General features: G+C 36.6%; 4 protein-coding genes across 13 annotated transcripts; 2 read left to right on the forward strand and 2 right to left on the reverse strand.

Moving 5' to 3' along the window:
- Positions 1-6,099: 6,099 nt before the first annotated feature.
- LOC120306709 lies at positions 6,100-49,063 on the reverse strand. Of its 3 annotated transcripts, none has more exons than XM_039340398.1 (12): positions 48,762-49,063; positions 43,505-43,642; positions 41,852-41,901; positions 40,773-40,872; positions 38,758-38,846; positions 38,112-38,226; positions 34,048-34,167; positions 27,508-27,738; positions 13,401-13,559; positions 9,102-9,249; positions 8,779-8,922; positions 6,100-7,101 (listed from the first exon to the last, which is right to left on the reverse strand). In XM_039340398.1, exons 1-12 carry the CDS (start codon positions 48,810-48,812, stop codon positions 6,647-6,649), a joined length of 1,800 nt encoding a protein of 599 aa, XP_039196332.1. In that variant the 5' UTR covers positions 48,813-49,063; the 3' UTR covers positions 6,100-6,646. The 3 variants fall into 3 exon arrangements, with proteins under 3 accessions (XP_039196332.1, XP_039196331.1, XP_039196333.1); XM_039340397.1 differs by having other exon boundaries at positions 38,758-38,849; XM_039340399.1 differs by lacking the exon at positions 38,758-38,846 and having other exon boundaries at positions 40,777-40,872.
- A 92-nt stretch (positions 49,064-49,155) lies between these two features.
- Positions 49,156-62,793, forward strand: RIOK2 (RIO kinase 2). Of its 2 annotated transcripts, none has more exons than XM_039340401.1 (10): positions 49,156-49,331; positions 50,329-50,467; positions 51,300-51,416; positions 51,573-51,748; positions 53,373-53,461; positions 55,815-56,006; positions 56,492-56,584; positions 57,582-58,073; positions 59,248-59,344; positions 61,517-62,793. In XM_039340401.1, exons 1-10 carry the CDS (start codon positions 49,170-49,172, stop codon positions 61,676-61,678), a joined length of 1,719 nt encoding a protein of 572 aa, XP_039196335.1. In that variant the 5' UTR covers positions 49,156-49,169; the 3' UTR covers positions 61,679-62,793. The 2 variants fall into 2 exon arrangements, with proteins under 2 accessions (XP_039196335.1, XP_039196336.1); XM_039340402.1 differs by having other exon boundaries at positions 49,192-49,331; positions 50,333-50,467.
- Positions 62,794-64,605: 1,812 nt separating this feature from the next.
- On the forward strand, positions 64,606-106,178 carry LIX1 (limb and CNS expressed 1). The gene is made up of 6 exons (XM_039340410.1): positions 64,606-65,813; positions 75,812-75,975; positions 91,650-91,790; positions 99,857-99,952; positions 103,753-103,830; positions 105,596-106,178. The coding sequence occupies exons 1-6, from the start codon at positions 65,732-65,734 to the stop codon at positions 105,878-105,880; spliced, it is 846 nt and encodes a 281-aa protein (XP_039196344.1). The 5' UTR covers positions 64,606-65,731; the 3' UTR covers positions 105,881-106,178.
- Positions 106,179-106,229: 51 nt separating this feature from the next.
- On the reverse strand, positions 106,230-119,752 carry LOC120306711 (2'-5'-oligoadenylate synthase 1A-like). 7 transcript variants are annotated; one of them, XM_039340406.1, is made up of 9 exons: positions 119,636-119,752; positions 117,827-117,992; positions 114,122-114,308; positions 112,430-112,620; positions 109,855-110,015; positions 109,604-109,728; positions 109,207-109,396; positions 108,617-108,826; positions 106,235-108,178 (listed from the first exon to the last, which is right to left on the reverse strand). In XM_039340406.1, the coding sequence occupies exons 2-9, from the start codon at positions 117,989-117,991 to the stop codon at positions 108,022-108,024; spliced, it is 1,386 nt and encodes a 461-aa protein (XP_039196340.1). In that variant the 5' UTR covers position 117,992; positions 119,636-119,752; the 3' UTR covers positions 106,235-108,021. The 7 variants fall into 7 exon arrangements, with proteins under 7 accessions (XP_039196337.1, XP_039196338.1, XP_039196339.1 ...); XM_039340403.1 differs by having other exon boundaries at positions 106,230-108,178; positions 109,207-109,728; XM_039340404.1 differs by lacking the exon at positions 119,636-119,752 and adding an exon at positions 119,596-119,629 and having other exon boundaries at positions 106,230-108,178; positions 109,207-109,728.
- Positions 119,753-121,896: the final 2,144 nt, after the last annotated feature.

Below are 121,896 nucleotides of genomic sequence, written 5' to 3' on the forward strand. Positions count from 1 at the left end.
AACTTTGAACTGTCCACTAAAAAATCTATTGTAAATCTTTGTTTCCCACTCACACTCTTAAGGTTCTCTGTACCAGGTCACACACCTGAAAAAAATAGCAAATCACAGTCAGGTCCTGGAAAAAAATAACCAGTTTAATGTGGCCCCAAAGTCATCAAAATCTGAGCTCTGCTCAGAGAGGACTTTAAATGAGGTCACAAATACTCAAGAACAAGATAATATGATCCATTATTATAAGTTCTATGCATGGAGTTGACTTCCCTTGAAAGCAACAACAACAAAAAAGACATGAGACACAGAATTGGAGGGGGAGAGATACTGCTTAATATTCAGAATCTTCTTTCCCAAAATAACATTCTTTAAATTCAGTTCCTACCTTCCCAACTACCACAGTCAAAAGTCACTGTGCCTGGGAATAATAGACACTGTAAATGTTGAAAATGTTTGGAAAGTATCATATATCGAAGGTTGCAATATCAAATGATCCTCAATACTCATTTTCTTATCTTTCAAGTTTTAACAAAATTGTACTTTCTAAAAGTTTCTAAAATCAAGAATTAAGGCTAGGGTCGACAGGCTGAATGTTGGTAAATCAATGCTATTTAACTGTTTGTGTCATCCTCTCTCATATCTATTTTATAAATGAGCAAATAACTCATTGCTAGCCATTTTACAGGAATTAGAATGCACTCCCCAAATTCTAAATGTGTCCCCCAAGATAAAGAAAGTCTCACGAGAGGTGAAAGAATCCAGGCCCTCTCGGCTCACTCTGCCTTCTGACTGATTAATTAATATTTTACTGTTTCAATCAAGCTGAAGCACCACACAGTTTTTATTATTTCCCAAAGAGAGGAGAAAGTTGTAATATATAAGGCAACATCATTTCATGTTTTTACTGCTGGAAGGCACCAGCGTCAGACAGTGGCTTTATGTTCAAGGGTCTGCTGGATGTCAGAGAAATAGACCCAGCAGTACTTCAACAGATAGACAGAGGTCTCACTGCTGGACAGGAAATACAGTTCTTCACAGATAATTGGTATTGCCAGCTATAGCAGCTGCAGGTTCAGGTACCAGAGGGAGAATGGACAAGAGACACCAGAATAAAAGCAGCCAACAAAGCTTTATTAAATGATTCTGGGTGCTTCAATAAGAGAATCCCCTTCAATCCCCTCTGCAGTGGATGTGGAGAGCAGCCGGAAAGGCTCACTATGGCCACCCATCCACAAGGGACTGCTTTAGTTGGTCACTTTTTAAAACCCACCAACTTTTCTCTCTCTCCCTCACCCACTTTCAGGGGTTGCTTAAATGCCTTCGGGGAAAATGCCTTTGGGGAGATTGGACAACCATTTGTCTAAAATGGTATACGGTTTCCTGCCTGAGCAGAGGCAGACCTCCAAGGTCCCTTCCAACTCTATTAGCAGACCTCCAAGGTCCCTTCCAACTCTATTATTATTATTGTTGTTGTTGTTGTTGTTGTTGTTGTTGTTGTTGTTGTTGTTGTTGTTTTGTTGTTGTTATTGTTATCGTTATTATGCATATTTTAGAATAAAATAGTAAGTCTAAGCATCAGCAAAGGAAGGTTGCTTAAGTGGTTAAGGAATCAGACTAGAGACTGGGAGATCATGAGTTCTAATCCTGCCTTAGGCCAGGTCAATCAGCCGCTCTCAGCTTGAGGAAGGAGGCAATGGCAAACCCCTTCAGAAAAATCTTGCCAAGAAAACTTCAGGGACTTTGTCCAGGCAGTTGCCAGGAGTCAAAGTCTGACTCAATGGCATGCACACAGACACACTGACCCACAAATACAGAAAAGGTGATTACTGAGAATCAATTATATTCTTAAGTGTCCAGTAGGTATTTAACTTAAAGCAAAAAATGGAAAATAGTTAGCTAATTGACATAAGCAAATTGGAAGAGACTAGCTTATCCAGGTAAGTCTTTGGGTGCTAATTAAAAATACAGAGCCCATACAACTGCTAACAGATAAGCATAATAAAGTACATTGAAACTATAGATATATTATGTTTTGCAAAAATGGAAATACACACACACACACACACATACACATAGAGGTCTGCTACACAGGCCTATAAATACATTTAGAAGAATCTGAAAAAAAGCAAACAGCTTATAAAAGCTGCATTACAACTACCTGATTTGTAAAATTATGTCTGTCCATGCAAAATGCAGTCTGTGTAACAAATACAGTGTTCCTTCACAAAACAGATTTTTGCTATTATCACAATATGGCATTAACATGTAATTAATTGTACTAAATTTCCATAAACCTGTATCATACAATTAGAATTGGGGACTGAATATCATTTTTCTGGAGTAAGTTCAAAGGAAACAAATTCCAAAGCAAAGCAATTTTTATTATTAAAAATGAATGCTGTGGATGATTTTCAAAGAAAACAGTTTGAATCCTTTGAAAATTAATTATGTTAACATTGCTATAAATTATGTGTTGGTATCCAGACACATGTTTCCAATATACAAATTAATTAAATCCTAATGATTTGTAATTTTTTATTGAAATGACTGTGATGACAGAGGAAATAGCATCAACCCTTTTCTTTTTTTTAAAGAGAGTTTCCTGATTAAAATATCTAATAAAATTATAGAAGCTGTGGTTTTAATTTGTACTAGTTAAAATCAATAATTTGCAAATAAATATCTATCATATGATAATCTAAAGACCGTGGTGCAGGTGGGGGGTCACAAGCACAATCCAATTAAAATGCAGAGCAGAGGAAATGGTAGGTGGCTGAGGTCCTCAAAACTCAAGAAGAGAGGAGGCTTATTTATTATTCACAGAAAGCCAGTAGGATTATAAAGACTTTTAAAGCATGAAGTAAGGACTGCTGGCAGTGGGTCTCAATTCTCCTCTTAGTAAGCCAAGAAGAAAAAAACAATATTTGTAATAGTAATATAAAAACCAAATTAATTCCAGTTGTAGCTCTGTGTAGTAAGAAATGGGAAATAGAACATTTTGTATTTGCATTTTTAGCTAAAGAGTCCGGATTATCTATACTAGCCACATTCTGATAGGAATTTCATTTATAATATTGCTATCTTGAGAAACCAAATTACTGGTTTTCTATCCATGGGTAGCTAGGGATTTCATCTAAGTTTATCCCTAAAAAGAATTATTCTCCTCTCAGCTTTGCATTAACTCTTGTCAGCTCCAAATAGTCTTGTAGAACAACTGATTATTTACATTTGTGCAAAGAATGAAATCTACACAGATTGACAGTACAATTGACAGAGATTATTCGATGGTTTTGATAGTATTGAACATGAGAGCCGTGACTAAATTGGTCTGTTTTCTCCCTCCCTCTTGTCATATTATTTCTCTCATGAAGGATTTTCTCAAATATACAAACTATTAGAAACATATTCCAGCTTTGCCTCAGCTTTGAAAAGTCAGTACTGTACTGAACAAATCCAGAAAATGGATCCTTCAAGTTACTGATTATTCAGTTCATGTTCTTTCTGGAATCTGTCCACTTTCCTAGAAGTCTACCAGTTAATGAAATGTACTTTTGCCTTCAAGCATCAGGTCAAAAATGAAAACCTGATCATGCTAGGATATCCTGAGATGGTGAAGTGTCCTCAGACATACTTAGCAATTACTTTCTGTTAGATTTTATTCTCTTGATTCCTTAATAAATATATCTAGCTGGAGGCCAGATTTAGCCTTGTACATAGCCTGGAGAGTGGTCTTAGCCACATGCTAGACAGCTGGATGTATGTTTTTACCTGAAAATTAGATGAAAGCTCTAAAAAGAGGTCCTTCTATAAGTGGAACCTGGATTCTTGAATATCCAGGCCATAGTTTACAAATTAAAATGCAACCGGTTTTTCAGCAATTCATCAAAAGGTTCAAAACCAATAAATCAATTTACACTTTCTACTTTACTTCCGTTATACTTATAGTATCCTCAATGTGATTGGTTGTCAAAATTATTATTCAAAGGTCATAGAAACTAAACCATATGAGGAATAGTAAAAAATCTGGCTATGTTTAGAGTGAAAAAGAGACAGTTGAAGGGAGTAATAATAATAACAACAATAACAACAACAATGTTGGAAGGGACCTTGGAGGTCATCTAGTCTAATCCCTTGCTCAGGCAGGAAACCCTATACCATTTCAGACAAATGGCTGTCCAGTCTCTTCTTAAAAACTTCCAGTGTTAGAGCATTTACAGCTTCTGGAGGCAGGTTGTTCCACTGATTAATTGTTCTGTCAGAAAATTTCTCCTTAGTTCTAGGTTGCTTCTCTCCTTGATTAGTTTCTATCCGTTGCTTCTTGCCTTCACATGCTTTGGAGAATAGCTTGATTTCCTCTTCTTTGTGGCAGCCCCTGAGATATTGGAACACTGCTATCATGTCACCCCTTCATTAGACTAGACTAGACCCAATTCCAGCAATCGTTCCTTATATGTTTTAGCCTTCAGTCTCATCTCTGTTGCTCTTCTGTGTACTCTTTCTAAGTCGCAACATCTTGCGACTTTTACATCGTGGTGACCAAAACTGGGTGCAGTATTCCAACTGTGGCCTTACCAAGGCATTGTAAAGTGGTATTAACACTTCACGTGATCTTGATTCTATCCCTCTGTTAATGCAGCCTAGCACTGTGTTGGCTTTTTTGGCAGCTACAGCATACTGCTGGCTCATATTTAAGTGATTGTCCACTAGGACTCCAAGATCTCTCTCACAGTTGCTACTATTGAGCAAGGTACCACCTATACCATACCTGTGCATTTGGTTTTTCTTGCCTAAATGTAGAACCTTACTTTTTTCACCATTGAATTTCATTTTGTTAGATAGCACCCAATGTTCAAGTCTGTCAAGATCCTTCTGTATTTTAAGCCTATCTTCTGGAGTGTTGGCTATTCCTGCCAGCTTGGTATTGTCTGAAAATTTGATGGGTTCCCCATCTATCCCCTTGTCCAGATCGTTGATGAAGATGTTGAAGAGCACTGGGCCCAGAACAAAGCCCTTGGGCACCCCACTACACACTTTCCTCCATATAGATGCAGTTCCATTGAGGACCACATGCTGAGTATAGCCGTCAACCAGCTATGAATCTATCTGGTGGTGATGCTGTTTAACCCACATTTTTCTATCTTATCAAGTAGTAGATTGTGGTCTACTTTATCAAATGCCTTAAAGTCCAAGTAAATTATATCCACAGCATTCCTCTGGTCCACTAATTTTGTCACCTGGCTTTCAAATTCAAATGCATGATTCAACAATCTGAAGGACTGTCATAGAAGAGACTGTAAACTTTTGTTTCTTGTATGTCTCACGGCAGGAGCAGAAACACTGGACTAAAACTACAAGGAGATCCAGGCTAGACATCAGGTGGAACTTCTTATGAACTGATATTTAATAGAACAGGCTATCTCAGTGTTAATATTCCATATGTTGCAGGAATATCAGAAAAGCTCAGGAGGATCTTCAGCCAACACAACATATGTGCATACTTCAAACCCAAGAATACACTAAGGCAGAAGCAACAAACCCATCAGGACAAGATTCAGCAATCCATCTGCATTTAAAAGACAAAGGCCACTCTTTTAAAGTCAGCAAAGTCTATATTCTGGAAAGAGAGGTTTGAAAGAGGTTTGAAAGAGGGGTCAAAGAAGCCATCTATGTCAAAACTGAATAGCCCTCTTTCAACAGAGGGGAAGAGATATGACATCATCTATCTCCAGTCTACAACACAGTCCTTTCAACGGTTCTAAGAAGGCTCCACACTCATTTACACTACTCAGATGATCCTGATGACACAGATAAGCCTGCAGTGGTTTTAACTGGTTAAAAGAATGCAAATGACCAGCTGTCTGCAAGGAATATAAATCCTGCCATTCCCCATCATCCAGTCTGAGCTGAAGAAACTTCTTGGATGAGAAGCAAAATGTCTTCAAGAAAAACAAGAAAGTCCAGTTGCCTCATGAAAAAAGCACCTTTGGGACAGTCTTTCTACTGACACCAAAAAACAAAATGGCAGACTACGCAGCTTCTGAATGTCACTTAACATCTACTGCATTTAATAAGAGTGTGAGTAAAAGAATGAAATGTGGCACAGGACTCTTAGATTACACAGCAAAAAAACCTTTATTGTGGGTATTCATTTCCCTTCCAAGTGATTACATGGTTTGTATCTTCTTACATATATACATTATATCTAACAAAGTTTAATACTAATAATCCAGTAGCTGTTTCTTTGTTACTTAAAATACACTTCTGAAAGTTCTTGAAAAATTGTGAGATGAAATTATATATAAAAAGTATGTATGTGTGTGTGTATACACATTTATCCTTATACACACACACATTATATATTATAATATTCCATAAATATATATGGAAAGTAAAACTTGGCTCTGGCAAGTTTTAAGGAAGCTGTCTGAATCAATCACATTTCAGAGCTTTTACATATCTTCAGAGATATATGATGTTTGAGCACACTGCTATGTCTTTTGCCGTTAATGTGAGAATTGCTTTAACATAACAAACCGTTTTACATAATCATTAAAGTGACACCGAGAAGATGCTGGAAAGGCAACAACTGACTCCCACTCATTCATTTTTGTACCACAGAGCTTCCCTATACAAACCATAACAAATACGAAAGGATCTAATCTTGCCATGCTGCCCTTTCAGTGGCCTTCATACTCTTGCTCCTATGAAGGGCTTTTCCCTTTTGCTGAATAACTGTATCATCAGAACTTCCCAGTCTCTGCTTGGGGAGCAAATTGGTAGGTTCTTTCTCTGCCACAGAAGCTTGTTTTAGCAAAGGGTCAAGTCTGGTTGGAGGAAAATTACATGGGGAATTAGGTTCAGACTTTTGGGAAACTACATTCAAGCAACTTGTTGTTGAAATTTCTTCATGATTAAGAAAATGTTGAATGGTCCCTGTTTTTTTCATCTTTTGTTCCCTTAAATTCCGAAGTTTTTCTAAAGCCTGATCCAGTTCCATCTGTAAGATTCCCATTTCGTTGGCTGCTTTATCCCGTTGTTCTCCACAGGCTTTGAGTGACTGCTCTAAAGATAGAAAGAACTCTTTTCCAAATCTTGACAGGGCTTCATCACCTTTAAAAAGGCAGAGTTTTACATTGTAAAATCAGCAGTTGCTCTCAGTCTGTTTGAATACCTACATAGTTTTAAATAGCTTTAGTAATAACTAGTTTTTTTCCAGTTTATTGGTTTACACTCAATGTAGAAAAACCAGATATTACAATGCCACATAATTCCTTTATATTGTTATAGCAAATAAATGTACATACTTATCCTTCATTATCAAATAAAGCCAGAAACATATTCTGCAATTGCTTAGAGATTTATTAGAGTCATCAATGGGTTAATATGCTGAATATCCCTTATGCAGATAGTCCTTCACCTATGATCACAATTGAGCCCAAAATTTCTGTTGCTAAGCAAGACAGTTGTTAAGTGAGTTTTGCCCCATTTTATGGCTTTTCTTGCCGCACTTGTTTAAGTGAAACACTGCAGTTGTTAAATTAGTAACACGATTGGTTGTCAGATGGCCACAAAAGGTAATTACATGAACTCAGGACACTGCAACTGTCAGAAATACATGAGTTGTCATGAATTTTGATCACATGCTCATGGGAATGCACCAATGGTTGTATGTATGAAAAACGGTCACTTTTTTCAATACCATTGTAATTTCAAATGGTCTCTAAGTGAATGGTTACAAGTTGAGAACTATTTGTAACAGATTTTACATACAATCTTTTGGACTTTGCATAGGCCCAATTTCTTGGCTTAATTCCTGCATGGTTACTAGGTTTATGTCTTTAAAAAAATCTTTTACCTGGAAGAAGTTAAAAGTCCTAAACTTAAAGGACTTTTAAATGACAGAGTTAACTATGCTAGTTTTTGGTTTCAACTTCTCTGCTGCATTATCTTGACTGTATCACCTCATGTCAGAAGGATACTTAGGCAAAACAGTACCATCCAGATTCATCCAAATATGGTTTAGACAATGCTTAGTGTTACACATGTCTATTTCTCAGACTGAACTACTCTTTCACTTGGGTAGTTGTGACTAATTCCTTTTCTAAACAAGAGGATATGGTCAAATGTTATTTGTCCAGAGGCAACTATCTTACTGATATAAATATTATAAACTTCATCTTTAATCATAGACATGCTTTCTACTTCCATTATACTATTTACATGGGGAAATAAATTCCACTTAACACATGCATATGATTCGTTCTCCAAAATGAAAGCAAGCTTATGAACCACATATTAGAAGATGTTGGCCATGTTTCCATCTATAAATTTGGGGTCAAATTTACATTAAGGCACATAGTCAGCCTTACTAAAGACATACTAATGTTAAATATTATATTGCATCTCTTGACTACCCTCGCAATTAATTATGACATTACATCTGATGCAAGGATCTTGGATGAGTTTTGTTTCCATCAGGCTTTTTTTCCCCATTAATAAAGTACTGAATACTTGAGAAAAATGGATATTTTCTAGTCCATTGTGGAGAAACGGCCTTTTCCCTTTACTCCCTTATGAAGGGATGAAGTTTTCTCTCCCTCTTGGTTCTGTGAAATCCATTCAAGTCAACCTCAGGTGGAAAACCTTGCCGTGAACATAAGTGTAAGTCAGTGTAACAATTTGATATTTGGTCAAGAACACTAATAAAGGATGTTTGTAGATTGCTTTCTTACTAACCATTTTTCAGTAGAAGAACCCAAGACAAAGTGCTATCATACAAATTCTCACCTTCTCGCTGCTGACTTGCTGATGGAACCAAAGTTTCAATAGCATATTGGATTTGTTCAGCATTGTTTTTAAAAGCAATGAGAAAGTCTCTCAAAGCATCTTCTGATGCTCCAGTTTTAAGTTTTGTGTAAGAAGAAAAAACATCTGCATAAAGAGATTGAAAGTGAAAATTTCCTAGAGATTTTTCTCAAAAATATCATATAGAATAGACATATACGTTACTAAATTTGAATTTTCAGGTGATTAATGTTTAAATGCATCCCTAGTAGACATTAGTACTTAAAACCTGCATGTGATTAATACCCAGGCCTATATTCATTTACCTTGCAGCGGGGAACAAAGAACCAAAGCAACATTATCTTGAAATGTGTGGTATGCTTGTTTTATCCCATCAAATACAGCTTCAATATATTTGACCTGAAGAGTATATAATTTTCTGTGGAAATTTAGTTCAGCTTGCAAAGCAAGTATCTAAAAGAGAAAAAAAGAGTAACAAATTTGATTAGAATTAGAAATCACTCCGAAAAAGGGCAAAAAGAATATATATAATTGCATAAACTAATAGCTATATGTAACAATCATTAATTGTCATGCAGTACATGAATGATAGGTTAACCTGCTATTTTTTTCCCTTGTAGATCATAATTTTGTAATTAAGTGTTATGACATTGTGGAACACTTTTACAATTGTAACCAAAGTTATATTTAGCATCCTAAATATAACTAAAACACCATTTTAAATGTCAACAATATCAACTTTCCAATATCCAGATTTGAGATATCTCAAAATAAGATGACCTTAAAAGCATACACACACACACACACACACACACATCAAAAAACCCCTTTCTAACTCAGTTATTTATTGTTACACTACAGACCCAAATCCTTAACTTAACTGATTAAAATGTTGCTGTAATTGCTCTTTTTTTAAAAAAAATTATATCTACATATGAAGAAAACTATATTGTATATTAAGCAATGGACAATTGTTTGTGCTCTTTCTGTCAATTGAAGAAATAAATCCTGAAATATACCATTCTTGAGAAAGTGAAGATATAATCACCATGTCATTTTAAATTTGTTTCTAAAAATCAGGAAGATCAAATCAGGAAATTAGACAGCCTAGTCCAGTGGTGGCGAACCTATGGCATGGGTGCCAGAGGCGGCACTCAGAGCCCTCTCTGTGGGCACGCACACCGTCGGCCCAGTCCTAGGCCTTCAACTGGGTTTTATAAAACCTTTTCGCTTTAGGCCTCCGCCGCCGTGTGCAAAAAAACCCCAAGGTTCAATCAGTAAATTTCAACTTCTCACGGAAAAAAAAAGATCTTGCAAAGTTGGAATTGATTGATTGAACTTTTTAGTCCCACTCTGTCTGCCGTTACCACCACAGCCACGCCCACCCAATTAGCCACGACCACCCAATGGGTCACACCCACCTGGTACTCGACAATGCATAAATGGGTTTTGGGTTGCAGTTTGGGCACTCAGTCTCTAAAAGGTTCGCCATCACTGGCCTAGTCCTATTAATGTTGTTGAAGTAGTGGTATACAGTAGGTGTAGTGTATAGTTACTAACCAAACTTCCAAAGTGCTAGCTGGTAGGATTTGCTTTTACCCAACACCTCTAATCCATAAACATGATGCTTTAATATTGCCCAAACAATATACAAAAAATAATCTAGAAGGTATTTTGAATATTTGTCAAGCTGCTTTAAAAAGCATTAAAAGCAATGTTTCCCTAAAACATTTTAAATTACATTTTTAATAGATTGCTTTAGTTTACAAGGTCATAAGAAAAGACTTATATGGCAAGATTCATTTGTATTCTAAGGAGCAATCTTTTCCTTTTTTGCTTCAGTTTGTATAGCTAGAGAGAGAGTTGAGTGTTACAACAAAATAAATTATACTTTCTAAAGTACAATTTATTGGGTGATAATTTTTTTGGGTACACTGATCTTTATTCCATTTGTGTTGAAAATATTTTTCACTACACAAGATTCATGAAATCCTTGAGACAGAATTAAGTGTAGGCAGCGGAATAATATAAACAGACTGGGAATTTAGGTTTAAATTTGAATACAACTTGCTACTAATACATTATGCTATAACATCCAAGGTATCACAGAAGAGAAAAATGAAGACGTTCTTTGCAGAAAGTCATTAAACATTCTTTTCCTTGCCTGCAGGGAGAATCCAATAGTCTATGGAAAAAATAAATATTATGAAATGGATCTGAGACAATTTTGACTTCAGGGATATTGGCCATCTTACTGAGCTAGCAATCAGATTATTTTAGTGATCTAATGTACTTTCCCAGACAAAAGATAAAATGGTTCCAAGACAAAACAATTGAAAATGAAGAGCAGATTGTTTTTTCTATTAGAAAACTCTGGTAAACTAGATCCCAAAGATACCATCCTGATGATGTATTTCTTGCCAGAGTTAGTCTGTACCTTGCATGCTAAAGTTTCATATCAAAAATAAACAAACAAATCAAAGTATGATGAGAATACTGCAGTATTTTAATTTTTTAAATTGGTTCTAACCTAACAGAATGTTAGGGAGAAAGTATGTAAATTTGTCCTCCAAATTATATATGCAGAAACATACATACACACATAAGATACAGGTAGTCCTCGACTTATGACCACAATTGAGCCCAGAATTTATGTTACTGAGAAATTTGTTAAGTGAGTTTTGCCCTGTTTTATGACTTTTATTAAATGAATCACTGCAGTTGTTAAATTTAGTAACACAGTTGTTAAGTGAATCTGGCTTCCCCATTGACTTTGCTTGCCAAAAGGTCACAAAATATTATCACGTGACCCCCGGAACACTGCAACCATCTTAAATATGAACCATTTGTCAAGAATCCAAATGTAAATCATGTGACCCTGGGGATGCTGCAACAGTTAAAAGTGTGAAAAATGGTCATAAGTTACTTTTTTCAGTACCATTGTTAACTTTGAACCGTCATTAAATGAACTGTTGTAAATTGAAGACTACCTGTACTCAATTACACAGAAGAAAATGACACCTCTAATAACTGAAAGTAAAGTCAATGGGAAAAAAACTGAAAAAGTCCTGCTCTGCAATGCTTTCCCTAACTTATTAGTACTTTCTAACTTCTCACATAAATATATTTAGAACAGTGCTAAACAGCTATCAACTTTTGTCCATATATATTTTTAATCCAGTTAGCTATCAATTAAACAGATTAAGTCTCAATTTTTATCAGTTAATGGGTAATTAAAGACCTTGTTATTATTTTAATTCTAAAGTACTTCAGGGGCTACGTAATACGTAAGTCCAAATTTAATTTTTGTGTCTCAGCTTCAAATAAACAATTTAATATTAAAAGTTATTTAAAGCTGTTACAGCAATAGGTAATAATGAACTAGAAGCGCCTAGATAGCTAAAATTGTGTAGCTAAAATTATAGCATGATTTCATGTAAACATATCCAACTGTGTATATTTAAAGCAGCAGCATCGCATTTCTGTTATTCCAAGTTACCTTTTAAGGATACAAAAGAGCTGCTGAATCACGAGACTGAACCTTCTACTTTATTTTATCTATGTTATTACAAAACAGGCAATGGTTTTTCTAACATTACTGGCACATTTGAGGCTTTTTCCAATCTTTCTTCTCAGTCCTTCCCAAGATTCTTTCCATTAAGGATATCAGAACTGACTTTGGGACTTCATGTTGTTCATAGCATGTGCTGCAGCAATGGATTATGGTTCTCTTCTAAAAGAAAAAAGGGAACTAAAACCATATCTGAATTGAAAGTCCTTGACCTAACTGTTGTTGCCGAAGTTGAAGATTTAATTGACTGAGCATTGTTACATGTTACTGTCTTTCACACACAATATCCAGACTCCACTTAAATTGTTTCTTGATTACTGAAAAAGCATCTCTCCCAATACGCATTTGCTGATACATGAAATTCTGTGGGGGAAGGGCTCTCCGCAGCACCTCTATAATTGAGAAAGGTGCGTTATGGGAGACCACAATGCACAGTACCATTTGAATACTACTGGCTTTTTGGTACTGGGGAAGACCTAACTTACTAATGCATTTAGATATTAACAATCAGAGCCTCATCATAACATTTGGTTATTGTCCATCCTTGTGTTATGATCACTGTTGTTTTATTGTATGAATTATTATATATTTTATTGCATGTTGTTTTATCTTACATACATTATGGTTTGCAGCCCACCAGGCAGTCCTTAGAATAGTGAGGAAGCCATAAATATTTCATTAAAGAAATGGAATATCTTCATGCATTAGCTTACAGGTAGTCCTCGACTTATAACCGTTTTTGGTCAGGCCAGTTGTTAAGTAGATTGCCATTTTTGCACCCAATTTTACAACTTTTGCAGCAACCTTTAAATGAATCAATTGTCTACAGTGGCCATTTTTTGCTGAAAATCAAAAATAAATGCCAGTTTCTGGCAAACAAATGTAGTTTGCAAGTCATGTGGCTACAGGATTGCTATATGACTGGTCTTAAGTTGAGGGCTAACTGTTGTAAGAAAAATATGCCCAATGATTGCAAAGTACAACAAAATTTGAGTATAAAAAGCTAAGTTGCATTAAATTCACATCCACTCACCTGCTGCATGGACATTTGCCTGGAATAATTCTGAGCCTTTACTAAGGCATCTACTGCTCTTTTAGCCCGTTGCTGAGGGGTACCCTTGGGAAATGCTGGAAGTATTGAAAGCACATTCTCCAAAGTGAACTCCTGGCTCAAAGAATTTTCTAAAACATCCTGAAAAACATTTGGAAAATTACAAAGGAGAAATAACATTTCACTGCCCTTATTGCCACAATATAATCTTGAACAGAAGTTCCTGGTTCAATTATTGTAGATTTGCTTTTCAACTTCCTCCAAGAGCACTCCAGGCATTTCTTCAATTGCTTCATCACCTGGAACTCCTTGGAAAACCAGGGTGTTGCCCTAGATCACAATGAGCACACAGGGAAAGGTCCAATAGTAACCATGCAGTCTGAGGCTTTTACCATCTGCCCATTCCAGACTGTGATGAAGTTTCTCAAGGATAATCTTAAGATCCTTCTGGAACCCAGCAGGGTCCATAAGTTGCATGGGATGATCAATCGAATAGGCCCTATCTCCCTGCATAACAGAAGCCAAAAGACAATCAGACCATGGCAACCTACAGATGATAAAATCCTCGGCTACCAGATCACACTGCAACTATTCTGAGACAAAAACAACAGGCCTAAAGCCCTCCCACTAGTACAATCAGTCTTTTAGCTCCATGGTGGTTGTGAAGTCCTGACTTTCCCAGACTCTGTCTGGCAGCAAGTTGAAATTCCTGAAGACTAACAACTTTGGGGTCATCAGAGCCAGGCAGGCAATGGAATCTAGGAGGAAGGGCAGAGATAATACTGGGCAGCAGGTCAGGTAGTACAACAGGACCAATCCCAACTGTTTCTTAGATCCCAACTTCAACCAAAATGTCTTACATTCAGTTATCTAGCACAAAATTTTAAAAATTCTTAAAGCCTCATAAGTGACAATAGCCACCTAACTCCCTCAGCTCTGGGCTTAGGATAACGCCAACCATGAAATCTGGCAGGCACATTTGTGAGAGGGGAACTCCCCAATTTGGGCCTATCTAGGTTTTAGTTTTAATGCAAGGACAGACACTGAGGATCTGGTAACCTAGTAAAAAGGGTGAATACTGAGGGCTGGATGTCATGAGCATTCTCAAAAAGTGAGAACCCAAGTGCAGCCCACCATCAGATCCCTATGATATTTACCTTACCTGACTCTATCTCAGTGTTTATGCTTTTTCTTTCTCCTCCTTTACTTCCCTCATGCTCCTTGCTTCCCTCCAGGTTGACACACTCTACCTCTCACTACTTACCTCCCTCACACCGCACCACACATTCATGCAATATAGTTAGCCTAGCTTCTCACAGCAACACCAAGTCCTTTACCAGGCCATTTCTGGGATGCTGCTAACTCAAGAAATGGATTCTGTAATAAGAAGCAGGTTTCCAGGTGCCCAGATTCTGATCATGGGAGTGCAGGAATGCTAGTAACCTCAAGAAATTCCATATATACTCATGGGCAAGTCAAGAATTAAATTCAGTTTATGCACAAGTTATATGATAATATTGTACTATATAAGGAGTGGTATTTTTCATGGTATTTTGTTTAAAAACCCGAGAGTCAGCTTATCTGTAGTAGGGTTTATTAGCGAGTATATATGGCACAAATAACTACAGTTTGGTAATATAATTTAAAATAAAAATAAAGTAGCTTCTATAATATATATAAATATTATATAATTTTATAAATCAATATAAATATAAATGTTTCTCTTCAACACAATAAATAAAACATGAAAAAAGATTTCTGTGAATCAACACTAAGAATTCACCATACTACAACAGTGTTAAAGGAGTTAGGAGACTCAGTTCTCTACCTTCTCCCATAAACCAAGCTTTAACATTCAGAGCTCTTTGTAATATTTTACAAAGTAATATTTTAAAAAGTCAGTATTAGCATTATTTTTAAAAGATAAAGCTTGGGGACTTGATAAATAACAGCCTGCTACTTGCTGCCAAAAATACAATATATGAACAAAAACCTAGGCTTCCTGTATTCAAGTCAATCTACTGAATTATATTGGGCTCTAATTACAGTGGTTCCTATGAACACATTTTAATGTATATGTTTTATCAAGGCATTAAAATCACTCGTTAAATCTGAAAGCCTTAATGTATCATTATTGTAGCAAATTACTGCCATCTACAGACTAAAGAAAACAGCATTCACATTATAAAAAAGCCATGTAATATCCTGTATTCAGTAGATTCATCAACTTTCTTTTATTTCCATATTTTAAGCCTTAGGTATCTGCTTCTTCTAACAACTCTGGATTTTATATTCATAGTTATTCGAATTTGATGATTTATCTTTATTTCCAATTCTCTATCGTTACACAATCTAATCGTGTGCATCTTTCTAATGAGGACTCTAGTTTAATTTAATAAAGCAGAAACCATAGAATTTTTTTTTTACTCAAAATGGTCTTCCATATAATTTTCTTTGGCATTTTTAACTGGATAGGACAACCTTATGCCATAAAGAATACAACAGGGAATCAACTGAATGGTTCCTAACAAGTTGGAAAAGTGATCATGTAATGATTGATTACAAAAAAATTAAAGACAAGTATAAAATACATACTGATTTAATTACAGCAGTTATATGCAGGTCCAACTGAAACCAATTTTAACTGGCTTACATACCCAATTTATATAAATTAGATTAAAAAGGACAAAGATTTAAAAAAATTCAAGAAAACAAATTTTAATACACTTAGTGATGGCAAGTTCTACTTTATGGTATAAGAATCTGAGAAAGGAAAAGCTCAAAAGGGTGGAATTTCCTAATAAAGGGGGAATTAAAAGTACAGTATAAAATAATTCCTGAGATGAAAGAAATGCAAAAGCCAATAAATCTGCACAAGGACCTTTGTAAGGATCTGTAAATCAATATGGATATATATGCAACAAGAAAGAGTAGAGATTAACAAGATATCATACACGCAGATAACACATAATTGTAGAGACATTCAAAACAAGCTAAAGTTAATGACAGATGACAAAAAAATCTCTTACTTCTACATTCAAAATAAGGAGAAAAAAGGAACCGTATATAGCTACTGAATAAAAATAACAGAAAATTACCCAAAGGCAAAGAAAAGGCAAAGCCATTCAACTCTTAGCAAGCGTGAATGCATTGACCTGGGCAATTATGAAAAGTAAATTGCACACAGCCGTATATGGGTAAGTTGGGAGGAGGGAATCAGGATGATAGCACAGCATCACCATGCAGGTCCCACTCCTTCTCTGTACTGTATGTGTTGTGACCTTGCACGTTCACCCAAGCTGACCTTGCAGTGTGACTTTGCTTTCATCATTCTGATGAAACTGGCAAGTTCCTGCAGATGCTACTGGCTGAAAAAGGATGACAGCTTGAACTTGAAAGAGACACAGTTAGAAAACACCTACTGACTTTCAGTAATTACAAATTTCAGAACCAAATGAATTACAACCTAGAGTACTGAAGAAACTTCTTTGTAAGCATGGCTGAACCTCTCTTCATTATTTCTGAATACTCTTGGGAAATGGTTTACTACCAGATGTCTAGAGGAGGGCAAATATCCCTGTTTATGAAAAAAAAAAAGGGGGGGGGGGAGAGAAGAATTCAGAAACAACAAAGAACTAATCTTCAAACATCTTGAAAAAATGCAATGTTTGCTAAAAATCTAAAAGGATTTGTGTAATTTTACACTAATCTAATTTCAGTTTTGTTAGGATAGGTTCCTCAGTAGATCATAGGAATGCTGTGCATATAATATATTTTGTTTTGGCAAAGCCCTTTATTATTCTAAGTAGTAGATCAATTATGAACTGGGTAACACATGTTATTAGGTGGGTCCATAGTAGTTTAGAAAGTATTTAAAGAATGCTGATTAATAGTGGAGTGGGTTACTGAAAAGGAATGTCACAGGTTTTGGTCCTGGTAATTTTCTATATTTTTATCAATGACTTAGATACTTATCAAATTAGAGATGATATAAAAGCCAGTGAGATGGTTAAGTATCTACAAGAGAAAAACAAAAATCAAGATAATGTATACATAAGAGTAGTGGCCTGAAAATAACAATTTGGAATTTGAGAGACAAACTACTTCTTTTTGTAAAAAGAAAAGGATGGAAGATGTGGAAATGATCTTTGAATTGTAGTTGATCCCAGCTCCATATGAGTCACCAGGGGGAGGGAACTTCAATTAAATCCAACCTAAAAGAGCACTGAACAGAGGACTTCATTCAATAGCCTAATTATCCTTCCCAACTATAACTCAATATTGTTGTTTTCTATAATGTTTTATTGTTTACTTTATTTTCGTTTCTCTTAAATTTAACATTTGCAGCAAGAGTTGTTTCTCAGGGTTAAGATTTTGTTATTATCTCTTATCTTTTAACAGCTTTTGCATATTTTTGCTATCTCTACATCTTTTACAATACAACTAAAAATAAGAAGTAAATAAATAAATTAAAACAAAAAATTAACAAGAGTCAATTTGGTCTAGACCAGGGGTGTCAAACTGCCAGCCCACGAGCCAGATGCGTCATACTGAAACTGTGCCCAAGCCATTGCCAGCAATAGAAAAAAAGTTGCAATACGTCGCAACATGCCACGTGACGTATTGAGAGTTTGACACCCCTGGTCTAGAGGTTAAGGTACAGGTAGGAGACCTGAGTTCAAGTCCCAACTTAGCCATGAAAGCCAGCTGGGTGATTTTGGGTGAGGCAATCTCTTGCCCAACCCACCTCACAGGGCTGTTGTCGAACAACAACCAAGAAAATTGGAGAAGGAATATGTGTTGGATATGTTTGCTGCCTTGTGTTATCTGTAAAAATAATGAAGGCAGGATACAAACAGACAAATAAATGTTCTTAAAACATCAGGGAGGTATTCAGAAATTCTCTTCCTTAAAAGTAGCTCATGTTGAACCATACAACACAGTCAAACATTAGGAGTTGACCATTGGAAATATTTTATTTTTTTTAAGTTTTATGATGTTAGATGTTTTATGTTGTATTATGTCATAAAATTCTTTATGACAATTTTTATATCATAAAATGTTCCATGCAATTAGTCAAATTTCAATTTTAACAGTATCATGAATCCTGGTTTTGGTGAACATGCCTAATTATTAAATAAATGCACAATCTTCAATTAGACTTATGCAAACTTAAGTGTCAATCAATGAATTTAAGATTCATCCATTTTTTTTAAACATTCAGGAATTGGCCAGATTCATATTCATGTATTAAGGAAAACCTTAATTTCAATCTTGTTTATGATGGATTCCTTTTGATGTTGGTGCTTATTGCCTGTAATAGTTGATTACCTACTTTATCTAACCTGTTTAAAAGTTTCAACATGACCTTAGATAATTGGCCTATAATTTAGTATATTTGGATAAAATAGGCATTTTCTGGAGACCAAAATAAAATTGTTAATAACAAAAGAAAATTATTATAGTCATTATTATTATTTGTAAAATTTATTATTACACAATAACTCTGGGCTGCTTACAACACATTCACATCATAACCAATAACTTTAAAGTGTAGGGTTATTAATAAAAATATTTTATGCAACATTTATACAATACTCTTGAAACTGAAATACTGTTTTAAAGATTGCATATAAAATATTACTTTCTGGCTCTCAGAAAACAATTCTCTCTATTATAGGAAGCAAAATTGCAGCTGAAGGGCTCTATTGATATTTAATGCCACACTCAATTTCCATTCACTGTACTGAGATTGCAGTTCCTAAGAGCATTCACTGACAATATGTTAGAAATCTATGTCTTAGTAGCAAGTGTAGCTTTGCCTTGGTTGAAAGTACTGGTGTACAATTATTCTTTCATCTACAGTAGTTCTCTACACAATGTCTTGCTTAGTTCCACGAAGTCACCATCCTTTTTGGTGGGCAAGGGAAAATAATGAAATAAGAGACATGTGTGAATACAGATGACTGCAAAACCCAATGAATAAAAATATTTTCTACTAATGCAAAATGCCCACTGAATACAGCTGTTTTCTTTCTACAATGATGTTTATATTACATATAGTCTTTCCTGAACTGAATCCCAAAATAACTTACTCTTTTAAGTTTGAAATATCCTTGAAAACCCTATTGCAATTATTTTCAGAATCCTTTTAGAAACAAAAATGAATTAAATTAAAATCTAGAATAGTCAAGAGTTTCTGAACCTTAAGCTAAGTCTTCATAACTATTATTATGTTTCAGAGATATATAAAGAGAATAGTGACATTTATACACACTTTCTAAATATTTATGAAATTCTATCACTTCTAAATGGCAGGTCTAGTGGCTCTGCTGAGACTGTACTACAAATACTCCTGTGGTTTTGGCTAGACACTATATTCCTATCACAAAATACATGATCTAATTCCCAGCCACAGAAGAATTTCCAACCAATCTTATAATTAACCCTAGTAGTAATGAAAAAAAGATTAAAGCACCCAAAGCATACCGGAAAGAACACTAAAGAGAAATGGCTCGGTCTGTACAACACAACAAGATGAAAGAATTTGGGGTCCTATTTTCCTGTTCCAAAAGAATTGACAGTATTGCAAACTGTTCCTTACATGCAGATTATATTTCTGATTGTTCTTTGATTTGCATGTAAGAAATGTGTACATAAGAAACAAAATTTAACATCTGATCCATATAATACCCCAGCAATGTAACTGTTTTATAAATACAAGCTTGATTGTGTATCTGAGTAGATGCAAATCAAGTCATTTTATGATATAATTTAGCTAAAATGGTACATTTAATGGAGAATCCAATGAATCTTGTTATATTACTACATCAACTCAGGACCAGAAAGCATCAAATGTCAATTCCTGATCCTTTTGCCTTTGATTCTGATACTCTAGAGAATGTAGGTTTATTCATGAGACTTCATCAAGGCTTTTTTCTTCCCATATCCACGGGAAGGAAACATAAAAAGACTCTTAAATAATTCATCACAGTTACCCACTTACCAATCTCTCACTAACCTAAGGCACTAAATGTCCTTGCTTACTAACACAATAAATAACTGTCCACAACCCTCTAGAGAATTTAGGTGCTTATGTGCTCATATAGGATTGTTGTTACATTCAAAAGTCAAATTAGAGATAATTAGGTCTACACCTATTTTAATCATTATTTAATACATTTTTGCCAAATCAGCTAACTCAAGCAAAACTGGTTTCAAAATCCTGGCTCAACAAGGATTTTGTAAAATAAATTAGTATATTTAGTATTGATAAAAATAATACTAAAAATAAAAGTTTATAATATATTGCAGCACGACAAAATTTCTCTATGTCTATACAAATTCTACTACCACAAATGTTTATTCCTGAAAAACTAATGACAAAGTTGTGTCATTTTCCTTTTATTTGTATCATTCTATATACAAATATACATTCTATATACATTCTAATGTATAGATGTGTGTGCATGTGTGTGTGTACGTATATGTTAAAAAGTTTATTACTGCAAAATCATTACAGGTATACAAAAAGCAGTTTTACAAATAACTATATACATATACATGTCTCTTTAACTCATAACTCATATTTATAGAGAAATTTTGTGTAGGCAGGTGCTTTGCAGGTGGTTTATATTTATTATAGCAATCTAGAAACCTTCAGAAATTTTGTATCTGAAGTAAAAATTATATTTATTATAATTATTTACTAAATTTATTGGTCGCCCATCTTACCAGAAGGTAATTCTGGATGACTTACAATGTTAAAAGGTAAAACTATACAAAACCCATACACAATAGAAATAAATTATAAAAATACAAATACAAAATAATAATAATAATAATAATAATAATAATAATAATAATAATAATAATAAAAAAAAAATAGGAGAAATGTGTGAATCCAGATGACTGCAAAAGAAAGACCAAATGCACAAGAAATACCAAATGAAGAACAGAATAGAGGCATGGGAAGACAAAGAATTACATGGCCAGTACATTAAAAAAATAAGCTGGGAAAGCAGATAATAACAAGACCTGTCAATGGCTAAGAGCAGGAAAATTGAAGAAAGAGACCAAGGGACTAATTCTGGCTGCACAAGACCAAGCCTTAAGGACAAATGCATATAAAGTCAAAATTGAGAAGACAGCAACAGGCAGTAAGTGCCACTTATGCAAAGAAGCTGAAGAAACAGTGGACCACCTGGTAAGCTGCTGCAAGAAGATCTCACAGACTGACTACAAGCAGCGGCATGACAAAGTAGCAACAATGGTGCATTGGAAGATCTGCAAAAAATATCATTTGCCTGTAAGAAAAAACTGGTGGGATCATAAAATAGAGAAAGTCATAGAAAATGATAAAATTAAACTGCGCTGGGACTTCAGAATTCAAACAGACAAGCACCTGCAACATAACACCCCAGACTTAACAATTGTCGATAAGAAAGACAAAAAAGTCTGGATAGTGGACGTGGCAGTGCCTGGAAACAGCAGAATAGACAAGAAAGAACTTTAGAAGATAACAAAATACAAAGACCTACAAATAGAAATAAAAAGACTGTGACAAAAGCAAGCAAGGGTAGTACCAATAGTAATAGGCACCTTGGGTGCAATCTCAAAACAACTGGAGCACCACTTGAACACCATTGGCATTGATAAATTTGCTATTAGTCAATTGCAAAAGGCGGCCTTACTAGGAACTGCTTCCATCCTGCGACGATATCTGTAATACCATCAAACATCCACATCTGCCTATCCCAGGTCCTGGGTAAGGACTCGATAGGTAGACAAAATGCCAAATCCAGTCTGAATATCTGGCTGACTATGCGATGATCCATAATAATAATAATAATAATAATAATAATAATAACAACAACAACAACAACAACAACCCTCAGTGAGGCACTACCTTGACGTGGTTGTGGGGCTTGTGTACTCTGAGGAAGATGAGAGCTATGCCAGAGGTTCAACCATACTGGAGAGGTCTCATCAGAGGAGTCAGACAAAGAGTGTCTCTCCCATATTATTATTATTATTATATTATATTATTAACAAGACCTGGCAATGGCTAAGAGCAGGAAAATTGAAGAAAGAGACCAAGGGACTAATTCTGGCTGCACAAAACCAAGCCTTAAGGACAAATGCATATAAAGTCAAAATTGAGAAGACAGCAACAGGCAGTAAGTGCCACTTATGCAAAGAAGCTGAAGAAACAGTGGACCACATGGTAAGCTGTTGCAAGAAGATTGTACAGACTGACTACAAGCAGCGGCATGACAAAGTAGCAACAATGGTGCATTGGAAATCTGCAAAAAATATCATTTGCCTGTAAGAAAAAACTGGTGGGATCATAAAATAGAGAAAGTCATAGAAAATGATAAAATTAAACTGCTCTGGGACTTCAGAATTCAAACAGACAAGCACCTGCAACACAACACCCCAGACTTAACAATTGTCGATAAGAAAGACAAAAAAGTCTGGATAGTGGACGTGGCAGTGCCTGGAGACAGCAAAATAGACAAGAAAGAACTGGAGAAGATAACAAAATGCCAAATTCAGTCTGAACATCTGGCTGACTGTGCGATTTTTATTTATTTATTTATTTATGAGACTTATATACCGTTTTAAGTGCAAGCACTCTCTAAGCGGTGTACACCAGTAAGCAATGTATATATGTATGTATGTATGTATGTATGTATGTATGTATATATATATATATATATATATATGTATATAGGTCTTTGGTTGTTCGGGTTTTCTCCCGCGTAAAATTGGAAGTGTCTTGGCAACGTTTCGACGAAGTCTCATTCGTCATCTTCAGGCTGGTGTTTTTAGCTTCTTGCTTTGAGCAGCAATTGCTGCTCAAAGCAAGAAGCTAAAAACACCAGCCTGAAGATGACGAATGAGACTTCGTCGAAACGTTGCCAAGACACTTCCAATTTTACGCGGGAGAAAACCCGAACAACCAAAGACCTATATACAAATACCCGTGAAAACCTCAGAAAACAAATATATATATATATATTTACATTGCCCCCAACAATCTGGGTCCTCATTTTACCTACCCCGGAATGATGGAAGGCTGAATCAACCTTGAGCCGGTGAGATTTGAACCGCTGACCTGCTGAACACAGTCAGCTAAAGTGGCCTGCAATACTGCACTCTAACTGCTGCGCCCCCTTGGCTCAATAATGATTAATAATAATAATGATGATGATGATAATAATGATAATAATAATAATAGAGTTGGAAGGGACCTTGGCGGTCTTCTAGTCCAACCCCCTGCTCAGGCAGGAAACCCTATACCATTTCAGACAAATGGCTGTTCAGTCTCTTCTTTAAAACTTCCAGTATTGGAGCCTTTACAGCTTCTGGAGGCAACTTGTTCCACTGATTAATTGTTCTAACTGTTAGGAAATTTTTCCTTAGTTCCAGGTTGCTTCTCTTTTTGATTAGTTTCCATCCGTTGCTTCTTGTCCTCCTTCAGGTGCTTTGGAGAATAGCTTGACTCCCTCTTCTTTGTGGCAGCCCTTGAGATATCGGAACACTGCTATCATGTCCCCCCTCATCCTTCTCTTCATTAAACTAGACATACCCAATTCCAGCAACCGTTCCTTATATGTTTTAGCTTCCAGTCCCCTAATCATCTTTGTTGCTCTTCTCTGTACTCTTTCTAGAGTCTCAACATCTTTTTTACATCGTGGTGAACAAAACTGGATGCAGTATTCCAAGTGTGGCCTTACCAAGGCATTGTAAAGTGGTATTAACACTTCACAAGATCTTGATTCTACCCCTTTGTTAATGCAGCTTAGCACTGTGTTGACTTTTTTGGCAGCTGCAGCATACTGTTGGCTCATATTTAAGTGATTGTCCACTAGGACTCCGAGATCCCTCTCACAGTTACTACTATTGAGCAAGGTACCACCTATACTATACCATACCTGTGCATTCACCATATCACCCCAGAACTGATACTTCTATTGATTTTTTTTCTGAACATTGAGATGGTGTTTTCAGATCTACTAGCCTGAACCTCAGGATAAACAAGTTCTTACACATTCATATCTAAAGGGCATTTTTGTCTGAAGGCATTTGGATCTTCTCCAAGTAGCTATGACATATTTCAAATACTTCCTTCCCTCCTCACAGCTATTTTTCTAAAGTATTCTAAATGCATGTTATTCTCTGTTTGGTATTCAGCTTGGGGAAAATACATAACATGTATTGTGATTTAAAACAGAAGAGATTCTATATTTCTCCCAGGAAAATAGCATTTTAGAATCCAAATAAAGCTATGGTACCGAAAACTGGTCTCATTATGGAGATGGAGACAAATAGGGATAATAATCTACCTTGTAGCTTTTATTACAAAGAGGTATGGAATACATTTATTTGTACTTCTTTTCAAAATCATTTAATTATAAGTATTTGTGTTCAATTCTTGTGTAAGAAAAAGAGCCAAGATCACTTTCAAGTCTGGTATTAGAAATTCACCCTAAATTTGGTGCAATTTAAGTCTTTCCTTTACAGAAATAGACCAAAAATAAGATATTCAATGAAATAAATTGAGAATATATGGAAACTGTTTCAGACTAGAACAAGAAACATATTCACTTTATTTTTCCCAAAACTGAGGGAAATTGATTTTTAATATATGTTTCTGAAAATCTTGGAATTTTATTTTGTTATATTTAACTATACAGTACATATTGGTGGTCACTCTTGAACTTGTGAAAGAACCAATAACATAACGGAGTCAGTAATAAATGAAAGAAATATACAGAGTTAGTCTTACAAAAGTCAATTTACTATTACTTCTGGAATATAGTAAGCTTTTCAATATTACAATTCTTGTAACTGTTTATACCTGTAATTATTTTTATAACAAAACGTTATTTTATTTTTCTTAAAGAAAATAGTGCAATACAATCTTAACTAATATTATTTGAGAATTAAACCTCTTTATATTCAATAGAGCTGAACCCCCAAATTAACAACAGTTGGCTTGGATTCCTAATTATCTAATAAAAATGATGAAATAAGAAAGAGTGCCATTTTAATTCTACTTTAGAAGCATTTTTCAATTAAAGTTTAACTATAAAATTTTCATTGAACCTACTAAAAACTCAAAGGATAAATAAAAATAATTAGGAATATTTCAAAGTAAGTTACCATAATTTTCCTGAATGCTATTCATTTGAGATACATCTAAGTTTCCTATGGCTAATTGAAGATTTTAATCCGCATATAAATTCTACTGTCTTGAAAAAAAAACTTATTTCATGACACACTAATTCAGTGATGGCGAACCTTTAGAGATCGAGTGCCCAAAAACTGGCCCCACCCCCAGTCCACCCCCTGCCGTGCCCCCACTCCACCCCCATCCCCCACCCCACCTGCCCACAGGGCCACTCACTGCCTCCAGGGCCTGCCGCAGATCACCCAGGCAGCCCAGCAGCGCTATGGCGGTCACGTCCTCTGCTCACACCCTGCAGCATCAATTGTGCATGATGGGGTGTGAGGGCAGAGTCTTGTCTACGCTGCATGGCTGCCATGTCCTTGGCTGCACTGCTCCGGGTGGGCCACGCTCAGGAGCGACTCTCCTTCAGGTGGGCTGCTGGAGAGGAGAAGGTCATGGGGGAGGCGAGGCTGGGGCAACAACACATGTGCCATAGGTTCGCCACCACTGCACTAATTTATCTCAATGCCATAAGAATCTAAAGGAACCTTGCCACAACATTTTGAAAGTTTCCTAATCTTTTTTTGGAAGACTCTACTTCCTACACTGAGATATTTATTTATATTGTTTGTACATTAAGATAAAACACTAAAATTGCATCTTGCAGAAAGACTCAATTTACTCCTTTACTAGTAGTCCATTTTTTTTCTAGAGGAGCAGATGTCGAACATCTGCTTTAACAGTTTCAAAGTGAACTGGTATCTAAAAATGTCAACGCCATTGGAAAGCTTGCACTATGTTAGAGAATCTGTTTCTAAAAATGGGGTTTTATTAATTCAAATTAATTCATTTTCTTTAAAATGCTGTTTAATAACATTAGAAAAGATCATGTCTTATACCATGCCACTGCTCAGAAAATAATGCTTGTTTCTATTCCATCAAGCTTCCAATGAACTAAAAGATACTGAAGATACTGAAACATGTTCAGTTAAAAAGTATTTATTGAGGACATAAAACCTGTGTCCTCGGAATTCAAAACAAAGACCACAGAACAAGATTTAGACAAATTACTGAGGCACGTTGTTCTCAAATGAAAAAAGAAAAGAAATCATTTTCAAAGGGCCTTTTCAGTGTATTACTTATGTAGTTGTCCAAAGTATTTCAGGTGTAATGGTTTTTTCAAAGTATTATCTAATTATCTTTCCACTTTCAAAGTCCTTAAAAAGGACTACATCTCTAAAGGTGAGCCCATTTTTAAAGTTCTTTTAAAGAACACTTTTGTCCTTGATATCAAATCCTCCATTTCATGGAGTCAGAATCTAACACCGTTCCTCCCTGCAAGAATGGAATAACTGCAGAAGTTACAACAGAGGTTCTGCATGCTCCAGTGCTGCCCAGTGTTTCAGAGCAGCTCTAATATGGAAAGAAACTATTGTGCCATTACTTCTAGATTGCTCATATAACATAAGAGAGGAGCCTGAGTAGCAAACTCTGAAATTCTAGTTCATGCTTAAAAAGAAATTTGGTATGGAATGCTACATTTGAGAAAAGGAAAAGAAGACAAAAAAGACTATGAAGGGGTTCAAGGGGGCCCAAGGGGGGCAAATGACATTGCATGCATCATAATTTGCAATGATGTCATGTTACACAAACATTACCAAACCATGATTACTAAATCATACTAAGTACCTATGACAAATAGCATTTTAGCTAATGATAATACAAATAAGTAATTTATGTTACATTTTCTCTCTGTCTCTGAGAAAATGACACCTTTTGTCTCAGGTCAAATAACATTGGAGAATATAATAAGACTAAAACCTGATTCCAAAAGACTTTTGATTATTCCAGCAGTATTTGGAGTAGTACTTAAAAAGTGCCACTTTTCAATATATCATATCTTACACTCACCCAAGGAGCTGAAGGTATTAGAAGTGTCAAAGTGAGCAAATCATTGCAACATTCCTCCACAGACTGATGACACTGAACTACTTGATTTATCAGGTGAGCATAAACAACAGTTGGTAGAATCTGAAGAGCTACTTCAGTGGACGCTTGTCCTGGGGCAAGCAAAAAACTCAAATTTTGCCTCATGGCAAGCAGGTGTCTCCACAACTTGCTCAGTTTTCCTTCAAGAGCACTCTATGAAAGCAAAACAAAACCAAACAAAGAAGTTAAGACAAATATGATAAACATCTGAGGAAATAAAAACAAACTAATTATGCTGAGTGAAAGGCCACTTGCCTCACTGAGCACCTGCAAGCACAACAGCAAGCACACTGACATTTATATATAAAAAAATGTATCTTGGGAACTTGGTGAAACGTGAAACTTCAGGCATTTTGCTGTGTCTTTTTTTCCCCTTTCCAAGCCATCTGCGGAGAATATGTGTTGAGGGGGCATGATCTGGCAAAGTCAAAAACACAACAAATTGCCAGACTTCTAGCTTCTTAAAATAAATAAGAAAACAGAGATCAAAGCCACCCTCCAAACAGGACTGATTGTTTTTCCAAAAGAACAGCTTAGAGCAAGGGTAGTAAAAGGGAGGGAGAGATTAAAAATTGCAAACTTCTAAACAGAGTATTAGAAAAGTATAAACATGAGAATGTTTATCTTTTACCTACCACAGAATCTTATGTTCTTTTTCTGTTTAAACTTTTAGCCAGTTGTTACTTGCAAGTACTACACAGCATGTTTTCATCAAGTGAAAATGAAAAAGACATTGTAAGAGCTCATTTGAAGTAATCAGCATAAAGAGATTAGAATTTTATCCAAGTTAGAGACAAAGGCACAGAAAGTAAGGAAAGTGCTGCTAAAACAAAAACACAAATGGACTAGCATCCCTTCTGAAGATATATCAGACAACAAATATCTATTTAAAATAATAACCCAAGGAGAAAAAAGTGCTGCCCATGGATATTTTTCTTGCTTGAACACCATAATGTGAATGAGCTTTTTTTAATGAACCGTATTGAAAATTTCATTTTAATCACTGATGTTCCCCACTATTAGTTGTAATTATGCTACTTACAATTGATATCGCTTATTGCGTATAGAAAACTACCAATGGAAACAGGTGTATTTCAAAGTAGAGAAAACTACATCATCAATACACATATGCTATACAGACATATATAGAAAGGACAATAGAAAATACATGCTAATTACACACATACATACACACATAAACACATATTCCATTCATGCATATTTAAAAATGAGGCATTGATCGAGTCTAATATTCAAAAAAGAAAACAGACTATATAATAAGGAAGGCAAACTGAATCAGATCCAGTCCAAACAATGTTATTCTGGAGCTTTAGTTAAAGATAACTAAGTATTTATTTCTTTGTGCAGAAAACAAGAAATAGCAATAAAGACTATGTCTGGAGAAAGACTATTCCCACTGGCATAAATGGAGAGAAAGCTATTTTTGTCTATTTCTTCTTCTGTCCTCTAATCCGAAAGCTATTTTCATTTAGTTCTAAACGGCTCTGCAGCCTGTCATGAAAATAGTAAAGTACAATGAACTGCAAGGCAAGTATGAAATAAGCAAATGTAACTTCCTCTTCTAATGGAAAGTCTTTATCAGGTTTAAAATATTGGTATTTTGCAGATATTGGATAGATAGTATATAAATATTGGATAAATATTAAAATGCCCTCTGAAATGTATTTTTTTAATGACAGAAACATTCCTTTTTTGGCAACTCTCAAGCTTTTTTCCTTCCATTATATATTCAAGATGGACAGTATTTAATATTTATTTGCTACGTATATGTATGGGTGTGGGTCTATACATATGTTGTTCATAGTATGTTTAGGTCTGTGTCATGTATGTGTTTCACTTTGAGAGCAGGCAACTAAATTTCATTTTTGATATGTGCCATTGTGCCCACAGTAAAAAATGATGATAAAGGTTATCTTATTCTATTTTAATTATTCCCTTGGCCTGATGCTTAAGAGAATCTTTCCAAATAATTTCAAAATATTTCATTTTATTATTGGAGTTTCTGGTCTGAGCAAACAAACGATGCAAAACAATGGACAACAAACAAACATCTTATAGCACAGAGGTCCCCAACCTTTTGGGACCAGGGATCGGTTACCTGGAAAGGGTTTTTTCCACAGACTGGGGGGTCCGTGGTTTTGTGTGCTGCCTGCATCCCGCAGATGGGGCTTTGCTTGTTTATGCGGACTGGTTGCTGGCATGCCGCGGCCCGGTACTGGTCCATGGACCGGGGGTTGGGGACCCCTGTTATAGTAGAAGATTGCCCAATCAAGAGCGTCTTCTATTTGCCCAATACCTTGTTGCTGAAAGATTCTCACTACTTCATTTCAAACAAAGATATTTCACATTAACCAATAAATTTTCTCTATGGCCTTCATTATAGAAGTTAAACAAGTTTTTATACTCAAACAGGTTCCAGCATATATATTTGCTAATATGTCATGTCAAGCACAGGGAACTGGATGCTAACACAAAATAAATTTGCCTTAAAATATATATTTAATAAATAAATAAAAATAAGCCTGAAAAAGAGCCAGATTATGTTTAATAAATTCAACAAAGAAAAGAAAAATATATATCTGGAGAAGAGCTAGGTGCAGTAGACAATTACATATACCTTGGCCAACAGATCTCAGTGGAAGTTGATACAATAAAGGAAATTAAACGGCGTATTAAATGTGGTTGGCAGGCATTCAGCAAGCTAAGCATAATTTTCAAGAACAACCTTCCCCTATGCCAGAAATGTTTTTGATCAATGTGTGCTACCTACTCTAACATATGTCGGTGAAACATGGACACTAACCTCACAATTGATACAAATGCTACGAGAGGCGCAAAAAGCCATGGAAAGATACGTCTCAGCATTACAAGACAAGATAGAAAGACCTAACAAAACTACACAATATCATCAAGAGAGTAAAAGAATTGAAATGGAAATGGGATGGTCACATAGGAAGAAAATCTGATGGCAGGTGGACCAAAACAATCATAGAATGGGTCCCACTTGATAAAAAGCATCCGCAAAAGAGACCTAAAACAACATGGATCGGCGACATCAGCAAGTATTGCAGGCCCAATTGGCAAAAGAAAGCTTAGAACAGGGGTCCTCAACCTTGGCAACTTTAAGACTTGTGGACTTCAACTCCCAGAATTCCTCAGCCAGCTTAAAGTTGCCAAGATTGAGGACCCCTGGCTTAGAACCATATTGGTTGGAAACATGAGGAAGAGGCCTTCATCCTGCAATGGATAGACAATGGCTAAAGTGATGATACATTTGATAATTAGGCAGTGCAATAGCTGAGCTTGAAAAACAAGTTATCTTTCCTAAAACACATGTATTGTGCTTTATAAACATGTATAAAAATTATATATAGATATTTTAAAAAAAGAAAATTCACTCTTTTCCCTAGTGATCAATGCAAGCACTTTTATTAGTAATCAGCAAAACAGGAACTCAGCCAAAATAACTGTCGACATGCTTTCAAAAACACCACATCAAAACATGCAGGAGTACATATACAAAACACCTCTTTCCAAATTATTAAAGCAGTCACATTTTTGCAAGCCTCAAACAACTGCTTAGATATTACCATGGACTGTCTTTGCATGCATGTGCTCATTTAGTTATTTCAGTTCACTTTTTTCTAATAGCCCGTAGTTTTAACAAGGAATGTCATACTTAATGTAAAAGACCAGACTTACAGAATATGTATTTGAGAAAGTAGAAATATTACTAATTCTGTGCAATTCAGTTGAATCAGGATCATTTTGTGTGATTAGAGACAGTCCTTTGCTGATCAGTGATTTCATTTGAAAGAAGATAGGGGATTAAATATACCGTATTTACCATATACCATATAGTATATTTAATTCTATGGTGTGATATATTTATATACCATACATAAATATGGTATATTTAATTCTACTTTTCAAACAGTGAATGATTTTGCTTTGTAAAGAAAAAGAACAATAGACTTCAGATACACAGCCCACACTACTTAATTACACAGAATATTTAAAAACACATGATTCCCCATATATTGGAAGGCACACTGAATTACTTATTAGTAACAAAAACAACTATAAATTATACCTATATATCCTAATAATAAAATTAAAAACTGGGAGATAAAGTAATATACAGTAGTTTTTAGATACAATGTTTTAATAGAAAATCTCACTTAAATTGATTGTAATGCTAAATAAATGCATTATTACTTAGATTACTTTATTTAGTATGAAAGCTCCATAAATTTTAAGAGTAGACTCCGAGATGAAAAAACAAATGTTAGAATTACAAAGGTGTACTAAAAGAATGAATGTCACCCTTTTCCTATTTCTACAAGGTGACCTTTTCCCAAAGCTAATTAAAAATGTGAAATGTTCGCCAATATAAGCCTTCTATTTGTCATTGTCCCTAACATGGATATTATGACTGTCATAGCAAATGGCACTGTGGAAGTAGGGTTTAACAAGAAAGCTTGATGCACATATGTTAATATGCAATGCAAGCTCTTCTCAGCAGGTGCTCCATATGATGAAGTTAGTTTCATGAATAATTCAGCAAGGAAGCTTCTTTGCAGAGACACCTTTCTCAATGTTTTTCAAGCGAGATCAGTAGAAATCAGGAGCTGTCATTGCCAATTTGCTTCAGTCCAGGTTCTTAAAGTGACACTTTCAATACATTACTGAGATTGAAATGCACTTTTCTTCTTTTACATGTCAGCTATCAAAGACTGCTTTTGTTTTCCATACTTACCACTCCAAAATCAAGAACTGACATTTTGTGGATAATTAACAAAAACTGAGAGTTTGGAAAGCAATGCATCATTGCTTGTCTTAGTCACAAATGACTATCCCTGGCACGGGGGCTCATGGTACATTCAAATTTGATCCCTGAACTACTGCTACAGAGTTGTGATTCAGATCAAACTCCAGCTGCATAAGCATTTTTCTACTCTAAGCCAGAGCACAAATTAATTCTTCTTGATACTTATGGACTCAGAGCTAGGTGAAAGAAACAGCTATGAACAAAATACCCACCCTACAATGCATATGCTAGAATAGGGGTCCCCAATCCCCAGTACCGGTCCACGGCATGCCAGCAACTGGGCCACACAAACAAACAAAGCCCCATCTGTGGGATGCAGGCAGCACACAAAACCACGCACTCTCCAGTCCGTGGAAAAACCTTTCTCCATGGAACCGGTCCCTGGTGTCCCAAAGGTTGGGGACCTCTATGCTAGAGTATTCAGAACCACATGCAGAACAAATGTGTTGGCATCAGTGCATAATCCAGACTCTTTTAAAGAAAGTGCTTTTTCATTTTGTTTTAATTACATACGGTTTATATCACTGCTTATGAAAAAAATGCTTGCATAAGCAATTTCTTAGGAGATCTAATCCAAGTAATTATATCAGGTACATAATTTTGCCATTATATTAGAATGCTTTGATGTTAAAAAATGTTGATTCAATTTTAATGATTTTTTTTACAAAACCCAAATCATCAAGGATTTGGCATTACAACACAAAAGTAAAAAGAAAAAAATGTTTATTATTAATACTAATTGGCATACATATTTGAATATACAATAAATAATAAATGGGTAAGGAAATCATGCAAGCATGGCTTCTGGACTTTTTTCTAGGCTCTTTACCATTGGTGGCCATTTGTATGCATGCATTGTATTTCTTTAAAATGTAACAAAAAATGTCTGCTGTATTCACTCTCCTTAGGGTATATGTATATGTTGTTGTCTCTGTATGACCGTAGGTTCTAATAAGGCCAGGCGTGCGTGCATATCTATGTGCGCATGTGTGCGTTTGTGCATACACACACAAAGTTCTCATGTGGAAAGATACAAACAGGTTCCCTCTGTTTATATGTAAGTAAATATAATCAGTTTGCTGCATAAACATTGTATCTATGTGTTTGTGGGTGCTTCTCTACCCTCGTGTTGCATATCTGTGTGTGTTGGAGCAGTGAACACATATGTTCCACTCTAGGTCAAGTGACCAGAAGGAAGGGTGAATGGAGTAGTTAGCAGCATTCCATTGATATTGCTTAGATTTGTTTTATGCTGCTGAGAACGGCAACTATATACATTAGATAGATGATAGACAGAAACTCACTCACTCACTTAACTTTTTCTTTGATATGTGGCACTGGTAAAATTCTAAAATGTTTTTTTTTTACAGCTTCCTGACAAATCCAGCTTATTTCCACCCTGGTCTTTCTTTTGTCAACTAATGCTCGGCCAAATCTGTGTTATTTCCAGAGTTATTCTGTTGATAGACAGACAAATGGATAGTGTTGAGCCTTTTCACATTATTTCTTTCCAACATTTCATTGGGTTGAAAAGAATAAAATGACATTTACACAATGCAAAAACTAGCAAGCAACTAAAAATAATGACTTTCACGTTATTAAAGCCTTACCACGTATCTAAGATTTAAATTCTCTATTTTGCCATAACAAACATCCAAAAGGGTTATCGGCTGGACAGTAAGATTCCCTCCAAGTGTCCAAGGCAATGCAAGTTTTGACAGATCAGAAACCTGAAACACACAATACGATATATTAAAACAAGTATGTGTGCTTAATTAAATAAATAAACTATGATGGTTTAAACTGGCTGAATTAAATTATATTTAATTTAAAACTTAAATTTTAAGTTTATAAATATGTATAGCCTCTAAGAAAGTTTCCTTCTTTTAATTATCAAACTGCTTTACTTCATTAATGTAAAAAAATTGAAAGTTAAATTTGTATCTAGCTTCTTTAATCAAAATACCAAAACCAATTATTCTAACAGAAGTTTACCAATTAACCACTTCTACTTATCTAATTTCTTATTAACATCTAATTACCCTCACTTCAAAGTAATCAATCTGAAGCAGACCCAAATTGTTCTCTAGAATTTTTGGCTTCATTATTAGCTTTTTAATAAAGATAACAATAGCATTCATTCAGGAAATCATGTTTTTATTTTACCCCAAACTGTTTTTTTCTTTTATGTGCAAGAACTAGCTTTCTCAGAAACTAAATAATAGGGGAGCATATTCTGGAAGACCTTGGATACACTTATAAATATTAAGAAAGATGCAAACTCAACTGGAAAAGATTATATAACCCATACATTTGCCCTTTATGGGATGTTATCTAGGATCACTGTTTTCTATTGTTTACTTTTTGTGTCTAATTAATAAGTTTTATTGTTTGGTTGACTGCTTTCTGATGCATCACATATACTGATTTTAGTATCATTTGTTCTTTTTATATTTTATAAAGACTTGACACAAACACACAAACATATACACTTAATAAATGCTTTTCATTTTGCCTGAGGTATTCATGGTTTGTGCTGTTAGGAAGGGCAAAAAGTCACTTTATTTATTATTATTTGTTCATTTGTTTCCAGCTTTTACAATTATTTTTACAATTATTTTATTTTATACTTTGCAAAATTAAGTCTCCCACCCAAATTCAGGAATCAAGTTTTTTTTTATCAGTTCCATGCCAACTTCAAGTGCTTGACTTTTAACATGAAAATTTTGAAAGTCATCGTTATTTTTTTCTCTTTTAACAATACATATGTTTTATCTACAGCTTTATTCTTTAGGTGTTCAAAATATTAAATGAACATAAAAGGTAAAGAGACTCTTGGTCATGTTCAATTCTAAATGAATGATGGATGAATGAATGAATGAATGAACGAACGAACAAACCAACAAACAAACAAACAAACAAACATTCTTGTTCAGTATTTAGACAGAACCAAAGGGAGAAAAAAGGCAAGAACATATATTCAGATTATTCCTGTACATCAGAGCATGGTTCCACATTATATGCCATTGCCTGCTGGTTCATTTTGTATTGCAGTTGATCACTGATTTCCCATTCTTATACTAGTGCAATTGTTTAGAATTTTAAAATGCAGCAATAATACTGCAATTTATTTTAAGAACAAATAGTACAATAATGCAAAACTGCAAGTATTTGAATACATGGGGAGACAGAGACAGTTACAAAATATGGAAATGTTGAATGCCAATGGCTGCCAATGCCTAAAGACTTACTAATGAGGGTGGCACCAAGGCAATCGGAACATCTAATTCTTACACCTGAACCCCTTCTTTAATCTGCCATTTACACTTGAGTAAGGAACACTATATATAACTATGTATTTCTCAACAAGCAGCAAATTAGTTTTGAGTGAATAGTTTTAGTCTAGGAATCAGCACCATTATAGCACTGATGAGAAGTCATATTAATTAGTTATTCATATTCTCCATTATAACAATATAAATAGAGTGTCAACGCTGTTCATATAGGATATTATTGCTTTGACAAAATATACAGAACTGTCTGGTATTTTTAGAGTTAATTCAGATGACAGAGAACGGGAGGAGACATAAGGAAAGCCCAGGAAAAGGAACGGAAGTGAATCTTTGCCCTCCGGGCTAATTGGAAGATGTGACTTATGACTACAAAATAAGGGAGGGGTTTAGCAAGAAAAGTTAGATGCAAGCAAGGGGAATTCAGATTCTGGCATAAACCATACATGAAGTGCCGTCGATCTGTTACACTGATAATAAAGGCTTTTAGGGTAAATCTTGCCTGGAAGTTCTTTGAAGTGCTTCATTAGTCGGAACAATGACATAGAGTTGAAAATGAAGTCTACTAATATATTAGTTGGTGATGTTAACATGGGAACCAGATTCTACAACAATCCCAGTGGTCCACTTTGCCTAGGCTTTTCAACCAGTGGTACGGGTACCACCTGTGGTACATTGGCACCTGGCAGGAGGTACGCGACCATCCTAGAAAAGTGGTAGCAAGGGAGGGGAATGAGCTGAACCAGTGGCACAACCGAACAAGCCTGAGCGAGAGATGGCTGGAGCTGTAGGGCTGTCAGGGCTCAGTGGAAGCACCAGGATCAACGCCAGGCTCCAGCTGGAGCTCGGTGCTGATCCTGGTGCTTCTGCTGAGCCCAGAAAAAGCGCCAATCAGCTGGAATGTTGCAGCATCTCCAGAGTCTTGTGATTTACATTTAGATGCTTGACAATGATTCATATTTATGACGGTCACAGTGTCCCAGGGTCATGTGAAGTGACCAAAACCTGCTGCAACCACCCAGCAGATGGGGGAATAAAAACCAAACACCTTCCCACCCCACCCCCACTGCCAATCCTCAACAGAAATGCTCACAACAATGAAAACCTCGGACAGGGGGAAGAGTGCCACTGGGTGGGCAGGCAGGTGTCTTGCTCAGCTGTGGCTTGGGGGCACTTTTTTCAGGGCCATTGTAACTTCGAACAGTCACTAAGAGAACTGTTGTAAGTCGAGAACTACCTGTACTTTATCACTTTTTTCCGTTTTTTTTTTTGGGTCATCAAGTTTTTGACACCTTGCTAAGCAACTGGTGGTACTCGGATATTGACATATCCTAAAAGTGGTACAATGGGTGAAAAGGTTGAAAAGCTCTGCACTTTGCTATACATTTTCACCACCAATAAGTACACATGATTGCAGCATGAGAGCATTGTAAGGCTATAATGGAACATAAACAGTTCTTTATATATGGTACTATATGTGAGAGACTATTTAGATTATAAAATGCCCTAATATGGCAAGCTAGGTACACGCAAGTCTAGTTTATAATGTTGATTTTCAAGCACAAGCCCAACGTCATCATCTGATGGATTTTGAGCACTGCTGCACATAACCTGACAATCTTGTATGTTGTGGCAAGATTAATATCCAATATTGATTCCTTGGATTTGTTGCTTGTTGCTTGGAATCCTGGCCTCAGTCTATATTAAACCTATGATTATGTTTACTGGTGCCATCTTAACATATTGATAAAAATGACTCTTCTAATAATTCTTCCTGAGTCCACATATCACTGAACTATGGGAGGCATCCATCTTTCTATCTTGCTCGCTTGATCTTTTACACTAGTATCTACATTGGCATTTATATCTTGGCTAGGGCTTTTGCTTTAAGCAAAATGAAAATGTGTTTTTCAAATCCCTGAAGAGATATGATGAAGAACCATAGACAAACCATTGCTATGGCAGCTTGATACCACAGCTTTGATAAAAATTTATGAACTCATCAAGTTATATAATACAGTAACAGGAAATTTCTCCCAGCATAAATAAAATTTGCATTCTTACACGATATGAAAATTTTTAAACTTTTGAAAAAGCAACATAATTATTCGCAGTTAAAATATATAACTTTTCAGTGTATTCTTCTCGTCCTATTTGTAACCTTTTAATCAGCTAACTAAAGTCAAATGGCAGCCTTGACTGCATGGGTGAAAAACCTGCCTTCTTTTTACATCAATACAATGTGTTGCACTTGTATAAGAAAATTTGATCACACAAATTCAACCACCATCTTGACGTTTTTAACCAATCTAGTGGATGCCGCTGGTCCATTAGTTGAAAAGAATTCTTCATATAAATAGATTCCTCATACATTCAAAACTCACCTGCTGATGTCTCTGCAGTTTGTACCTCATTTTCTGGCACATCTCAATTATTTGAAGAAGTTCTGGATGTGGAATGATTGCTTTTGATGCAGTTCCTTCAGTGCTAAGGAAAGAGCTATACAATAATCATTGTATTGCATTAGAACTCTTAATACTTTTCATATAATATTTTTCATAGCTAGATAGCATAAATCTGTACTTTTAAAATTTGAGAGATAAAATACAATAATGTTTTTCTTATAAAATTGATTCTGAAATAATGAAGATGTTCACTAAAAACAGTGAAAGTTCCACTTATATGTTGCCAAAGAAAAACCAACATAAATATTACAGATTATGAAAACATATTTGAAAACACATAATTTAAATTCTATTTGATTCACTGTAATAATTAGGAATCATACTAAACAAATGATGAATGGATTCCATTAGTCCTTTCTGTTTTAGGACACAACTTAAAATGTATGAACCTCTATAATAACATGTTACCTACTGTGTTTGTTTTCTAAGACAAACATGCATGTCTATTTTTTTAAAAGAAGCCTGTCCCCTTCTTTTAATATTCAATACACATAAGCCTGTAACAAGCACTTTCATATCTATTTCATTTCAAATAGTGGTGATATACTGTCTTTCCACTGCTTACCTAACTTTGTCAATAACAGCTTCTAAAGATGTGTTTAACTCCAACATAAAAACAGCTTGGGAATTTAATCCTTCTGTAAGCAGCACCACCTGCTTACAGGGGAAAAAACATACAGAGAATCACTTCTAAAAGCATTTCTGCTCTTTTGTCTCTGAGCAAACTTTTTTTTTGTAAGAAACTGAAAAGAACATTCTCTCATGACATCTGTGAATAGAAGAAAAACATGAGGTTTAAATGGGCACAGTGCTGCATCAGTCATACAATCTCAAGAATAAAAACTATCTGTGGTGGCGCAGTGGTTAGAATGCAGTACTGCAGGCTAACTCACTGCTCACTCCAGGAGTTTGATTCTGACCAGCTGAAGATTGACTCAGACTTCCCTCCTTCCAAGGTCGGTAACATGAGGATCCAGATTGTCGGGGGCAATATGCTGACTCTGTAAACCATTTACAGAGTAAACCATTTATAGAGTGCTGTAAAGCACTATGCAGTGGTATATAAGTCTACGTGTTATTGTTATTGCTATCTTCAGCTCTAGATCCTTCCACATATCCAGACTTTACTTCCCCAATTCCCCAAATAGGGTGGCTATTGCTGGCACTGTGGGCATTTTTAAATACATGCTGATACAGGGCATTGGTGCACACATAGTGTGCATACACTAACAATCAACACTGAGCTACTGTAATAGTTTTTGCTTTTATACAATCTCAATAGTTTTAACAATGCATTTGTATGTTTAATATATTACAGATACTCCTTGACTTATGATCATAATTGAGCTGGGAATTTTGGTTGTAAGTCATTGAAATCAGTAAGCAAGGTTTCCACATGATTGCTTTGCTCAATTCTACCTTAGGGGTAGGGGAGGGTCTGGGAGCCCCAGTATCACTGGCATGCAGAAACCTGTGGGCCAGGAGGTGTCAACCAGCTAGACCACCCAGCATGTGGACCCTTTCCCTGCACCACCACATTGGATCCGCTTATATTTCCATCTCCTTGCTCCATTCTGATGTAGGCCCCATTCTCGCAATGGTTTGGAAGGCTCCTTCTCCAAATTACACAATTTGGCGTTTATAAAAAGTTAGCAAAGCCGGCATTCTGAAACGCTGTGGTTCAGAGCCTGTAGTGTTTTTTCCTCTGGAATCCACCTCTTTCACTAGTGTCCTTCTTTTCTCCGGAGGAGAAAATGCTACTGAAGGTGGCATTCTGAAAGGCTCTACTCAGAGCCTTTCACAATGCCAGCTTCACTCCACCAGACCTGAGGACCTGCATTGTGCAGGAGTTTTTCCCCTTCCTGCACGGAGAGAAGGAGAAATCCCTTTGCAGATTGGGAAATGGACTTCAAATCCTCCAGAAGCTTCCCCAGAAGCCAGCAGAGAAGATTACAAATTGTGATCACATGATTGCAGAGCACTTGGCAACCAGTCATAAATGAAAACAGGTTGCCAGGTGCCCAAAATGGAGTCATGTGACCAAGGGGAGGGCAACATGTTTTGTGATGACCAGAAATGCTTTACGGGTCATAAAACATCCATTCCATGATTGCAAACGGTCATTAAATTACTAGTTGTAAGTTGAGGAGTACCTATAGTACATACACACACCTCTGCATAAAGCCCAGCTTAACACATTTATTTACTTATTTATATTTCCTATTTCTCAACTATCATACTATCCATTCATAGATCCATATGAATGCTAATTTCCCCATAGGAGCTGTTTTTTTTAAAAAAAAAAATAGCCGTTTGTTTACAGATTCCCATATAGTTGAAAGCAGTCTTCTGTTTTATCATGTGTTTAATTGCTTTGCTCCGCTCAACACCTACCACCTCACTCCATCCAGTGTAAACTTACAGCAGCAATGACCCAACACAGCCCTGCTGTTTTACTGGTTAGGTGGAAGAAATGCTGATGAGGAGGTATTAAAAAGCTCAGCAGCAGCACTTAAAGCAGCTTTCAAATCTTTTATATAAAATTAACTGCAGGTGTTTCACAAAGATATATAGTATTACCTGCCTTTCCAGCTGTAGTGCTTGAGCCTTTAAAAAACTGGTCCGTCTTTCATCAAAACATTTGTTCTTTCCTTCTTCTATAAGCTGTTCATATTGGTTTCTAAAATATAAAATATATTTCTTAAAATAATTTGAAAGCTCACATAAGGCTTTACTGACCTTTAGTATTATAATTACAATTTTTGGATCAATTTTAATGGATGTGTTAAAAGTGATGTAAAAAGCATCACTTTTAACTTTTAACACATCCATTAAAATTGATCCAAAAATTGTGGTTATATTACATGTTTATTATTGGGTTTTCTTTGAGTTGATCATTCAAAAACCGTACTACTTTTTTTTTTAAAGTTGTCTACATTTTCTTGTACTAAAAATAAGTAATTGTCTTGTGCAACCTAGACTTTCTTTAAAAACCTGCTAGTATCATTTCCTAGTGGGAGTAAACTTCCCTCATGTCTGGGGAAGACATGAGCTATTATATGGAAGATACGGAAGGTTCAAGGTGATTTTATCAGCTTTGTCCTAGAATGGAGAACAGAAGTTCTTTAGGATATACACTGGTCTCCAAGCAGAAATGCCAATTACATCAATAATCAATTGCTATTTAATTATCAGTTTTAAGAATTGCTAGACATTTGTTTAGCTAGGGGAAAGATAGGAAAAAATTACACCAGTCGCAATGGTTGTTAAGAATGAACTGCATCCCCATGTTGATAGAGAACATCCCCATATTCTTTAAACAGCTTCATTCTAATGCAGGCATGTCAAACTTGCGACATCATGTGATGTTGTGTGATGTATCAGGACTTTTTCCCCATTGCCGGTAATGGGGTGAGCGCAGTTTCGGTGTGACACATCTGGCCCGCAGGCCGGCAGTTTGACATGCCTGTTCTAATGTGTAGTAAAGATTCTTATCTGAGTCTTTTTAAGTAATTATCTAATAAATCCCTAGTTCAAACTAGGCAACCTAACAATTTCACTCTCTTGATTTCTCAGAATCTTCTACCTAATTTCAACATCTACAGTTTTCAATATATCAAATCAGTTTTGATTTATATAGAGATAATATGTAGCAGTACCTTAAGTCTTTCAATTCATTCTTTATTTTTATATTTTCTTCCTGCAGTTTCTAAAAAAACAAAGCCCAAAGAAGTATAGATAAATTAAAACTGATGAAAAAGAACTCTATTTATAAAACGTTTAATTTTTCTACTCAGACTCTAATGTTTCAAATCTAGGCACACTGAATTATAACATCATCTTGAAGTACAACCATAAGCAAACAGATTTCACTAAAAAGAAATGCTCAAAAATAGGAATATACTATTGGAAGTAATTTGTCTTCTTAATGTTTGTTTAACATATTTTGTAATTCCTAGCAAAATGCTTATTAGAGAAATCTTAGTTAATATCATAAATTATTCCCTCAGAAATTATAGGATGTCTCCTTTTTTGAAAGAGGCAATTCTTACACCTCAGGCAAGTAGACAAATCTCTAACTTCCCATAATTGGAAAAAATGATTGAATAGTGCTCACTATCTCAAATGTCATACCGGTAGATTATCATAACCAACTCAAAATTAGCTTCAAAGTTAAGACTGGTTAGTTATAAGCAATCTGTTTTTTCTTAATCTTTCATCATCTTTTGCTACCATAAACAATGATATTCTAGATTTCTAGACTTTTTTGCTGTGTTCAATTCCAGCTTTTCAGAGATATTTAGAAAGTGTTTGCTTAGATAATACAACTGCATGAAACAGCAGCTATTACATGGTCTCCAATTCTGTATTCAGTACTTTTTAATATTTACAGGAAATCAAAGGGAGATCATCAGGCTGTACTAATAACATGCAAATCTATTACTCTGTAAAATCATCAAGCCATAGTTACTCCAATGCTTGTTTGATCCAGAATAGAGCATCCATCATTCTTTGCAGTTACGCATAACAGAAATAAATATACTGTTTGGGCCTGTTTTTGAATCCAGAACTGCTAAACTGAGGGACCAACTCTTACTAAAAAGCCTTGTTCTTTTTTTTAAAAAAGCCTTACAATATATGTTTAGAAGATTTTTTAGCTATTTTTTAAAACTTTTTTTCCTCCTTCTGTTCTCCTTTTGTTTAACTGTGTCCAGTTCTCAGAGATTGGCAAGGCTTTTCAGAAATTGTTTGCCATTGCCTCCTTTGCAGGACTGAGAGAAAGTGACTGGCTGAAGGTCAACCAGATGGCTTTGTGCCTGAGTGGGACTAGAAGAGTTTCCAGGTTGCTAGCCTGATGCCTTAATCATTATGTCAAACCGGCTCTCCCATCTTTTTTTAATTTATAATTAATTTATTGCAATTTTATATTTGTACTGTAATCCGTGTCAATTTATATTTCAAAGTATTAAAAAGTTTAAAAGAAATAAGGAAATAGCTGCTTTTTTAATGTTAAATAAAATTTATAAATTCAGATTCTTCAGAGAGGACATGTACTTTCTTATTTTAAAAAACTCTATTACTTATGTAATCAGCTGGATTTCTGAATGGATTGCAATGGTCTGTCTCTTTCACGCTTATCTCAAATTCTGTAGTGATAAAACAATGTAGAAGTAGAAAGTTCCAAGCATGAAAAATAAAAATGTCAGTTCCTATGTTCAATATAAAAATAGCACAGTAACTTGGTTGAATAGCAAGTCTTATTGTAACCCCCTTTAAACTCTGTACACAATTAAATACAACTTTTTTTTAACCTTGTAGTCATTCACGTTCTTATGGAGGATGTAATGTTCATTGTTGTGCTCATCTTCTCTAAGCAGCCAATTATCATGATATGCCGAACACAGAGGCAGATGATTGCTTGCAGGGTCCTTCAGTTTGGGCTTTCCAACCTATAGCACAAAACCACACCCAAAAGAAATGAAGAAAATGTAAAAAAAATGGATTTACACAAACAGACATTAACGGGAAAAAGCAATTTAAAAAGCAGGCAAGGTGTAATAACATAAACATTAATGTTTTATAATTTTTTAATTCTTCAGATTTCAAATTAATCTCATGCCTCAAATTAAAAGAAACTGCTTATAACTAAGTGATTTCTCCTTATAAGATCTTTAAAACTTTTAAGAAATATGTAAAGATTACTGTTTGTTACCACATTGTATCAATTAAGCACTTAGCAATAGCACTTAGACTTATATACCACTCCATAGTGCTTTACAGCATTCTCTGAGCAGTTTACAAATGTCAGCATATTGCCCCAAACAATCTGGGTCCTCATTTTACCAATCTTGGAAGGATGGAAGACTGAATCAACCTTGAACAGGTCAGGATCAAACTCCTGGATGTGGGCAGAATTAGCCTGCAATATTGATTTCTAATCACTGGGTCATCACAGCTCTTTAAGGTATATATACTGTATGTCCATTATTCTGAATGCATAAAATAGCCATTGTTTGCTTAAAATACACCATTTTTTTAAAAAAAATGCCATTGTTACACGTTATTTATCTGACCAATAGTTAAAATGTGTTTAGTAGTGAGTAGGTTTCCCTGGGGAAACTTTTCTTTATTTATAATTGCATCAAGATATACCATTTTGTGGCTTTGCAATATAGTTTTTCAAATGGCATTGATACAACTTAAATAATACAATCTATTGCTGAAAATATCAATCAAGTTCAAAAAATTGAGTTGCCACCACAAAAATGGTTGTATCTTCTTTAGCTATATTTTTTCTATTAATTTCCTTTTTAGTATCATAACAGTTTATATCTCAGCCTTTGTTTTATTCTATTCCACATTACATGAATTACAATGAGAAGCCTTTATGCTTAGGATATCAGTTTCAAATATGTGCTGCCCACACACTCACACACATAAAAAACAGTCGTTTAGTGGGTTTATTAATATTATTAATATTCCCCAGCAATTCCCTTCTCAGACACCTGCTTGGAGCCATTGACCAATTCCCCTCCAGACTTGGGGAGTTCATCCTTCTCTGAGCTGACTTCTGGAGAGGTACCTGGGGAAGTGTCCAGAGGAATCATTACAAAATATGACTTTTTAAAGGCATTTTGATCCACAAAATGAATATTAAAATAATAGATATTATTTATTATTGTTACATTGTATTTCTAAAGAAAGGAATTTCCAAACATCATAATATAATTCATATAGGAAACTTCATTATATGCCTGTCAAATCTCAGAACAAACTAGTCCTTTTCACCTAGCTTTATAAAATAAATTAGAAACATAGCTTTGAGCCAGATCCTTAAAATATTGAGATTTAAATGCCTTACTCCACACTTAAGAGTAAGATTACAAAATTTCACTAAAAATTGCCAGTTCTTTTCATATGACTCAATTTTTATATTGAAAGAAAGGAAAATCACCTAAATCAGTGGGACTTCTAAATAAGCACACTTAAACTCTAATGTACAAACAATACATTTGACTCTGTTGTAGGTAATGATGAGGAATGATTACTGACTTCAATGAGCAAGGCTATATTAACCACCATACCAAATGAATTCAAAATGAGCCTTGCAGCATAATTGTATAATTGCTTTCTCATGTGAAGCATATTACATCTATCTAATTCTGTCTAAAGTCTTCATTTTTAAATTTGAGCATGCAACTTGAGAAATAGGTAAACAGCAGCCATATGTCCTACTTTGCAAAAACTGTGAATAACGTTTTCTATTACGTACATGAAAACAGTGTGCTCCTTGCTGCAAGATTTCAGAGATGGAACAGGATTAGGTTGAGCAAGGGAGGCTATACATGTGCATTAATCTACCGGGGCAGTAAATGTTACAGGTATTCCTCCACTTACAACCATTCATTTAACAAGATACAATGATCTCAGAAAAAGTACCTTACAATCTGTACTTACACTTATGACTGTCACACCCCTATGTTTGGATGATCACAATTCATGTGATTGGCAACCAGTTTACATTTGCAACTGGCTGCTGTATCCTATGGTCATGTCATCACAATTTGCAACCTGTTTTGCCAGTTTCTGGCAAAACAAACCCCATTGGGGAAACTGCTTCATTTAATGACCACATGATTCACTTAATGATCATGTGATTCACTTACTGATGATGTATTTTACAATCAGAATACAAATAGAAGTTTTACTTATAATTACTTGGACAGTATATGTACTTGTCTGCACCAGGATGTAAGCCCAAGTTTCAGATCCACTATACAATGCCCATCAAAAAGGCAGGGCAGGGCAGGGCAGGAGTGCTCCAATAATCACATGAAACTCACAACTATAATTTTATGTGAATATACACAAGTTGTCTTACAAAGCAAAATACATTTTAGTCTATATTTAATTAGTCAGTTTAAAGCATTTTCCCAATAGTAACCTCATTTGATATTTTTAAAAGCACAGCATTTGAACTTGCTGTCAGAAATGCAGTATTTTTTTAAATTATTTCTTCTAACAAAATCCCAGATCAATTTTGTCTGTTGTATTACTACCATATCTTTTATAGAAAAGTAATGTGCTGCCCTCTAGAGGCATAAAAAACTTTTATTGATGCTGAGAAAATTGCAGAATGACCAATTTCTCTTTCCTAAAAAACGAAGATAACACAAAATACTTAAAGAATATATTATTTTTTTTCCAAACACCAAAACAGGTCAACTGAATTAAAATTTTCTTTCAAATCCATCTGGTAAATTCGCAAGATTCATTTTTCTCACCATGTATATGTATATATCTGAACTACTGTGTTTTTTTCTCTGGGCCATTATATGTGGGTATATTCATTCTTTCTTTCTTTCTTTTTTTCTTTCTTTCTTTCTTTCTTTCTTTCTTTCTTTTATTTTTATTGTCATGTTCATGCAGTATATATTGGAGGTGGTTATCCTTTGAGAGCTATATGCAACGAAATCTCATTTTAATGTATATTGATTAGTGTACATTTAAAGTGGCAATAAAGTTATTATTCTGTTCTATTCTATTCTAAATATCATTATAAGTATACTGCATTAGTTTTCTTCTACAAAATTTAAGAAAAGCAAACTTATGACAAAATAATTGTAGATAGAACTTTTTGCATTTTTATGTGATTCTGACGTTTGGAAGCACATTTAGAAAGCTGGTAAAATATCAAGGAGCCATCAGTACAATAAATGCCACAAACCATCTTTGCTTGTATAAGAGCTGAGATTGCCTTCAGGAAGGAATAACACAGTGTAATAAAGTTGCTAAGAAATTTTTTTACTGCCAACATATTTAAAGCAACATAAACGTAAACTACGCATGAACATCACTGAATGGATAATATTGGAATCAGACAGATTGTCTAATCCAACATAGAAAAGTACAGTCAGTTAGGATATTATAAAGTACAAATTTTGAAAGTCTATGAATTATTCATGTCAAATATCCTGGTTAAGCTTACAATCTGTAAATCATATAAACTTGCTTTATTAGGGAGATGGGTATTAAATAAATAAACAAACAAATGCAAATGTGCAAGCAAGATGGGACCTGGAGAGCATACAGTCAGAATATAAAATATATTTTTAAAAATTGTTTAATTTATCAGAATTTTAGATAATAAATGGATTACAACCAGCGCCAGGGAAAACTGTTTTTTCTACTATAAATTTAGATGAAGATCAAATGGACCTAAGATTCAGGCTCGTAGATTTCAGTTGAACATTAGTTAAGATGTTGGTTTAGAAACTAGGAGACTCTAAATTATAGGCATCTCCTAAGCTTGAAAACTGGGTGGGTGGCTTTGAGCCACTCACTCACCTGTCTAAGCCCAACCTATTTCACAGAATTGTGTTTATGGGGAAAATAGGAAGCAGAAGTATTAGGTATGCTTGCCACCTTCATTTGACTATGTTTCTGTATGTGTATATACGCATATACTAGTGTGTGCGTGCACACACATACACAAACACATATATAACAAATCTGAAATTCTTCAAGCACAGGCCAGACAGTTAATATTTTAATATGTGAATCCCTTGAATTACATAGAATGTTTATTTTACAATATCTGTATCCCATGCCAATCAAAAAAAACCTCTGATGGAATACAGGACAGGTGAACTCTAAGCCTGCCTTTGAAGATACCTAGATACTATTGTACATTCCTACTGAAAACACCAGTAACTGCACCAAATCACAAAGATAACATGTTTGGAATTATAAGCAGGGCTTTTTTTCTCATAGAACACCCAGAACGGAGTTCCGGCACCTTTTTTTGGATGGAACCTTGTAGGGTAGGCAAGGCGGGTTGTATGATGTGTGTGAGTTCCGGCACTTTTTTTTTTTTTTTTTTAAGAAAAAAAGCACTGGTTATAAGTACCATTCTTATGTTCTTAAGTACCAATGTAAATAGTTACATACATGTCTATGACATTTGCTTTTCACACACCCCTGTACAGAAAACCCATATATGACGGACACTTTAATTGATGTAAAAAATATTTTCACCTTAATATACACTGCTTAACTTAATAGAGCTCAGATGCCCTAGAAATGTCATGATTCCCCAAAAGCATAGCTGAAAACTGCAGACGGTGATCATAGGAACTGAAGGATAATCCAGTTATCTAGAGGGAGCCAAATAGGAAGAAACTATTCTCATTTGGCTGGGAGAAAATAAACAACTAAAAAGTCGTAAAAATCCGTTCTCTGCACCCGCCCAGAACTTTTCTTCCCTATTCTTATTTCGATTTTCCAGCCATTTGCAAGAAAGGCTCCAGACCTGTCCCTTGATCCAAATGCGTCTTTCCAGATTTCAACGTTTATAAGTCCTGAAAAAAACAGCCCTCGGCTTCAACTTTTCCCGAAACCTACACTGAAAACATTTTTTTTCTCTCCGAGCACAATTCACACGAGCTGATGGACGTGGGACAGAAAAGGGAGGGAGGATGGCGCAGCGATCGAAGCAAGGCTCCAACTGAATCTACTCGATCGTCTGTCGCCCCGGTAGGAGGGCACCATCTTCCCCGGAGTCATTACCTTGGTTGCTGTCCGAGGCAAAGGAACGGGCCGGTCACTTCGGCTGTTCATAATGGTCAGGGGAGCCCCAGGGGGCGATCCTTCTTTCGCGTGCTTCCCCTCGTGCGACGCGTTTCCCCGGCAACGGACCCTGCCAGATGATTACGACAGAACCCTCAAATCTGAAGAAACCCCAAAATTTCCTAGCGATGTGTAAGTATTTCCCTACCGATATTCTAATTCTTCGCATTATGACCCAAAGATTATGTTGGTGTGGTACAAACATCGACGGACGCTTTACTGGGACGTTTACGCAGCTGTCAGGATCTGAAACGAAGACTTGCCTCTTTAAAAAAAAGCCCTAACGCGGAGAGGAGGAGTGTAACGTTTTTGCGCGTGCGCATTAGACGGACAGGAAGAGGAGCACGCATGCGTATCCCAAATAACGAACCGAGGCTTGGCGTCTTGGGCGATCTTGAGCGTTCGGTTTTCCTTTCGACAGCGGGGGACTATCCAGACGACACTATGGGAAAATTGAACGTGGTTTTACTCCGATACCTTTCCCGGGATCATTTTAGGGTCCTCACTGCGGTAAGACTGGGTTGGCGGATTCAGTTTATATAATCCAGCGGACGGTTTGAGGTCTGAATTGGTCGGGACGGCCACGTGTCTCCTCCTGCAAGAGATTTAGGATGTCTCTGGGTAAAAGTGCTGAGACCGGAGTGGAGGCGTGCGGCCCTCCAGATGTTCTTAAACTTCCAGAATCCTTCGCTGTTAGGCATGCTGACTGAAATTGTTGGGAGTTCAGGAACATCTGGGGCTTCCCCATCTGTTTGCAGATGAGGTGCCGTTTGCTTTTTTAAAAAAACATAGATAACATTATGTTGACTTACCTTAAGTCTGTCTTTGGAAAGATGATCGAAGGCAGAACTCCCCAAATACTGAAATGCCAAAAGAAGAAAAATGCCAGCCTTGTCCTCTTGAGTCCTTATGGTACCGTTTGCCGTTCTCTTTTCTTATAATTTTAGCTACATGCTATTAAATTAAGGATATATATTATATATTTATAATATATAAGGATATATATTAGTATGTATCCTATATACTAAGAATATTTATCCGTATAGTGGAGCTTATTACTGGTCTTTCCTATTATCTTCTATTGTTATCTATGATTATCACTTGGTTGTTTGTCTTTACATTGAGAACTTATGCACCGGAGATAAATTCCTTGTGTGTTCAATCTATTCTAATCTATTAAACTTTAACCCAGTCTTCCTGAGGATGGTGCAGTCTATGTCTTTCATTTTCTCCAATTATCCTAAATGGTTGGTGAGAATTACAAATTGCTTTTAGAAGATACTGACTCGAAGTAAGGACTGCCAAGAATTTGTTCTCTTATTCATTTGCCTTAAGAATAATATTTCTAGACTAAACGATCTATATTTTATCAGAATATCAATGTTAAAGGAAATACATATATTCAAAATATATGTTAGTACATATAGAATACAATTAAGAGTAGAAAAGATATTAACTTAGGCTTATCATAATAAAGTTTGTATTTCTTTCTTTCTTTTTATTATAGGTAGAAATGGGCATGAAGAATCATGAAATAGTCCCTCCTAGTTTGATTGCTTCCATTGCCAGTCTTAAACATGGGGGTTGTAATAAAATTCTGAAAGAATTAACAAAACACAGACTTATATCTTATGAACGAAGTAAAAGTAAGTATAAATGTTTTTATTCTTCTGTGCATATATGTGTACACCTACCAACAAAGTTAGTTTGTATTTATGCATTTTTACTATCATGTTTTAAATTATATAAATAAGAGAAAACAGAGGATTTGTCATTTTAGATACATTCAGTCCCCTTTATACTTAAGTACAGAACTTATGTTGTACCTTAGTATATGGGAGCTTTCTTTTGAATTGAATAAACAAGTATAAGTTCTAAGATAAACTATTTTGAATCCTTCACTGATTTAAAATGGTTTTCCTAACTTTTTGTCAAACTATGGTGTTCTATCTGAGATTGGTTATTGCAATCAACTTGATTGGTGCAAACAAGCTCAGAAAATATCAAGGCCTCCATAGTCATGTTTATTTTTTTGAATGCCATCTCAGTGGCTAGGTAAGTCTAAGCAGTTTAAGATTCCATTTAGAAGTAATAGATATTACCGCAGAACTAATAAAAATAAAAAACTGACATAATGTATACTACATGTCAGGAAAGATATCCAACTCTTATTATTACAATAACTACCAGGGAGCAAATCAATAGGTCTCCTGGAAAGCCAACTTTTCACAGCTCTACCACATCCTGTTCCACAGAGTAAGCCCATTTACAGAGAATATATGCCTTGGAATGTCCATAGGTCGACAGTGTCGTACAGCTGAGACCTGGAGCATATCAGTCCTTCCAGATTGTGTTTGTCAAGCAGAAACAACAGGATGATTGGCAGCATTAGGAATTATAGTTCAGTATAACTGCAGGGTTATATTATCAGAAGTATAATCATTAAATTATTAATATATCCATATTTTAATTTTTCAGCTGTCCAAGGTTATCGATTAACTAATGGAGGGTATGATTACCTTGCCTTGAAAACACTGACTTCCCGAGATATGATCTGTTCTGTTGGGAACCAAATGGGTGTTGGAAAAGAATCAGGTATTTTAAACACTAGTTTAATTGGCAGTGAAAAGGTGGGAAAGTTACCATAAACTTTTTCGTAAATTCCCCCCCCCTCCCAAATGCTGACTGTTGAATGTTGACTCTGTGCTTAGTGATAATGTGTATATGTATGAATGAAATTTTGTCTTAAAGATATTTACATTGTTGCAAATGAAGAAGAAGAGCAACTTGCATTAAAACTGCATAAGCTCGGGAGGACCTCCTTTCGGAACTTGAAAAACAAACGTGATTACCATAAACACAGACATAAGATGTCCTGGCTCTACCTCTCCCGTCTTGCTGCAATGAAAGAATTTGCCTATATGAAGGTACTATTTATATATCCCTGCTTGATGACCCACGGTAATTGTAATTGAGAATAAGATGCATCCAAGTCTCAATTGTCTTCCTATAATTTCCTTTTCACTCATTAAAATGATGGTTTGATTTGGAATGGCCAGGGTTTAATAATAATAATAATAATAATGATAGTGATGTTGGAAGGGACCTTGGAGGTCATCTAGTCCAATCCCCTGGTCAGGCAGGAAACCCTATGCCATTTCAGACAAATGGCTGTCCAGTCTCTTCTTAAAAATTTCCAATATTGGAACATTCACCGCTTCTGGAGGCAGGTTGTTCCACTAATTAATTGTTCTAACTAAGGAAATTTCTCCTTTCTAGGTTGCTTCTCTCGTTGGTTAGGGGTTTTTTTAAAGCTACTTTTCTGTTCCTGATAAGTCTTGTAAGAATCATCATGAGCTTATTGTTTGAGTTCATTTAGCTTATCCATAATTGTGATTTATAACTATATTTACCAATAGGTTGTATTGTTTTTTATTTTTTCCTTTATTTTGTCTCTTACTATTTTGTTTTTGTTACTTTTGTTCTATTTTATTAAACAAAAGCAAAAAAAATAGATGTTACCATTGTGTGGTAGCAGAGTAATAATTAAATTTTATAATAATGGCTACTAAACATGGCTGACAGATTAGCATTTCCATAATATTCATGGAAACTAAATCCAAAAATCCTTTATTGTGTTATGGCCACTTTTATTTCCATAAAGAATGCTACAAAGAGAAAGATGCAGAGAATACAACCAAAACAAGATAGAAATTGGAGTACATGCCATATGAGCCACAAATAAAAAATACAGGGTTTATAACATTTTGGGATATTAATAAACAGTTTTCTTCTATGATATAACCATAGGTTTTGAGATCATTCAAATCAGGAAAATTAGACATGCAAAAAAACCCACCCCAACTTACAAATTTGCTGTCACAAGATTGTGATGGACATCCTTGAAAAAGGATCAGACAAATATATGGATGTAACTATAATGGCTGCTAATTACTATGATTAAATGGCTATACCCCATTTAAAAATACTGTATATGCTACCAGATAACCCCATCCACGAATAAGTTGATCCTTGAATTTTTAATCAAAATACCATGAAAAATATGCTTTCCACACATAAGACAACCTGCATTTTTCATGGTACTTTAGTTAAAAATTTGTGGATGGGCTTCTCTGTGGCTGTATACAGGATATACGGCTTTTTTATACTTTTAAAAAGTATTGTCAAATATACTGTCTTATAAGCTCATTCACAGATGAGCCGGACTCAATTTTAGGGGTATATTCTGGCATCTAAAACTAGTAGCTTATCTACCAGTATATATGATAGTTTATTTTAGTATCGTTTGTTGAAGAGCAAGTCCAGACATTTCCTTCAGTCGATATTTTTTTGAGTAGCCACCTTAAGAAATGAAAGAGATCTTTGGCCTGATATAACAATGCCACTCCTATATTTGTGCATAATTTGTAGAAATTTGTTTGGGCTATTCACCAAAGTTAATGTAACAGAACAATTATTTCCCCTTCAGAAGGAAATGTATTTAATCATGTTGTCTGTGTGTATTTCTTTGGTTCTTTTCTCCTTGACCAGGCTTTGTATGACAGACAGTTTCCTGTTCCAAAACCATATGACTACAACAGACATGCAATAGTAATGGAACTTGTCAATGGCTACCCACTGTAAGTATCAGTGCTTGCCTGGCACAGACCTGTTAAGACTCCTTTACTTCCAGTGTGGTAAACTGATAAGCTGTCAGACACTGCTATTTGAAAAAAAAACACAGAAATAGTTATTCTCTTCAGGACACATTTCAGAAGGAATAAGCCAAAATATGCTAGTTGAATTACATTGAACTGCCCTCATTTAATGTAAACAATTTTCATTTTAATACTACTAGGTCTCCAAGTAGATAGTATTGGCATAAATGGCTCTTTTCCCCACACTTTATGGTTGGCTTAAATTAGAAATGGGTAAGTTTGGGAAACATTGTGTTTTTTTCTGATGTTTTTAATTTTTTGAAAATGATGTAAAATACTTTCTTTTAAATAATATATAAAATGATTAAGGTAAGCGCAGTACTCCCAAAATAATTTCTCAAAACTATCGAAAATTATTATATTAGTAATAGGAGTAATGCAGTTTACCATATTGGATTTTAAACATTTTCTCAGTTCCTGTAGATGTAGGATGAGTTAAACAGCATAGTTCTCAAATGCACCTTCAACTATGCACCCTAGTTCTCAAACTCCCTTCCTCCAGTGAACGCATCCTCCTTCCTGATAGGGTTTTGTTGATTTTTGATGGAAGAATGGGTGGGTCTGTTCCTGTCTTCTGTTCAGCTGCAACATAATGAGAGTAGTTGAGACCCTGGCAGAAGGATTGATTTACTTATACTTATTTAAAAAAAAAAAAGACTGAAAGGAAAAATAATGTCCAGTTCTCCAACATTCTGATTTTTAAACATTTAAATACCTGCATAGTTCAGAGTTAGAGAGATGGTAACTGCTAAATGGCTTGACTTGATTGCAGTGATGATGGGTACATAGCACAGATCATCCCAAAGAAGGTCTACCCATGTGGCTGCTAAGAGTTGATACCAATTTGATGCATATAGACATAGTTAAATGCTAAAGTGTGTAATAAAACAAACTTCTTAACAAAGCAGTGAATTATTTCAAGAACCCTGCTTATCTTCTCCAAAAAGATTTTCAAAGTGAACGGTTACTGCGGCATACCAAGCATTGTGCTAGTAGTAATTTTTTTTTTAGCACTAAACTATTAGCCCTTTCCTTTTCAAATGACGGTATCAAAGATACTATATCTTCAGCCAGTGCCACTATTTCATTTTTCTTTTCCATTTATGCTTTAAACTTATTTGCTAGCATGGTTGCCACTACCAGCAACATAACCTTTTTTTTTTTTGCTATTTTATTTTATTTTGGTAAAACAGCTAATTTATATGATGTAATTCAGTATATGCATCTAAAGATTGCAATCGTTAGTGTTCCTCCTAAAAGACAATGCCCAGAACTGGCAGAATATTCTAGATAGAGAGTAGAGAGGAATAATGACGTCTTTTGAACTTGATGCTTTACTTCTATTAATAAAAACTAGGAGTTCCTTAGAGTTTTCTGCATTTCACTATTAGCTCATGATTAGCTTGTGATTCCACCAAAACACCTAGTTCCTTCCTGCATATGCTGCTATCCTGTATGATCCATATTATACATATTTATCATATTGTCTGACCCAGGGGTGTCAAATTGCCAGCCCGTGGGCTGGATGCATCATAACAAAACCGTCACCACCCCATTGCTGGCAATGGCAAAAAAAGTCACAATACCTCGCGACACGTCATGTGACATTGCGAGTTTGACACCCCTGGTCTATCCTTATGTTGAACAGTGTGGAGCCCTGAAATGTTCCACTCAAGGCTTCCCTTCACCCTTTTTGCTTTTTGTTATGGAAGGAGGGAGAGAGATTCTTCATAGTTCTATGTTTTCATGTGTTGGAAAAGTTTCTGAAGATAAATGGATGCTACATGCAGTTGTGACTCATATCATATTAATATTGTAGAAATTTTCCACCTTATTTTTCAGACAATATATTTTCATTGCTTGTTATTCTTTGTTAATTCAACTTCTTTGTGGTCTTGACCTTGCTCTAATGTGCAGTTTCTGACAGGTATATGTAGATAAATGCTTAGACATATATAAGTATGCATGCAGATGTGCACGCGCGCGCACACACACACACACACACAATTGCACATACATTCAGGCTTATTTATTGCTGAGTGACTGGTATAATCTGTAGGGTTTATTGCACCTGAGTGGACCACCTTGTGTTGACATAACAGGGAAACTGAGCAGTGCATATTATTTTGTCTGAGTTTATAATTTTTTCTGCTTTCCATTGTTCTAGTGAGATTTTTTTTTCTCTTCAGGCAATTATATTCTAATGTGATACTGTTTTTCCCTATTACTAAATGGAGCTTCTATCTTACATTTTTTTTAAAAAAAAATTATGTAGGTGTCAAGTGCATCATCTTGAAGACCCTGCATTCCTATATAATGAGTTAATGGAATTAATTGTAAAACTTGCCAACCATGGCTTGATCCATGGTGATTTTAATGAATTCAATCTCATGTTAGATAATAAAGACAAGGTTACAATGATTGATTTCCCACAGATGGTATCAACCTCTCATCCAAATGCTGAATGGTGAGTAACTTCTTCATGTAAATAGTGTATGTGGCTCAACTAAGTTGCCCTGATTTAAATTTCAGCTAACTCTTACATTATTGCAACTAAGCTTTGCTGAACAATAATGGATTGTTCACTACATTCTAGTTGGTAGCTTACAAACCAGTAAATCACAATCATGATAAAATAAAACCAAAGCAATTGATGCATTAACCACTATGTAAAATAATTTATTTTTTTAAAAGTTCAAATAATTATTTTTGTAACTTTTACTTTAAAGATTATTGTAAATTTGCATTGGAATATATCCAACAGCTTTTTCCTAATTTAATAATGCCATCTGGAATTTCTGTTTTCATTCTTGAGCTTGATTTTTGTCTTTTAATTGTTCTTATTATAAAGTTTGTTCCATGGATATTTTAATGCTTTATTCTAATTAAACCATGAAGTGTCTTAAGATAGTGGCTAGATATAAATGACAATCTTTTAATAATTTAATTCAGGTATTTTGACAGAGATGTGAAATGTATACGTGATTTCTTCATGAAGCGCTTCCGCTATGAAAGTAAACTATATCCAACTTTCAAGGATGTTAGGTAAGCTGTATGGTATATTAAGACATGGACATGTATTTCATTCTTTTTAATCTTCTCCCATAGTACTGAGTATACAATATACCAGGAGTGTTCTTCAGCCATGCTGGCTGAGGAATTCTGGGAGTTGAAGTCCACAAGTCATAAAAGGGCCGAGTTTGAAGACCCCTGCAATATACATTGAGATTTTACCTATAGGTATATTTGGCGTATTAAAATTTATGTATGAACCACGCCTCAGTGAGAAGCGGTATAAATTCTTAGCGGCTTCGTCAGCCCTATAGGATTTTGCTTTAACTATTGCATTAAATTGTATCTGCTAAGGACCCATGTCATGTATTGTACTTCACATGCTAATGTAATTTTTTATTAATCATGTAGAGGATTGACTTAACACAAGGTTTAAAGTAGCTATTCTGTAGTAAATTGATGTTAGTCTATTCCTTTCATTTATCTATATGTTCTGGAGTTTTAAGATGTTTATTTTTTAAACATTTTGGACATGTTATTAAAATCAATAACTATGAATCAAATTCTTCTTAGAAAACAGTGTATACAAACAAGCATTCTTTTTTGTATGATCATTTACTCTACTCTACAGATAGGCCTTGGTAACTTTTTTCTAACTGTATTATGAAGGAAACCCATTGTTCCCATTTATTTCCAGTCCCCACTATCATTTTCACTTATATTTAGACTTTTTGTTGATCTGAATGAAAATATCCGTCTTTTTCTTTCTAATCATTATCTAACAAAGATTCATCTTCCTTCCTCCATCCTCATTTTGAGAAAATAAAACATTGAGTCCATTTACAATACACAACTAATAATTATTTTAATAATTTCTAGAAGTCCATCTCAAGATAACAATTCTTTTTTCCTCCTCTCCTTTTAGAAAGATTATAAATAAGCTATGGGGGTTCTTTTGGGGGGTGAAGTATTTTGATTTGAGTGTTACTTGAGAAATTATTTTTGTTTCATTTTATTTCAACATTACCAGGAAAGAGTGTTCTCTTGATGTTGAAATTTCAGCCAGTGGTTACACCAAAGAAATGCAGGAAGATGATGAATTACTTTACCTGGATTGCCCTCAATATAAGAATCGTAAAACTGAGACATTTTCTGATGTGCAAGATCCAGAAGGAGAGATTGCTTCCTGTAACAGTATAGATCAGACGACTGATGGGAACTTCATACATGAGATAAAAGGAGCTTCAGGAACTTTGCTGCAGACCCCTGAGGAAGACAGTGTAGATGAAGAGGAAGACAGTTTAGATTTGCAGGGATTCAGCTGTGCCTTACAGCAGATTGAAGGGCAGGTGATGACCAACGAGAAGTCTGACTCTGAAAGCTCTATCGTTGATTGTCCTGGTGATAAAAAGAACCTTGAAAAATCTACCCAATTGGAAGATCAAATGGTTCAAGAACATGAAGATGAATGCTCGAATCTGGTTGATTTGTCTACGTTAAACGGGGAATTTAGACCTTTCAGGTAGAGAGCTATATTAAACATTTAGAAGCTTTCTTTGTATTGTCTCTTTGTTTTGCTTTTCCAGAAGGTGAGCTCCTCTCTCAACATGCTCAAGTATTAAGCATATATTCTTTGCAGATAGTGTTTTTCAATGGTGAGTTTGTTTCAAATATTGGCACATACTCTGAACTTCCTTTTAACTTCCTTACATTTAATACTCTGTTTCGCAGGCTACAAAGTCACCAGGTTGTATCGGTATTTCTTAATTGATCCTGACGTGAAAATATTAAAACTTTGCAGATTTCCCATTAATATATATTGATAATTTAAATGGCAGCTTGTGTTTGATCAGTTCATGATGGAGGAACGTGGATCCTTTTACTTTGACATAAACTGTCATTTCTTATTTTTAAGAGCTACAAAAGATGTGACAAGTAATTTTTTTTGGGGGGGGGGAATAAAGGAGCTAAGCACAAAATAAATCACTTGGGTCTGGAAGAATACCTACTTATTTATGTTTTTATTTTTTAAAAAAAAAAAGTTAAAAAAAAACCCCACCACTCTACCAGAATTTCTTGCTGCTAAACATGGGCAGTTGAATGTTTTCAAGGGTGGCAAAAATGCAGGCAGGGAGACTGGGGGGGCCACAAGTTGCCTCTCTTGCTTTATTCCATCCATTTGTTTCAGGTTTTCAGGATTTGTTCTGTGTACCCAGAAAGTTTCAACAAACAGTTTTACTGAGTACTAATTAGTTTGCTGGTCTTACATAGAGAAGTGGGTTCTCCAACATAAGACTACTATATCCAAATAATGCCTACCGTGGAGATGAATACATGGTGTGGGTGGCAAGACAAAGGGTAGACGCTTATGTAGCTGCAAGAGGAAGAGGTCAGGCTAAGTCAGTCTCCTGCCAGTTCACCAACATTTAAAAACAACATATGTAAGAACATTTGGAATGCAGGTGTGAATAACCCTAATACTCAATAAACCAGATTAATTTAAGGCACCCGGAGAACAACCTCCATTCCCTTAGCAAGTTTTGTAGTGAATTCCTTGGTGCATTATGTCCATGAACAAAATTGGTATTGTGGAAACAGCCTTTGTGAATGTCACTGTTCCAGTGTGTTTGCATTGGAAAAGCCATTTGGCAGAAAGTGGTTTAAAAGTGGGTGATTAAAAATGTTTCTTATTTCAGGGATGAAGAAAGTTTGTTTCATGTCAATCAGCACAGGACAAGAACCACTAGTATGACTTCAGTACGGAGCACAACAAGCCAGTCAACAATTCCTCCTGTAAGTTTTTACATGATGTGTCTCAGAAACTCCTTCCCTCCCCAATCATCTGCTGCCGAGCCTGACTGCAGATTCAGTAACGCTTGTGCAATATAATTTCAGGTGCATTGGATCTTTACTAGGAAATATAAATGTAAATATTTTTATAATGGTAAATATTTTTTCAGCTATTGTCATCAGTCCAGTAATGGATAAAATCAATTTAAGGGGATCCAAAATATTCAGTTTCTTTTTTCTTAATCCTCGATCACCTTATTGTTTTAAATGATTTTTATCGAAGAACAATTAAGATCTAAACAGTTACATTTAATTTTAAATTGTAAAAAAAAAAACCTTCTTAAAGATGCTTGTATTGAATGGAATGGAAATGACGTCTAATCTTAATCTTAACACAGATACCTCTTTTGAACCTGAAGGTATTGATGGGATTATTGAGCTTTTCGAGTTATTTTTATATTCAAGTTAGAATTAAGAGAAAATTATTTTAAATATATATATATTCTGTTGCTCTGGTATAATTTTGTAAATACAGTGATCTACTGACTGCACACAATAAAATATATTTCCACAAAATATGAAAAATATATTTCTATTAATAAAAAAATATACATATTATATGGAGTAACATGAAATGGAGAATACAAAAAAAGCTAAAGCACGCATGGATTTTGAGGATTAATGCTTTACTTCCTTTTTAACTAACATTATACAGCATCTTTGTTTGTTAATTTCAGTACATGCTTTGGTAGTATATATATAAATAGGAAAAGACCACTACTAGCCCCCTTCCATGCCTAAACAAATTTCCCAGAACAGCTTTCCAAACTAGCACAGATGGGGAGATATGAATTCCTCCTTTGTTTTGGTGGGTGACCAAATGAATGTTGTGTACCCTTATTCCCCACCTATATCATGATCAACAAGATTGAAAGCAATCTACTTAACCAAAGAGCTCCCTCACTTCTTTCATTGCATTGCAAAGAGATTTTCAGAGCGCAGTTTGAAAGGCCAAAAGATTGTCTCCCTGGAATTCAGAGGTCCCCGAACAAAAGAGGTGGACAAAAAAAAATAACATCTTTGTCTTCTAGGAGGTTTAAGTTCCTTATGAATTACTGCTGGTAAAGTAACTATTGTATTCAGTGTTATATTCTTCAGGATACTTCCCTGGAGAATCCTGATATACAAAGCAAGTTGGAGACAAAAGCTGGTATTATTTTGCAGGGAAAAGAGTAAGGAAAGCTGAAATTGGAGAGAGAAAAAGAGAGAAGAGGGTATAATCTAGTTGCCTATAACATCCTTCTTTTCCTTAGTTATGATTACTGGGATTCCTTCTTTTGCTGTCCCCTTCAGAGTATTGAAAACTCTGCTTTGGAACAATTTGACTCAGTGATCATTTTTGTATCACGCCTGTGTCATATATAAAATTTAATATTTTTGATGATACCTCCATTAAGCAAAGGTTTCATATAGATTTGTTTTGACTGGTCATTCTGTACAGATCCCTAGTGTTTTATATCGGTGCTAATTGTATCTTTTTAGTTTTCTTTTTTATAATGTACCTTTCTTGTTTTGGAGAAATAACTTGGAGCAATGTCAGTGAGGATTGCCTCTTGGTCTTATAAACCTGCAATATGTTTGGTGCTCTAGAGAATTTAATAACTAAACGGGGATTTCAACCCGAAAATAACACTCAGCATTCTTAGCACTTCATCACATTATTGCTAATATCAGGCTCTCCTTTTTCATATGTAATACTAGCCAAAGTAAAATTTATGTATTGTAGCTATGTTCACTAAATTAAATGTTGATCCTATCTAGTGAATCAGGTCTCAGAAAGTAGTTTCTAATCTATTTTGTGTACTTCTTGAGCATTCATTTCTGCGCATAGCCACAAGAGGGACTAATATTCTTCCAAACAATCTCAATACTCAAAACACATCTAAAGCATCTTGCCTCTTTGCATGACTTGCTTATTCTCAAGTACATTGGTATTTTTTAGTCTATTACAGGTTTTTGCAGACATCAAGAGAAACTAATGTTAAAGGCTCCCCAGAAATTTTATTTTGGTTGAAATGGATAGCATGTAATTGAATTATAATATTGTAATTGTAATATTTTGATATTTTTTCATTGCAAACAAGACTTAATGTTTGGATAAAACTATTATTTCAGGAATTGGTAAAACAGAAGGTAAAACGTCAGTTAAATAAACAACAAAAAGCTGCTATCAGACGACGACTGCAGAAAGGAGAAGCTAACATTTACACCAAACAACGTCGGGAAAACATGTACAATATCAAATCAAGTTTGGATTCAGCCAGCTTCTGGGAATGACATCCTATGGGGACATTTATCTTTTTTTCTCCCATCTCACAAGTCAAATGAAATTTGATTTTAAAGAACTACTTGCAGAGAGGGAATGTCCAGGATTCATGAATGTCAACATAAAAATAATCACATCTTCATAGTCTGGCACAGATTTATGTAAAGTGCATGATGACTGTCTTATACAAATGGCAATTGTCTTTTGTGGTAAAACATCACAATGCACATGTGTCAATTGCTGTGGAAATTTGGTCCATTGCTTAGAAAGTCCATTGCATAAGATTTCATTGAAGTGATATATTCCATTCTTATATCCTGAGTGAGATTTTTAAAAATTCCTAAAGTAACAGGCTACATGAGTGTAGGGGAATAGGACTGATCTTAAACCCATAGGCTAAATCATGGTAGACTTTTCAAGTCAATCCATAACTTGGTTAAAACAAATTGCTATCTAATTTCACTGTGTTTAAATTGCCTTGAAATCTATGCAATAACTGATATAAAACTTTCAATGATGCTTGAATCTTGGAATTGTACAAATTTAACACTTGCACAAATATAAAAAAATTAAACCTAAAGTTCTTTTTTCCACATCCCAAAGGTTACCAATATAAACCCTTCCAAACTGTGTCAGATAATGAAAATGATATTGCACAGATTTAAGAGAACATTTAAAAAAGGTAATGAGGTACTGCTAATATTTTTTTATATATTCAACATTTTACTATTTCCAAGGGTCCTGAGCCCTATAGGTAGGCTTATTTAGCCAAAATGTTGTATCTTTAGAATATAAAAAAAAAAAATTGACATGCTTGATCCGATCTACTGTTATTTAGGAAAAACTAAAAATTGGGAAGCATCCCAAAGGCTATTTGATTTTTTTTTAAAATCTATTTGAAAAAACTTTACAGAAGAACAGAGTAATAAAAAATTAATAAAGGGATAAAAAAACTCAATGGAATAAGAACTTTGATCAGAACTTATTTAACAAGTTACATGCGTAACAGAAAATATTGTTCTATTAAAAGTAATTGTTATTTTTGTATTATGAACACTTATTGCCCTTTAAGAACTTTGTACTAAGTGTTTTTGTTGTTTCAAAAAATGCATTAAAATTATCTGATATTTTGAAAAATAATCAACTTTCAAGTGGTATTACTTCCTGCAATTAGCCAAAAGCCTAACATAGCCATAAATAACCAATGTTCCCTAACTCCAGTTTTATTTAGATTAAAGCTGTCTCTTTATAGATAGAAATATAGTGTGTCTTTAAGAAGATTTTTGAAATACCTGAAATCTTTAAAAATCATCGTGACATTTATATAAAAGATGAACTCTCAACAGTGCATCATTCCTGTTTCATATATATATGAATATACACATACATACATTCAAATTTATTTTCTAGGAACTTCAGCAAACAGGCTAGATGAATAATGTTCCTGATAATCTGAACACAATTGTATGCAATAGATGCAAAGCATTCCACAAAATGAAATTCTTCACTATTTTTCTTACTGCTGTATTCAGGATGCCTAACTAATTAAGATTGGAATTAAGATTGCCGGGAGAAATATCAACAACCTCAGATATGCAGATGATACCACGCTAATGGAAGAAAGTGAAGAGGAACTAAAGAGCCTCTTGATGCGGGTGAAGAAGGAGAGTGCAAAAGTTGGCTTGAAACTCAACATTAAGAAAACCAAAATCATGGCATCCGGTCCTCTCAATTCCTGGCAAATAGATGGGGAAGAAATGGATGTAGTGACAGATTTTATTTTTCTGGGCTCCAAGATCACCTCAGATGGGGACTGCAGCCAAGAAATTAAAAGACGCTTGCTCCTGGGGAGGAAAGCTATGGCAAATCTAGACAGCATACTAAAAAGCAGAGACATCACCCTGCCAACAAAAGTGCGTATAGTCCAGGCCATGGTTTTCCCAGTTGCAATGTATGGCTGTGAAAGTTGGACCATAAGAAAGGCTGAGCGCAAAAGAATTGAGGTCTTTGAACTATGGTGCTGGAGAAGACTCCTGCGAGTCCCTTGGACTGCAAGGCATTCAAACCGGTCAGTCCTATAAGAGATCAACCCCGACTGCTCTTTAGAAGGCCAGATCCTGAAGTTGAAACTCAAATACTTTGGCCACCTAATGAGAAGGAAGGACTCACTGGGGAAGGGCCTAATGCTGGGAAAGATTGAGGGCAATAGAAGAAGGGGACGACAGAGAATGAGATGGCTGGATGGAGTCACTGAAGCAGTAGGTGTGAACTTAAATGGACTCCGGAAGATGGTAGATGACAGGAAGACCTGGAGGAACGTTGTCCATGGGGTCGCGATGGGTCGGACACGACTTCGCAATTAACAACAACAACAACTAATCACTGCAGTCTCAAAAGTTGCAATTATTTACCCAACTGCTTATTTGATGTTAAATGTGATTTAGGCTTTAGTAGGCTAGTAGAGATTTGGGCTGTGAGTTTTAATACTCAGAAATGAAGGAATTAAGTAACGTTTGACAATTAAATGGGATAATCCAATTAAATGGTTATGTAAAATTATTTGTCTTCCAACCTGTGTTAACAAAATAACTTCCCTGGCAATAATATTAGTTCCAGGTAAACCCTAAGTTTATGACGTACAGATACAGCTGGGAATAGTTTCTTGATTGGGGTATTGCTTACTTTGATCCCTTGGTCTGAAGTTGACCTTGGAGTTAATCTATGCTGATCTGAGTGCTGATTACTGGTGGAGGTGCTGGAATCAAGTAAGCAATACCCCAATCAAGAAACTGCCAACAAGCCATTAGTAAACAGCCCAACCAAAGAATTCCCCAAGACTGCCCCCACCCACCCAGAGAGGCAAGACGCCAGAATATAAACTGACAACAAACAGCTCTTACTAGCACTGATGATATTACCTAGTTAGGGTAATGAAACGTCTGCAAGAAAACAAGCTCAGAGCACCAAGGAGGTACAAATATTGATTATTCCATATGAGCCTGCCCAATTTTAATATCCTTGAGGAAAGTCCTCCTTTGAAACGACAGCTACCAGAAGCCCATTTCTGGGGAACTGAATAGCTTGGAGCCTCTGGAACTACTGGGCTACTTTCAGATATTCTTTTGTCAGAGACAAGAATATTTTTATTCAAACAACTTTTGGCATATAAGCCAACTTATATTACCAAAGACATCTGAAATGTGAAAGTGCCATTCATTTCTCATTGAAGTATCTTAAATTTTACTTTCAATTAATTTGTAATACTAATTTTGCTTTTAATTAATTTATAAGTGGGGGCTTTTTTTATATTTTATAAATCTACTTTTATTTGTTTTTTACTCTTCCTGGCTACCCTGAGTGCTATTTTCTACAAAAGCAGTGAAATGTAAATGAAAGAAACAATGCTGATCTACCAACAGCTACTCTTTGCAATTCATCTTAATGATAAAGTGATTTTAGGATGAAATTCGGAGGCAAGCATAATCGTGAAAAAATATTTGGAGTGGGGCTAAAATGTTTGAAAGTGTCAGGAAATGAAGGAAGGTATTTAAATCCAGGCAGAACATGTTTTCATTTAAAATGACAGCATTGCGAATAGCCTAAACAAATCTGTTTGCATTTTACCACTGGTTGAATATGTGAAATTCAATATACCTTTTCAATGTCTTTAATTTTTCCCCTTTGTTATTAGCGTCATGAGGTTGGATTCTTATTTAAGTTAACAGAAATCCAAACTCTGGGTCTGTCGATGTCAGGATGAGAAGAGGAATGCCTTTTTCATGATTAGCTTCTCCAGCTAGCCAGTAGGTGGGTGTGTTTCACAGAGGAAAGCAGTAAGCCTCCTTCTCTCACTAATTAGCTCAGCCAACAACAAAGATAAGTGAGCCAGGGAGGGAGACCCCCTGAAGGGTCTTTTGAATCTGGCCAATGTCTGATTGGCAGATGTTGAAAGGGATTCGTTGGTAATCCAGTTCATCAATGAGCTGCATAAATTCAAGACAGGACTGGAAGAATTCCGGCATGTGGGCACTTTGTGGGGGCAGTCTGGAAAAAAGCAGCTCAAGATGGACAGAACTTTGGAATCTCTACAGCACATCATTTCTCAAGTCTTGCCTCACAGAGATCCTACGCTAGCATTTAAAGACTGTAAGTACCGAGGTTTCTGCACTACTGAGAGAAATTGCTGAAATCTGTAGGACAGAGACATTGCAAAGGTCTGTTTGCAATATCTTATGTACAGATTCAATATTGAGAAAGATTAAGAGACTATGTATGGTATTTTACTTTCTATCACTAGCGTATTTGACTTTATATTAATTTACTGTTTTTAAAATAAGCCTCTTAGAATTCAACAAAAAAAAATCAACTGCTGTATGGTTTATTATATTGGGAAATACCTTTGTCTCTAGGTAGTTTTAATGTGTCTTATAAAAGGCTTATTGCAGAATATTAAGACTTCTATTTACATTGTGATCTTTATATGATATCATATGTAGTTTTGTGTCTGGGTGTTATTTTAATACATTTAATACAATTCAGAATCTCAGTAAAATATGATTTTTTGTGATTAGTGTATGTATTCATGCAGACACAATTACTGCATGGAGCTTTTAGTTTCACTGTAGGAAATTCTAAATTGGTGTTAGTATTTGTGCTGTGTTTATTTTTCCTATTAAAGTTTATACTATAATAAATTTAGCTCTAAAAATGCTAGATATCGGTATCTAAAGGCTCTCTTTCTTCTATGTAATCTGAGCTTGCTGGTTTTGAATCATGCTTCTAAATATTCAAAGATGAACTCCTTTTTTTAAAGACTAGGTATTTTACATCTGAAAGAGGATCGGGATCCTGGAATCCTAAGCTCAGAAAAGTAAAATTCCTGAACACTACAGAAAATCAGTTTTGTGCAGTTTGCGAAAAATTCCCTAGGCTTATTTAAGAATGTTCCATCACCTTCTTTGACATCACTTTTTGTTTAGTGTGAGTGTGAGGTGGAGAGACAATGGAGAGAGAAAGCACGAGGAACAGTCAGTTATCCTAAGTTTTCACTTTTTTTTTCCAGAATAACATTTTTAAAAGTAGCTAATCTTGAAATATGTTACCAAACATTCAGGCTGTGCTTAATTCTTATGTTAAATGACACTGCACAGAATGATTCTTTCTAAACTGAATGGAATTAGTGCTTGAAATAAGCAGCTGGCAAAGAACAGTTATGTATTTGTTACTGCATACATAGTTTGTCAGAAATCAACAGTTATATAAACAAACATGGACAGAACTTCCTTAGCCCACCCAGAAGAAAAGCTCCCTCCTGTTGCAACCATCCTACGTTAGACTGAGGTTTTTTTTTTTTTTACTCTGAAACCTTGTAGGAGCAGATGCATCTTACAAAGCAAGACGCATTTGGTGAAGAAAAGATGGGAAGCTTGCTTCTTTGTGGTGAATTCCTGAAAATCATCAGGCAAGGTTTTGATTGAAAGTATATTTACTGGCCTCTCAGATGGTTACTGTGACCACCCACAGATTATAGGGTGAGAAAAAGCACATGTCAAACAAGAAGGGTTTAAAATATCATTTTAATGGAATCTTACCACAAAAGTGGAGCCAATCATCAAAAAAGTACTTTAGTAATCTTCACACTCTTTGATTATGTCGCTACTTTTTATTTGCTGTGTTAATGAACTGACAGCTCTAAATCACTTCTAAAGCAGGAACTATCTTTTAGTAAAGCAGGGGGCTTGAGAAATCTGGTAATAATATTTCAATATAGGTGGCAAGTTTCCTAAACTTGAAAATGAATGTGGAATCCAGTTATAAGTTATAAGTTCTACAGAGTACTGCAGAAGTATTCAGAGTACTACTCTACAGGGAACTGAAAAGTAAGGGGTCCTCATCAAGCTATTTCTTAGTTCTCCAGTTGTCCAGTTGCCAAGTTTTCAGGCATGTTATGTTATGGATCTTTAAAGCGCGCACTTTGGTAATTATATTTACCAATCCATTGGTAATTATATTTACTAAGGGCAGATTTACATTTTGTATCCCACAGTTTTGACAATTGTGATATTTGTAGAATATGTTCCAAATTAACATCCAGTCCTGATACTCACTTCCCTCAAAAATCAAGGTCTTCTTTGCTGCTGTCTTCATGAATTTTTCAGAAAATTTTGGGTTATCTATATTGTCACCAGTGGAAGAATTTGCTAGTTATATTATCAAAGAAAATCAAGATGGGAAAATCAGTTTGGTGAAGATTAGTTTGGTGACAATGTCAGTGGGATTATCTTCCAATTCTTTTATTCTATTAAAAGTTTCTTGTTATAAATATTGGTACTATATAGAGAGACATCTACAGTATGTAGGACAAAAAATATTTCTGCCATTGTTCTGTGTGTAATCCATTTTAGATAATACCTGAATAGGAGTTACAGCTTAGTGTGGTGTATGCATCATTTAAATGTGCAAAAATTGTCTCTTTCAACTTGGCACTTTAGGCATAGTGATCTCAGAATTCATCATCTAACCTGGATGTTGATATGCTAGCTGAAAATTCCAGGAAGTATCCTAATGCAACAGGAGGACAACAAGATGGAAAGACAGCCTATGACTTATGGGAGTGTTGTTAATTTATCTAAAAATACCAGAGCCAAGTTACCAGCCGAGCTCTTCATTCATATTCTAGTATGGCCCTGGACTAGCTTGGCTAATTACTGGTAGTCCTCAACTTATCTGTCACTTAGCAACTGTTCAAAGTTATGATGGATCCCTCCAAAAGGTATTTACAACTGACTTCCAAAGTTTCAATGGCTGCCCCCGCCAGGCATATGACTGCATTTTAGGTGTTCAGCAACACAGCTGTTTGCAGCATCCTATTGTCACATGACCATGATTTAAAATATTTTTTTGATGAAAACTGACATTTGCTTCCAGTTTTTGGCAAAAATGCCCTTAGAGAACAATTGCTTTGCTTAATGACAGTGGACTCACATAACAACCATGATTCACTTAATAATCACTGCAAAAAAGGCAATAAATTCAGGTTGGTCATGTGATGACCCACTTTATGGCCATCACTACTTATGACCATAATGGCCAGTTCCATTATGGTCATAAGTCAAAGACCATCTGTAATCAATCAGCAGCTGTTTCAAATTCAAAATAAATAGAAAGCCATGTGCTTTTTCTCTTCTTAACAGGGACTTTTCATGAATCTGTGTGGATGGTTGGGTTGATGGAAGAAATATATGTTGGTAGGCAGGCAAAGACACCTGTATAGTTGTCAGGGTCCTAAATGTTGCTCACCTATACAGTAGAAGAAAAACATTATGTCTCTTTTTGTTTCCCACACCAGAACAATTTTGAATTCAACCCATTAGGGAAATGTCTATGGAGATTCTCAGTCATCCAGGATATGGTTGTCCCAAAAGTGCTTTTTCAAAAGGCAACAAGACTTCCTTTGTTTTTTCTTGAAGACATTTCATTTTTCATCCAGGAAGCTTCTTCAGTTCTGACTGAATGGTGGCAGATGAAAGGATTTATATTCCTTGCAGTCATCCAGTTGTTAGCACTCTTTTTGAGAGTTGTTGAGGCCACTTGGAGTTTTATCTATTCTCTCAGGGTCACCTATATAGTGCAAACGGGTGTGGAACCTTCTTGGAATTGCTGAAAGAACTATGTTGTAAACAGGAGATAGGTGGTGTAGTATCCCTCCTCCTCTGTTGAGAGAGACCTGTTCAATCTTAATGTAGATGGCCTCTTTGACACCTCTTTCAAACTAGTGGTCCTCTCTGTCTACATTCCTTGCTTCTCTAGGTTGAATCTGCTCACCTCTAGAAATCAGAGAGTTTTCCTGAGTGTATCATCACTGAAAGAATCATACTACTACTTAGGACTCAAGCTTTCTTGATGATAGTGCCCCCGCCTTTGAGGCACCCTACCACCCATTATTCAAATCATCTCATCCTTACCAAGCTTCCAAAGAGTTGTACATATAGTAGTCTAGGAGGACATTTTGGAGTAAATGAAGACCTTAAAGCAGTGATGGCGAACCTTTTAGAGACCGAGTGCCCAAACTGCAATTCAAAACCCACTTGTTTATCACAAAGTGCCAGGGCCGCATCAGCATTGTAGTACCCTCTGGGGGGGGCAGAGAGGTGCCTCTGAGTGGCACCTCTGTCACGCAAAACCCGGGGGTGCAAAAATGGGCCACTGTGCTGCAAGATTCAAAAATGGCTGCCGCCGTGCCGCAGGGTGCAGGTACAAGGCACTGCACCATGCAAGAATGGGGCAGGGCTAGTGAGTATCATGCAGGCACTAGCCCCGCCCCATTTGCAGCGCATATGTGCTCGCGGCCTTGTGTGTGCATGCGCACATGTAAAATGCTTCCTCCTCCCTTTTCTTCCAGTCCACCAATCGACAATGGTTGGTGACCTGTGCTCTACCACCTCTACTCGAGCTTGCTAGTCGGCCACTTCGTCTCCTTTGTGCTGGGTGGGGCTCCTGCTCTGGGCGGCAGTGGCAGCCTGCTGCTGCTGGTGGCGGTGCTGTGCGTGCTAGCAGAGAGGGCTCTGAGTGCTGCCTCTGGCACCCATGCCATAGGTTCGCCACCACTGCCTTAAAGAGAGATGTATTATTTTGTTTTGTTTTGTCATTGATACTATTTACTTGGCCCTATTATTATGAAGAATGCACTTTGCTGGACATGTGCTCTGTGACATCCAACAAAGACTGCAGTCCATTAGATACCACCAGATGGTCGGAGAAAAAGAAAAAGGCCAAACAAAACCTGGTGCCAAACATTTCAGGAAAACCTGAAAAACATCAATCTTAAATGGAAGGATGTGAAGATTGTAGCTGCGCATTGAGACTTTTAGAGTATGCTTGTAGCCCAATGTGCTTAGCACAGGACATAAAAGAAAAATTATTATATTGATCCTATTAATTTTAGTTTGCTGTAAGCCAATGAAAAGCTTTTGGTGATGATTGGCATATGCATAGAAGTAAAATAAACTGTTCTGCTTTTGTTGTTATTCCTGTATCCATATAGCTATTGCAATATGCATTTTTCTCTGCATTTCATTTAATATGTATGTGCAGAGCCCAGAATACTTTTTGCAGCTTCAGTGTGAGGTATTGGTTAAATTATAGCCCCTAATGGGAGGCAGCTGCCAGAAGGTGAACATTAAAGTTATGTATGTTTAAATTATCTAATTTTACTTATTACATGCTGCAGATTGATTGAGGAAATGGAAGGCAATTTTAGTAGCCTTGCATTAAAGAATCTTCCTTTGGAAAAAAAAGAGGGTGAGGGGACCTTGAATATATACTAAACTCCAAAGGACTGTTATTTTTCCTACTCAATAGTCAAACGGTTATTTAATATTAATCTGACAAGTTAAATAAAACAACCTTTCTGTTGAAAAGTCTTTTTACAATTGACTAAGCAGAAAATGTACACTGCTTGTCTTCTTTATAAATGGTTTTACTTGTGACCATGAAAGAGTCTCAGGATTCTGTCTCAATACCAGACACAGCTAGGAAGGCTGCAATAGGCTTCTGCCCTAACATTCCTTCATCAGTTCTAACAATTCATTCCTCAGCTTTGGGTGGTTTCCTTCACTTCTGTGTGGTCTCTTTATTGCAATTTAAACCTGAGACTATTATCTTCTTTGCCTCTTTGATGCTTTACACAGTCAATGTTAAGTCTCTATTAATTTTGCTGATTTCCAAGGGGCCCACTTCCACTTGATTGGTAAGGCCACTGACCTAGGATTAAACTTCCACTGAAAACATGTTTTGCAAGCAATCCTAAACAGAACTATCCCAAAACAAAAGATGTTCTTGGTGGTGTATCATTTTATCAACAAGAACATAAGGGAAAGGAAAGGATAAGTTCCAGGTTACATGCTTGTTAAAAGAAATATTTTTCATTAAAAAATAAATCTTTCCCAAAATGTAGTGGGGGAAAAAAATCAACCAAACAATCATTTTTATATGTTCTCTGCTTTGTAATGAATGGTCAAGAATTTAACATGCTTGTCCTTCAAAATATGAAAGCCTTGTAGTGAAACTGCTTGAAAACAGATAGATAGGTAGCTAGGTAAGTAGATAGGTGAGAAAGAGAGATAAACATATGGAGAGGAAGAGAGGGAGGGAGGGAAGGAGGGAGAAAAAAGAGAAAGAGAGAGATAGAAAAAGAAAGAAAGAAATAAAAAGGAAGAGAAAGAGAAAGAAAGAAAAAAGGAAAGAAAGAAAGAAAGGAAGGAAGGAAGGAAGGAAGGAAGGAAGGAAGGAAGGAAGGAAGGAAGGAAGGAAGGAAGGAAGGAAGGCTATTTTTCTTGGTCTGCAGGATAATTTTGTTTTCCTAATTCACACATCTTGTTCCCCTTCCATATTGCAACTGCAAGCCCAATTTGTATATGGCAGCATAGTGCACAGAAAGAATGTCACAGAGATGAACAAATGTCATGACTGGAGGGCCCACAGAAACAGAGAATCCATGACCAATGCAGTGGTTTCTCTACTGGAAAAGCAGTCATGCTGTAATGGTTCTTCAGCCATTAATATTGACCATTTGATCATTTGTTGTTCTATAAATCGAAGCACATTGATAATTCATGTGTAAGTAGCAATAAACAAATTGTACAAAGCCATGATGAAGTCTGTTTGTCTTTATCTTTCTAAAATAAGTGATGCACCAATTATGGCTTAGAGTTAATGGATAAATTAAGGGCACTATCATGTGTGTATGTATATGTATGTATTATGCATGTCCTAGCCTTGTGAATGCAGTCAAAATAAATAAAATACAATTTGAGATATACAGGTAGTCCTTGATGTACGCTCGCAATTGAGCCCAAAATGTCTCTTGTTAAATGAGACATTTGTTAAGTGAGTTTTGCCCCATTTAGTGACCTTTCCTGCCACAGTTGTTAAGTGAATCACTGTAGTTGATAACTTAGTAACCCGGTTGTTAAGTGAATCTGGCTTCCCCATTGATTTTGTTTGTGAGAAGATGGCAGAAGGTGATTATAACTTTAGGACATAGCAACAATCATAAATATGAACCAGCTGCCAAGCATCTGAATTTTGATTCCATGATCATGGAGATGCTGTAAAAGTCATAACTGTGAAAAATGGTCATAAGTCACATTTTTCAGTGCCTTTGTAACTTTGAATGGTCACTAAACAAATTGTTGTAAGTCGAGGACTACCTCTACTTGATTGTTCGGCAATTTTTGGTCAATTCATCTGACTACAGCTTGTGCATCAGAATGGGTGGAGTATAAATATCTCATTTTCAATTCCATTTCTTTCAACTTTTAAAAGAAAAAGAAATGATATTAAAAATATCAGCCCCAAACTTTTAAGGGCAGTCAGACCAGACAATGCTAGGCTTTAAGAACAAATAGATTAAAATAGTATCTCTTAGTGGTGATCAGAATTCAATTTTGTTAATTTTGTATCAAATCTTAATTCTACTGTCTACTATTATGCAATCGCCTGTTTTTGTTTACTTGGATCTCCTTGCTCTTCTGAAAGGTAGATCAACTCCCCTCCTTTTTAACTCATATTTTACAACAGCCTTTCCCTAATCAGGTACCTTTCTAATTCTTTGGGACAGCAAATCTAGAAAGTTAATCTTACTGGTAGTTCTGGGAGTCTGAATTGCTCCAGGATGAAGAAGGCTTTTTGAAAGAGTTGGAGATTGTCCATTAGATTACCCATAACAGGATTGCAAAACAAAACTACTTCAATATTAGCATTATGGTATTCTTATATAAAGCTCTTCAGTATAGCCAGATTATACACATTTTTGAAGTAGCTATCACTATTTTGATGGATGACATGAGGCAAGAAGAGAATAAGAAGTATATAAAATGCATGGAGTTTCAATAACAATTGAAAATCTATTCCACAACAATGGCATCATATGGGATTCTTCATCAGAAATTGTATTCTGTTACCACTCAGCTATGTACTAAAGATAGCTATCAAACACTCTTGCTTCCATTAAATTTTAAATAGATCTAAAACAGGTGAGGTCAGCTCAAAGCTAGTCTGAAAGCACATTACTTTGTTGTAACAAGGAGATCAATAAGCTAAAAGGAAAAATGTATGCAACTGATACTTTGAAATATCACATTTGAGCTTTGCTTTGAGGTATGCCAGTTGTCTTTACGATTAAGGAAAAGAGAACATGTGGATTTTAACTAAAATTATCCAAACAAGAGGAAACCGTGGAAACCGTCCTTTCAACCCAGAAAATATTGGCTTCCATGAGTTACATTCCATGGACAGGAGAAAGAGATGTAGGAATCTGAATCCTGACTTTGCTATAAATAGATTTTTTATTTATATACAGCAGTTGCTATTATTTCATAATAGCTTCATTAGCTGTTTTACAATAAATCTAATCAGAAGTTCTTGTAGTCTATATATCTTGTTTCCAGTTCATCTTACTAAGAAAAGTAATAATCTCACAGGATATGATCAAGAATATTCTCTCTAAATCTGGAGTGCAAGACATGGAATTCTGTAATAGATTTAAGTTTGTTTGTTTATTCATGATAGGAGCATGTGTAGTGGGGTACCCCAGTGCTTTTCAACATCTATATTAACGATTTGGATGAGGGGATAGATGGGGAACTCATCAAATTTGCAGACGACACCAAGCTGGCAGGAATAGAAGACAGGCTTAAGATAGAGAAGGATCTGGATAGACTTGAACACTGGGCGCTATCTAACAAAATGAAATTCAGTGGTGAAAAAAGCAAGGTTCTACATTTAGGCAAGAAAAAACAAATGCACAGGTATAGTATAGGGGGTACCTTGCTCAATAGTAGTAACTGTGACAGGGACCTCGGAGTCCTAGTGGACAATCACCTAAATATGAGCCAGCAGTGTGCTGCAGCTGCCAAAAAGGCCAACACAGTGCTAGGCTGCATTAACAGAGGGATAGAATCAAGATCACGTGAAGTGTTAATACCACTTTACAATGCCTTGGTAAGGCCACACATGGAATACTGCATCCAGTTTTGGTCACCGCGATGTAAAAAAGATGTTGAGACTCTAGAAAGAGTACAGAGAAGAGCAACAAAGATGATTAGGGGACTGGAGGCTAAAGCATATAAGGAACGGTTGCTGGAATTGGGTATGTCTAGTTTAATGAAGAGAAGGATGAGGGAGGACATGATAGCAGTGTTCCAATATCTCAGGGGCTGCCACAAAGAAGAGGGTGTCAAGCTATTTTCCAAGGCGCCTGAAGACAGGACAAGAAGCAACGGGTGGAAATTAAGCAAGGAGAGAAGCAACCTAGAACTAAGGAAAAACTTCCTGACAGAACAATTAACCAGTGGAACAACCTGCCTCCAAAAGCACTGAATTGCTCCAACACTGGAGATTTTTAAGAAGAGACTGGACAGGCATTTGTCCGAAATGGTATAGGGTTTCCTGCCTGAGCAGGGGATTGGACTAGATGACCTCCAAAGTCCCTTCCAACTTTATTATCATTACTATTACTATTACTATTATTATCACAATTAAAATAAGGCACTATATGACATAAAATTTAAAACATAAAATACAAGATTAAAATGTGTACAAACTAAACAGGTCTTGCTCCAAAACTAGGAACATTAATTGTGTTCTGTCATGCTGCCATGAGGAATGGATTCAAGTAATAGGAAATCAAGACAAATTCCAATTGAGTGTTAGGGATTTATTTTTTCAAAAGTTAGAATAGTTCATCAGTGAAACCAGTTTTCCAGAAAGATGGTAGCCTGCCTTTCCCTGGAGATGTTCAAATACAAGCTGGACAGCTAAACTGGATTCATGCACTGAATAATAGGTTGGCCTCAATGACGTATTCTGCCTCTTCCAATTTCCAAATCTGAAACACTGAAATAATTCAACTCCCAGATTTCCCCAGCCAGTATGGCTGACTGAGAAATTCTGGGGATTGAAGTTCATGCATGCTCAAGTTGTCATGATTGGGAACCCCTGACCTAGACAATTGCTTTCTAGCTACAGGTTGATCAGTTCAGCAGCGGCGTAACTCTTTCTAAATATTTTGCTTTTAGTATAGTGAAAAGACAATTTTTAGGCAATGAATTGTGACTAAAACATTCACTCCTATATTTTGATAGTGAACGTTGTGGCAATGCTTCAGGAATTCTGGGAGAACAAGCAGAAACAGAAAGGTGTATTTTCAAGTGAAGGCACTGTGGTATACGAGTCACTAAACTTGCCTGGGCCTCCATTTGTAAGTTATGTCACCCTACCTGGAGGAAGCTGTTTTGGTAACTTTCAGGTAAGAATGTATACGGTAGTGTATTTAATGACAAAGTATGAAATGTGGAAGAAATCTGGTTTATCATAAACTGAGCTCATCAGAATTATGTCAACATCACAAGAGCCAAAGGCCAATACATTTGAAAGGCAATATGAGAAAAAGATCAAAGACCCAGTGAAACCTATATGGAATTTCCCTCCCATTGGAAGCCCAGACCTTTTCCCCATCTATTCCTCAAGGTTTCCCTATCTTCTGGAACAAATGCTCAGGAGACTTCAGAAGGGTGGAAGAATCAATGACATCATTGTCTCGCCTGTCCATTTTGGTCTGTGGGATTCCTCAACTGGCTTTGAACCTCCTAGGGTTAGAGGATAGTTTCATTTACAAAAAAAAAACATTGATACATCTAACAAAAATAGTAACATGTGGAGGTCAATTGCTAGACAGCTTTTTCAAAGGGAAACATTGGCAGATAACAATCACCAACTGAATCCTTTAAATCCAGATATAATATTTGACTCCCTGTCATATAAAAGGCCAAAAAAGGGGACAGTCTTCACCTTCTTATCCATTTCATGTAGACATCTGATGGGATTTGACTTTTTCAAAAAATTCCTCCTAAAGTACAGTGTACAGTCTTCATATTAACTAGAGTATTAGATTATTGGATCTAATACCTAATATTAGATCAGGTCAAGATCACAAAGCAGTCAAGAGTATGTCACATGTGAATAAAGCAAACATGGAAGCTATTCAAGTATTATAGTTTAAGCTTTCAACTTCAGTCCTTCTATATTCTCTCCCTTCACCCCAATGTCAAGCCACTAGCAGTTCAAATATTATATAATTCTATACTGTTTATTTCCAAATGTAGAATCATATATAAATAGTTATGAGTATGAAATGTTCAAAAAACAGAAATCAGAAAGATGCCTTCCCTTATAAGAATATGTGTCTAAAGGAAATCTGTAGACCACTAATACTCTTGTACCTGTAACCTTTAACTGGGTGAAACCTTGCATCATAGGACAACCATTTTTGAACCAAGGTGCCTCAAATGTGTCCAAAATCTGGGTCCCATGACTCCTATTAAATTGAAAATTGCAAATTTTATAAAACATTTTATACATAAAATTATGTATTTCATGACATTAAAATTATCATAAAACAATTTATGACATAATACAAAATATCATAAAACATTTCCTGCACTGATGTTCGACTGCTATAAGTTCAATACGGGCTGTTTTCAAAACAGGTACATCTCTGAATGTATCCCAATTTTTCCAGTGAAGACAGTCCAGCAATGGGGTAGGTGCGGTTTCACCACGATGCCTCCAGCCTGCAGGCCGGCAGTTTGACACCCCTGACCTAAACTAGTGTCTCCTAAATGCATTACAAAAGAGCTGATGATACACTTTGGATGCTGTTAGTGAAATGGAACATCCATTCTATTTAGCCTTCTTTATCGCAGGTATGATTCATTACTGAGTCTTGAAAGGGTAATTAGACTGATTAGACAAGATAAGCCTTATGTCCTATTAGATGGACACCTCTACTTTTTTTAAATAGATTTTTCAGGAACAAAGTAAAGGGAGAAAAAATCCTAATTGCAAGACCAATTTCCAAAAGATGGAAGCGATAACACTGATTAATGGGTTGGCTTTTAATGCAACCCAATGCATAAGATACCTGTCTCCTTTCCTACCTATGAAACATTCTCAACAATAACAGTATACAGGCAGAACACTCCATTCCACTGACTAGGAATCAGAGAAAGAACTTTCTTTTGGGTGCATGTGAACTATCTTGCCAAGGTTTTTGCAACATCATCTAATCCAGTGATGGTGAACCTTTTAGAGACCGAGTACCCAAACTGCAACCCAAAACCTACTTATTTATTGCCGGGTGCCAGGTGGGCATGGCTGTGGTGGTCATGGCAGATTGGATGGGTGTGGCCAAGGTGAGCATGATCATCTTGACATTGCTCATGGGGAGGGACGCCTGTGGGGGCCGGGCAGGGTAGGGGGAGATCCAGGGGGTCTCTGGCAGGAGGGGCAGTGGGCAGGAGGCTCATCCTGCGGGATGAGGCGAGGCAAGGTAAGGCAAGGCAGCAGTGCCATTGTCATAGGGAAATGTGAGGCAGGGGCTGAGGCGGCTGCTGCCTGACATCATCGGCCCCCGCACAAAGAGGCCAGCGAGCGCATGGGTGCTGGGATGCATCTGGCCACGTGGGACCTGGTTGAAGAGGGACGGTTGCCATCTCTGGGGCATGGTGCGTGTGCCCACAGAGAGGGCTCTGAGTTCTGCCTCTGGCACACTTGCCATAGGTTCGCCACCACTGCTCTAATCCATTGATGTTACCTAATAGGATATGGGATTTCAGCATTAAATTTATCATCTTTTTAAATATTTAGATAAAAGGAAAAAAGCCTATTATAGCATTGCAATGGCTTCACATTAAGACTAGGAAGAATGACATAATTTTATTCTTAATAATCATAGTTAAATTAGCTCATATCTCAGCTAAAGTGCTTTTCCTAATTAAATATCAGTATTGTGTTTAAGGATTTTTTTTAAACAGAATCAATTAAAATATCTCTCATGCACATTTGAACAGTAGCTCTGAAAGGTTTGGGAGTAATGAAATTATCTGCCCTCCATGACTATGTAAAGTCCAAGAAATTCTTATTTTCTTGATGCCTTTTATACCAGGCATTAGCAGAAAAAGCCACCCATGAAAATGGTACTTCATTTTCCACTTACTATACAGGAGGGCAACCAGAGGCCTATCTGATAAGCTTTTGGCTCCCCTTTCACTGAACTCTGATGTCAACCCACTCATTACTCTAGCAGATGGTTTTGCTTTTTCACCAATATGAATGTCACTCACAAAAGTATTTACTTCCGTAAACTGAAGAAATTTAATTTATCTTTAATTTTAAATAGAGTTTAAATTTTCTTTTAACATTTAGGAAATAAAGAATTTTTGTAAAAGCCCTAATTAAAATTCAACTATTACTGACATTAAGCTACAAGTCCCTACACTACATCATTTGTGGGCATATTTACTAGGTATTAAACATGTATCTGCTTTAAGTTCATTCTAGATGTTTATATATATGATGTTATAAACAAAAAGTTTCTACAAGTTGTATCTAGCAGTAATCAGCTAATGAAATCAGGAATCCCACCTCAAAGGTGATTTTATTATTTGATCAATCAACCCAAGAATTATTTCTTTATCAACCTCCATGTTGCCTCAAACACAGTACTAACTCTGGGCAATTTCCTGTTTAGATTAAAACAACTTGAAAGTAATAAAATACAAAATAGTAAATAGTCATATATCAGAGAGAATAACCAAATCAAAATAATCATAACAATTGGAAATAAACTTGTTGTTGTTGTTGTTAATTGCGAAGTCGTGTCCGACCCATGGACAACGTTCCTCCAGGTCTTCCTGTCCTCTACCATCTTCTGGAGTCCATTTAAATTCACACCTACTGCTTCAGTGACTCCATCCAGCCATCTCATTCTCTGTCGTCCCCTTCTTCTATTGCCCTCAATCTTTCCCAGCATTAGGCTCTTCTCCAGTGAATCCTTCCTTCTCATTAGGTGGCCAAAGTACTTGAGTTTCAACTTCAGGATCTGGCCTTCTAAAGAGCAGTCGGGGTTGATCTCTTCTAGGACTGACCGGTTTGAACGCCTTGCAGTCCAAGGGACTCGCAGGAGTCTTCTCCAGCACCATAGTTCAAAGGCCTCAATTCTTTGGCGCTCAGCCTTTCTTATGGTCCAACTTTCACAGCCATACATTGCAACTGGGAAAACCATGGCCTGGACTATACGCACTTTTGTTGGCAGGGTGATGTCTCTGCTTTTTAGAATGCTGTCTAGATTTGCCATAGCTTTCCTCCCCAGGAGCAAGCGTCTTTTAATTTCTTGGCTGCAGTCCCCATCTGAGGTGATCTTGGAGCCCAGAAAATAAAATCTGTCACTACCTCCATTTCTTCCCCATCTATTTGCCAGGAATTGAGAGGGCCGGATGCCATGATTTTGGTTTTCTTAATGTTGAGTTTCAAGCCAACTTTTGCACTCTCCTTCTTCACCCGCATCAAGAGGCTCTTTAGTTCCTCTTCACTTTCTGCCATTAGAGTGGTATCATCTGCATATCTTAGGTTGTTGATATTTCTCCCGGCAATCTTAATTCCAACTTTTGATTCATCTAGCCCTGCCTTTCTCATGATGTGCTCTGCATATAAGTTAAATAGGCAGGGCGACAGTATACAGCCTTGCCGGATTCCTTTTCCAATTTTGAACCAATCAGTGGTTCCGTGTTTGGTTCTCACTGTTGCTTCTTGACCCGCATATAGGTTTCTCAAGAGACAAATGAGATGGTCTGGTACTACCATCTCTTTAAGAACTTGCCATAATTTGTTGTGATCCACACAATCAAAGGCTTTTGCATAGTCAATGAAGCAGAAGTAGGTGTTTTTCTGGAACTCACTAGCTTTCTCCATGATCCAGCGTATGTTGGCAATTTGATCTCTAGTTCCTCTGCCTCTTCGAAATCCTGCCTGTACTTCTGGTAGTTCTCGATCCACATACTGCTGGAGTCTAGCTTGTAGGATTTTAAGCATAACTTTACTAGCATGTGAAATGAGTGCAATGGTGCGATAGTTTGAACATTCTTTGGCATTGCCTTTCTTTGGAATTGGAATATAAACTGACCTTTTCCAATCCTGTGGCCACTGTTGAGTTTTCCAAATTTGCTGGCAAATTGAGTGTAGCACTTTTACTGCATCGTCTTTTAAGATTTTGAATAGCTCAGCTGGAATACTGTCACCTCCACTAGCTTTGTTGTTGCTCAGATTTTCTAAGGCCCATTTCACTTCACATTCTAGGATGTCTGGTTCGAGGTCAGTGACCATCTCATTGTGGTTATCTGGGATGTTAAGCTCATTCTTGTATAGTTCTTCTGTGTAGTTTTGCCATCTCTTCTTAATCTCTTCTGCCTCTGTTAGGTCTCTGCCATTTTGGTCCTTTATCATGCCCATCTTTGCATGAAACGTTCCCTTCATATCTCCAATTTTCTTGAAGAGATCTCTGGTCCTCCCTATTCTGTTGTTTTCTTCTATTTCTTTGCACTGTTCATTTAAGAAGGCATTCTTATCTCTTCTAGCTATTCTCTGGAATTCTGCATTCAATTGGGTGTATCTTTCTCTTTCTCCTTTGCCTTTCGCTTCCCTTCTTTCCTCATCTATTTGCAAAGCTTCCTCAGACAGCCATTTTGCTTTCTTGCATTTCTTTTTCTTTGGGATGGTTTTAGTTGCTACCTCTTGTACAATGTTGCGAACTTCCATCCATAGTTCTTCAGGCACTCTGTCTATCAGATCCAGTTCCTTAAATCTATTTGTCACCTCTACTGTATATTCATCAGGAATATGATTTAGTTCATACCTGAGTGGCCTAGTGCTTTTCCCTACTTTTTTCAATTTAAGCCTAAATTTTGCAACGAGAAGCTCATGATCTGAGCCACAGTCAGCTCCTGGTCTTGTTTTTACTGACTGTATAGAGCTTCTCCATCTTTGGCTGCAGAGCACATAGTCAATCTGATTTCTATGTTGACCGTCTGGTGATGTCCATGTGTAGAGCCGTCTCTTGGGTTGTTGGAAAAGAGTGTTTGTTATGACCATCGTATTCTCTTGACAAAATTCTATTAGCCTGTGCCCTGCTTCATTTTGTACTCCAAGGCCAAACTTGCCTGTTATTCCGGTTATCTTTTGGCTTCCTACCTTAGCATTCCAATCCCCCATGATGATAAGGACATCATTTTTTGGTGTTAATTCTATAAGGTGCTGTAGGGCTTCATAGAACCGGTCAATTTCATCCTCTTCAGCACCAGTGGTTGGGGCATAGATTTGGACTACTGTGATATTGAATGGTTTGCCTTGGATTCGAATTGAGATCATTCTGTCATTTTGGGGATTGTATCCCAGTATTGCTTTTCCTATTCTTTTATTGACTATGAAGGCTACTCCATTTCTTCTGAGGGATTCTTGCCCACAGTAGTATACCTGATGGTCATCTGAGTTAAATTCACCCATTCCTGTCCATTTTAGTTCGCTGATTCCTAAGATGTCGATGTTCAGTGTTGTGATCTCTTTTTTGACTACGTCTAGCTCGCCTTCATTCATGGATCTTACATTCCAGGTTCCTATGGAGAAAAAATCTTTACAGCATCCGACTTTCCTTTCACCACCAGATATATCCACAGCTGAGCGTCCTTTCGGCTTTGGCCCAGTCGCTTCATTCTTTCTGGCGCTACTAGTACTAGCCCTCTGCTCTTCCCCAGTAGCATATTGGACACCTTCTGACCTGAGGGGCTCATCTTCCAGCATCATATCTTTTTTCCTTTTAGTACTGTCCATGAGGTTTTCATGGCAAAGATACTGGAGTGGTTTGCCATTTCCTTCTCCAGTGGATCACATTTTGTCAGAACTCTCTGCTATAACCTGTCCGTCTTGGGTGGCCCTGCACGGCATAGCTTATAGCTTCATTGAGTTACGCAAGCCCCTTCGCCACGACAAGGCAGTAATCCATAAAGGGGGGAAATAAACTACAAAGGAATAAATCATTGCACTGCACCTGAAGAACTAATTTAATTGGGCCAAGATTATATGAACCTCAGGGCACATGAAGCTTTAGAGAAGACACACCTTCTAGATTCCACAGGATGACAGCATTTTACTGTAGCAACTTGAAGCATGCAAGCTGATCCAGATTTTACAGGTCAGGCAGATCACCCATAGGTAGCTAATTGCTAAGGCATGTAGAGCTTTATAGGTGAGCCAACACTTTGAACTGTATTGTAATCAGAATGTCACTCCTATCCCATCAGAGGTCATCCACAAGTATGGTCAGTACCATCTTGGTGTTCTACTCAAACTAATGGGACTTTTTTTCACCTATTTTTCACATATTACTAAAAGTTCCTCTTTCATATTCTGTTTTTATACAACAATCCTCCCCCCTTTTGTATTCTGTTTTTACCTGCTTAGCCAGTTTCAGACAGATAGCAGTAGTGCTAGCTAATCAGTAATGTTTTGTTTTAAGGCTTAAGCTGTAAGTGGAACTATGATTGAGTAACTTTCCATCCACACTATATTGAAAGCCTACATGGGTATCACACTGTTTTATCCTTATCCAGGAATGTGACACAGCTGCAGCGGACCAACAAAACACTGCAGGAAGAAGTTCCTAGAAAGTTGATCAAGAGCTCTGCTTTAGAGGTCCTCAGCTAGGAACCTAAATTTATTTTAACTGGGTCCAAACATATAACAACAGCTGAAAAGTATCATCATGTATGCATTTGTCTTCTATATGAGCAGTACACAGAACTATAAATTAAAAAAGGAAACTTTTAGACATAAATGTCAGTGCAGGAATCATTGTGCAGGGAAATCTCATGAATGAACAATTAAATAGTAAATATGATCTTACTTCAAAAAAATCAAACATCTTACTCCAAAATCAATCTGGCATGATTTACAATAATATAATGTATTGATGGGAAAATTTGATTCAGAGCATATGCTGTAGTTGAGGTGCCACTGACTGTAATGCAATCTGTTTCACATTTTAGCTGAAATATGTTCATGATAAATAATGTTCTAAGACAAAGTTGAACTCTTTATTTAGATGAATTAAAGGAAACCTGAATATAAGATTCAGAGTTTGTATTACAGCTAAGAAAATGAAAAGTAGCCAATAGCTAGGTCAATTTACATCTTAAGATGCACGTTAAAGTTAATGCAGCAAAAAAAGAAAAGAAATGTTTCTAGAGGTTGTTAAACTTTTGCATGTTTGCAGCTGAAAATTGCTAGGGAGAAGTGAAAGTAATATTACAGAGAAAAGACCACATATTTAAGCGATTGACCTAACAATGTCATATTGGAAAGCACTTTTTTATATTTAGCACTATATGTTTAGATTTTGTTTGTAATCCATGGAATTTTTTAAAACAACCTCTGGATTAGGCAAAGAATTATAATTTCAGGAAGATTATTCTTTCTAAGCAGCAAAAGCATTTCAGTTATGCTACTAGAGAGAAAAGTAACCCTTCAATAAAAACTGATACTGGCAATCTTGGAATTTTGAAAAAATATAGTAGTGACTTTCACCTTAACCATAAGGCTTTGTCTCCCAACACATAGGAGTATTGCATTCAAAGGGCTTTTTGGTTATCAATCTATTTGGTGATAAGAGTGCTTTGCAACACATTGATTTCTGAGAGACCAATCTTGTGAGCCATATTTTTCACAGATAGGTAGAAAATGCTTTCAAGGATTTCAAGCATTACGAAGGGAAATGGGGATAGAATTGCCTCAGTGATCACAGAGTGTTTCATGTGGTCTTTTAGATCCCAGCCAGAATTTACCAGCATCTGGCATATTCCTTTATCAAATTTCACTGTCTCAAAACATGGGAAGCATCTGCAATGATATCTAACGTTGATTGCAACTGCTAGGCACAACTTCAAAAGATCTTGTGAAGCATAAATATCATGAATATTTGTTTAGCAGATAGCAAAAGGTGTACACACTACAATATTTCACCAATATTCATGAAGCATCTTAAAGTTTGCATTTATTTATTTATTTAAATGTATGTAGCTGCCCATCTCACAAAATGTGACTCTGGGAGGCATACAACAATCAAATAACAACAAATATAAAAACAGACAATATACTTTATATATTTAAACTAGTAAAAACCAAATCATGCTAATTATAGCTATCGTAAGGGATAGAAAAAGAGACATCACAAAATAATATCTTTGCTGGCATGTGCTATTTGTAGTTAAATTGATAACTCCTTCTATCATGGCGACTGACCTGCCTTCTCAACCTCCTCCTTGATCAGATTTCTTTCTATTAAAAAGATAATTAAAATGTGCCTGTTCACTCAAACCTTGCAGGCAAAGATCCTTAGATCACCCTAAGACCCAACAATATGTAGAAGCTCATATATCTAGTTGTATAGTAATACCTGATTTAAAAACCAAAATGCCTCTCAGGGGAAAAAAAGAGACCACTGCAATTATTACTAGAATGTAATAATTTAATTTCTGGGAACAAGATACAAATATATAAAACACAATTTGGTGGAGGGTAACATAATGAATATATTAAGGAACAAAATGCAAAGATTATACATGAACAACCTTAAGGCTATTTCTGTTAGAATACTATAAGATAATTTTCTATCCCTCTTTATTTTAGTTTCTTAAGATTTTTATAAGCCTACTCTTTTCAAGAAGTGCCACCTATTTAGAACTGATAACCTAATCTTTTCTACCCCCTGAAGATTCATTCATATATATAATAGATATATAATAGATCTTCTGATACAAATTATTTATCTCTACACTAGGAAGAGCTCAGATTTATCATCCCCAGTTTATTGTGATTTACAGAAATCTTTAATCCACTGGCCATGGACAATCATCACCTAAAATACACAAACATATGGTTTTCATCTCCTTCATTGTAGCCTTAGGTAACTTCCTGAAACCACATCCTTGGCTCTTAGAAGGCATGCAATTGGGCCCCAGTCTCTGCCTTCTGTTTCTATCAGTGATATTTTGTTTAGCCTTCCTTTAATCTCCAAGCTACATATAAGCTGCTGTGAGGATTGTAATAAATAAAGTCTTTCAATTATAGCCCCCAAACTGTATATTCTTCAGTTTCGTTTAAATAAAAGGATTTGAGCAACTGAGTAGCTGTATCATATTCCTAAGTTATGCCTTCTTGGGTTTATGCCTTCTTTTGGGTAACCTAAATATATCCACAGACCTGTAAAATATTTTAATAGATGCAACCACATTTCCAGTATTCAGGTTCAGTGGATCAAATAGCCATTAGGAAGCTCAGCTATGTGTGGAGGTGAAAAACAAAGAAGACCTCATCACAGTTCTATGTATTGCAATCTCATTTCTGCTGCCTCTCTGAAAGTAACTCTGGACAAAGAAGAGTCATAGCTCATTCTGATCTTCTTGAAGAAGCACAGCTCAAAGAAAGATATTTGGAAAGAGGGAAAGCATAATTTTCACATATAAAATTCCTGTGATAGACAAATTATTTCTTATAAGGTCACTTTCTATGTTCCTTGGACAATGCAAGTGTAATGGGTTGGATCCAATTTTCCTTCGCAAGGAAGTATAAACAGATGCTGACATTTTTGCTTTCTGTTCTCATTGCCATCTCTTCCATGCTTCCTTAATTATGAAACACTTTTCTGAGATGTCCTCATTTCTATACATGACAGTTGACATATTCCCTAATCTTATATATGTAGTGGTGGGGATACTGGTCCATAGACAGGAATAGGAAAGCAAGCAAGTTCAACTTCCCTATATTCACTTTTGTTAAGAGATGGATCTAGATCAGCCGTTCTCAACCTATGGGTCGCGACCCCATTTGGGGTCGATCGACCATTTCACAGTGGTCGCCAAACAAGGCTGTCCGCCATTTTTTCCCCTTTTCCGGCAGGTGCCTTGCCTCCCTTGGGCTGGGCCAGCTGGTGGCCCAGCCGATGGTCAGCCTGCTCCGTCTCTGCCACTTGCCAGCTATGCCTCGGCCGGCGCAGCACTCCCGGGCAGGGAAAGTCCTCGACTTACGACCAGTTTAGTCCTCGACTTACGACCAGTTTAGTCCTCGACTTACGACCTGTTGGGGGGTTGTGGCATTAAAAAGGTTGAGAACCACTGATCTAGATCTAATATTATTAAGTAGCAGTAGCCATAAGGATAGCAAAAGCTTACAAAGATCAACACAACTGATGTACAAACAGCATATTCATGGAACAAGCAGAAAGCTTTTGGTACAGCAAATATGCCTCTGCAATTTAGAATCCATTGGTTGCATCAGGCAAGCAGTAAATGGACATGTGATTCTGTTCCTCCCAAAGCCAATGTGAAAAGCAGCATTTTTCAGAAGATGCTTTACAATGAGAAGAGCCTGAAATAAATGGCAAGAGAATATGAGAACTTACTTCTAGGATCATATTTTGAATTTCTTGTTAGCCCAGATCAATTTCTACCCATTCTGCTTTCAAAATTATAAGTAGTTTTGCCTGGCTTTTAAGGAGCAATACGTTGGTGCATCTCCAATGGGCTATGTGAATTGCCATTAAAGATATTTTAGATCTTTGTGGTTCCATCTCTCCTTTATCTATGGAAGAGATAGAAATTGTAATATCGTAAAGAGTGTTAGTATCTTAGAGGAATCGAGAAGCAAAGACTGAAATAGGGAGAACTGGGAATATCAGTTTAGAAAGCAAAAGAATGTGCATGAAAAGCTGTAAAACAAAAAACAAAAGATTCAGTTTTTCATTGATTAATCTGGTCCATACTATGTACCCTTGAAAATAAAGTTTCACAGAGTGAGGATTTAACAGTAGTGCAGGATTTAACAGGATCTAGGCTGAAGTCCCATTTGAAATCATCCTATAAAAATAGTCATTGGGACTACCCTAAATACTATTGATTTCAATATATCTGTATTACTCATTGTACAATACATTACAGACTAAGGCTGGACACGTGCAACAGATTGTCCACAGAGCCTCTAAAACTCTTCAGTTCCCATAAAAAAAGTAGTCAAATTGTTTCGGATTTAAAGGGGAATCATAAGGAAATGTGTTTATTCTGCAGGAGCTTCTACTGTTCTTGTTCAGTCACTAAGACATGTCCAACTCTTCACAACCCCATGGATCACAGCACACTAGGCCCCTCTATCCACCACTGTCTCCCAGAGTTTGCCCACATTCATGTTCATTGCCTTAATGATACTATCTATACATCTCATTCTCTGCTGTCCCTTTCTTCTACTTTCAATCTTTCTCAACATCAGGGTTTTTCCCCCAATGACTCATCTCTTGTATCCAAGTTTTTTTATTAATTTTCCAATATTGCATTTACATATTTGAAAAGTAGCGTGGCAGTTGAGCATTGTAATTCCATTACATTTAAATATCATCAGTATAAATCTCAAAGTATTACAAAAACAAATTCCCTCTCTTTTCCCCATAAGATCTACTATCATATTCAGATCAATACTATCATATTCAGATCAATAAGATTCTTATCAATCAAACAAAAACTACCTTTCTAATATTCATCAATAATCTTCAGTCTATACATATCTTAATTAATATGACATTCCATCTTTTAGACCAGCGGTTCTCAACCTATGGGTCGCGACCCCATTTGGGGTCGAACGACCATTTTACGGGAGTCGCCAAACAACGCGATCCGCCATTTTTCCCCCTCAGGGGACAGCGCCGCGCATGCGTGCCACGCATGGGGGCGCTGCCGCGCATGCGTGCCGCGCATGGGGCGGCGCCGCACATGCGTACCGCGCATGGGGCGGCACGCCCGTGTGGCGGGGGGCGCCGTCACACAAAGGTTGAGAACCGCTGTTTTAGTCAATAACCTAATAATGATTCATCTCTTATTGTCTGGCCAAAGTATTTGAGCTTAGCTTCAGGATCTATCCTTCCAAAGAACAGTCAGCATTGATTTCTTTTAGGAATAACTTCTATAATCAATTATTAATGCAGTTTGTCAGTGAGGCTGGTGGTGAGAACCATTTAAAAATTATACTATATTGGACTTCTTTTAGGCTGAAAACACCCACATACCAAATTGCCAAATTCCTCAACATTCTGCAAAGTCCACCTTGCCCAGCCTGGAAATTTTCATCTTTGCCTTATATGCTTGATTCCTGCACCTCATTTATACTGCCATTCCATTGTCTTGATTTAAAATTATGTGTTCCTACCTAATGTTGAATATTGAAATTTCTTTCATAGTTGTAGAGTATCACCGGTAAACAATTTGGTGTGCTACCACATTGTTTGACTGCATCTCATATCCCCAATTGTTTTGTTCTTTTAGACCAATACATCGCTGCGAGGAAGTCTAACATAGCATACAACGTGTCCATTAATTTATTTAGTGTATGGCATACAATGTCATACATATTAGGCACAATGCAGTCCTGACAGCCTAAATTGCTAGTCCATTCTGTTTGGTGCTTGCGTACCTATTCTTAGTGCATCGCAGGGGGCAAACTAGCTTACACCAACTGACTAGTGGAGCTCAACATGCTAGCTCTTCCAGGCTCCTCCTGCCAGTCTTGCCTTGCCTTGTGTTGCTTTGCCTTGCATCTGGCCAGGTCCATTAATTAAAAGGAGATGGACACCCCCCCTCATGTTCACACTAACTACTTCATTCTTTTCACCAAAGAATGTTGCCACACTTATTTTAACACTTCTGTAGAACAATCTATGGAAATACCTTTGCCCTCAGAAAAAAAAAATTGGCTAAGGTTTCCACAGTTCTCATGGATTCCCAGAATGAAGAATACTGCTTATATGAGGGTGGGTATTAAGAAGGTCACAGGAGAAAACATAAGTACAGTAACTAAAATATAATGTTCAAAACTACTTAAGCTTTTGTGTCATTGATTATTTTCAAAAAAGAAGTAAGAATTATTCTTGATGTGAAAATCTCTCAGCCTGCAAAGATTTTCTATTTGTTTTTAAATGTATGCAGGCTCTTTGATCTGCTACTTTGCTGTTCATACTTAAAATAAATAGTTTCTTTTATCTTGCCTTTTTACTGGGTTTAGCCTTTGCAAAGATGGTTTAAATCCAAATTGTTTGGATTGGTTTCTATTATAAGGTTTATTATTAAAAGCATGCAGTTCTGAATTTGGTCTAGGAATTTGAAAAAGTAAATATTCATATAACCCACAAGAGAGGGTTAAAACTAATAGAAGAAACTGGTAAGCTACATTGGCTTAGGCAATTCAAGAAAGTTGTAAAAGATGTGCAAGAAAAAGTTCAGATTGTTCAGGAGTCATCTTATGCAGTATTTCTTACCGGTAGTAGATTTTTCAAAATATATTTGAATTAGTAAGTAAAAAAGAAAATGAATTTTACTTTTCTTTTAAGATTCTATTTAAGAAAAAACGCTAGCAATTATAACAAGTATAAGCCAATGCTACCAATAATCACACTGAAGAATGAACAGTCTTCACTGCATCAGGCAGTGTTGAAGCATCTGTTTCTCTACTAAACTAGACGTATGCAAAATTCAGCATTGCAAAAATTTTGCAGTGGTGATAAGCTTAGATGGTATTCAAAAAAGATTGCACAAGATTTTAGGAAATGGAGTGAAAAACAAATACTACCCGTTCTCTTGAACTATCCAATTAACCATAGGCTCACTATGCAAATTGTGGAAAACATCAGTAGGTAGGACTAACAAACTATGTACAGCTGTAGCCTATCTGTAGTTTGTTAGCTGTTTTTGCTAGTCTTTCCCATAACTACAGTAGTGAGCCCGCATTCAGCAACCTGAATCTGCTGAATGTTAACTTACCAGGGAATCAGCAGTATGCTAGCACATGTTGCTTTGATTACATTCATTAGTTTCTTTTCCAATGGACATCAGAAAACCAATTATTCATGGGTCTTCTTGTAGTTTTATTACTGGGCTCTCCTAGCTAGGAATTTTTTAAAAACTTTATTTGTCAAATGTTCAGACCTCCTATCTTACTCTCTGGGCAATGTACTATTAAAAATGTAAAAATCATGTAAAATACTATATCTCAATAGATAAAACAGAGATGGGTTAAATTAAAAGTTTAAAAAAATATTGGTAGGGCCTTCAACACCTAACCAATCCCAAGGTTGCATGCTCCTCTGCGAGTCTGATGTGAGTCAGTAGACTCAAGTCTTCAAACTCTTTCAAAAGGCCAGGAGATTGGGAAAGTAATTTGTTTTTTTTAGTTGTCCAAATAAATAAATAAACCTGGTATGGATTCAAGTGGAACACGTGCTGGATACTATTGACAGAATGAACAAATGTGCACATTTGTAAGGACAAGCAAGAAACATTGGTGAGGAATTGCAATTTCATTTGCACAAGCATCATGGTGCATATGACATCATTATGACTTCTATAGTTGTAAACAAGCCACCAAGCTGTCTATAGTTTGCTTCCTAAGTTGTCAATCGGAAGATATGTTAGGAGTGAATATCATGTAATAACTTAGTGCTTGTTTTCTGCTAAGCCAGAATCCTGATAATTATAATTTGGCATGGCATACAAATATCCTTTAAATATTCCACCTGAGTGGGAGAATGCGCCTTTTATTCTCATTATGCACCATTTTATAAATCTCATCTTCCCACTATCACTTCTTTTTTTCTAAACTTTAAATCTCTGAATATTTTAGTCCTTCCACAGAAGGAAGGTGCTCCATCTCCTTGATTATTTTGGCTGCCCTTTTCAACACCTTTTGCAGCTGTCTAAGTTATACTTATGAGATGGGTGAGTGACCAAAGCTTCAGAGTATTATTGGAGTCTGTACAAAACAAGCAGTTCCACATGAATTACAAAGAAACAAAATGGTTTTTCTAACCCCAGAAGAAGTGAAAACTGGAAACCATGTGGGAACATTCAGCTGATGATGACTCATCTTGGAAGAATGATTTTCTTTTTAAGATTTCAGGTCATCAAGTATTCTTCTCTTTGGTGTTAAGTACAATAAGGACAACCTCATCTTATAAAGATGGGAAATATGCTGTCTCAGGTCTTATATTTATTTGTATTTTAGTGTTCCCTGAGTAGGGCAGAAGCACGACGGGATGCTGCAAAAGTGGCCCTTATCAATTCTCTGTTCAATGAGTTGCCTTGTCGCAGGATCACAAAGGAATTCATTATTGAGAGTGTCCAGGAAGCTGTGTCTTCCACCAGTGTAAGTATTAGCCATCATTTTGTGTGCTGTATTCCTATGTATTTTTGATAAAATTATAAGCAAGAAAGAAATTATTCACATAAGGACAATATGAGAGGGCCTTGATTGATAAATTTTTGCCATTATGATGAATGTCTCCCTTTTGACCCAACCACTCTTTCCCTCACTACATACATGTCAAGACTATATTTTAAAAACTGATAATCTGTTTTGTTTCTTAAGAGGAACATATCAGGTTTTTCTAGCGTATTGTTGAGAAATAGAAGTTATAAGCATTCATGTTACATATGCCAGAAATAGGTTTTTTTTTTTTTAATCTGAGCTGCAGTTTAGCTTTAGGTACATCTCCAATAGAGATGGGGAAGATGGTGATGATATGGTGATGTCAGTGGGATATAGAGTTGAACGTTTTTTATTGCAAGTGAGAAAATAGGTGTTCAGATTTAAGGCATTCATACTGTATTTTCACCAATGTTACATCATTGATTACATTTTGCTTGTGATGAGATATTGAGTGACAAAATGGAAGTGAAGTGTATGAGGTCTGGTGCTCTGGAAGTGATAAAAAGAGGCAAAAACTGCATGTGGCTCTGATTTAGCCTCCTGACATATCCCAACAACTATAGCAATAGCAATGGCACTTAGACTTATATACCATCCCAGAATGCTTACAGCACTCTCTGGGCCTTTTATAATGTCAGTGCCTTGATTATCCAGTTTCAATACAGAAAATGTATTTTTTTCAATAAAAAGTATATAATCCAAGCATAAGCCTGAATTAGAAATATTGCTTGACTTATCATTAGAATATTGATGCAATGAAAGAAAAAATATGTACATTCAATATTCATTCATGCATACTTAGTGTATCAATTAATTTTAATGTTAAGACAAATGCTTAAAAATGTCTAGTTATATACTGCCATTCCCTCAGAGAATATATATTTTCTTGAAATGTATTATATAAGGAAAGTCAGTAATGGCCCAAAGGCTAAAACAGAAGTATGAATTATCTGAGCCCTTTGATTCATTTTCTTGTATTTCTGTTCTTTTTTCTTTATTATTTAACTGCCTCTGGCAAGGAAATAAGTTGGCAGGAGCTTTTGTGAAACAGAAACAGACTCAGATGTTAACATCTGCATTTGATGTTACCTCCATATTTTTCATGTGTTGGTTTATAGTTACCATATGTTGTCATTAACTATTGTGTTCCATCATGGAAGTTCCTGCATTTATTAATAAATAATTTTTTAAGTAATCATTATGCTCATCTTGAACAGCCATTGTATATGTTTCCTAGTTATAAAGATATAAAAACATCAAGTAAATGCAGGTTATACTGTAGGGATTTTTAAAAATATTCTGTTTGTATTATGGATTTATTAAAAACTAAATCCATTAATTCCCTTGAAACAAGATTATGAACAGTTCTAAAACTCAGTCACCCCTCTAGGTTTTCTATATGCCAGCCAAAGTTTCCAGTTTTTTACTGCGGCATAAGTAAATATTAGAAGAGAAATATATAATCTTGGTTTTGGTGTTCCAAATATTTCTAAAGAACAATTAACTATGTATGTACAGAAGCCCTATACTTATAACAAGAGTAGGTGATCTGGGACTTTAGAATGCCTTGTCATAGCTCCAGAGACTCATGTGGAGGGAGGGAGGGAGGGAGGAAGGGAGGAAGGAAGGAAGGAAGGAAGGAAGGAAGGAAGGAAGGAAGGAAGGAAGGAAGGAAGGAAGGAAGGAAGGAAGGAAGGAAGGGGTTTCCGTCTTAAAAAAAAGGAAAGATCAGATAAAGCAGAACATCTCATCCACTTTACATTACCTTTCCAATCACTGCAGTCCTCATCCCAACAAATATTTAGTGCAATTCAAACGCAACATAAGAAAAAGTTGCTGATTCTAGTTATGGAGCCAATAGGTCTACTTCCTGCCAACAGAAGTCCTGCCAACTTCTGTGATTGACAAATAAAATAACCAGAAGGAGAGAGGATGAAGTTATCTCCTCTCCATCCCCATCATCATGATGGAAGTAAATGAATGTGGTATTGATGGGTAAAGATAATCTTACTGGAGCCATATTATATCTTACAGTTTTTGCTAATGGGGCAGAATTCTATTTCAGTAAAAGCATGTGGATAATCTAATCAATAATGCAACAAAAGTTATAGGAAGAAAATAAATATGCTGACCTCTGCTGAATATATTAGTTTAGGCTCCAACAAACTTAATGAAATCTTCCCTTCTCTATGGAAGAAATTGCTGAAAAGTTAAATATGTAAATTATAAAATGCAAAGTTTCTGATAGGAAAGGAACAGATAGACTGGAATTACTTGGAAAGGGATGAGCCTCTGGTAAAATAGATAACACTGTTCCTCCTCTACTAAATAGTTTGATGGAGGCGATGTTTAACATTATGGTGAATTTATAAAGTAGAGGAGGTCTGCAAGTGAAAAAAAGCTTTCTTTTCAAACCACTTTACAAGTCCTGAAAAAAGTTTTTAAAAGTCCTGTTCCATTTTTGAAAACAATGGAACATTTGGGGAAACTAAGCCATTATTAATTTACACGTGACTTTTAAAAGAAAATTCATTTCATGCAATATATATTTTTTTTCCAATGGAAATTTTCTAAGGCAAAAACTTAAAATCCCAAAGTTCTATGCAGTTGTCCTCAGGGATATTTAAAAGCCAGCATAAATATTGTAGCAGCAGCATGCTCACGATCTTGCATTTCCAAAGCTATAAATCTGCTAACAGTTCCAGTGCAGAAACCATTTTGTGGATAATGCTCTGTTCAGTTTTGCACAGCTTATCCAGAAAGATTATTAAAAAGAAAAGGAAAATAAAATCAGCAAGTATTTCATCTTCAGATGGTTCCTACGGAATGGAAAACAATAGCACTGGGTATAAAGCTTTGATTCAAGCAGCTGCTTGCTCCCCCAGATGTGGCTCTATGATGCTAGGGTGTGCTATTGCATGAAATAAGCTATAAAATAACTGTGCCTTCATAATTTAATTTATATCTTCACACTTTTCATATTGAATTTGACAAACTCCACAAGCCCGCTTACAACAACAGTTTTGAGTTGAACTTTAAACCCCTCATGAAAAGGGAAGAAGAAGAAGAAAGGCAGAGAGAGAGAGCAAAGAAAGGTTCCAGCAAGTATTATTCGTTCCACAAACATACAGCTTTCTCACATCAGGGAAAGAGAGAAATGCATATGAATACAATTCCATTCCTCATCTAGCTCCCCTTCTGGGGCCAAGGTCAAGATGGTGGCTTGAGAACACACATTCACACACCACATTTTTTACATGTGAAAAGGGCTGTGCTTTCAATGGGTGGTCCCAGCCTCCACCTTGAGTTGTTAGACTCCTCCTGCAAACACCTCTGATCTGTTTCATTATTATTCTCTTATATCAGACCACAACTTCTAACAGCACAATTCTTCTAATTCCTCTTTTTTTAAATACAAAGAAAGATGTGGATAAATGCTAAGAAAATAAGATAAGCTTTGATTTACAACCACAACTGAGTCCAAAATTTCTAAGTAAGACAGTTGTGGGGTGAATTGTGCCCCATTTTATCATTTTATTTTATTTTATTTTTTACTGCAATGGTTAAGCAAATTACTGCAGATGTTAAGTGCATCATGCGGTTGTTAAGAGAATCTGGCTTACCCCATTGCCTTCCTTGGGGGAGAAGATTATAAATGGTGATCATTAGGGGACTGGAGGCTAAAGCATATAAGGAAAGGCTGCTGGAATTGGGCATTTCTAGTTTAATGCAAGAAGGATGAGGGGGGACTTGTTAGCAATGTTCCAATATCTCAGGGGCTGCCACAAAGAAGAGGGAGTTAAGCTATTTTCCAAGGCACCTGAAGGCAGGACAAGAAGCAACGGATGGAAACTAATCAAGGAGAGAAGCAGCTTAGAACTAAGGAGAAACTTCCTGACAGTTAGAACAATTAACCAGTGGAACAACCTGCCTCCAGAAGTGGTGAATGCTCCAACACTGGAAATTTTTAAGAGACTGGACAGCCATTTGTCTGAAATGCTATAGGGTTTCCTGCCTGAGCAGAGAGTTGGACTAGATGACCTCCAAGGCGCCTTCCAACTTTTTTATTATTATTATTGTTATGGATCATCGCACAGTTAGCCAGATGTTCAGACTGGATTTGGCATTTTGTCTACCTATCGAGTCCTTACCCAGGACCTGGGATAGATGTGGATGTGGATGTTTGATGGTATTACAGATATCGTCACAGGATGGAAGCAGTTCCTAGTAAGGCCACCTTTTGAAATTGACTAATAGCAAATTTGTCAATGCCAATGGTGTTCAACGGGAGAGCTGAGGAGTTTGTTCAGTTTCTGTCGGACAAAATCGCTCAGATTCAGAGAGACCTGGACTCCGACTGGGCAGTGCCAGCCGAGTTGCCAGGGGCTGGTCTTAGACATGTTATCTGGAGCGAGTTTGAGCCTGTGACCCCTGATGAAGTGGACAAGGCCGTGAGGGCAATGAATGCCGCCACCTGTTTACTGGACCTGTGCCCCTCCTGGCTGGTTTCTGCCAGTAGGGAGGTGACACGAGGCTGGCTCCAGGCGATAATCCACGCCTCCTTGATGGAGGGGTCTTTCCCGCAACCTTTAAAGGAAGCGGTGGTGAGGCCCCTCCTCAAGAAGCCTTCCCTGGACCCAGCTGTTTTGAAGAACTTTCGTCCCGTCTCCAACCTCCCCTTTGTGGGGAAGGTTGTAGAGAAGGTGGTGGCGTCTCAACTCTTGCGATCCTTGGATGAAACCAATTATCTGGACCCTTTTCAATCTGGTTTCAGGCCCGGCTACAGCACTGAGACTGCTTTGGTCGCAATGACCGATGACCTCTGGTGAGCCCGGGATAGGGGTTATTCCTCTATTCTGGTGCTTCTTGACCTCTCAGCAGCTTTCAATACCATCGACCATGGTATCCTTCTGCGTCGTCTCGGAGAGGTGGGGGTGGGCGGCACCGTATTGCGGTGGTTCTCCTCCTACCTCTCTGACAGGTTGCAGTCGGTGTTGGCGGGTGGACAGAGATCGACTCCTAGGCGCCTCGATTATGGGGTGCCTCAGGGCTCGGTCCTGTCCCCCCTACTTTTTAACATCTACATGAAACCGCTGGGTGAGATCATTCGGCGACATGGGGTGAGGTATCATCAGTACGTGGATGATACCCAATTGTATATCTCCACCCCGTGTCCTTTCAGTGAAGCAGTCGACGTGATGTGCCGGTGCCTGGAAGATGTGAGGGTCTGGATGGGGGTGAACAGGCTTAGACTCAACCCTGACAAGACCGAGTGGCTCTGGGTCTTGCCTCCCAAAGGCCAACTGGATGGTCCATCTTTAGTCCTGGGGGGGCAAATCTACCTCCCTCAGTGCAGGCACGCAACTTGGGTGTCCTCCTGGACTCACAGCTAAATTTGGAACAACATCTATCGGCTGTGGCCAGGGGGACCTTTGCCCAGGTTCGCCTAGTGCACCAGTTGCGGCCTTATTTGGACCGGGAGGCTTTACTCACAGTCACTCATGCCCTTGTTACCTCAAGACTGGATTACTGTAGCGCGCTCTACATGGGGCTACCCTTGAAGGGCGTTCGGAGACTGCAGTTGGTTCAGAACGCAGCCGCGAGAGCGATTGTGGGCGCGTCAAGGTACGCCCACGTGTTACCTATCCTCCGCGAGCTGCACTGGCTTCCTGTGGGTCTCTGGATGCAATTCAAGGTGTTGGTTATCACCTTCAAAGCCCTTCATGGCATAGGGCCAGGTTACTTACAGGACCGCATTCTGCCGCACAGCTCCCAAAGACCGGTGAGGTCCCATAGATTGGGCCTCCTTCAGGTCCCGTCGGCCAGACAATGTCGGCTGGTGGGCCCCCGGGGAAGGGCCTTTTCTGTGGTGGCTCCGACCTGGTGGAATCAACTTCCCCCCGAGGTTCGAACTACTCCCACCCTGCCGGCCTTTAAGAAAGCCGTTAAAACTCTCGTGTTTCGGCAGGCCTGGGGCTGATGTCCCCGGGGGGCCGGGGTATGATCGGACTCGCGGTATGACTGTATCATTTTATTGTTTTATGACTGTTTTAACTTTGTACGCCGCCCTGAGTCCTTTGGGATTGGGCGGCATATAAATATTTGTAAATAAATAAAATAAATAAAGTGGTGCTCCAGCTGTTTTGGGATTGCACCCAAGGTGCCTATTACTACCCTTGCTTGCTTTTGCCACAGTCTTTCTATTTCTATTTGTAGGTCTTTGTATTTTGTTATCTTCTCCAGTTCTTTCTCTTCTATTCTGCTGTCTCCAGGCACTGCCACGTCCACTATCCAGACTTTTTTGTCTTTCTTATCGACAATTGTTAAGTCTGGGGTGTTATGTTGCAGGTGCTTGTCTGTTTGAATACTGAAGTCCCAGAGCAGTTTAATTTTATCATTTTCTATGACTTTCTCTATTTTATGATCCCACCAGTTTTTGCTTACAGGCAAATGATATTTCTTGCAGATTGTCCAATGCACCATTGTTGCTACTTTCTCATGCCACTGCTTGTGGTCAGTCTGTGTGATCTTCTTGCCACAGTTTATCAGGTGTCCACTATTTCTTCAGCTTCTTTGCATAGGTGGCACTTACTGTCTGTTGCTGTCTTCTCAATTTTGACTTTATATGCATTTGTCCTTAAGGCTTGGTCTTGTGCAGCCAGAATTAGTTCCTCGGTCTCTTTCTTCAATTTTCCTGCTCTTAGCCATTGACAGGTCTTGTTATTATCTGCTTTCCCAGCTTATTTTTTTAATGTATTGGCCGTGTAGTGCTTTGTCTTCCCATGCCTCTGTTCTGTTCTTCATTTGGTCTTTCTTGTAGGCCAGTTTGGTCTCTCCAGTAGTCAGTAAGTCTTCCTGATATACTAATTTCAGTGCATCTTCATCATTGTTCTTCAGATATTCTTCCAACCATCTGATGTACTTGTAGCATTCCACACCCACCTATTTGCCTTGGTAGATAAAGTCTGTCAATGTCACTGCATGGATGAAGGGCATGATTCATTGTCATTATTTTTCTGGTCTTCCTATCCATTGCTTTTAGTTCTGCTTGAGTCCAGTCCACTATTCAGCTGTGTACCTAATGACTGGAATTGCCCAGGTGTTGATTGCCTTTATGGTATTTCCTCCATTGAGTTTGGACTTTAAGATCTTCTTCACTCTCTTGATATATTCACCTCTAATCTTTTTCTTGACTTCAGTGTGCTTGATGTTGTCAGCTTGAAGGATACCCAAGTATTTGTAGTATTCTTCCTCATCCAGACTTTTAATGTTATTTTCGTGTGGCATCTTGATTCCTTCAGTTTTCACTATTTTTCCTTTTTTGATAGTAAGTGTGGCACATTTGTCCAAGCCAAACTCCATAACAATATCTTGGCTATATATACGGACAGTGTTGAGCAGATATATACGGACAGTGTTGAGCAGTATATACGGACAGTGCAGTCCACTATTCCAGCTGTGTATCTAATGACTGGAATTGCCCAGGTGTTGATTGACTTTATGGTATTTCCTCCATTGAGTTTGGACTTTAAGATCTTCTTCACTCTCTTGATGTATTCACCTCTAACCTTTTATTATTATTATTATTATTATTATTATTATTATTATTATTATTATTATTATTATTATTATTATTATTATTATTACATGACTTTGGGACAGTGTAACTGTCATAAATACATGCCAGTTACCAAGTGTTCCAATTCTGATCATGTGAACATGGGGATTCTGCAATGGTCAAGGGGTGAAAACCTGACATGAGTCACATGCTGTTGTAACTTTGAACAGTCACTTAATGAATGTTTGTAAGTCAAGGACTACCTGTCCACTTAATTAAGGCTCAAACTAGCTTTTATATTCTGGGCATATATATAAAAAGTATCTCATTGCTTTTGTTGGAAAAGACTCATACATATATGAGGTGTAAAAACTGCATACATTTTTTTCTCTGCTTAAAATGAACTTTCATAATTCAGTTTTAATTATCTCTTTTTCCTTTCAAGGGTACTTTAAATGATGCAGATGATCCAAGCACAAGTATTGGAGCATATCACTATATGCTAGAATCAAACATGGGGAAAACAATGCTAGAATTTCAGGTATCTGTGGTAGCCTTTATGTGATTTGTTTGATCCAGACTGTCCAGAATTTTAAAGATATACAAGAATACATATTTTTTCTGAAGTCATTGGAAAACAAGTTAAGGGAAACCATAATTTTTCCTATCAAAAATACAGCTTCACTTTGTTGTTGTTCCTGTTTTCTTTTTCTTTGGACCTTTCATAAGGTGCATTTCAGGTGTTTCATTTCAGCACTGTAGAAAATGATCTTTCAGCCACAATTACAATCTGTGGAATTTGCAGACTGACATTTCTCCTTTTCTACACTGCTTTCCATTTTGGAGTCCAGATGGAAAAAGTTGCATTTTAATGATCTCTGACATGATTTTTATATGCACTGTTTTGTTTTATGTTTGTTTGTGGGTTTTTTTGTAGTATTTTCTTAATTTTCTAATTTTACATTTAAGTATTTAAAAAGCAACATGGTGGCTGGGTTAATCGATAATTCAATAGCGTACAAAAATCTTTAGTACAAATCTCAAGATACTACATCAAATATTTCCTCTCTTTTCCCATTAATATCTACTGTCTCATATTTGAACTAATACAGTTCTTATATCAATTGAGTAAAAATAGCATTATTATATTTATCAATAAATTTTTAGCTTATACATATCCTAGCTTTTACATTCAATCTTTATAGACAATCAATGTCCTGTTATTAGTTTTTCCCAATTTTTAGTTTCCCATCAATATTTAAATTTAACATTTGATATTTATAATTTCTAAGTTTTAAGTAACCAAAGTTTCCTTTATCTCAATTCATAACAAAGTCTAATATTCAAGATACACATCTTATCTAGTTAACTATATTCTATTTCCACCATCTTGCATCATCTAGTTAATAATACAATATAACATCCTTATTTTCAACTAATTCCAAATGACTTAAATTTAATGACCAAAATTTCCCTTATTTCAACATCAAATACTTCCTCTCTTTTTCCCTTAATAATCTATTGTCTCATATTTAAACTAATAGTTCTTATTATATCAACTAAGTAAAAACATGCTTATTATATTTATCAATACATTTTTAGCTTATACATATCTTAATTACTTTTACATTCAGTCTTTATACAATCAATATCCTATTTATTTGTTTTCCCAATTTTTAATTTCCCATCAATATTCAAATTTAATTTTAATATTTATACTTCCAAATTTTAAGTGACCAAAGTTTTCTTTATCTCAATTCATAACAAAATCTAGTATTCAAAATACACAACTTGTCTATTTGAGTATATTCTATTTTAATTAGCAATATAAAATCCTCTCTAATAAATCAAAACCCCAATTTTCTTCAGCCTTATTCTAGCTTTCTTCTTTTCCCAGCTCGCCTTCCATGTCAGTGTTTTTAAGTAATCAAATAGATCTCCCTCTGTTGTTATATATATTAGTTGAAATATGAGAGATCATCCAGTCGCCATTTTTTTGGAAGGGCTAATGAATTATCTCTCTATTATTCCAAATCCCCATAGGTGTCCTGATATGTTTGTCTTCCCTTTGGTCTGTTTTTCTTCTTGCTCCTCAAATTTCTTCTGATTTATATAGAAAATCTTTTCCATTTTCAGTGTTGTCAGCCCCTTTTCTGGATTTTCCATTGACTGTATTTGTTGGTCAGTTGAATCCTCTATCATAGTATTTAATTGTTCCACTTCTTCTGTTATCTTCTGCATAGTTGATTCTTTAATTGTGGTCAAAATTTGGGTTCATATATCTAGGCTGACATCTTGTTCTTTTCTGTAGCATCTTATTTCATCACAAGCTGAAAGAATGGTTTCATATATTGCTTTCAACACAAAAAGAATCTGTTCCTGGTCTTCATCCATATTCTCTTGATGGTGTGTTAAGTTGAGGGCTTTAAAGTCAGAGAATGAAAATAATTTTATAACTGGGTATAGGACACAGCTGAGCTTCTCACAGCTGGTATTTGTCAAGGTTGAAAAAGTCTTATCTATAGTCTGGGCTTCAAACCAAGTCTCCTTTAGACAATAACAAGTTGTAATATCAAATATGGCCACAAGATGTCACCAATGCCGTTTAAGGTTTTTTAAGTCCAAAATTTTTATAATCCTTTTTCCAATTTTATTTCTTTTTTCTAGATAAAAACCAAAGTCTTCTGTAAAGATAAAAAATCTTTTGGTTCCCAAATTTTAGAAGCATATAAATCCAGTTAGATTAAGCTTATTCTTTCAGTGTTTTAAGTCCCCTGAATAGTCAGTCGCCACTATTCTTAGAGGGTGGGATAGACGTTCCCTTCCCTCTCACAGGGAGGGACATGCTTTGGGTAGCTTTTACAGGAAAAGAAAATACTTGGGATTGAAGAGAGGTTCAGATCTCACCCAGTCTCATCTGTGCTGCTTTAGAAGTGCCTAGTGGTATGACTTCGGCTGTCTGCAGCCTAGTGACGGGCCATATTTCTATGGCTGGTCTTTCATCTGCCAGTTTGGAGGGCTGCCCTGGACCGAGCGGAAGGACTACCGTCCTCCCATGGTCAAGCAGGGGTCCCCTTCTTGCTTGTCGCCTCTATAGGGTTACTCTCGACCCTTGCCAGAATCCCCCAGTGGAGCAAAACCGAATGCAGAAGACAGAACTTGCCTTCCAGCAGCCGCAGCGGCCACAATGGCAAACCGGAAGTCTGTTTTGTTTCATTGTTGTTGTTGTTGCTGTTTTGATGTTTCAGCCCTCTAACCATGTCTGTCCAATCAACAAACTTCCTTTCAAAGTTTAGCTCTTACAGCTCTTGGTTTCTTTTTTCTTGGCTTTCTGTATTAATCTATGAAGAGCTTGATTTTTATTACGGTAGTAATCTAAAATCAGATAAAGTATTATTTTATAATTTTACATAAAATAGAATAAAATACTAAATCAATACCAGATCAATCCTAAATTAACTAAACATATATTAAATCTTAAAAATCAGGTCAGTTGTCAATTTAGAACAGTTGTCTCCAACCTTTCTAGCGTGGCAGCCCAACCCATGCGGGAGGGCGTGTGAGTGGCAGGTGCACGTGCATGCACACAGCTCCATTTGTGTGAGTGATACGCGTGCACCCTTCACTCAAACAAATGGAACTTTGCACATGAGCGAAGGATGCTTGTGCTTGCGTGAAGCTGCACTCACATGAGCAAAAGGTGCTTGAGCGGAGGGCACTTGTGCTCATGCAAAGCTCCACTTGCGCAAGTGGAGGGTGCTCATGCAAGTGGAGTTTTGCACGCCCACGCACTTGCTCATTTGTCCCATGACCTGGTTTCTAACAGGCTGCAGCCCGGTAGTGGGACACAGCCTAGGGGTTGAGGACCCCTGATTTAGAATCTCCATTTATTAGTTATTGCTTTTTAAAAAATAAAAAGGGCAATAAAATAGCATAGCATCTCAAAAGAAAGTCCTATTTCTTTCGATGGATGCACTTCCAATAAATGTGTAGGATATTACAACATTAACAGAAAAAAAGATTTGACCCTAGCAATGAACTAACACTGTCTTTAAAAAAAGAGGTCTAGAGTTAAACTAGCTCTTGTCAAAGTAGAGAAATAACCTTCGTGCTTGAGTTTTACTGTTCTAGTTCTACTGTGCTTTGCAGAGGAAGTGTAATTTCAAATCTAATCCAAAGCTTACATACCAAATCCTATATTTTCATTTAAAAATGCTATACAATAACTAGTTGTTAATAAAAATTTATACATTTTCTAAAATTGATTTGAAACCAGATTCTAGTCCTGGGCTTCTGAATGCATCCTTCTTGTTATCTCACCTCCATACCCCATACCCCTAGGAGCTTATGATCGTGTTTCAGCTTCTGCACTGGAATGGAAGCCTTAAAGCCCTGCGTGAAACCAAGTGTTCTCGGCAAGTAAGTAGCCTTCTAAAATGCAACACTAATTGTCAGTTATTCCCAACATTTGTTTTTTAAAAAAATCTTCTTGAAGTTCTGCTGTGTAATATGCTTCCTCTTTTCTGTAAGTCATTTATTGTGGTTGTCTGGTTTAACCAACTAGTGATTTTTAAATCCCATTGCTAGAAAATATTTAGTTTAAGTTTAACGCTTTTCCAACTGAGATGCCATTCTTTGTAATCAGTATTGCATCTAAGACATCAGAGCATGAACTGGGCATCACAACTCAGGAGAGCAATCAATGAAAATACAATATGGAGGCAGAGAACGCCCAAGAAAAATGTTGTAAAATGTATAATCAGAAAGCGTGAACAAGAGTTGGGGTGGAATGAATAGGATCTACACGTATAAATGTAAAACATATATACATAACACCAAACATTTTAAAAAATAAATAAACACAATAAATCTTTGATTTTAATAATATATAGTTCTGGCTTATGTTAGTAGTAAACAGAAATGAGTAGGCAAAATTCATTTCATGTTAAACATATGCTGAGAAATATTTCATACAGTCCAATAAACATGTTTTATTTTTATTATTGTAAGTAATTACTAAATTAATTAACAATCACATCTAACTTCAGTTTTTGCTGATGGTAAACTGGTAAGGAGGAATCCTCTCGGAGAGAGCCTGAATTCTAATAATACTTCCTGTATTTAGATGAAAAGCTGAAATATTAACTCTGTAGCATAAAAGATCCCATTTTAAAGAACCATGGCAGCCCTTATCAATACAAGCTTGCACACTATTTGGTAATACACTTTATAGATAGCCAAAAAGCATGCAAAATGAAAGATCGTGATCTGGTAGGGTATGGAAATTTGAAAACAATGGATATGGAAATTTGAAAACAATAATTAAAAGGGCTTTAAAATCTTTTAAGTACAATTTTGAATTTTATGTCATTAGTAAATAATTCAGTCCTTGCTGTACATTAACCTAAGGCTTTTGGGTGTGCCTTCAAGTCAGTGATGACTCCTGGTGATTTCCGAGACTGCTGCCTTGTATGAAGTAAAAAAAAGATGACCTTGACAGGTGAAGGTAGACTCGCAGCATTCTGGTACTATAGCCAACCTTAATAAAAGTATTTTTAGCCCTATATGGATTTTCTTTCTTGGTCTGGTCTATGTCATATGGCTGACATTGCAGTATTCTTGGTAATCTTTTCAGAAATGGTTTGCTATTGCTTTCATCCTGGCCCAAAATTTTCTAGCTAGCTTCATGCCTAAGGCATGACTAGAACTCATAGTCTCCTAGTTTCTAGCCTAGTACCTTTTTAGCCACTACTCCAAACTGACTCACCACCCTCTTAGTTGCTCACATTAAAGCTCCTACACAACTAGGGCTGCAGTTCATCACATTTCCAATAAGGGAGAATATTTGTAGCTCGGTAGAAATGAGGGGGTCCTTGGTGCTCTCTGAACTTGCTTGTTTTCTTGCAAACGTTTCATTACCCTAACTAGGAAACCTCATCAGTGCTAATCTAACATCATCATCAGTGTTGTTAGGTAACTAGATAACTAGCACTGATGAGGTTACCTAGTTAGAGTAATGAAACATTTGCAAGAAAACAAGCAAGCTCAGAGAACACCAATGACCCCTCATGACATGTTTCTTTGGTGGGATATGTTACCTGGTTCTCCAATATCTATATTTTAGGTTGTGTTTAATTTGCTATATTGATTACTAACTCTTCTTTCTGGGGTGGGTGGGTCATAGGAAGTGATTTCCTACTATTCCCAATACAATTTAGATGAAAGGATGAGAAGTCATATGGCACTGGACTGGCTGATGAAAGAGCAAGAAATTCCGGGCATTATATCACAAGAGCTACAAGTGGCACTTAGAGAGCTCGAAGAAGCAAGGAAAGCTGGGCAAGAGTTGCGGTTTTACAAAGAAAAAAAAGAAATCCTTGGCCTGGCACTGAGTCAACTGTACAGCGATTCTGCAACTACCTCTTCAAATGATGATTGCATGAGCCTAGTCCTCAGAGGCTATCGTTAGCCTACATTTGAGAGTTGGGGTGATAGTATGGCTGCATCTTGGTTATTCAGATCAATATTAAGGAACTGTTTACCTCACCTAGTATACTGTGTAATGTACTACCGTGTTTCCCCAAAATAAGACCCAGTCTTAGTTTTTTTCCTCCAAAAGAGGCACCAGGTCTTATTTTTTGGGAGGGTGTCTTTTCCATTCATTTCGCCATGGCAGTAGCAACAGCCCTGCCCAGCCAGCCCACTTCTTCTGTGGCCAAGGAGCAGTTTAATTCTGCAGCTGAGAATGGAGCTCAGGCCTGCATTTTGCAGTGAGAGGCATTTCCAGAAGGCCTTTGCAGCAAAGAACTGAGCTACAGATTGAATCCATAGCTCAGTTCTCAGCTTTCTTCCGGAAAGGCCTCTGTCTGCAGAATGCAGGCCTGAGCTCCATTCTCAACAGCAGAATGAAACTGCTCCTTCAGCCACAGAAGAAGTCGGCCGGTGAGGCAAGTGTCAATCCATGGCTGCAATAGTAAAGTCCACTCCTCACCCCTGCCCTAGCCTGATTTTTAGGCATGTGTCCCACCCCAAAATTAGGGCTTATTTTAACAGTAGGGCTTATATTAGACCCACCCCCCAAAAACAAGCTGGGGCTTATTTTCAGGGTAGGCCTTATTTTGGGGGAAACACGGTAAGCTGAAAGTCTCAGATTTCTTCTTTGATGAGAAGTATTCTAGGTACATAAAGAATCCTTGTATATCAAACTAAAGTTCCCAGGAAGTATGGAATGGACGTTCTCATGCAAAGTCCGAAACACTTTGGAGTCACTTCTCAGATGTTCTCAGCTTTACTGACTGTCACCACAGCAAAAAAGCACATGTATTTTGGCACTGAAAACAGTAATTTAGAATTATTCAGCATATTTCCTGCAACAGTGTTTTCCATCTATCTTCACATGAAATAATGATAATTTAACAACCAACTTTTTAGTCTGCTTTTAAGATTGCTTAACTTAAGACCTTCAAGCAAAATTATTCAGTTCTACTAGCATTTCATTTATCATGGATTTCTGATTTAGCAGTAATCTTGACTGATTAGCTTTTTGTTGTTTCTGTATCAATACATTGTTTGTCACTCACAGTCCAGACAATCTACTCTGATTGTCCGATGCACTGTGCTTATCTGTAACACAAAAGAGTCAAGTTATATTACTATATTATTGTGAATAATCTTATATTCACAACATTGCCACAAAATGCTATATGTAGCATACCAAGTAAATTGGGTGGGGTTTTTAGTATCCACAGTTGTCCTCCTTGTGGTACAGCAAATATTAAAATGAGATCCATTGTCTACACAGAATTACAAGAATGGGCAAATGAAGGAACCATCAAATTAAAATGGCTATTGTGTATTTCATTAATGTATTCTGTTTGATCATCCTCCTATGTGGAATTTGGACAGTAATTCTGTAAAATAAAATGTTCTGAAACTTTCTCAGAAAATAAAGCAAATGAATGTTTTGCATACAGGTAAAACACAGAAAAAAGAGAGTTACTGTGATAGCTTATTTCTCTGGGGCATAAAAATATATTATAAGGCTTCTTTCATTCTGTGATTTGTTTTAGGATAAGTGTTCTTGAAGCCCAACTTTGTAATCAGATGTCAAAGATGTCAAAAGAGAAGCAAGTTTGCCCAGGGAGAAAACTAATCTGCCTTTTGCAAGGCAGGAAAGGTAGAGGAGGACAGAAGTTCATTTGATTTTATTTTCAACATAAAATATGAGTCTTCTGAAATCTCTAAGCAGTCAGGTCCATTGATTTGCATTCAGTGTTTCCAGTTGCTTTCAGCCTAAATGTTCTCCTCTTGCCATTTCTTATCTTACCACATCTAAACCTATGTTTATCTTAGAAACATGGGGTGAAATATCGCAGAAACAAAAGTTGTCTGCATCTGTTGTGGATATGGGGAGCGGAGTAGAAGAAAAGGTCACAGTTTATGTCAGCTCCTCTGATTCACCAGCTGCCTTCCTATTGTATTTTTGAAAAGGGGAGGAAATTGCAAGTAAAATACATGTGCCATGACTCTTTGTCTGGTAATTTCATTTCCATAGGTGCTTTCTCCTAGCAGTAGGAGACCTTGCTGATTGTAACAAAGACCTACTTGAGTTCACCACTTGTTTGTAAAAAGCCAAGGCTCCTTTGCTGCTCTGCCATTGAAGAGGGGTTTGAGGAGGCTCTGTCTGGCCACGTGGGCTACTTCATCCCAAGCATTGCTATTTTCACACAAATTGAAGGTTGGGTTAACAGGATCCAGCACAAACGGCCTACGAGAGAGAGAAAATATCCCATATTGACAGGTGATGATTTATTGGACATTCAAATATGCCATGTGACAAGACACTTGGATGAGTCCATCTACTCCTAATGTTCAGACATGCATACATCCCCTTTCATCCAGTGTAGAGTTCCAGCTCTACCTGTTCATCCTTTTCACAAATCTTCTTCATTCCCATGGGCCATTGCTTTGGTACAGCATTGCCTTCTGCAGTAACAATTTAATCCTTCAGATGGCTATTAAAATGTGTCTAGAACAAAACTCAGAAATATAGAGCAAGCAAATTTGTGCTCCATAAGTGTAACAGAGCCATTCACTAGGAAGAGCATAGAACATTGATAAAATATCACAAGCCCAGTCCTTCTTCCTGCTTACTAGACTGGGTCTATAAATGAAGAACAGTCAGATATACAGAAGTTTTACTTACCTGCTTTGCTTCAAAAGCATTTTGTGGAAAATTGAAAAATTTGGTCTGTAGTGTCTGTGCCATGTGATGCATATCTCTTGATATTGAGTCAAAAGCTTCAGGACAGCTCTCATTCCCTGTACAAAGCTGAAAAAGATGGGCTTTCCAGCCAGTTCCCAGACATAAATGGTGATCAATTCAATTGTATACGAGGAGGGAAGCCTGCGAAACCTAAAGGCAGAGAAAAAGATTCAGTCAGAGAAGTTTCAATTGCAAGAAATGGTTAATAGCAAAAGTCAAAACCCCAAAATGCTAAAAACCAACAACAAAATGTCATTTTGTTTTTAACTTTCAATTTGTTAACTGCTCCTTGCATAGGAAGAGCTGTGGACTTAGCATTTTTCATAGTTCTCCTGTTGCCATCAAGCTTTTGATTTATATTTTCTAATTTACAAATTAGCCATCAAATGGAGCTGAAAAAGACATGGAAAAAAATTATAAAAATCTACGAATCACACCTCTACTGTATTAGAAGTGTTTCCCGTTATAAAGCTGGGAAACATGAAAATATGAAGATTAAAAAACGAGAGCTTTAGATGCTAGCAACTTACTTATTTTCTTTGGTTGGTTCAGCAAATGAAGTTTTGAACCAGTGCTTCATTAGACGTATGAAATCCTTCACCGTTCCTGTTGATGCTTTGACAAATTCAGCTTGGTACTTCAATAACGCCATGGTGTACAGCTGGATCTTATCATCATCACTGCAAAGGTACAGCTTATGATAAAAGCTCTCTTTTGGACCTGTTAATACCAAGCAATCTATAAGACTAATGGTGCTGCTTTGACCTACTGAATCTCTAGATCTTAACAAAAACCAAACCTTACAAATTTTGAGCTCCTGGAAATATTGCATCAACCTAAATCTAAATACTAAGGTAGAACATCCCAGTAGTGATGTTTTGGTGAGAGGAAGAAGAACTGCTTTTGTAAATAATAGCCACATCTTACCTGTTGATAACACAGATGCAAACATGTCATAGCAAGGCATGACGTCAAATGAGTGACCATGATGATTTTTATAACACTTAAAATAGAACCTCAAGGAAAATTTTGTGCTTTTCTGCATGACTAACCTTAAAAGAGGAGGAAAGTAAAAGATATAATGGTGCTTTAATGTAACAGCTTTACTGTAATTAGGAGGTGGGGGGGGGGAATGAAAGTAGAAGACAAAAGAACATGAAACAAATAAAAGTTCAAACCTGGCTGTCCATGAGGATTTTATCAGGGCATTTCCTAACTCTTCTAGGACCTCTGGAGTTGTTCTTTGGCAGTCTTCTAAACTGGCAAAAGCTTTGCTAAAAAGAACTATGTCCACATCAGAAAAGTCTTGGGTGTCCGTTCCTTTTACATATGAACCACCCTGTTGCATAGAATATTACCCCAAAAGATGGTTAACACTTGATTTTAACCCACATAGTCTTGAATACTTTAACAGCAAAACAGAAATACCAGCTGCACACATGCAGTATTTTAGGCTATTAGCGGAAAACAGGTGCACCACACTAAGCCACTTACAGAAAGGATTACTGGACTTTCACAAAAGTAGATCATGCCATGTGTCCAAGTGTCTTTAAGAACGTGCTTACTCTAAAAAACAAGGATCAAATATGAGGGGGATTGTTTTTTTTTACTATCAACCCCAGCAAAGGAACTTTATCTCATCTAAGCTCAAAAATAAACAACTGAGAACTGGAGATATCCACATTAGACCATTGCAAACCACTATGGTGCATCATGTAGACTATTTTGTAATCCCAAAGATTTACTCACTAGCATAAAGAGGAAGCCAAATAAAAGAACTAGACTCCTGTCACAAAGGCAATCCTTGTAAGTCATGTGAATGACTATAACTGAATAAGTCATATTCAGGCTTATTGCCTAGCTTTTTGACAATTGTCTTAGTCATAGCCCAGCATATCCAGAGATTATCAAATTTTGTTTGCAATTATTTGAAATTCTTCAATTGATTGTATCATTTCAATATGGACTTTTGTTCCTGTTGATTAATACAGTTACTTCTGCTTTTTACATGATTTGGAAAATGATGAATTTAATCTGTTTAACAAGATACTATAGAAAAGGACCATTTTCTATCCCTTACACTGGATTTGTATTGTCATTAAGAAGGCATATGCTCTCAGAATACACTTGATTAATTTTTAATTTAGAGCAACATTCTAAATTATATAAATCTGGTTTATATAAATTTCTTTGTGATTCATCTATCAAAGCATCTGAGTATCTTGTGGAGGTTGGAAAACAATTTTGGTTTCAACAGTCAATTTTTCTTGCTTTGCTTTTTGAAAGGAAGCAGTTACTATTTGCTTTTTCTTGTGTAACCCAACACCACTCATACACTTGATAAATCTCAATGTACATGTCTGGAGATACTTCAGTAGTTTAGTCTAACATTATAGTTTGATGCAATACAATTTACCTCAGATTGCCACACATTTTTTTTCTTTAGCCTTCCCTCATTTTGCCTGCATTTCTAACTATTTTCCTTGATGAAGAATTCTTTGAAATGTGAAAGTTTGCTAGAAGGTTTAATCTAATCAAGGTATTACTATGGTATGGATTTCAGGGTTATGATTAGGACTTAAAGACAGTTCCCAATAATCTGGCCATGATCCTGTTAGCCCCATTCTCCTGAATTCTGGATCTGTATTGGATGACTAGGTCTTCCTGTTCCTACCAATTTGGCCTTTTGCCATCTTCTGAATCTTGATTTTACCACTGAGTGTTGGCTAGATGCATTAGTTATGCATGGACTTTATCACCTTAGAACAGGATAATTAACTATGAAGCTTTACAGAAAAATTCCTTAATGAAATATGGCATATTTCCAACACATATCTCACGCATCATTGATCCATAAAATTAATTGCCTGGGGATCCAAGACTTTCATCTGCTTTATCAGTTGCACTGCTTCTTACAGATAATACATACAATATAGCTGTCCTACATAATGCCCATCCATGCGTTCATTTTGCTTCCATATGCATAATAGCTCACTGCCATACATGTGAATGGAACACATTTTTCAAATCAATTCCACATGCTTTTTTCCTTAAACAGAGATTAAGATGAAGAATATAATGCATGAAGAAATCTTAAAACACTTGATTGAATTAGACACCAGAGACCTCAAAAGTTCAGAAAGCGACAGTGATTCAAAGGAATTATACTTTATTCAAAAATGTATATACTGCTTCCCATAAAATATTGCCTAATTCTTAACTTTGGTCATGGTAAATCATATCCAGGTTTTGGTGCTATCTGAATGTTAAAAGAGGAATTATTCAGGTCCCATATTCACTTCAGTAACAGTCACATTGACACAGGCAAGATGGTCCTTGATTCAAATCTCATGAGATTGAAAGAGCCAGGTTACTGCAATAGAATTTGATGAAAGGGCCACAGATTGGTAATTTACAGAATATCCAAATATTCCATCAGATAATAATATCATAGTAAAACATCCTGGCAAAATCTCTAGCCAAGGGGAAAATGCATATATTTCTCTAAGTAAATTGAGCGTTCCTATAACAGATCAGTCTCACTGCAAAGCATTACTCTTGAGAAGAAATATGAAATGGATGATACTGATGAGAAACTAATGTGTATATTTTGCACACAAACTCGCTAATCCAATTATGTGGACAGTTAGTAAAATATGAAATGTCAGATTAAAAAAAAGTAACTTTTTAATAGGGAATGAGAATGTACTTTTGTGATCAGTCTCAAAACAGATGCATAGGAAATATAAATACCTTGATAACTGAAGTTATTGGCAATGGAAAAATTTCTTTGATAAATGCAATAATGCCTTCAACTTCTGAGGTACAGGCTAGCCTTACAGGACCCAAAATGGGTCTGAGTTTTTCTTCCACAAATGCATTTATCTCCATTGGTGTTGTATATTCCAAGAAGCTTTCAGGCTTAAATTTAGTGGCCATTTGAGCTGTACCAAAATAAATAAATAAATATAAAGACAAATTACAGATTTTCTTAAATTATGATTCATGGCTATTTTGCATTGAATTAGTAACTCCTTTGGAGCTTACTGCTATCATCAGTACCCTAACATAGATGTCTAAGAAAAAAATGTGGGGTTCTTTGCAAGAAATTTCCTTTAAATTTTGGAATGTTCTGCAAGCCAAGATAACTCTGTGTGAAATGAATGATGCCATTTGAGCTGGGTGGCTTTGGAGTTGGGGCCAGAATGGCAGTTCTTTTTCCCCATTACTTGAATAGAGCCAATTTGATCAGCCACTTAGCTCTTTACAGTACCAAGGTTTTGTGTGACTGTGGAGAGAAAGCACAACCTTCCCCTCAAATCCTTATGTTCCCAAGATGTTCCTAACTTTAATCCATTCCTGTTTACTCAGCATACTTTAGTCAGTCAATAAAGAGTGAGGCAACATGCAAATTAGAAGTTTTAATCTGAAACTTTCATAACTAAAACAACGCCATTCTGTCAGGCATGTCATACTGTATGAACAACTGATCTGGTTGCTAACTGCCCCTTCTCCATTCTGAGATAGAAATTAAAATCTAGAAAAACTTTCAAAAAATAGACCATCTTTAGGAAGTCTGTCTATGTTTCATTTTAATTTTGATTCCTACATGATTCTCTATAGTTCAATGAGTAAAAATTCTGGAAAATAAAAATCCCCCACTTGCTTCTGAGATATGTCATACTTCTTACGAGAAAATGGTCACTCATTAGTTGATGATCATTGGAAATTGTTACACAGCCAATGTACAGAGTTGTGTCCATAACCAATATATCAAACATATGGTGGAATGTAGCCTGAATTCCAGGAGGGAGGGCTGCATTCCAGAGGATCAAAAGACAGCAAAGTTTAGATAGTTTGGTTTGGAGGAACAGGATCAAAACAGTTCCTTCCCAGAAGTTCTCAGAGTATAGTGCAACTAATTTGCTTTAGTTTGGCAAGATTCTGTTTGTAGGTGAGGAATAATAAAGGAAACTGCTTAGAACAAGGATCCCCAACCTTTTTGATTCCACGGACTGGTGGCAGTGGTGGTGGTGGCTTTGGCAGTTTTGGTGGCAGAGGGGAATGGTTTTGTGCACGCAACTTAAATCCCATGCACACACAAATGAAGCTTCACATGCTTGCCTGCCACTTGATTGCTGCTGCCCAGTAATGGTCCGTGGCCCAGGGGTTGGGGACACCTGGCTTAGAAAAACCTTGGTTTGCCTTTCTTGGTCTTTGGGCCTGATAGAACATGATCACCATATGTTTAATAGCTTACCCTGTTGTTGTACTGAATATTATAATTTCATGGCAACTTTTATAGTGGTTTTGGAAGGCCATAATTTGCATACCTTGTAGCAGGAAAACACAACATATGGGGCAGCTTTAAAAAGTAAAATTGAAATCACACAGACCCTCAGCAATGAAAGACTTCAGAGCTAAAGTTCAAAATAAAAATATCACCTCTTTTATTGGCTGTAAAGTGGTGCTTCTGTTTCTCATGGTGTTCCCTTGCATGGACTGATCCAAACCGCTTGCAGCACATTCTGCAAGATATGGCTGTTTCCATGGCTACAAATTTAGTTTCCCTTTTCAGTGTCATATTCCAGCAACTCCTTTGATTGTTCACCAGTACCACTTCATGCTCATCCTGTTAATCAGTGATCTATATGAGTGAATTAATACTGAATCACCTGGATCAGAGGTCAAAGAAATGAATAACTCGAGGAAGAGATAACACAAATTTAAATTTTATTGAGGTAGATTGAAAACCATGGGAAGCTAACATTCTCTTTCTGCAATAGCCAATCAAACATTCATTGGAAACCCTGCAAATTTTACACAAAGGCATTATCTTCTCCACCTATGCAGCAGGTATTAACTGGAATTACAGCTAGTCCTCATTTAGTGACCACAATTTGGAGCACTTGCTCAGTCATTAAGCAAATCTGTCAATAAGTGAAACTGCAGCTTTCTTTTCCTTTAGAGCCCATGTAAGTTGTAAATACAAGAATTGGTTACAAAGTTACATTTTTCTCACTATTGTATCTGTGCATGGTTGCTGTTGGAGGCAGTTGTTCAACAAAGACTACCTGTAGTAAATGTTTATCATGACTTTATGAAGCTTTATACTCCTTGAAATTGTTCCATGAATCTGCTGATCTTTGCAGTCCTTCAAAATAGTGACATCACTTTATTTGGGGACAAAGAGTAGGTCAATCATATAATATGGAGAAATATGTCCATCAATCTGTTCCAAATTTTCCACCATATAACTTCCATGGAAAAAAGCTCCATTTTTCCATCTACTTTCTCCATACTATGTAACTTTATTTATTCCCCAAGCCCCTGAAAATGTTGTGATTCTATCTCACAGGAAAGCCCTTTGATCATTTTGGCTGTTCTTTTCTGTCTTTTTTCTGTTCTACAATATATTTTTACTACACTGTAATCAGAACATCACAATGTTTAAGACACACATTTTGTGTTTAAATCTCCCCCCAGGAAGGCAAATTCCCTAATTTTGACCCAGATATAGAATTTTCAGCATGCAACGAGTGCTTTAAGCTTTTGTAAGACTTAACATAGCATTTCATCCCTTAACACATCTTCCCCCCAAAGAGGGGAAAACCAAACTGTTGAAATAGCCTTGAACATCTGAGAATAGTATGTTCTTACAATGTATCTCTCTGTAGCTGGTAGCCAGGAAAACAAAAAGGGGTGTCAAACTCAATTTCACTGAGGGCCGCATCAGCATTGCGGTTGCCCTTGGGGGGCTGGGTGAGTGTGGCCAGAGTGGGTGCAGCCTACTGGGTGGGCGTGGATGGAGTGGATGTGGCCAGTTCTACATCATTTGCATCAAGGATGCCCATGGGGGCCTGGGCAGGAATGGGACATATCTGGGGGTATCTGGCAGAAAGGGGTGAGACCGGGGCAAGTGTCAAAACATGGTCCACTGGAGGAAGTGTCAAGATGGTCACCACAAAATTGTACATTGGCTCCCGGCCAACCTCGGCCAGGGCCAAGGCAGCGGGGGCTGTTCCCTCACTATTTCCAGGATGGCTTTGTGGGCCACATGAAACCACTTCGCGGGCCGCATCCAGCCACCAAGCATTGTGTTTGACATGTTTGTTGTAGGGGGTCTGTATTCAAACAGATCTTAGTAGTGCAATTAGTGCAAGAATGATAACTCAAGGTAAACAAAGAGATTGCTAAGGAACTTGCAGATGTCTCAAAGTTCATTTCTTCAACCTTTGAGGAATCATGAAGAATGACTATAATGCCCGTGATTTCTTAAATGGTTATATTGAGAGGAATAATTGTTTCTATCTTCAAAAGTGCGTTAGGAAAAATCAAAGGTCTGAGTATAGGATGGGGCAACTATATTGGTAACAGTTCACACAAAAAAGTTCTGGGTGTCTAGCTATAACACAAGATGAACATGAGCCAAAACTTTGACACAGGTGCAAATAAGAATAGTAATAATAAGCATAATGTCAATATGACAAGAAATCATTATTCCTTTCTATTCTGTAATGTCCAAACCTAGAATATTGAAATCACATTTTATGAAGGACATTGTTAAATTGGAGTGTAGTTAGAAGAGATGAGCCAAAAGTGACCAGAGGCCTGGAAGGAAAAATGTATCAGGAGCAGGTGAAGCTGTTGAGTATATTTAGTCTGAAAAAGGCTAAGACTGCAGGGATATATCATAATTGTTTTCAAGTGTCTGATGTAGGACACTTGCAGGAAATAAGCCAGAGTTGTTCTAGAGGACAAGAGAATTAAAAATGGATCTAAATTACAAGGAAGCAGTTGTCAGTGGGCATCAGGGGGAAAAAACCCCTCCTAACTGTAATAGCTGATCAACAATACAGCAAGCTGCCTCAGGATGATGGATGATGGATGCTTCACTGGAAATCTAAAGCTAAATGGCCATTGTTGGGGACTGTAGTGCATTTCCATCCTGAGAATGCTATGCTTCAACGGCATGCAATTTGCACACTGACAAATGCCTTGCTCAGTCACTTGGCCACCTCATTCCGTGCCATCTGCAGGTTTGGAGGAAGAAACAAGGATATCCCCATATGTACTGCATTACAATAAAATGAAAGTGGAGTAACTATTTCATGAACAATAGCTATGCTATCTCTATTCAGGAAAGGGCATAAAGAACATAAATATATAGCCAAAGGACATAAATATACATTCCAAGCTATAAAGATTATTGGTTGACTGTAGCATCCTCCATTATTCATTGATTCATTCACTCCTTAATTCATACCAATAACATTCCATCCTTTTTCTTATGTTCCTCAAAGTTGGTAAAAATAATAAATATACTTAAAATGTTATTGCAAAAGAGGGGAGGAGAGTGCAGATGGAAATAGAAAGCTTGCGGGAACCTTGCTCTTGTGTATCTAAAAATGACTCTCAGAAAATAAGGGAATTCCTAAACAGTTTCTTAATGTCTGAATCTATATACTACTAAACACTCTTGTCTGTAACCTTTAACTAGGCGAAACAGCATCATAGAGCAACCATTTTTGAACCAAGGTACCTCAAATAAGCTAACTTAGAGTATGCATCCAAAATCCTGGACTCATGACTCTCATGGGATTGAAATTGAGCTTCACCATCACCTGAATTTTCAGTAGACTGGTCCCATCCTAGCCTTCCAGGTAGACTGGCCCCTCTGACCATTGGAAATTGGGTAGACCAATCCTATCCTAGCCCTCCAGAGGCCCGGTAGGTTGGTCCCAGGGTGATCAACTGCAATCAAGACAGCAGGAAGTCAGAAGTTGTTCCTGTTCCCACTGTTTGTTTTGCCCTTGTTTAGGTAAGAAAATATCTGCCTCTCTGTTTAGGTAAGAAAATATCTCTGAAACAATGACTCAGTGAGTCACGGGTTGTCTAGTGGTTCATATTTTCAGAGGCAGCCTCCCAGATTGCCCAGCATTAAATCAATCATGCTTAGAAAGCAATCAAATCAATCCTGATTTTTCAGTTTGGGTATAATGTACTCCTAATACAATAGTATTCTCATAGGGCCTTTATTCCCCTCTTTTTTCCAAAAAAGCACTTCCAGGTACTTAATAAAGTCATTCAGTGACAACAACAGCAACAGAACTTAACTAAGAATGAATAAAATTATATCTTCCAGCTTACCTTTGAGTCATGTGAAGGAGCCTCACATAAAATCTCGGCACTGCATGTTTCACAATGAACCCTCCCAAGATGCTTAGCGTGAAAATGATATCTCAGAGCCGCACGGCTAACAAAGTCATTCCCACATCTTTCACAGTTATATGACTTCTGCTTTATACCCCACATCCTGTAAAAACACAGAACCAGGCTTTTAAAAAGCACTTTTTAAGCATTTTGATCATAATACAGTACAATAATATAACTGCTATGTACATAAGAGCAATCAAATCTGAACAAATTGCCACAGATATCAGTCTCCATATTTAGAATAAACTGATTCAGTTCTGATCAGCTTGGAAACAGAGAAACCATCCAGAACCTAAACCCTCTAATTTATTTTAAGAATGCTGGTTTCTTTTTCAGATTCATTTTCATCTCCCTAGTTTAATTAGAAAGGAGTCATTTTCTGCCAAAAAGAAATCTTACTTGCCAAAACCATTGTGTCCTTATTTCACGCAAGTGTGTTTGTTTCATTATTGCCCAGTTACCCTGCCAGCTGGCCAAATCATTTCTGTACCACCCCTACTGGCTTGGAATTGTGGGTGTTGTAGTTTATGCTACCTTAATAAGAGACTTGGAAATTTCACTTCATAACAAACTTGGTTCTAATAGCATTGGAATAATAGATGTAAACATGCAGTATGCATTGCAGCTCTTGCACATTTTTACAGTGCCTGGAAGAAGAGTTTGATATGAGACCTTAATCCATATATTTTATTTGTTGTCAAATTCCTGATATTTTGAATAATGTATAAATGGAAGTTTTGGCAATGTGGGGCAATGTTTTATCACCAATTATTGGATGTATTTTTCTCCATATTTCCATCACATAAACTGTTTGATTACAGTGAAGAAGCTGGCAGCTCTTTTTGCTTTGTTAGCAGAGAAACAACTGGCAGGACTGAAGATCTGAAATCTGCAATGTTTCCTGGTGGGGGTTTATTGAATGATAAAATTCTAAAATCCATGTACTGGGCAGATTAGAGAATTGATTCTGTAAATTAAGATAAGAAGAAAGCAGGAATGTGATCTCTTTCTGTTAGTCTACTTCTGCTTGCTTAAAGAATGTATGCTAACTAAGCCACAGTTCAGTTAATTTATGGTCTGATGAATGAATCATTTCGCTGGATAATACATATGTTTTTGCATTAAACTGTGATTTTGTTATCTTAAATATTTATATTGCTTGCTACTATTGGGATTCTCTGAACTGTTATTTCAGGTTTTCTTATTGATGGTGTGAGCTGCCTAGAATTATATTTGTTGTTGTTGTTGTTGTTGTTAAATGCGAATTCGTGTCCGACCCATTGCGACCCCATGGACAACGTTCCTCCAGGTCTTCCTGTCCTCTACCATCTTCTGGAGTCCATTTAAGTTCACACCTACTGCTTCAGTGACTCCATCCAGCCATCTCATTCTCTGTCGTCCCCTTCTTCTATTGCCCTCAATCTTTCCCAGCATTAGGCCCTTCTCATTAGGTGGCCAAAGTATTTGAGTTTCAACTTCAGGATCTGGCCTTCTAAAGGGCAATCGGGGTTGACCTCCTCTAGGACTGACCGGTTTGAACGCCTTGCAGTCCAAGGGAGAATTATATAGAGGCTATTAATATTTTCAGCAAATATTAATAAATAATGAAATATGGTTTGCAATGTTCAATATGACCTAGTTCACACAATATGCTAAGTCCAAATAAAGCAAGCCATATTATACATTAAGTTTGATGCACCCACCCAATCACTGCATTATTGCCAAATCAGATCATTCATCTACCTCCTTCATCATGGCTTGTATGATTTCAGGATTGCCCTCCAGGACTTCTGATAGGCTGAATGAGTATATTAAACATTAATCTGAGAGGGTTTTGTTAAAATTTCAGGTATTCAGAAAACCTCAGGCTTTTATGTCCTGCTTTCTTTTAAGTCAGGAAAATAGGCTGAACCTTCTGATGTCAAGCTGTCACTGAGTACAGAATCCTGGTCAGATGGGAATTCTCAGACCCTAGAATGCTGGGCTGGAGAAAGGTTGGTGACAGAATCAGAACCAGAACCAGAAGCGTAAGAACAAGGGAGCAGGGAAGTCACACCTCTCTGATTCTTGAATTCAGCTGCTTGAGATAACAAGTATACTTATTATTTTCATATTCCCCAGCCCAGACTAATGTGAATACTAATGTCTTTCATTGTAAGAAAACACCAAAAGGAGGAATTCTGGTCAGTCTTGCCCAGAATAGGAAGACTTGATTTTTTATTTTTATTTTTGACACTTATGTATGAAAGTGTTTTTAATTTGATTTCTTGGATTTTTCAATTATCTATGCAAGTATATCACAATGTAATGTAATTTGATAATTGCATCAAAGAAAAGAGAACTCCTACTTTTTACGGCCTTTTGGGTGGAACATTTTTTACTATATCTTTATGCATCTATTCCTTTAGCCCGGGTGATTTAGATATGGTTAAAAAAAAAATCCTCTTAGCTAGTCCATTCAAGCTCTCTTCAAAGTATTCCCTCTCAGAGTTGGCTGCTTGCCATCTCTGCCAGTCTCATAACATGTCAATTATGATGTGTGAAATGGAGACCAGATCCACCCACCTTGCCATTAATAAACAATTATAATTGCCTATACAGACCCATTACAACTCTTGTCAATTTACCTTTTGTCTGTCTTCACTTTCCATTCATAAATCCTACCAGCTAATTTAGTAAATATTTGCTATGTCTGAAGAGAACATTTTGGGGCACATGCACAAAGAGTGTGAACGATGGATATTTGAGGTTGATATCAGAAGGGATAATGATTTGTATCTAATGAAACAAGATGAAGCACTGCTAATCAAGACCAGTTTTCTCAAAATGGTTTTGAGAAAGAACCATTGAGTAGACACACATTCCAGCGCAGATTCTAAGGAATATTTTTCAAAAATGTTTATTTTAACAAATACTTAGTGACTTAGCCCAAAACATACAAATCTTACAAAGCTATAAGTAAAAACCATATAGAAATGCAAAATAATTTAAAAAAATCTACTTTACTGTAAGAGCTCCCCACCGAAAGTATATATCCTTGTTGATAAATTATTTATATCAGCTAATGGCTATTGGGGAAAAAAATCTCTAAAGATATGAAAGGAAATTGGTAGAGGTTAAAAGCTGGAAGGCCAGAAAAGAGCATGATTGCATACAATTAGAAAGCAATCTCTTCCACAAAGTAAAAGACCCACACACATACTACTAGATTTATTGTATTTGCATTAGGCACAGGGCACTCATGATGAAATAAGAAGGACGAGGGGGGACATGATAGCAGTATTCCAATATCTCAGGAGCTGCCACAAAGAAGAGGGAGTCAAGCCATTTTCCAAGGCACCTGAAGACAAGACAAGAAGCAACGGGTGGAAACTAAGCAAGGAGAAAAGCAACCTAGAACTAAGGAGAAACTTCCTGACAGTTAGAACAATTAACCAGTGCAATAACCTGCCTCCAGAAGTGGTGAATGCTCCAACACTGGAAGTTTTTAAGAAGAGACTGGACAGTCATTTGTCTGAAATGGTATAGGGTTTCCTGCCTGAGCAGGGGGTTGGACTAGATGACCTCCAAGGTCCCTTCCAACTTATTATTATTTTCAATCATCGCACAGTCAGCCAGATGTTCAGACTGGATTTGGCATTTTGTCTACCTATCGAGTCCTTACCCAGGACCTGGGATAGGCAGATGTGGATGTTTGATGGTATTACAGGTATCGTCGCAGGATGGAAGCAGTTCCTAATAAGGCCGCCTTTTGCAATTGACTAATAGCAAATTTGTCAATGCCAATGGTGTTCAAGTGGTGCTCCAGTTGTTTTGGGATTGCACCCAAGGAGCCTATGACTATTGGTACTACCCTTGCTTGCTTTTGCCACAGTCTTTCTATTTCTATTTGTAGGTCTTTGTATTTTGTTATCTTCTCCAGTTCTTTCTCTTCTATTCTGCTGTCTCCAGGCACTGCCACGTCCACTATCCAGACTTTTTTGTCTTTCTTATCGACAATTGTT

This window comes from Crotalus tigris, unplaced genomic scaffold, assembly GCF_016545835.1.
Source record: "Crotalus tigris isolate CLP2741 ecotype Arizona unplaced genomic scaffold, ASM1654583v1 scf7180000017744.3724543626:3957646, whole genome shotgun sequence".
In the NCBI taxonomy this organism is placed as follows: domain Eukaryota; kingdom Metazoa; phylum Chordata; class Lepidosauria; order Squamata; family Viperidae; genus Crotalus; species Crotalus tigris.

Bases quoted from the DNA above. Each gene is read 5' to 3' on its own strand.
- LOC120306711 (XM_039340403.1), bottom strand. From the start codon at position 117,991: ATGTGGGGTATAAAGCAGAAGTCATATAACTGTGAAAGATGTGGGAAT. The intron at 109,729-109,854 runs GTTTGAACTTTT...TCCTCTTTTAAG, and splicing joins AAATCCTCATGGACAGCCAG to GTTAGTCATGCAGAAAAGCA. The intron at 108,179-108,616 runs GTAAGTAAAACT...TCTCTCTCGTAG, and splicing joins ATGCTTTTGAAGCAAAGCAG to GCCGTTTGTGCTGGATCCTG.
- LIX1 (XM_039340410.1), top strand. From the start codon at position 65,732: ATGGACAGAACTTTGGAATCTCTACAGCACATCATTTCTCAAGTCTTG. The intron at 75,976-91,649 runs GTAAGAATGTAT...TTTGTATTTTAG, and splicing joins GCTGTTTTGGTAACTTTCAG to TGTTCCCTGAGTAGGGCAGA. The intron at 91,791-99,856 runs GTAAGTATTAGC...TTTCCTTTCAAG, and splicing joins AAGCTGTGTCTTCCACCAGT to GGTACTTTAAATGATGCAGA.
- RIOK2 (XM_039340401.1), top strand. From the start codon at position 49,170: ATGCGTATCCCAAATAACGAACCGAGGCTTGGCGTCTTGGGCGATCTT. The intron at 51,417-51,572 runs GTATTTTAAACA...TTTGTCTTAAAG, and splicing joins GGGTGTTGGAAAAGAATCAG to ATATTTACATTGTTGCAAAT. The intron at 53,462-55,814 runs GTAAGTATCAGT...AAAATTATGTAG, and splicing joins CTTGTCAATGGCTACCCACT to GTGTCAAGTGCATCATCTTG.
- LOC120306709 (XM_039340397.1), bottom strand. From the start codon at position 48,812: ATGAACAGCCGAAGTGACCGGCCCGTTCCTTTGCCTCGGACAGCAACC. The intron at 43,643-48,761 runs GTAATGACTCCG...TTTGTGCTATAG, and splicing joins TGCCTCGGACAGCAACCAAG to GTTGGAAAGCCCAAACTGAA. The intron at 13,560-27,507 runs GTGAGTGTAAGA...AATGTTTTTCAG, and splicing joins TAATACCTTCAGCTCCTTGG to GATGTTTTAGAAAATTCTTT.